Source organism: Monodon monoceros, unplaced genomic scaffold (assembly GCF_005190385.1).
Source record: "Monodon monoceros isolate NGI ecotype Baffin Bay Population unplaced genomic scaffold, NGI_Narwhal_1 Super_Scaffold_12, whole genome shotgun sequence".
In the NCBI taxonomy this organism is placed as follows: domain Eukaryota; kingdom Metazoa; phylum Chordata; class Mammalia; order Artiodactyla; family Monodontidae; genus Monodon; species Monodon monoceros.
The window spans coordinates 115,016,723-115,160,901 of NW_021703768.1; the positions used below are offsets into that span (position 1 = coordinate 115,016,723).

At 43.7% G+C, this 144,179-nt stretch overlaps 2 protein-coding genes across 2 annotated transcripts; both read right to left on the minus strand.

The window, feature by feature from the left end:
• Positions 1-4,581: 4,581 nt before the first annotated feature.
• On the minus strand, positions 4,582-115,232 carry KLHL3 (kelch like family member 3). The gene is made up of 15 exons (XM_029218957.1): positions 114,633-115,232; positions 102,908-103,027; positions 86,902-87,008; positions 74,828-74,949; positions 65,820-65,982; positions 51,859-51,968; positions 39,521-39,637; positions 35,661-35,810; positions 22,877-22,994; positions 22,255-22,452; positions 20,658-20,759; positions 17,349-17,477; positions 13,888-14,028; positions 11,635-11,778; positions 4,582-6,658 (listed from the first exon to the last, which is right to left on the minus strand). The coding sequence occupies exons 1-15, from the start codon at positions 114,644-114,646 to the stop codon at positions 6,630-6,632; spliced, it is 1,764 nt and encodes a 587-aa protein (XP_029074790.1). The 5' UTR covers positions 114,647-115,232; the 3' UTR covers positions 4,582-6,629.
• Positions 115,233-135,497: 20,265 nt separating this feature from the next.
• Positions 135,498-137,204, minus strand: HNRNPA0 (heterogeneous nuclear ribonucleoprotein A0). The gene has a single exon (XM_029218564.1). It carries the CDS (start codon positions 136,924-136,926, stop codon positions 136,015-136,017), a length of 912 nt encoding a protein of 303 aa, XP_029074397.1. The 5' UTR covers positions 136,927-137,204; the 3' UTR covers positions 135,498-136,014.
• Between the last annotated feature and the right edge of the window lie 6,975 nt (positions 137,205-144,179).

Sequence of the window (144,179 nt, forward strand, 5' to 3'; positions counted from 1 at the left end):
AGAAAGACCAGGCCCACTGCAACAGGACCACCTCTCCTCTGTCCACCCCAGAAAGGGTGGTGGCTCTCAAGCTTGCGGTCACTCCCTTTCCTCAGCCCCAGCACAACCTCAGGTTCAGGCAGGCAGACACAGGCCCTGGAGCCTCCGCTGGCCTCCTGGGGTACCCGGCTCTGCCGCAGGTGCCCTGGCCTGTCTGCAGCTCCAAGCCCCAGTCCCCAATTCTGCAAACACAGGCGCTGGAGTGGACGATGTCGAGGGTCCCAGCCAGGTGCCCCACCCCCTGGGCCCTGATAGAGAGCATTACAGGGAAAGCCACCTGGGCAGAAAGGAATGGCCAGTGTGGGACGCAGACTGCTCATAGAAAACCTCATGAGGCAGGCAGAACAACAGATTTCGTATCAAAATAGACTAGCTAGGTAGGGTCGAAAGACCCTATTTGTAAACTGTAGAAGGATAAGTTGGTAGAAAAACCACCAAATAGGATTTCACTCTGGAACTTCTGGGTAAGGTAAGGGGAAACCAGGCCAAAGGGTCAAGGGGAGGGAAAGGTGTGTGTGCTCGGACAAGCACCCCTTTGCTCATCTGTCCCTCCCCAGGGCCCTCTCAGCGGGAGTGACAAGGGCCCAAGTGGGTGGGCCCACGGCAGGGTGGCGGCGGAGCAGGTTGCTGGCCTGGCGCTGGGCTCTGCCTCACTGCCTGCCCTGGAGGACCAGACACTGGCAACCTCTTCACTCTAGAATGTGCCCACGAGGTACAGCCCCTCTGGGATCAGGCGTGCCACAGTTCAACAATCAGCCTCGGCAGAAGGATGGGGACTGCATCGTTTCTCAAGGTTACGTATGACGTTGAGCCAGTTAATTAGGCCCTGCGATCCTGCGAATTGGGCACCATCTGCCTCTATGAGGTGTTGTGGGCATTAAAGCACAGGGCCTGGTGCACGGTAAATGCACAGTAAACGCTAGCCAGTGTGATGATGGAAACAAGTGCATCCTAAGCCCTCTTCTCAGGCTGATTCTCAAACTCAGTCATGAGCCAAAAGAGCTAGTAGTTTCCATCCGGGTCTGCTCCGCTGCTCACTTATAACACACCCTCAGACAAACGGATTCACCTCTCTGGGCCTCCTGTCTCAGTACGGATGCAATGAATAGTGGTTACTGCTACTATCACCACGGTAACAAATGTGATTATTTGCCAATAGTGTAAGATTGGGACATTGTTGGTCCAACTGGCCTGAAAACTTGGGCTTCAGTATTCTTCTTGAGCCAAGTTTGCACTTCCCAGCGACCCTTAGGGCCTCCCTCTCCTTGGTGCTTCTCAGCATGCCCTGCTCCCGTCATCACCGCCTCACTGCTGGAGTGAGGAGGCTAAGGACACAGACTCTGGAGCGCAACCAATACCCTGCAGCACTGCTACCACAGGCAAGTTGCTTAACCCCTGTGCATCTCGTATCTTCATCTGTAAAACAAAGATAATAATAGTAACTCAGAAGACCATGATAAGGATTAAATGTATTGATATAAGTAAAGCACTTAGAAGAGTGCTGGCACATAGTAAACACTCAATAAATGTTAGCTATTATTATTATTTCATATGTGTTGATATTTTAGAAGTCAGCATATTTAATAGCTGTATATATTTAATAAATGTAATATTTGCATTTTTAATGGTTCAAACATAACAACATATCTATAAAAATCTCTAGGTATTGTAACAAACATTTAAAAATCAATGTTTATTTACAGCCAAATCTCTACCTCCTCCTCCCGTGTCGGTACCATCTCACCCACCTCACGGTGATCACCAGGCAGTTGTCCACACAACCGAACACCCACTGGAGAGACTGGCCTCTCTGGGCCTCACTGAAGATCTTTGTGAGTCTGGCACTGTGTCAGATAATAGAGACCAAAGGAACCCAGACTCTGTCCAGCAGATCTTGAAGAGAAAATCTTTTGAATCTGAAGATATGCAGGAGTTAAGTCTGCCCTTTTCATGTCTGAGACCGAGTAAAGAGACTGGACTACAGAAATGAAATACTGAGAAAGGTTCTCACAGTTCAGCTTTTATTAAAGTTAAAGGAACATAAAGTATGGGAACCTAGAACACAATTCCTGTTAAAGGAATACATGTGAGGAACTGTTTCTTCAGCTAGCGCCGTAACTGATGGAGCATGTGACAAGTCTTCTTTTACAAACTCTGTGCTCCCTACCGTCCAAGCAGAGACCACCAGATCAAGGACCCAACCTATGCAGTGTGGTGTACAGGGTGTCAGGGATCAATTCTGCCTGCCTACGGACAACCACATGGACATGGCACCCACACAGACATACAAATTCAGTGTCTAGAATCTTCTTTCAAAGAAAGTATTTTACACATCACATACGAATTAAACAAGAAGTCCAACAAGGGTCCTTATTGCCACTAAAAAGGGGGGAAAATAATTTGAAATCTCATAACCAAAGGCAAGAACACCGCACTAGGGCACTTTGTTGCTCCAAATGCCACTGTCCCATGCATTACTGCCTTGGCAGATGCTGTAGCTACAAGTCACTGAGCCCCATGATGGAGGCTGCACAGGGGCTCTGAGGTTGTGATTATCCACTACAGAAGAGGCCTCAGGCACTCCCAAACGTCAGAAGTGCTGCCGGCTCTCCTGCTTGGTCAGTAGATACACAGCACAGTTGAATATGAGGGGCTTAGGACTCTAAATAGTGCAAACACTTAAAAAAAAAAAAAAAAAAAAAACACATTCCAACCTCCTCGCTTCTCCAGGCAAACAGAGAACCTCCAGCTAACTGGATTATGAATTTGCTCAACTTCCCAATTTGATCTGTCAAGATGCAAATGGGGAGCAAGCGTGGAGGCAATTCAAATGGCACCTGTCCCAATAATAATAAAAATAAAGATTTCTTAAAATGAGACTAATTGGCAGATAAATACACAAAACAGAGCCTGGAGTGTAGACACAGCTCAAGAAACAAGTAAGCTGTAAGTGTAGTATGAACATCTGCAAAGCACATGCTGATCACATTCTTAGTGGGGATCATGAGGAATGAGCCCTCTTTTAAAGTTCATCGACAAGATGCTTCCAGAAGGGACATCATCCAGCAGCAAAAGCCTTAAGCCTGAAGCTCCGAAGAATAAGGAGACAGAAAAGAATGAAGGCTAGTCAGCTCGATCTAGGAAAACTCCCGGGACTATGCGCTGAAGGGCAGGCCTCTCCCTGGGCTTCTCCATGCCACAGCATGCCAGGCTCCGTGCCAGGCCGTGAGAGATGCCAGGAGATGGGCCAACCAGAGTCCCCCCTGCCTCACCCTGCCAAAAACAGACTCCAAGAAAAGCAGATCTGCGACATAGATGTGTAAGTGCTGAGTCAGGCTTAATGTTAGTCCCTAAACAATTCAGTAAACACCAGTGATTGTGTTTTTTCAGCAATCTCCCTTGAATGTGGTGTAAGAAAGAAGCTTCCAAGTCAACCTGGAGCTACTGAAGTTTGGGGAGGGTGAGAAACAAAGGGAAGATAGCTACAGGCATGAACGATGTTTGAGAGTGAATGATGCATAGAACATAACATTTCATTATCATGGACAATAAAAAGCAATTCAAATATCGTGAAAAATTACTTTATAAAAATATCTACATTAAAATTTTAGCCTGAAAGCTGTAGCTTCAGTTTTATAAAAAGGCAATCTTTGAAAGGGTCTGGCTCAGGAATATACAAACATTATACAACAGATATCAAAGTAAGACAGCTCAAAAAGCATCTTAGGGGATATTGCAACTGGTCTGTCATGAAATAGAATTAAGTATTCTTATTGCATAGCAGAAAATGAGGTCACTTTCATTTGCATAATACTGCAACTTATTAGATGGAGAGATGCCATTGGGTACTTATGAGAAAGAACTTTGGAATTCAGAGTCTGACTTCTCTGTTGTCCAAATCAGAATCCAAATGGTGTCTAAGCTGCTTCTAACCTTGGGCTGCAATTCCATTTCATCGCTGTGATCAGACTTCAGATATCCCACAGGCAAAGCTGCATTCACAAGCAGGTGTGGCCACCAGAAGAGGGGATGCAGGGGGGTTCACCTACCACATGACCAGCACAGACGTGAAAATAAGTCTGTTGTGCCCACTGTGGAGAGAGAACTGTACCTGGTGATAAAGGGACAGCAGGTTTTGGATGGCATCTGTGGGCAGCTAGAGCAGATTGGCTATTTGGTGATGACGTACCAGTGTTCTAGTCCCCGTGAGAAAGGACACATGAGGATAAAACGAACATGGCCTCAGCAGCACTACCAGCAGGGGCAGTGCTTCCTGGGAAAGCGGACGTGAGGTGGGGTCAGTAGCAAAAATCCAAAAGCAGGAAACACAGCTGGCTAGCTCTCAGGGAGGGGATCCTTTCTGGGAAGATGACACACAAACAACAGCCTCCCCCCACATAAGCATGATAAGCCTGGAAGTTCAGCTTCCAGGTGTTGGGGGGGAACTTCACCTTTCGTCTGAAATCAGGAGCTGTGTGATGGCACACATCAGACCCCAACCTCATCCCCCACCCCCCACCCCCACACACACCCTGAAACAAAGTCCCAAACCTTCCTCGGAGAGGGAGGAAGAACATTTGGAACAGAAAGCGCATTCCATCAGCTTCGGATCCAGAGGCAGGCAGAGCTTTGAGACCACAGTCACCTCCATGCCAGGTAAGAGCAGAACAAACCAGCTAACAGCATGTCTTGATCCCTTTGGAGCTGTTCTTCCAGGTCCACCAAAGCTGGATATTTCAGCCTCTGCCCAAGGTTACTAAAAATTCTGGGTACCTTGGTATTCTCCAAATGTCTCACTGAAATAACATCTGCTCAACATCAGAAGATGTTTCCCCTTCAGGGGAGTTGAGTGGTTCACGCACAATAAATATACAGTAAATACACAAAGTGTCCAACTCGCTGGGGAAAGTCCTGGGTTTATAACTTCAGGGTGAAGTGGGGAGAATGACAGTCTCCTATAAAACCGGCTTGGAAGTTGCCCAGTTGTATGAGAAGTCCACCATCAGAGTTCATAAAGCCCCTTGGCTCCCTAAAGGTGGACCTTGACATCAGGAAGGGTCAGTTCCAGCCCCCAAGTTGTGAGACTCTTCTCCAGACACAAGACTTCCCCTCCTTATGCTGGAAATTCCAATATAAGCAACTTGCTAGTTCAGGAACAGTACAGCTTTAAGGTTCTTTCTTTTTTTTTTTTTTAAATGCAAACGACTCCCTGAGCCCTCAAATACCCTCCTCCGGATGCCTGAAGGTCTGTCATTAATCATTTTTACCTGTGAATTAGCAAAGCTTTCTTCAAGCTCCTCTCTCAAAATGCAAGTACTCCTGAGAGAGATCACACATTCAGGGCCCACCACCATGTCCTCCCCCACGGGGGAAGCTAGGAGGGGGAAGTTCTGAGGATTGGCGAGAGGGTACAGGCCTGGAATGGGGGAAGAGCACAAGGAAAGGAAGACAAGGATGTGAGACAGACTGGACCGACTGCCGAGGGCCAGGCCCAGGGTGCCAAGTATACACCCCTTTGAATTCATCCATGTCCATGTAAATCACATGTGACCCCATCCAGCGCAGGGACAAACCTATCTTTGGGTTTGGAGGTATGGTGATCTTTTACTTAGCCTCCAAACCAGAACACTTTTGAGAGTAAAACGGGATGCTCTGAAAAATTAAACCTGGATAATAAGTATAAACAGGGACTGTCCTATCCCAGGAAAACCCAGAAGTAGGATCCTCTCTGGGACCACTATGGACAAGGACTGAAGCCTTAACACTTTGTTTTCTTGTGTTTTTGATGTATTTTTTTCCTCCAGTGTGTTACTCAGTGCTTCTCTGAAGAGCTAGTTTTCCCAGCTGAAGAGACACGAAATCTCCCAAACCTGGAATCCTTGACCTCAAAGACCAGTAGCCCAGAGACTGGGCAGTTCTGATAAGAAGTTCCAGGAGAAGAGCCCAAGGAAGAGCACCCAGCTGAGGGGCTAGAGAACCTGTGGTCCTAGTTCTAGCACACAGAGGACACGGGGCAGCTTCGAGAACACCCCACTCTTCTGCAGACAATGCCAGTAGTCTAGGCCGGTACATGGGCCTGGTCATTTCTGGACATTCCTGGTATGTCCAACTGCACTTCCAGTAGACAACAGCTCTAGTAGTCTCAAGGTCCCCATGGGGCAAATCCATAAGAGAGGTTTCTGTGATTTGATTTTTAGCATAGCGGAAGGATCAGTAGTATAGAAATGGAGCAGACCATCACCACCCCCCAATTTAGTGAATCACCACGTTCTGTGCACACACACACACACACACACACACACAGGTCCCAGGTTCTCTGATGTCCCTGTAGAAACACACAAAAGAACGTTCAAAGGTGCAGCCGGAGCTATCAGGAACCCACTGCTCAGGGCAGAGGACGAAACACCTTGCGGGAGCAGGAGGTGGGTCACTGTCGTCCCACCCTGACGACACTGCCAAGTTGGAGGAGGGCGGTCCCCGCTCCTCTGCAGACTCCGGCAGCGAGTGGCACCCAGCCAGCGTGGTCCCACTGTGCCAAGTCACAGGCAGCACCCCTCCCTTCCTCCACCTCCTGGCAGCGGGAGTTGGGGTCACAAGGGCTTGTGAATCACAGCAACACCTAAGATGAAAGGGGGAGAAAGTTACCATCTTAGCTTCTCCGAACTTATTCAGAGTCACAAGGAGTTCATGACCCACAACATCCCAAGCCATAACCAACGGAAATGGGCACGATTTGTACCCAAATACTGAAGGGCCTGTGGACTCAGGCTGCCAGCAGCTGGCTGTTTCCCGCTCTAACAGCCCAGTCTCCACAAGATGTTTAAACACAGAGCACAGTCCCTCAACACCACAGGTGAGTGATCTCACCCCACATCATCACACCGACTCACATAGTATCGTAGTGACTCCCCTTCCCAACCCCAGCACTCACTGTAATGACACTCGGCACCTGCACTGGAAACCTCACAGCTCTAGATCTGTATCACTTTAAGAGAAGTGATGAGTGATACATGTCTCCTTTTAGAAGACACTGAAATGAAGTAGAAAGAACAATAGACTGACTTCATGGTAGCAAGAACAACTGAATTCCCATCCTAGCTCTGCCACCAGTCAAACTGCATTGTGGCTTCAGGCAAGTCCATGTACCTCTTCAGGCTCCATTCCCATATATTCAATGTTTTCTAACTGAAAGACCCCTCCAATGCTAAATTCTATACTTGGATAAACATTCTAGACATGTCTGTATGTGTTACTGTTTTGGCCAGGCTGAACCATACTCAACAGCTAACTTATGAGCCTAAAATCTTGCTTGTAAGGGGTTACAGTTATGCAGCAGATACTATAGGCTGATTCATCCAACATCCCCTCTACTTGCTGTCCTCTGCTATCGAGACCAGCAAGTTATGAGCTCAGCTTCCTAGACTACCTTGCAGCTGGAGGTGCTATGTGACCCAATCCTGGCCCGTGAGACTGTAACTACAAGTGTGCCAGTGCTGCAACTTTGGTTTTCTTCCTCATGCTGCCTGGAAGAAGCTCACGCAGGGTGCAAGGGGCAGCCGCAGCAGCTATTCATAAAGCTGGCAGAACAGAAAACACAAGAGAGACCTGATTCTTCGATGACACTCTTGAGGCACCAGGCCAGCCCTGGACTCCTTTCTGCCTGGGACAAATACATACATACAAAAAAAGATACTTCCTTATCTAAGCAAGTATCTGTCAGTTTTTCTGGTACCTGCAGCTGAACCAAATTCTAACTTATAGTTAAGGTGTAGCTAGGAGCCTTATTTTAACATATTACCACCACTATCAAATCTTCTGGTTGAAGATGAGATTGAGAGAACATTGCTAAAAGAAAGCCCAGGACACCCCAATGGTGACATTCTGCTAAGACATGCATTTCATGTTAATTCCTGGATAAAGCCACAGACGTAAAAGATTAGAAGTGGGGAGAACCCAAGTCCTCAGACCCAGATGTGCTGCCTGACCTGGAGAACATCTTGCCTGCACCTGAGGCTCCTCTTTCTCAAGGGAGCATGTCTTTAAAAAGCAGGCTCCTGTATTGGTTCTTATATAAACTTTCTCTTCTGATTCTAAAACTAAAATATTCTCATTATGGAAATTTTGGAAAACACAGAAGAACACCAAGAAAAAGAACTTTAATCCCTACATACAAAGAGAGTCACCGTTAGCTTTTCTGGAATATTTTCTGGCTTACTAATAATAACCACAATCATTGACTGAGTGGTTTCTACCTGCCAGGCAGGCACCGTGCTAAGTGCCTTCCACGTATTATCACGTTTCATTCTCACAACAGCCCTAAGAGGCTTGATATGATTTTATTCTCATTTTACAAATGAGAAAACAGAGGTTCGGTCAGACTGACTACCTTGCCCAGAGTTCCAGGGCTAGTGGCAGAGCTGGGACTCAAATTCAGATGTGACTCCAGTATCCATTTCTGTAAGCAGGAGCTACTCTAACCCCCATGACCCAGGACTGCTCGACTGAGCTCACGCGGTACATACATTTTGCATCATCCTTTTCTCAACCAGTCTGTCACAAACATCTTCTCATATTAAAAACACGTCCACTGTATAAATATTCCACAACTTATTTAGCTATTTCCCTCATGTCAGACATTAAGTAATTCTCAGTTTTTTGCTCCAGTAAATAACTTTGTCCATAAATCTTTGCATTTTAGGCCATATCCATAGATTCTAAGAAAAGAGATTCACTCAGTCAATGGATTTGAACACAAATCGCACCTCTGCTCATCTCCTTCCCACCTACTTATGGGGTGGGCAAACAGTAAAGAAATGGACATGAAATATTCAGCACTTACACAAAATTCTAACTACTCACACCTGCACCTTCCCCTCTCATTAAGGCTCACGTGGAGGCAAGGTGGGATCGCTCACTGGCCTCACTGCCTCATACAGGAAAATGCCCTGTACTTCCCACTTCAGCTTTGGAGAGAAAATGACAGTGCTGGTTTTTAATAATTAACCATAAGAACAGAATCACTCTAGGACCAAAATGCCTCTAAAATCTTTTCTATTTAATTGAGAAAACTCCTAAACGAGAAAAAAATTTTTAAATAAGTTCATTAATTGAAGCCTTGGGCAGACAGAATGCGATACAAACCCCTTTGAGCCTGCATGGCATAATCTTCCTTTGCACTGAAATCCAAACAAGATGGAAAACGGAATAAGAGTACCATTGGAGTTATGACGGAGATTATACATGATAATGGTCATAAATACCTAGGATGATGCCTGGCCCATTGTCCATGCTCAATAAATAAACGTTAGCTCTAATTCTTCCAGTTTCTGGAGAACCAAATACAAGGAGCTGAGTTCTTGGGTTGGCCAAAGAGTTCCTTTAGTTTCTAAGTATAAATAAAAGACACATTTTTCATTTTTACCAAGAACTTTATTGAACAACGTATTCACCGTTTTGTTCCACTACCTTCTGACATTTTTCCGGCAACTTCATAATTCCACCTTCCCAAAACCTTGTATCTTTTGAGCAAAGAACTGCTCCAGGTGCCTTTTACAGTCTTCCAGGGAGTTGAATTTTTTTCCATTAAAAGAATTTTGTAAAGACCTAAATAAATGGAAATCTGAAGGTGCAATGTCTGGTGAATATAGCGGATGAATCGGAATCTCCCAGCCAAGCTGTAACAGTTTTTGCCTGGTCACCAAAGAAACATGCGGTCTTGCGTTATCCTGATGGAAGATTATGCATTTTCTGTTGACTAATTCCGGACGCTTTTCATCGAGTGCTGCTTTCAGTTGGTCTAATTGGGAGCAGTACTTGTTAGAATTAATTGTTTGGTTTTCCAGAAAGCGCTCATAATAGAGGACTCCCTTCCAATCCCACCATATGCACAACATCACCTTCTTTGGATGAAGACCGGCCTGTGGTGTGGTTGGTGGTATTCATTTCGCTTGCCCCACGAGCTCTTCCGTTCCACATTATTGTAAGTATCCACTTTTCATCACCCATCACTATTTGTTTTAAAAACAGAATGTTTTCGTTATGTTTAAGTAGAGAATCGCACACGGAAATACGGTCAAGAAGGGGGTTTTTTTCCGCTTAATTTATGTGGAACCCAAACATCAAAGCGATTTACATAACCAAGCTGGTGCAAATGATTTTCAGCGCTTGATTTGGGTATTTTGAGTATGTCAGCTATCTCCCACGTGGTATAACATTGCTTGTTCTCAGTTAATGTCTCGATTTGATTGCTATCAGCTTCAACTCGTCTATCCGGCCATGGAGCATTGTCCAGTGAGAAATCTCCAGCACGAAACTTCGCAAACCACTTTTGACACATTCGATGAGTCACAGCACCTTCTCCATACACTGCACACATCTTTTTTTGCATTTCAGTTGTGTTTTTACCTTTCTTTAAATAATAAAGCATAACATGCCAAAAATGTTGCTTTTTTTCTTCCATCAATATTGTAAAATGGCTACACAAAAATTCCCCAGTTTTGATAAGTTTTTTTAAAACTACACACTGATATGACAGCTGTCACAATACAATCTAACAAAATTGTTTCAAATGATATTAAAGACAACTAACTGCTACTAGAGCCATCTTATGGAAAAGACGAACAAACTTTTTGGCCAAACCAATACCTCATAGATATCTATGTTTGCTTGTCTCCCTATAGACCCTCAACCTCAGCCCCACTGACTCTGATCCTGTCCCCCACACCTCATCAAAACCATCACACACCCCACCAGGAATAAGCCTCTATAGCCGCCTCATTCCTCCTTCTTCCCTCCAGCCTCTTGCTTAGAATGCTTTTTCCCCCAACCCTGAGCTAGAGTAGCACAAAAGGCATGGGCTTGGGACTCAGACCTGGGTTTCAATTCTGACCCTGACATTTTTTTAGCCACGTGGTCTTGGGCAGATTACTTAAACATTCCAAACCTCCGTTTCATCATCTATAAAATGGAATGGAGTCTCATTCAACCAGAGGGTTGCTGAAAAGATAAGAGTGTATGTATACACTGTACCTAACAGACTGCTTTGTGGCCCAGGGAGTGGGCAGCTGGCAAAGGGCAGCTACCTCTATGACTGTGACCCACCCTCAAAGTTTAATCAGGCTCCACCTCTTCCAGGAAGTGTTCCCTGACATGTCATGTCCTAAAGCCTGTGCAGTACATTTCATTTAGAACTTACATGTACATCATCTTGTATTTCCTATTTTTGTAGGTAGGTCTTATCTTTCCAATTTAATTTCTGGAAAGCAAGAACTGTATCTTATTCCACCTAGGGGCCCAGCACAAAACAAATGAGGAAGGGCAATGAAATTCTAAAACCTCTTATGACAATTCGGATCAGTCGGAAGTGGCTCCCTGGAACACTGTGTCAAGAAGAATTCTATGGCTACATTCAGCTTCGCTGGGGAAACGAGTGCTAATTATGGGTATCTGCCGTGGGCGCAGAATGAAGGAGTGGTGACATGTGACAATCATCTGCCATGCCTGAAGGAGGCACTCAGCCCCAAGTTAAGCAAGCTAACCTAGCCCCCACCTGCCCCACCCCACCTGGGCCCCAGGATGGGGGTGGAGCACACTGACCTGCGTAGCTCCGCCCTGTGCTCATGTTGCTTGGCAGCAGCGTCCACTTGTCAGCGACAGGATTGTAGTACTCCACCGAAGCCAGGTTACAGGATCCATCATCCCCTCCAACCACATACAGGAGCCCATTCACTGCACAGACCCCTGGGGATCAAACAGAGGCCAGAGAAGGCATGACAGCAGGAGCAGCAAGGGGATGGACCAGAGACAAGTCTGGATGGCCCTGGAGGCTCTCTTCCTCCCCTTCCTGCTAGAATAACAGACAATTGGCTCCTAGGGTTTAAGTTTGCTCAACGGAGGAACACACAACAGCCACTGGGATCTGAGGATCCCCCTTCCTAACAAGGTCATGTCCCTGACGAGGGAGCTTTCACGACGACATAGCCCCACAGATGTTCCCTGCCCTTGACCCTAAGAATAGGCAGAGCACTGTAGGTACAGACCCCATTCTACTGCAGCACTGCCCACTGGTGCATGCAGGCCTCCCACGCCCAGTCTGAGCTACGTGTGGAAGGAGACAACTCAGGGGATTTCACGTACACTACTTCTACTCTGCTTGTTAGCTGTTCCCTGATAAACCATTTTATCCACACTGTGGGGCACTAATGGTTGTGTCTGTGATCCCTTTACACAATTGGGGTCTGAATCCACATACAGTTCCCAGGGAAAAGGCTTCCTACCCACTCTGATCTCAGAGTGAGCTGGTTTGGAGGCACGGTCTCATGTAGCAGGGACTCAAGAGTAGGAAAATGTAAGTACTGCTCATCAAGATTTAAAAGGCCGTAGTCCAATATACTGTGTATTTTTTCAAAATTAGACTCAGGGATTAACGATGCTCAAAAAGTAGTAATTATCAGTGTTGGTGAACATACTCTCAAATACTGGTGAGTATAAAATGCATCACCTTCCTGGGTGGTGTCAAAAGTACACACACTCCCTCTGATTCAAAAGTTTCACTTCTGGCCTTTTATTCTAAAGAAATAATTTTAAATGTGTGCATTAATTAGCTATAAAGACTATTTATAATAACCAAAGCATTACTTAGAGAAAAAATGGAAATGATCTAAAAGTCCAATAGTAGCTTGGTTATTTAAATTATGTTATAGCCATTTAGAATAATATTATGTAAATATGTTTAGTGTTATAATAAGATATTCATAAAAGATTGTAAAGTGGATTAAAAAGGCAGGTTATAAACCAGTATTACAGTATGATTCCATTTTTGTTATAAAAAATAGAAATATCTATATGTGAATGTGTGTATACACATGCATTTACATCTAAACCTACTTCTTGAATTAGCTGCTTGAAGGTTCTGTAATTCCTCACTCGTGTGGCTCAAGGCCAAATGCCAGGTTATACCACAGCAGGCTTAGACAATGAGCAAATTAATAAACTCCCCTCTTTTTCTTGTTTACGTTTTCAACAAGTCAGCTGCAAATGGGTTTAGCAAGCAGGTAATTTGAGTATAAAGGAAATAAGTCTGCCTGAAAGTCACCTGCTTGTATTTCCAGCCTGGGAAATTGGGCTAAGCCAACACTATGATAGAGTAAGAAGGCATAAAGCAAGATATACCAACATAGGACACAACCCATAGGGCAAAGTTCTAAAAGGAAATGGTTTAATAGGGATGTCAGGCTCCAGGCATAAAAAATCTAAACACTCTAAGGAAAACCACTCCTACAGGAAGGAAAAGGGGGAGGGAAGGGAAGGGAAGGAGAGACAGAAAATACAAAGAAGGGAATAAGGAAAGTGGTCCTATTGGAGAATGGATCATGAATCCTTTCATGGATACCCTTGAAAGGAGGGAAATTGGTTTCTGGTGGGAGGTGAGAGGTTCCCATAGCCAGACACTGGCAAAGAAAAGATAGAACCAAGTATGATTGTCTGACACTGTCCACACAGCCCTATGCTTAGCTACCCAACAAAGCCACTGGGCTGGGGGCACAGATGGCAACCAGAGGCTCTTCTGGGTCTGTGTCCATCTATGTGCAGTGAAAGTCATCATCCTCCACTGGGAGGGAAGGAACCCTCTGCATCTAAGAGGGGGCCCTGTGAGGCGCCTCGTGGCTAGCTTTGTGGGTTCCAAGCTCTCCCCTGCCCAGCAAATGGACACTCCCTACTCAGGGTACAAGCTCAGCCCCAGGCCCTGGGAGCCTCTCCCCTCTGGCCCTCTTTTAGAGCTAGTGTTTGCAGGGAGAAAACACCCACAACCTCCCCCGGAAGGAGAGAAGCAGGGAGCAGTCATATTACCTGCATTGCGCCGGCACATGTTCATGTCTGCCACCTGCTTCCAGGTGTTTGTTCCAGGATCGTAAACCTCGACACTCTTCCTCACCAAGGGCCCATCGTGCCCACCTGTGGCATACAGCTGCCCGCTGAGGACCCCAACGCCTGAAAGGCAGAGCACAGAGTTCCAGTCTCAGGCTGGCTGCAGCGACCAGAAACCAGGAGGCCTAGAGTCCAGTCTTGGGCAGCCATCACCGGCAGGGTGACAGGGGGAGTGCTGTTTTGTCTCCCTGGAACTCAGGGTCCTCGTCTATAAAACAAATATAATGACACCTACCTGCCTCATAAAATCAACTTGAAAACCGCCAAATATAAAGCAAATATAACCTCATTTCTATTCAGACACATAAAAATAAATATTATATATATAATATATATAGGTGTGTGTTTGTGTGTGCGTGCAGTAAAAAGAGTTGAAATGGAAACTACACAGCAGGTGCACTGAGATCATTATTGCTGAGGCCTCCCTGCTTGTCTTGAAGCAGAAGCTGTTCTTTCTGCCCCCGTGCTCTCCTCCTTAGATGGCAGAGGGGCACTGAATCACTCACGATGGTGGTAAGCCTGAGCTGAGGGCCAGGACTGCATCATTTACAGGTTTTACCATAACCTTTTAACATCTAGAGGATGTCAAGGAAATAAAATCCAGAAAGCCCGAGGGCCTAAAAAGAGCAGCTGATGTGGTGGCCGGGACACCTGGGTTCTGGACCTGTGTCTCTAACCTGCCCGCCAGGTGGTGCTTCCCTTTCGGGGCCTCAGTATTCCAACTGCATAGTGAGGGAGCTGGACTAGATCGGTAGTTCCATTGGACCACAGACTACTCCACTGCGTGGACAGCTCAATTAGCTGGGGAATTTTTGAAAACACAGATTCCACAACCTCACTCCCAGAGACACTGGTCAGGAATCAGGAAAGGTACCTCAGGTGATTGGAATGTGCAGCCAGGTTTCAGACCCAAGGACTAGATTTCCAGAATATAAACTTCCTATGGACAAGAACCATGTTTGTCTTATCATGACTGTTTCCCTGTGCGTGACGGTACGTAGTAGGTTCTCAACAAATACTGTCTGAATGACAAGATGTGTAAAATCCCACCAGCAATTATGCAGGTGTGCAAATGGCTCCTCGCAGTTGCCCTAAACTAACAGCAGATGGTGGTGGTGTATCGACAGTGGCTATCTTACGGACCTGAGTTAAATAAAATTCAGTGTGTTCCCAAGCTGCCTCGCCTTCCTCACCTCCATGTGCAGGAGGAACTAGCACATGCTGGGACCCAGAAATGGCCTCTTTTCCTCACAGCCATCTGCTAGCACTGCCCACACCCTGCTGAGGAAGCAAGCAGCCTTCCAGGCATTCAGGGGCACCAGTGCCCTTCTGCAGCCTCCTCTGCCAATGTTCACACAGAGCTTTCCTGGACCTAGAGCCACGGGAGTCCCTGCTGCCAGGGTCTCTGGGTCTTTAGCCACCAAAGAACACCTACCAGGACGAGTATGTGGGTTCCCAACTCCATATGTGAGGCTTCTCCAAATCTTAGGGATGTGAAGCACTAAAGAAAGGCTGCCCTGGGAGCCTGAGGCCAGAGCACTGACAGTGACCTGAGGAAAGAACCCACCTCCGGGAGAGATACCACCCCTTAAATCAAGGTCACTGTGCCTCGTGAGAGGCATGAGCAGCCCCAGTGATCTCCACTCAGCAATAACCCCTGGGCAGCCTGACAGAGACAGAGCAGCAAGGCCTCCAAAGGCAGCTCCGTCCACAAGATGAGCCTGAACTTTCTAAGGTGGGTCTGTGCTCGTGGCTCTGTCCGGAGCTGGCCCTCCACACTTTCTGCTTGAGGCACTCCTAGAAACAGCCACAGACCTCAGTGTGCTGCTCCACTCCCGCTGAGCTGTCCCTGCCTCCTTGGGCTTTGAACACTTTCTTGCACACCTCAAGTCACACACAGGATTTCCAGGAAATACAAAGAAGACTCTACCAGTACCGTAAACCAAAACTACTAAAAGAGCCCTATGATGGCAGGAGAACCAGAGGATCTGTGAATTGAACTGGGCCCTAGGTAACACCTATTGCAACCCACTCATTTCACATCTGAGGAATCAGAGGCCAAGACCACAGGGACATTCGAGCAGACCCAGAACCAAGATCCAGCCCTCCTGACTTCCACGCATTTGCTGCACGTTCAGGAAGGGCCAACCTGCTGGGATCAGCAGAGACAAGCTCCCTAAAAATAGCCTTCCAAACACAAATGTTTCTTAAATGGAATCATAGAGCATTTTCTTTTCTAACCAGTGAGCATACAGTGGTTCTTGGAAAATATTAAAGTAGCATAATTTTTAAGGAATACTAAGGAAGTGGTCATGTGTTTGGTTGTATAAAATGAGATCACAACTCAATCTTCAAAAATACAAAAAGAAAGATAAAGTAATAACATGGTGGGGAAAAGCTCCCAGTTGTGGCTTCCCTTCCCAGAAGTCACATGGCCTTCCTGCCAGCCAGGTTGGTCATCAGTCACCACTCCCACAGGAACCGGGGGCAGAGAGCCAATGCCCGGCCTCCAGCGCCTCCATCTGCCCTCCCAGACCCTTTCCTCTGGGCCCCTAGATGATGGGGCAGACAAAGCAGGGAAGAAGGGGCTGTTGCTCCACTTCCTGGAAAATCCCAAACGACCACACAGCTCCTGGCCTTCCCACAGGAGGCGGAAGTGGGCCCCATGTGGGGATTTATTCTCCTCCCATGCGGGGGAGGGGGCTGAAGTGAAGAAAAGTTGGGGGGAGACATAAGTTTATCTCCAGATATTAACACTAATAGCTTGGCTTTCAGCCCCCAAGACAGAGACAGGCAAGTTTAGCTTTTCCAAGGAAGACTGGGACAGCCATGCTTGTCACACTACTTCATGAGAATGAGACTCTGATAATCTGGGGTCCAAAAAATCTAACTTTAAAATGCAACAAACCTGAGTAGGAATCCCAACTTTGCCAGTGACTAATGATACGACCTTGGGCTAATTACTCAGCCCCTGGTTGACTTACTTTCTAAATCTGTTAAGTGGAGTTATGTCGTGTCTACCTTGCAGGGCTGTGAAGAGGATTAAATAAAATGAGGCATAGAAAGTGCTTATTAGGACAGCACCTGGCACATAGCAAGCTTCACTTTTCAAGAGATGCAGACACCTCCAAAGAAATGGAAGAGATGACGATGAAGGGAATATGGTCTCATCTATTCTCTACCAAAGGGACCCCCCCCCCCGAGAAGGGTTAACTCCTAAGTGCTTCTGTCAGCTGCAAAGATGCAAGTGGGATTATATACACTGAATGGAGAGAAGAGGGAGGGAAAATAAGGTAGAATGTTAAGCTCTTGGCCTCCAGACCCACCTGTGAGATCAGACACAGCTTGCCCCCTGACCTCGCCCCCCCACACACACACCATACCTGCGCCGCTGCGACGAGTGCTCATGTCTGCCACGTATGTCCACTCATTGGTCGCTGGGTTGTACTGCTCCACGGTGCTCAGGCACTGGCGGGAAGCCCCATCATAACCCCCAACGGCATATAGCTTCCCTGGAACAGACAAAGTGGCTGAGGGTGGTGCTTCAGACTCGCACAGAACTGGAGCGTGGCGGAAACTCCACTTGTAACCCACCGGGGCACCCTCACCTCCATCAGGGTTCAGGACCCCCTCCCCCAGGAAGACCACGACTCCCTCCCCAACCAGGGTAAGCATGCTTCACGACTCTGTCTCCTACTTCCTCTTAAGCCCTGAGTTCCTCCTCAAAGCAGTACTGACTGAACCTCTTTCTCAAAAAGCACACCCCAAACAGCCAGTGCAAAGCGATGGCCTGCTGTCACTGGGGATCAACATATTCTTCCTAGTGAACTCATTAGATCTTCTCCAGAACAAGGCACCGGAGAGATGGAAAGCTTGAGGGCCCCAGGTGCAGCCAGACAGGCAGACTTTCTGGGTAAAGGCTCACAACAGCAGACAGAACAAATAAGGAAAAATATTCTCCAACAAGAACCCAAACATTGTCTCCTCCATGTTTTGTACTCTGTCCACAACCCAGGCAGGCAGAACGTGTGAATGGAGTGCTCTGTGTGCACTGTGGGATGGGTTGGCTGGAACTTATCTGCAGACCCCCTTGCAATCTCTGAGCCATGCACAAGACCCCTGAAGCACCATCACCTATTTTAAAAATAAAATACCATAAACGGCTATCAAAGAGCAACAGTTTGTTCTGAGGATGGCGGTGAGGTCGGGCAAGGGGGAAGGAAATTGGTATTTGAATGATCTCAGAGAGAGATTCAAACATTTGGGTTTAACATGTAGTCTTAGAATACAGTGGGAAGGTCTCGTGTGTGTGTGGGGTGTATGTGTGTGTTGGGTGTGGGTGTCCTACCTCACCTGGGGTCTCAGTCCTATGGGGGGACCCTGGAATTATAATAAGGATCTTAAACACTAGCTACAGACTAAATAAACACCACCAGATGCAAATCTACTTAACAGGGTTACTCAATCAAAAGATTTTTATGGTCACTATGTGCTTTCTTAATGGAGAGGTACCAAGAGTACAACCAGTATGTGAAAAATCTACAATCATTTTAAGTTAGAAAGAGATTCTCAGGCTCAGAACTATGTTGTACCATCAGGACGTTTGCTGCATCAGATGTAAAATTATTTCTTCTTCTATCATTGAGCCTGGGTTTGTGTTCTGCCCCCACAGCCCTCTCAACCAGCCCTTCTAGAAGAAAGGGACACCTCCTCCTGACTCTGCCCTTGCCTAAGCCGGAGGGCAAAATCCTGACTCAGAGCTCCCCCAGGACCCAGGCTACTCTCATGGTGTGTGCTGGCTCAGAGGTAATCACCTGCCCAGCCAGCTGTCCATCACTAGGGAGGAGACAGGCCTGGGGCGGGGAGGAGAAGAGAAGCTCCTGAGGGCAACCCCAGTCTCTGTAACACATGACCTCCGCTCTGCGGGGAGCTTCTGCCTCATCTCCCAGCCTCACTGTCCCTCTTCCCACGTAGAGATTCTTCAAGGCAGCCAGTAGCAGATGACCCTGATTTTCTTCCTTTTTTCCCCAGTGTTATTTAGGCTATGTAGCCACGGTAAGGAGACGATGAGAGGGAGGCAGGTTCTGTGCAGACAGCGTGCGGAGCTGTATCTTCAGGGCCACGAGGAAGGAGCGTCCACTTAAGATCCTCCCTGGACATTCTCACCAAAGCTGTCCATTAGACTCTGCTGCCCCAGGGTGACTCTCAGCCGAAAGAGCTTCAGATTCAGGTTGGACGAGATCAATAAATCCCCAGTCTGTCCTCCGGGTCAACAGGGCATGCTACCACACAGCACTTCTGCCACACAGAACATGCTCGCAGAAGGCTCTGTCAAGGGGAGTATTTCAAATGAGTACCAGGAAGGTATCTCCTCTAACCCCCATCAACCATTCCAACTCTGCCATCAGCTGAAAAAATACCCACTCAATGTTTCTCCTTTCAGGCATACGCTATTTTTAACCCCAACTCTATTGTTTGATATTCCTGGCTAAGGAAAAAGGGGGGAAATGGGAAGGTGGCTAGACAAAGCACTTGCATTTGGCAGACAAATCAACTTCTGTTCCAATGGGAGGATGAGATTGCAAGAAACAATTTTATCTCAGTAGGAGGACAAAAATCCTTGCACTCACTAAGATGACTCATTCAGTATGTTAGAACAATATACTTTTAAATTAAAATTTAAACCACATAATACTGGTATGGACCAAGAAATGCAGCGAGAGAAAAGAATCCTTATATTAATGTCTAACTCACCGCACATTACACTCTCCCCGAAGCATGTGTATGTGTTGTGTGTGCACGTGACATAGAAAATGCCTGTGTACATGTGTGAATGCACAGATTTCCAGCTAAATTCCCACTTCAGGACAGGCTAATGAATCAGTGTTGTCCTGCAAAGTACAGCATTTTAGTCCAAATAATACTCTATGCTTTAATACGTTGAATTCATACATATTTCTAAAATGTCTCTCTATTAGCATTTGCTAATGGTCTGAGTTGGGGGTTAGAAGACCTGGGTTCAAGGAGTGGCTGTGCTATTTACTAGCACGGGGCACATTGATTACCCCTCTGGGACCAGTTTCCCCTTCTGGAGAACGGAGAAAAGCTAAGTCCTGCCCATCTCCTTCAGGAGAGTTTTAGGAACAAAATGAGAAATTGGAGATGAAAACCATTTAAAAACTACAGTGCACTGTCTAAACAGGCCCCAGACCTCGCCATTCGCTCCTGTCTCACCGCACACACCTTTCCTGACTAGAGCAGGACCCACCAACCTGCCTTGTAGTGACTAATCAGGACTGGGGAAAGGTGCCCACCTCACCCGGGGCTCTGTTAATAATGCTTAACATGTGAACATGAGGACAAAATTAAACAAACAATTGACTCTCACCCCCTCCACATTATACTCCTGGGTTATATCTTGACTCTGGATTCTCCAACTCGTAATAGAGACAAGTGGCCAAAGCAACAGGCAAGCATCTCCCCTCTAGGCTCCTCCCACGCCCCCCAACCCAGCTCACCCACTTTCTAGCCTTGGGCCCGTAGCTTCACCTTTCTGAGTCTCAATTCTTCTCATCCGCTCATCAGGATACTAGTACCAGACTCAGCAGTAACGGGAGGAATAGAGTCAGGACACCAGGAGAAGGCCCAGGGGCCAGGGCAGGAACAGGCCACCACCCACTGCCGCTCCTTACCCTCTACGACACCCACGCCCACACTGCTCCGCCGTGTGTTCATTGGGGCCACGAAGAACCACTCGTTGGTCTTGTAGCTATAGGCTTCCACTGACGCCAGGCCTGGGAGACAAGAGACTCATGAGGTTTCTATGGTGCCAGGCCTCACCCTGCTGTGCGAACAGTGAGGATGGGGGAACAGTGCAGACCCGGGGGCTGGAAACCTGGGTGTATGACTCAGCACTACCTCTGCCTCACTGTGCAGCCCGTGGCACCTCCCTAAACACATCTGCACTGTGTCTGCCTGAGGGGACCACTAAGACCTGACCTAGAGGGTGGGCTGTGAGAGGCCCAGGGGTATAACGTAAACCATAAAACCGACAGAATGGAATAAATACCTGAGGTTGCCTCGCTGAACACCTATTCGATCCCTCTTTTCCCTTGTCTTCCTCTATTTTAGAGGCTGGAAATCTGAAAACTTGCCTTTCCAGAATCCCTTGGAGCTGTGGGTGACCAAGTCAATGCAATCTAAGCAGGATCTCTGAAACAGCCTTTGCTTTTCTGATAAGCCCCCACCCCCCTTCCTGCTTCTTGCTACCTGGAACACAAATGTGTTGGCTGGATATAACAGCCACCTTGTGACCATGAGGATAAGTCCAAAAGACTCTTCAGGAACTTGGCCCCAGTATCCTTGAGCAACTGGACGAAGGTGGCAACTGCCAACCTCTGAATTTCTTGTTTCATGAACAAAGCAAAAGCTCTCATTTGTTTAAGCCACAGTTTAATCAGGTTTTCTACTAGCAGCCAAAAGCAATGCCTAAAAGAAACAATGCCCCACTATCCTTTGTTCTCTTTATTCCCAGTTCCCACTCACTAGAAGCAGCCTCTGGAGGGGCTACAGATCTTGGAATTAATGAAACAGGCAAAGAGAAGGCTGAAAAAGGTTACCAATTGGTGAAGACACAAATGAAATTTCAGGGAGGTAAAATATATTGTTTTTCCTGTCACTGGGGGCCAAAAGATATCACTTTAGTTTAACAGAGTTGCTGTCAACAGAGACATCCACCTGGAGATAATCTCTCCAAGTCCATGTCCACTAGTAGTTTCTGATTCTCACTTTGGAGCTAGATGAAAGCCAGGAGCAAGGGGACGCTTCTGCAGTGGCACAACCTTGCACAGCTTTGGTGGGGCAGTAGAAAGGGCAATGGGCAAAGACTGTGTGACCTGAGCCAGGTCTCTTCCCATAGCTGAACCATAGCTCCCTCATCTGTTCAGAGGAGGGTTCAGACCACAGTTCTAAGACACCCTCCAGCTGAGCTTGCTCTAAGGCTCATCTCCGGAATAAATGGGTTAACAGACACTGGAAAGGAGAAAAGGGCCTCTTCTGAGGGTGGGGTCCTTCCTAGACCCCTAGAAATGACAGCACGTGGGCAGTTACATATTCTGTGTGTAGGAAGGTGTGCCTCTGACACGCAAGCTGGGAGAGGAGGAAGGATGGGTATGTTCTTGGGGCAGTAGCTACAGAGGGACCAGCAGTTGGCCCAAGAAATGGCTGACCAAGCCAGGGTTGCATGGAAGGTGTGTCCTAGGCTGGATGGGGACTGAGTCCGGGACCTACCAGTACTGCCATCAAAGCCCCCGACGGCGTAGAGCAGGTCATTGAGCACAGCTGCTCCCAGCGTGCTCCGGCGCTCCTGCATACTGGCGATGGAGGTCCACTGGTCCTTCACCCCGTCATACACGTCCACTGTCCGCACACGCAGTGAACCATTGAACCCGCCCACGGCGTACACGTGGCCAGCCATGAACACCACACCTGAGGCACAGGAAACCAAGGCATCAAGGTCATCTCAGACGGCTGATGACTCACGTTAATGAGTGACAATGGGGGAACGAGGCAGGCATGTAAATAATTCACCATAGAAGGTGATCTCCAACTTTAGATATTTGGAAGTCACTATGGGACTCACTGGATTTCTTCTCACATTTGCATTTCTAGTTTTGTTTGATTCAAGCAAGTACTTGGATTAGCCTGAAGTTCCTAAGCACATGAGAACTGACCCCAGAAGGTGCAGCTAGGAACTGTGCAGGTGGGGAAGGGAAAGGAAGGGAGTGTGGAATGCACAGATGTTTTTGGAAACAAGGAGCAGGACTGTGGCACCCAGTAGAGACCTGCGGTGGTGGCAGGGGTGGGGCGGAGTGGAAAGGCAGCCTGCACACCGGGAGGCAGTGCGGCTCACCTGCTCTGCATCTCCTGGAGGGGAGCTCAGCAATCTGATCCCACCGGTCCTCCTCAAAATCATAGCACTCCACACTGCGGATGGCCTTGGGTGCCTGGCCGCCAACCACGATCATGACCTCCAGAAAGACAAGTGGACATTAGCTGGGTCTCCCCAACATCCAGATTCATGGGTCATCAATCCCTGTTACGTCCACATGCTCACTGCCCAGGGTCCGTGGATGATCTGAGATGCCAGTTTACAGAGCTACATACGTGAAGGTGCTGCCCCTAATCACCAACAGGTCTGAACATTCAAGAAAAGCCTAAAGAGCATCTTCCCACAGAAACACAACCATAAAGTCTACACTTCCCAAGTGCCCCTGCTCAGGGCTGTGTTGGGGGTATAGCCACTTGGGGCATCTTTTGCAATCTGAGTGTCCTTAAGCATTGGGGGCAAGGGGACTAAATTTTAAATCAAAATAAAATATTACCATTTATATATCAAAATATGCATATATTTTGGAATAGAGTACAGAATTTGGATGCTAAGATAAAATTTATTCAAAAATATTTCTGAATGCATAGATTATAGGGAACACTTATTCACTGCAGTATGGGAAAAAAATTTGTAAAACACCGCTTTGTGGTGGTCACCACAAAAATGCATGTAACTGATGATGTTCTGAAAAAACAGTGCTATAGTATTATTTCCACAGGTAAGGTAGTAGCTACCACTGCCAGTCATCTTGTGAAGTATATTGTCATTTGTTTGTCACCACAACTCTGCAAGGTAGATATTATCGTCCACATTGACAGGTCAGGAAAGTAAAGCTCAGAGAACATAGGTAAATTGCCCAAGGTCACACAGCTAAGAGCAGCAGAAGAGAGACTTGAGAGCCAAGTGCACCTAACACAGGAGTGAGTGCAGCCCCACCTCTCTCCTGCTCCAGAGACAGGGTCTATGCCAGGACAGCTCACTACACCGTGTTTTTCAAACTGCAGGTCACATTTCATTGGTGGGTCACTAGATGAATTTAACGGGTTTCAACCAGCATACTTTTTAATAGAACAGCACAGAAAATATAGTAAGGATGTTATTTCATGAAATATTTGTTCTGGTTATACACACATGTATGTATCTCCTAGAGAGCAATTTAAACATATTTCTTAGCGTAGGATGTAGTATTTTAAAAAACAATGAAAGCCACTGTTCTGCCTGCAGCAACAGAACTTCAGCAGTTTACTGTGGTATCCCCATTGCTGTGACTTTTGTCATGTGTTATTAATAAATAAAAATTAAAGCACCAAAGTTAACAATAGTTTACATATGTCAGTAAGTCTACAGATTCATGGCTGTCCCCACAATGACTTCACTCTCACTCACTCATTCCAAGTTGCCTTAAGTGGAGAGAACGGGATAAAGTCACAGGCAGACAATCAACGTAAGTCACAGGATCTTCTCATTATCTGTGGCTTGTCTTATTTACCACAATGGTTCTCAAACTTCAGCGTGCATCAGAATCTCCTTGAGGGCTTGCTGAGACACAAATTGCTGGGCCCTACCCCACAGAGTTTCTGAGTCAGTAGGTCTGAAGCGGGACTGAAAATATGCATTTCTAACAAGTTCCCAGTTGATGCTGATGCTGCATTTCCAAGAGTCATACTTTGACAACCCCTGTTTTAACCCACAAACATAGAGATTTCCTGATGATGTGCCATCAACCATTTCTGCCGTTATAATTATCATAGTGATCTTTGCTTCCCTGCAAAGCATTTCTGGGGAGAAAAGTGATGATCAAAATCTGTGAGTGCAGCTGAACATTATCCACCATATAGGGAGACAGGTATAGGGCTGACAATCATTGCTCAAGATCAATTATTTATGACCCAAGATTCTAGATTCAGGCTCACCTACTGCCCATGTGGGTGGTCACTAGTCATCAGAGTTAGTCTATAGCACTTCTGTGACCGAATGTAAGTGACCAATGTTCAAAAACTCAGAATTCCGTTCTGACTTCTGGAACATGCCAAAGGAACCCAGGACACATAGTCCAGACTTAGAGCCGTTGGTGCCTCCATAAATAAATGTTCTGCATTTGACTTTCCTCTGCTCAGAAGGTCCACTGCCCTGTGTCAAGAGCAGCCCTTTTCAGAGAGATGCAGAATTCTACATTCCTTCCCATCTGTAATTCTTTGCTTAGATAGGCATCCATGAACAGTTCAAGGGGGATGTTAATGAACACAGCCTCTTGGCAAACTTCAGACAATGCCCAACTTATTCCTCCAGGGCTGAATGACCCGCATTCATAAACATACCTAGAACTTGTACTGTCTTTCTGGTTTTGAGTTGGTAAAGTTGAAATGAAGTCAAACCATTACAAGGATTTTCTTTGAAATCTGATTTTGGGGCTAACTGGGAATAAAACTAGTTTTTAGTTTTCTTTATGCAGTGACATCAAGTACCCAACACCCTCTCCTTGAAACACTCTTCCCCCATCTGATCCCCCCCCCCAACACCTGCTTATCTTTCAGGTCTCAGTTTACACGTCACTTCCTCCAAGAGGACCTCTCTGACCTCCAAAGCTGAGTTACAGGTCCTTTTCTGAGAGCACATATGCCCTGGGTTCTCCCACTAAAAGTGCCCCACACTGTGCTGTAACTGTCCAGTAACCTTGTCTCCCTTCTAGACAGTGAGCCCTGCCAGCGCAGAAAAATGTACCTGCCTCAATCACCAAGATAACCTTAGGGCCCTGGGGTACCAGGTAAAAGTGATGACTCAAATATTTATTTGGAATAAAGAATAAATGAATAGTAAAGACCACATGCAAAGAGTTAAATGAAAAAATACACAGTTACAGGGCTTCCCTGGTGACACAGTGGTTAAAAATCTGCCTGCCAACGCAGGGGACTCGGGTTCAAGCCCTGGTCCAGGAAGATCACACATGCCGTGAAGCAACTAAGCCCGTGCGCCACAACCACTGAGCCTGTGCTCTAGAGCCCATGAGCCACAACTACTGATCCCACGTGCCACAACTACTGAAGCCCGCGTGCCTAGAGCCCGTGCTCCGCAACAAGAGTAGCCACCGCAATGAGAAGCCTGCACACCTCAACGAAGAGTGGCCCCCACTCGCTGCAACTAGAGAAAGCCCGCACGCAGCAACAAAGACCCAACACAGCCAAAAATAAATAAATAATTTTTTTAATTAAAAAAAATACACAGTTAAATAAAAAAAAAACAAACCACAAGCTAGAATGTCTCTTTCTTGGGTTAAAACATGTTAGACACCAGATTACAATTCTGGGGACAGAATTTGAGGAAAACAAACAAAAAGAGAAAGAGAGCTTTTCCCATCTTTTGACTCAACCACCAGAAGGCTGTTTATTCTTTGCATAAGCTATCAAGACCTCTTCTATAAACAAAAAAGGCAAAGCTTCAGGGGACTTAACCATGTCCCAGAAACCATCTTCCACCAGGGTAGGGAAGTACATTCATACTGGAGAAAATCCAGCACTCATCTCTGAGAATTTTCATAATAACACAGAAGCGATATTATAGAAATGCAAAAAATTTAATGTTAAAGTAATACCTGCATAGAAAGACAAAAAAGATACAGAACAAGGTTTTCAAAATAAACTTGCCTTTGAGCTTATAAAACCACTGGTGAGAGACGACTTCTAAAATTCCAAACTTGTACAATAATCTGGGAAGAGCAATTATGAGGTTTCGTGGGGGTAGGACCATTGGTTTCTGAAAATGTGGAGGTAGCTCAAGGCAGAGGGAGGAGTAGGTATACTTTCTCCTTCTCTCGTAGACATGAGAAGTCCAATTTCTATGGCAGGTCTTACAAAAAGCCATCATACAAGGAGCACTACGGTCATCACTGTGTAATTGTACAGCATAAAAAGAATACATTTCCTATCTTGACTACTAACAGATGGTTGTTTCCATAGATACCTGATTTTAGCAACCAATTAGACAAAAACGAATATTCCCCAAAGTCTACATGTATTACACCTCTGAAACTGTAAACCTCCAGCTACTCAAGTCTCTTCTTGTCAGGGCAAGAAGAGACTTGAACCGTTCTTTCTTGCAAGCCCACATTTGACATTTCCAGAAAAACTCAGGCCCAAAGACTTCAATAGGCATATTTCTTTCTTCCCCTGACACCCCTAAGTCCCACTTTACTAAAGATGTGTAATGTCTTTAATAGAAATTACTGAGTCAAATCAGCTTATTAAATGATCACTATGTTTAACATTTATCCTTCAAGGTAACTCTGAGTAAGAACTACCGGTGGTCATATGGGAATCATAAAATACTAAAGAACTAGTTCCAGGCTAACAATTATGCTAGACCAAACATAACCTCATCACACTCAAGGACAGCAATGTACTTGGGAGCCCTGCAGGGCACCCAGGGTCCTGACCCCAAGTCTCAGTCATCACTGTGTTAAAGGCTGCAGACCTCTTGGTGAGTGGAGAGTTCTGGGTGACACAACACTGGTGAGCCAGACTCGACTGTGCGGGACATGGCTACTGGACCACTCCCAAGGAAAACACCCTCATTTTAGAAAGCCAAATGGCCGTTTACTTTAGGGACATTAGTGAGACCATGTAAAGACTACCTGATTCCTTGGGAAGGAAATTTCACTCCCAGCATAACAAGACGGTTTTTTTAAAAAAACATTTAACACTGTTTCTTTCACTTGGATGAGTCTGAACTCCACCAGTGTGACTGTGTCAGTGCAGGCATGTTGGTCCCTCCTCACAACATGACAACTGCTCTGTGTCTGAGAGCCATCAGGTAGCAGAGACTAGCCAGGGGAAGGGCACGAAGTGAACAGCGCAGAGCTTCCCAGCCCATTTGTGCATCAGGACCCTAACCCTAAGTCATTAGACTCTGCACTCAGGGGAGTGGAATGACCCAGGCTCTGTACACCTTGTTCATCAGGCAAGAGTAGAGTGTGTGTCCAAACTCTCTTCCATGACCGGTGAGCTGGGCAGAAGGCAGGCCCAGCCAGTCGGTCCCTCGGGCCAGGGCAGGAAGCAAGAGTCTCTCTTACCCTGGTGCGTGGGGCCGCAGGGCTAACACCAAAAATTCATCCGAAGGAGCACGTCGAGGTCGAGGCAGAAGACTTGTCCCAGCAGGTTCTGAGCAACAGGTGCTCCAGGCAAGGACTGACAGCCAAGGTGCACGGACCACGAGGGGTGAAGAAGCAGCGGCGCGGGAGCAAGACCCAGGGAGGAGAGCGGGAGTGGGAAACGGACTTTGGAGTCAGACACATCTGCGCTCAAATACCAGCCCCGTCACTAACTAGCTGTGTGAACCTGGGCAGGCACTTAACCTTGCCAAGCTCGCTTCCATCACCTAAAATATCAGGATAATAAGATGTTTCTCCCATGGGTGTCAGGAGGCTTAAATGATATAAAGCATTTAGCACAGCGTTCGGTAAACAGCACATACTAAATGTTAACTTCTATTATTAGATCAACACCAGCATCATTGCTACCGTTTAAAGCAGCTGCTAAAACAGATTCCCAACAAACGGTAGAAAAGGACGCTTATGATCTGTGAACGGGAAAGTGAGCGCCAGTAATTCCAGGGATAATGACGGGGGGTTTTCAGGACCCCAGGGTGTTTCCCAGGGTCTTGCCTGGGTCCATTTAAAGGACCGAGATGAGGGAGGAGCAGTGTCCATCCGTGGGCCCGGCCCAGGTGAGAAGTCATCCTACCCACCCTGCCAACAGCCTTGTTTCCAACACTGTCTTCTGAAGGCAGGACAGACCAACTCAGGAGGAAGCCACCCACTTCCAGCCCAAATGGCTTTTTGGTGTCATTGTAAAGAGTTGAATAAAGATGTCAACTGCACTGAAATGACAGTGAAAAGTGCCAGATTCAGTACATCTCCAAAGGGTTTATTTGCATCTTCCTGGAACCTCATTTCTCTGCTGCCATCTGCAGCACAAGGTAACGCAGGAGTATCGTTGAGTGGCTGGGAGTCAGCCCCTGGTTGTCCATGGCAACCCAGCCTCAGGGAAAGTGCTGGGTGGTGAACGTGTGGGAGCCCAGATGATGCTACTAGCTGTTCTGGCTTGAGTATGTCAGTATGATCAATGCATATATGGCACAAGAAAAAAACACCCTTCTTAGCCTCTGCAGCTATCTCAAGGCAGAGTCTTGTTTCTTTCAGGGAGGAGGTTTGGCTGGCAAACAGGTTCTCTGCTGAGAATTGCTGAGAACAATGTGCAAATCTCTCTCCACCCCTTTGTTTCTCAAAGTCAGCTCTGTCAGAAAGCCAACTTGGACTGAATTCATGAAAGCACAAGCCAGCTGGCCCTTGGAATTCCTGTGGCCACTCCTCCAAGTAGCCCCATTGTCTCTCAACTTCTCTTCTTCCTCCTTTTATTTGGCCACTTGTATATTTCTACCTTACTTTCTCAGAGGGACTTCTTAAAAGTCCTCAGAGGGTAGGAATCAGGTTTCTTTCTACCCAGTACTCAAAGAATGTACTCAAAGTACACAAAAGCTAAAATGCTTTTGTGAAATGTGGAGGCAAGGTCTGAAGTCAGTCACCCTGGACTTAAATCTCAGCTTAGCTATTTACTAGCTGTGCTTCCAGATACATCGCAAATTCTTTGATATTCCTCCACTCAAGACATGGAACTTAATCACCACCCCCTCCCTTGAGTGTGGGGTAGACTTGCTGACTCACACCCAGGAAATAAAATACAGCAGATGTGATGGGACATCACTTTGAGAGAAGGTTATTTAAAGACTACAGCTTCTGTCATGGGCGTGCTCCCTCATTCTTTTGCTGTAGAATCACTCACTCTGGGGAAGCCAGCTGCCGTGTCATGAGGACACCCGAGGAGCTTATGGAGAGGCCTGTGGGGTGGGGAACTGATACCCACAAGCAAGCACAAGAGTAAGCTTAGAATCAGATCCTCCCCAAACAAGCCTGGGGGTGACTGCAGTCCCAACCAGCAGCTCGACTACAACCCCACGAGAGGCCCTGGGCCAGGATGACCCAGCTAAGCCTCTCCAGGATCCCTGCCCACAGAAACTAAGATAACAAACGTTTGCTGTGTTAAGCCACCAAGGTTAGGGTAATCTGAAATGCAGAAACTAATACACAGCGAGTAGGTGACATAACCCGAGATCCAACTTCCCCATGTGTAAAAGGGGGATAACGACAATTTTGAAAATCTTATTAGATAATAAATGTAAGTCACTCAGCTCAGCGCTTAGCACGTGCTCAGCAATTAGACCTGCTACTATCATCTTTGTGGGGTTAGTATCATGTCATGGTCAAAAGCAAAGACTTTGAGTTGGCCAGACCTATAAAGAACTCTTACAACTCAATAATTAGAAAATAATTTTTTAAATGGGGAAAGATTTGAACAAAGACTTCACCAGAGAAGACAAATAAATGGCAAATAAGCACATGAAAAGATGCTCAACATCATTAATCATTAGAGAAATGCACATTAAAACCACAATGAGATACGACCACATACCTACTAGAATGGCCAAATTGTTTTTAAATAGATAATACAAGGAGTGGTGAGACAGTTGAGTAACAAGAACTCTCATACGTTGCTGATGGGAAAGCACAAATGGCACAGTCATCTTGAAAGACAGTTTAGCAATTTCTTAAAAAGTTAAACTTACAGTTACCATTCAGCCCAACAATCCTACTCCCAAGAGAATTTAAAGTATTTACCCAAGAGAAATTAAAATACTTGTCCACACAAAAATCTGTAAGTGAATGTTCAAAGCAGCTTTATTTGTAATAGCCAAAAACTGAACACCCAAATGTCCATCAGCCAGTAAATGGATAAACAAATTACAGTCCATCCATACAATGGAATATTCCTTAGCAATATAAAGGAATTAACTCTTAATACGTGCAACAACATGGATGAATCTCAAAAACATGATGCAAAGAGAAATAAGGCAAGATCAAAAGGCTACATATGGCATAATTACGATACATTTATGACATTCTAGAAAAGAGAAGACTGTAAGGACAGAAATCAGATCAGTAGCTGTCAGGAGCTGGGGGTGGGAGAAGGCGCTTGACTACAAAGCAGCACAAGGGAAGTTTTTGGAGTGATTAAAATATTCTATATTTTGATGAGGATGGTGGGTATATGACTGCATGCATTTGTCAAAATTCATCAAACTGCATCCCTTTTTAAAAAGAGCAAATTTTACTGTGAATAAATTATTGTACCTCAATAAATAGGAATTTTTAAAAATATGGGATGTTGATAATGAGGAAAGCTACGCATGTGTGGGGGCAGAAGGTATATGGGGAATCTCTGTACCTTCCCCTCAATTTTTAAAAAAGTATTTATTGGGGCTTCCCTGGTGGCGCAGTGGTTGAGAGTCCACCTGCCGACGCAGGGGACACAGGTTCGTGCCCCGGTCCGGGAAGATCTCACATGCCGCGGAGTGGCTAGGCCCGTGAGCCATGGCCGCTGAGCCTGCGCGTCCGGAGCCTGTGCTCCACAACGGGAGAGGCTACAACAGTGAGAGGCCCGTGTACCAGAAAAAAAAAAAAAATGTATTTGGCTGTGCCACATCTTAGTTGCAGCCCACAGGATCTTTGTTGCTGCATGCAGGATCTTCATTGTGGCACAGGAGATCTTTAGTTGCACCATGCAGGATCTTAGTCCCTGACCAGGGATTGAACCCAGGCCCCCTGCACTGGGAGCATAGAGTCTTAACCACTGGATCACCAGGGAAGTCCCCCCTCAATTTTGCTATGAATCTAAAACTGCTCTAAAAATATAAAGCACTAACTTAAAAAAGAAGAAGTAAATGTATTAGAAATGCATCTCAGTGAGATGAATGAGATATTATAGAGCTTTAATTAAAGAATATTTTGATGTGAAAGAAAAAAAAGAAAGATGAAGAGAAGGAAGGAAGGGAGGGAGGGAGGGAGGAAGGAAGGAAAAATAGGGAGAGGGAAGCGAAAAGAAAGAAAAGAGAAAAGAAAAGGAAGAGAAAGAAAAGAATCTTTTTTTATCTGCCACCAAAACGTGAAAACCTGTCCCTGAAGGCAGTTTGGTACAAGACTTTGGAGTGGAACAGACCTTGTTCAAACCCCAGCTCTGCACTTACTAGCTGTATTATTGGGCAAGTTACTTAACCTCTCTGATTAAACTCTGTAAAGTAGGGATATGACTAGCACTGACCTATTATTATCATGATTTAATGAGATAAGGCACAGTCCATAATCCTCAAAGTGACAGCTCCCCCCAGCACACCCCACTCCTCAAACCCACAGTGGAGATCTTGTTAACTCAAGTGCCCACACAATGGTGACAGGAGTAGAGGTTGAGAAGCAGCATGGACAATATAACCTTAAATCATTTAAGGACTAAAGCTGGGGGAACAATGAGGCAAAGAGCAGCAACGCCTTTTTTAAAATTCCTTCAACAGATTCAAAGGAAGTCATGGTGCCAGTCGCCTGCAGAAGGCCACGTGCTCAGAAACCTAAACATTTTCATTTGGAAAATAAATGGTTCCTAAGGAGTAGAGGTGACAGGGGGACAACTTTGGCCTCCTGAAACAGGGGGTGGACTCTTCTCAATTATAGAATCAATATCTGGGAAGGGACACAAGGTATGTTGCAGAGGTGGGGAGCGGGGGGGGGGGGGGGGGGGGGGTTGTCTCAAGCATGCTTAGTCCAGGCTCAGATACAAACTTGGCTTTGATTTTCAAAACTGTCTTTTCATGGGTGTATGCTGTAAAAGCCAGACATGGAGCCTAGAAAAGGAGAGGCCACTGGGTAGGGTCACCACACAAAGAAAATGGGCCAGCTCTGCACCATTTCCTTAGTTCCCGAATACACTCCCCAGGAAAAGACGTCATTAACCTGATATTAGATAGGATGAGAACCTCAGTTTTCAAAGAGAAAAGTCACAGACAAGCAATAAGGCCAGCTGAAAACCCGGGATATAAAAAAACCGCCTGCACACAAAACAACAGTGCACCTTAGAATCAATATTCTCCAGACACAAAGCTGGTAGAAATTTAGATCATAATGAGGGTGATATTCAAGTCCATGGGAGAGAGAGATTATTTAATAAGATAACTTTGAGGCAACAGCCTCATGATCTGCAATACAAATAAACCTGAATTCCTACCCTCACTCTTTACACCAAAACAAATTCTAAGTGCATCAAAGATTCAAACATAAAACAGAAATCATAAAAGTACTTGAAGAAAACACAGAGTATTTTTTTTTTAAATCTCAGAGCAGGGAAAACATTTCTAAGCAAAACCTAAGCTATAAAGCAGAAGATAGATTAATTTGACTACTTATTATTTTTCGGGATTCAAAATGTTACAAACAAGTTTAGAGACAAACTACAAACTAAGAAAAAAATATGTAAAACACATACAAGGGCCTAAACTCTTTAAAAAGAGCATGTAAAAACCATTAATTTAAAAAATACAGTCTAACAGAAAAATGGGCAGAGGACATGAACAGGGAATTTCCACACCCCCCAAATATACAAATGCCAATAATCCTTTGAAACCAAGATTAATCTTACTCACAATTAAAGAAATGCAAACCAAAACAAGATGCCATCTTCTAAAGGATATTTGACACATATATGTTTAGATATTTTAAAAAATGGAAATTATTGCAAGGCCCATCAATAGATGACAGTTACATAAATAATAGCACATAAATATAATTAAATGCCATGCACCTATTACAATTTAAATACTGTTTTTACCCATAGTGATAACATTGAATGCAGTCTGTAGCATCTGGTTGAGTAGGAGAAAAAGATTTCCATCTGTGTAGCAAGAGTCCATTTATCTAAAAGTGTACAGTTTGACCTATTTGTGAATAAGTGCACAGAGATACGTCTGGAAGAAAATTCATCAAAATGATAGCAGTGACTGTCCCTGGGTGGAAGGATTTCAGGTGATTTTTACTTTATTTTGAAATCCTTTTAATAATCTACAATGAGCATACATTTCTATAATCAAAGAAAGCTAAGTTATTTTCATTTTGAAAAATATGAAGAAGTTTTGATGCAATGTTCCAACAAAACAAAACGCATCAACATGCAATAAGGCAAATGGTCCCAAGGCTGAGACCCATGCCCTGTGGCTGTCCCTCCTAGCTGGCACTGTGCAACAGGAGGCAGACAGGTAGGTAAAAATCAGGTTTACAAAGGTGGAGCAGGTACAGGATGGTAAGGGTTCAAGAACAGGTTTGCAGCGGGAGAAAGACTCAATTCAAAACCTGATTCCAGGGGGTTTCCCTGGTAGCACAGCGGGTAAGAATCCGCCTGCCAATGTAGGGGACAGGGGTTCGAGCCCTGGTCTGGGAAGATCCCACATGCCGCGGAGCAACTAAGCCCATGCGTCACAACTACTGAGCCCACGTGCCACAACTACTGAAGCACGAGCACCTAGAGCCCATGCTCTGCAACCAGAGAAGCCACCACAATGAGAAGCTCATGCACCACAACAAAGAGTAGCCCCCGCTCACCGCAACTAGAGAAAGCCCACGCGCAGCAATGAAGACACAACGCAGCCAAAAATAAATAAATAAATGTATTAAAACAAAACCAAAAAAAACCTGGTTCCACCACATTAGCTGTGTTGACTTTGGGCAAGTCAGTTAATCTCTCTGACCCTCAGTTTCCTCCTTCCTGAACTAGGATAACTGCCTCTACTTTCTATGCGATATCTTCAGCTCACTGCTTGGCACACAGTAAGTACTCAATAAATGTCAGCTGCTTATATTATCTGGGACATTTGTAACCTTTGTTCACATTGCAACCACTATGTTCTCCATGATCTGGGGTCACAGAGCAGAGTGGAGAGAAGCAAACCTCAGAAAATCCAAATATCTGGTCTTGGACAACATGCTTCTCTAGCCCCATGAAACCCTTCCTGGAAGCAGCAGGCGAGGAGTAAGGCAGCCAACCGCAAAGAGGAAGAGAAGGACAAGGCAAGGAATCCCTGGGTGCTGCCTACTTGTAGTGGATGAGCCAACACGACTCATTCCTCTCCTCTACCCTTCCTCCTGGGTTGGCTGGGACCTCCCCCTAGACTTCATGTTAGGATCCTGGAAAGACGACTCGAATGCCAAGGTAGAAAGGCCTTGAGAGACCATCTAGTGCAGCATCCTTCACTCTACATGTGAGGAACCTGAGGACCACGGAGGGGTGGGGACTTGCAGGGAACCAGAGAGCCAGTACCCAGCACAGACCTTCCATCATGGTGTCCCCTCCTACGCTCATCCTTCCCTCCCCCTGCCTGCCCCCTCACATGCTCTCATCTCCCCCATATCTTTCCCCCACTTCCTTACCTGTAGGACTCCTTAAGGGCCCCTTTCTCCTCTGGCAGCCCTAATTGTCCTTTATGGCTCTGTGGTGAGGGGAGAAACCAGACTAGGACTGTTCTGACTCAAAGAATGGCCTAGAAAGAGGACTGCTGTGGCCAACACTACGTCAAGACCCACCCAGCTACTCCTCTGCTTCCAAAAGAAACAGAGCCCATACCACGGTGTAAAACAGGAAGGGAAGAAGAAAGAGACCTGAGTTATTCACAATCCTTCCTGGTGACAGTGAAGGTTACCTTGAAACCCTTAGGAAAGGAAGACCCCGGAAGAGAGAGGTACCAGCAGACTCCATCTCCTAGGTGGTAAATACAACCGAGATGCAGGGCAGCCATGTGTGAGGAGAGACTTGGAGACAGGAGTACAAGGCCATTTTCCCAGATCACAGTTCCAACTCTTGGCAGTGACTGGGCTGGGGCTTACCTTGGGCAGGCTAACTGGAGTCCTGGGCTTCGTCCTTGGGTTTTTAATCAAGAGCCTCTGATCCAGAGGGAGAAGATGATATTTCATGGCCTCGATGAGGAAGTCCTTACAGGTGTTGTTATTCTTTATCAAAGCTTCTTCTTCAACTGTCTAGAGGTAATAACCCATAGGTGATCCTGGTGCAGAACTCGGCCCCATTTCCCAAGCCATCTCCCTGGGCTGAGTCATTCCTGTACTCTCACACTCATTCGTTCCCATACCGCACCATCTCAGACCCTAAGACAAAGGTCCACAGAGTTACAGCTTAGTGCCCACCTCCTGCATCTCAAGAGAACAATGGAGTAGGTGATTAAGCTCTGGCATCAAGCAGACAGGGATACAAATCCCAGCTCTACCATTTAACTCCTCTGATCCTCAGTTTCCTCATCTGTAAGATGTAAGATGGGCATATTAAAGTCCCCCACAACCTCACAGGTTGTGTTTGTTTGTTTGTTTGTTTATAGGCTTAACGAGATTATGCAAAACAAAGACAACTGATTGTCCCTAAAGCTTCTTTCCACATGCCTTCTGGTTGGAATGTATTATAATGTTTAAGGCAAATGGCCAGATATTTGAGAGAAGGAGAGGGAGGGAAAGAGGAAAACAGTGGGATGCATCGGCCAACCTTTGGAGGCACTGGGTATAATAAGGTGATATTCAAGAAGAAGAATTCATATTCATTATCTTACAGTGCAAGCCTCAGGGAGAAGTGTCCAGTGAGGCACTCTCCAACAGAGCAGTGGTATCAGAGCAGAAAGAATGTCCTGCACAAAAGTCCCACCAACTGACCTCCACTTGGACTGCATCTAAGCTGGGGCTGTGGCTTCTTCATGCCTTATTCTGGAGCCAAGGACTTAAGCAGGTGCTCAGCAAGTGTGGGCCTAAATATTTCACAAGCAAAGCTAAGGATGAACCACGCTGGTACTCTGACTCTCAAATCTCCACCCTTGGGCACAGGTCAGATTGCTACGTGGCATATCTGTAAGGGGTAGTGTGGTCTTCAGAGGCTACTCCATGTCTTCTTTGCTGGAGTGTTTGGGAGCTGTTGGCAAGGTCAGTTCCATTCAGCAGCTAACAGTGATTGAATGTCTCCTGGTTGGGCAGCTCAGTGCTGGACCCGGGGGAGAAAATGATGCACAAGACAAGGGTTCTGACCCAGAGGCCCTCAGGTCCAGTCAGAGAATGAGAAGGGCCTCCCCACCTCAATTATCTCAGCCCTCAAGCTGTCATGCACAGGCCTGGCTGAGCCGCTCCTGGGTCCCCCACCTGTAACTAGGAATGGGAATGCGGCCAGGGCCATCACCTGCTGGGTAGTGTTGGAGTTGGCAGGAAAAGAAGGATCAGTGAGGGCGCCTGTGTTATCTCTGGACACCTCCTTCCCCACAGACTATCCCCAGGGACACTCCGTTTTCTTGGAAGGTTTTTTTTCCCTCCTACTGAGGGATTGAGGCAGGTAGGGACAAATCATAAACGTTTGGGGTCGGTTAAAAATGAAAAAGGGTGGGAGAGGATCTCTTTAAAAGCTTGGGAAGAAGGAAAAATGCATGAGTAGCTACTGCTCCCAAAGAACTCATTCGGCTTGAATGAAAAGCTCCCTGAGAGAGTTAGTACTTCATGGGTACAGAGTTTCAATTTGGGATGATGAAAAAGTTTTAGAAATGGGTATGGTGATGGTTGTACAGCACAGTGAATGCAATTAATGCCACTGAACTGTACACTTAAAATGGTTACCATGATGAAGTTTATATTGTACATATTTTATCACAAGGACAAATTTTTAAATAAGATATGGCATGTTACACATTTGGCACAATATTTGTAAATATTTAATAAAAGCCTAATAAAGGTTAGCTATTAAAAGAAAACAGCAACAACAACAACAAAACAACTCCCCCAGAAGTCAGTGTTGGTACAGGTCTGCCCAGAGCTTTCCTTTCTCTCAGCCTCCTCCTCTACCATCAGCCATCCCCAGTGGTTAGACTAGTTTGACATTTCAAGGTCAAATGAGTGTTTTGCGGGGGGCGGGGGGGGGTTGGTTTTTCTTTAACATTTTTATTGGAGAAAATGAGTGTTAATGAAACATCTCCTTCCAGAGGTGTTCTGAAAAAAAAAAAAAAGTCCCACACAACAGTTCTCATGCACATTGTCTCTGAGCTCCTCCTTCTCCAGATCTAAACCTGACCTTGCCCTAATAACCCAGGAACTATTTCCTAAAGTCTTCATTAAATTTCCATTGTGGGTACCTGACGGAGGTTGTGCGTAGGGGTATCTAAAGCCCCTTTAGCTTTCTCCGGAACCCAAGTCCACAAACCGCCCTTCCTCCTTGTGAAAGTGAGACTGTGCTGGAGGCCAGGTGTCCGCCTTCACCGGTGGTTAGGCCCCACTCAGGATAGTGGGAGGTTTGGCTCTGACACGGGGAGCTCAGGTGGGTTCAGTGCCTCTGCTGAGGGGGCCTCTCCTACACGAAGGATGTGCGGCCACCAGGTGGCAGTGGTGCCATCCAAAGTGTAAAACGCAGGGCATGTATGAAGGCCTGAGAATATACGCCCCGGCCCCTGAGAAGAGGGCTAAGGTTCAGAGATTCAGAGACCATTCCACTGACTCCTGAGGCCTCTGATCAACAGCACCACAAGATGAAGACTTTATAAGTGCTGGTAAGGATACTCTCTCCCGCTACTACCAACGGTAGCAGTGGTCGTGAAGACCATAGAGATATCACTGAACACAGGGTTGTAGGCTTTACATGGTTTATCTCATTCTATCCCCAAATGACCCTATAAGGGCAGGGGCTATTTTCACCAGATGAGAAGACAGAGGCTTAGCAAGGCTGAGGATTTGCCCAGTGTCTTACGGTCAAGAAGTGACAGAGCTCAGCTGCTGGGCTGCTGAACCTGCTCTTATCCCGGCTTCACATCTGCCATTCCTCCCAGGGACTTCTTGAGGACGGCTGAGGGCTGGCCTACTGCCTTGGCACTTGTTATTTGTCTATTTAAGTTTTATCCTCTGCCTGCCTGGAAAACATCTAATGCCACTGACACTACAAAGTTAAGTCATGTAAAATATACAAACAGAAGAGAAAGTATTAAAGGTGGCGCCTGCTTAGGGAAGGTGGGTGGTCTAGAGCCAGACAGACTTGGATTTGAATCCTAACCCTGCCACTTACTAGCTGGTGACTCCAGATAAATCCCAACCTCCATAAGCCTCACAGCCCACATTTGTAAAAAGGGGATGTTAACCTCTGCTCACAGGGTTGTTACAAGGATTAAATGAGAAAATATGTGGCGCCATGTTTTAGAGGAAGCAGATGCAGTATGTATTCCAGGCACTTGAGAAGAGCTGGTTTTTACAGTCCTGAATTGGGCCCCAAGTTGCCTAACACGAAGGCAAAAAGGGAACATAGAAACATGATGGAAATGACCCTTCTTGCTTCAGTTCTGTACAACAAAAACAGCTAATAACTTCTGTTGAACATGTGTCATCCCCAGCTCCATGCTAACACCTGAACCGCATCCTTACAGTTCCTTTGGTCCTCACAACAACCCTGCTGGGCTCTAGTATAATTTTCCCTTCTAGAGAAAAAGAAACTGAGGCTTAAAGCTAAGAAGTAGAAGAGGAGGAACTAAACCTTAGTGTCTCATTCCCAAACCTATGCTCTTAAACCTTACACTACCATGCCTCACACTGAACCCAGTGGGCTGGTGCCCTCACTCCACAGAAAGGACCCAGGAAACTCACCACTCCATACAACCGGGGTTGCCCACTGCTACTCCTAGGAGGCTTGGGTGAGCAGGGAAGTGCTTGGCTCTTCACATAGCACTCACCTGGACAAGGTAATCCCTCGGTAAGAGAGGGAGACGGACGTGTTCCATCAGCTTTGCCATGTGCTCTAAACGGGTTTCTTTCTCGTAATTGATCCATGAAATCACAGCTTCAAATACCTGTAAGGAAAATCAACATAGGTAACTTTTGCAAAGAGGCATTAACTTTAAACAGCTTTCAAACAACTTCCTCAACCTGAAAAAAGAAAGAAAAGTTACAAGTCATCCACAAAGGTGTTTAGGCTAATGTAAACACCTTTAAATTTAATACTTAAAATAAAACAAAAACACAAAGTCTCTACTATCTGACGTCAGAGAGTGCTCTCTCTCTCACACACACACACAGGTACGCTAAGAAAAACCTGCTACCCCAAACACAGAATCATCAAGGTTCATCGCAAAACAAAAATAAATTCCAATAGTTACCTCAGGGTAGAAATACAGAGCAGTAACTGAACCAAATTTTACGAAGACTGTCCAAGAGGACCAGAAGCCCTGGGGGCAATATCATCATCCCCATCACACACCCCCGTCTCTTCATCTATCTCCCATGTTCATTTAATGCAGAACAAAAAGAATAAAGATATCCTCTGCAAAAGCTGGCTGTAATGGTGAATGTGACACTGAATGACAGAAAATGGCAAAAATTTCTCCTTGGGTCAACCCTCTCCTTTGAGGAGAGATTTCATTTCTATACAAATCAAAATGGGGCTTCGAAGCAAAAAGGGGAATCTATGGTTTGGATGTTTGCCTTACTCAAGGTTAAGTTCAAATTCAAACTCTGCACTACCATATACACAGAGACACGTAAACTTCAATGTTGGTAAGACAGCGGGGAAACCACCACTGTTAATGGAAACTTAACTAACGCGGCTTAAGAAGGGAAGGAAGAATTTGGCAATATCAATCAAAAATTCAAATGTGCATATCTTTGACCTAGAAATATCACTTCTAGAGCTCTAGTCAACAAAAACATTCACAAAAGTGGTGCAGGAATATGTGTTCCAAGATGTTTGCTGCAGCGTTTTTGTAACAGGATAAAAAAGGAAACAATCCAAAATCCACTAGTGGAGAAATTATTAAACTAGTATCGATACCATGGGATATTTTCAGCTCTTAAAAAACAATAATAACAATAACAAGTAGTAATAAGACAAAACACTTTCTTGCGCCAGAAAGCAAGAAAGTGCTCAAAGATTAAGGGGGACACAACGAACAGACACAGAGCGAGCTAGATGGCGCTTTTTCATTGCCGACGTCTGGGACAATTCAAACATCAAAAAGAATAATGAAGAAATCAGTTCTGCGCTGACTGGGAAGGGGCCAAAGGAAATTTCTTCTGGTAATGGATATGTTCTTTATCTTGATAGGGCAGGAGCTATGTAAGCATAGGCATCTGTCAAAAGGAATCTAATTTTACACTTAATATCTATACATTTCACTGTGTGTAAATCGTACCTCAATTTAAAATACTTTTAGTTAAAAGAAAAGGATAGTAATGAATCGTAACCCAAAGAATAAAAAAAGAGTCCATGAGTCCGTAAGGACACTTTAAAAAGTGTGGGAAGGGCTGCTCTTCCCAGCAAAATGTCTTCTAATAAGGTAAAAGGGATGACAGAATAAGAAAAACATTGTTTTGCAACCACCAATGTAATAACTGATTCAGCAAAGATCGTCCATAGATGCTGAAATCATTGGGTGAAAAGTTGTTGGGAAAAAAGATATTCACGGTTCTCAAAGTGTCACCTGACAGATTACTTATTCACTACATGGGGAGAGTGGGGGTGCTTCAAACGGGTATATCTGACAAATACCACCTTTAACAAGTGGTCAGGGCTTCCCTGGTGGCGCAGTGGTTGAGAGTCCGCTTGCCGATGCAGGCGACACGGGTTCGTGCCCCGGTCCGGGAAGATCCCACATGCCGTGGAGCAACTGGGCCTGTGAGCCATGGCCGCTGAGCCTGCGTGTCCGGAGCCTGTGCTCCACAACGGGAGAGGCCACAACAGTGAGAGGCCTGCGTACCGCACAAAAATAAATAAATAAATAAATAAATAAAAAACAAGTGGTCAAAGTCAGCACCACTAATAAATAGGACAAATTTATATTATTGTGTTAGCCAAAAAGTGCCTTCGGTTTTTAAGTAAAAATAAAAGACACATTTTTCATTTTCACCAATAACTTTATTGAACAACATATTCACCGTTTTGTTCCACTACCTTCCGACATTTTTCAGGCAACTTCATAATTGCATCTTCCCAAAACTTTGTATCTTTTTGAGCAAAGAACTGTCCCAGATGCCTTTCACAGTCTTCCAGGAAATTGAATTTTTTTCCATTAACAGAATTTTGTAAAGACCTAAATAAATGGAAATCCAAAGGCGCACTGTCTGGTGAATACGGCTGATGAATCAGAACTTGCCAGCCAAGCTGTAACAGTTTCTGCCTTGTCATCAAAGAAACATGTGGTCTTGCGTTATCCTGATGGAAGATTATGCATTTTCTGTTGACTGATTCTGGAGGCTTTTCGTTGAATGCTGCTTTCAGTTGGTCTAACTGGGAGCAGTACTTGTGAGAATTGTTTGGTTTTCCGGAAGGAGCTCATAATAGAGGACTCCCTTCCAATCCCACCATATACACAACATCACCTTCTTTGGATGAAGACCGGCCTTTGGTGTGGTTGGTGGTGGTTCATTTCGCTTGCCCCACGATCATTTCCATTCCACATTATTGTACAGTATCCACTTTTCATTGCCCATCACAATTTGCTTTAAAAACAGAACGTTTTCATTACATTGGAGTGGAGAATCACATGCAGAAATGTGGTCAAGAAGGTTTTTTTCACTTAATTTATGTGGAACCCAAACATCAAAGCGATGAACACAACCAAGCTCATGCAAATGATTTTCAACACTTGATTTGGGTATTTGAATAAGTCAGCTCTCTCCCATGTAATACAACGTTGATTGTTCTCAATTAATGTCTCAATTTGATCGCTATCAACTTCAACTGGTCTACCCCACCGTGGAGCATCATCCAGCGAGAAATCTCCAGCACAAAACTTCACAAACCACTTTTGACATGTTCGATCAGTCATAGCACCTTCTCCATACACTGCACAAACCTTTTTTTTGCGTTTCAGTTGGTTTTTACCTTTCTTGAAATAAGAAAGCATAATATGCCGAAAATGTTGCTTTTCTCCTTCCATCTTCAATATTAAAATGGCTACACAAAAATTCACCGATTTTGATGTCTTCTTTTTTTTAATGCATGCAAATATGACAGCTGTCACAATACAATCTAACAAAATTGTTTCAAATGAAGTTAAAGACAACTAAGTGGGACTTCCCTGGTGGTCCAGTGGTAAAGAATCCGCCTTCCAATGCAGGGAATGCGGGTTCGATCCCTGGTCAGGGAACTAAGATTCCACATGCTGCAGGGCAACTAAGCCTGCGTGTCACAACTACCGAGTTTGTGCGCCTCAACTGGAGAGCCTGCGTGCCACAAACTACAGAGCCCACATGTTCTGGAGCCCGAACGCTACAACTACAGAGCCCACGCACCTTGGAGCCCGCGTGCCACAACTAAAGAGGGAGAAAAAACCCCACATGCCACAACTAGAGAGAAGCCCACGCGCCACAGCAAAGAGCCCACATGCTGCAATGAAAGATCCCGCATACCTCAACAAACATGCCATATGCCACAACCAAGACCCGATGCAGCCAAAAATAAATTTTAAAAATAAATAAATAATAAATCTTAAGAAAAACAAAAAACTAAGTGCTACTAGAGCCATCTTATGGAAAAAACCGAACGAACCTTTTGGCCAACCCAATACATTCCTGAATGTGATTTAATGAGAGGGAAACAGCATCCCCTAGGCAGCATTCTTTCTAAAATGTTTAACCTGAATCTTATAGTGAGGAAACAATCAGACAACTCCATGTGTGGGACACTCTACAACACAGGTGTCCTGGATTCTTCGAAACTGTTAGCATTATGAAAACCACTTAAAAAAAAAAAGGCAGGGAGATAGTTCTAGATTAAGGGGATTTAGAGACATGAGAACTAAATGGGAGGCATGATCCTTGTTTGAATCATGGATTAAAAAGAAACAACCGTGAAAGACTTTTTCTGAGACTGTTAGGAAATTTGAATGCTGACTAGATATTTCTTTGGTATGATAATGGTTTATGGCTAGAAAAGGGAATTTCCTTGTTCTTAGGAGGTGCAAGCTAAAATACTTAGGGGTAAAGTATCATGATGTCTGCAATTTACTGTCAAATGGTTCAGCAAAATAAAAGATTAAATAGATAGAAAGAGAAAGCAAGTGAAGCACAACGTTAACAAATGGTGAATCTAGGTAAAGAGTATATGAATGTTCATTCTTTCCAACTTTAGTATAGGTTTGGAATTTTTCAAAATAAAAAGTGGAAGGGAGAAGAAAAGGACACAACCAAACTGGTGTAAATGATTTTCAGTGCTTGATTTGGATATTTTGAGCTATGTCAGCTATCTCCCGCGTGGTATAATGTTGATTGTTCTCAATTAATTTCTCAATTTGATCTCAATCCTACAACAAAATTTACAATTTCAAAATTCAAAGTTGAAAGCTATATCTCCCGGGGTGCGTAAAAAACCTCCAATTTTTCTTACCCTAACTATATTTTTGTGTGTATTGATATGTTAATAATGCTTTGGCCCTATTTCCTAAACATATACTTAAGTCAGGCTAAGCATACTCAGATTGAACAAGGTATCAGGAAGGAATCCGTCAGAAAGGGAAGGGAAGGGAAGAGAGATGAGTGGAATGGAACAGAAGGGAAGGAGCAGTATGTATGTATAGTTTGCTACCATTTCTATATAAAATAACCTATATGTGTACAAACATAGACACACACACACACCATGGAAATTCTCCTTGTCTAGTTCATTTTTTTTTAATTATTAACTGTCACAGAGCTATGTGTCTCACCCTTATCACATTATTTTGTAAACAGTTGTGTGTTTCTTCAAGTAGCCCTTAAGATCCCTGAAACAGGGACCTTGTCTTACTTGCTGGCGCATAACACATACTCAAATATGTTTTAATGAATGAATGGACAAATGAGTTCAGAATAAGCATGTAAGCAGGCTGGAACAGACAGCAGGACTGGGGAAGCAGAGGCTGGTATCTTGGTGGGGAGGGCAGAGCCAGGCCACAGACCAAAGGATGCTGGAGACTCCTTGCTTTTGCTGCGTTAGGAGGTGAGCAGCCATGGTTCTGTTCTGCCCTGCACTGTGGTTACCCACACTTCCTTCCACTTCCCTTTACTGGACTGTAACTCTTGCAGGGTGAGAAGTATACCAGCTCTGTCTCTGCACTTCCTGCCGCTGAGCACAATGCCAGGTGACTGGTTGAGAAAGCTTTCATGAAGAATGAACTGCAAGGCCTTGAGTAGGTAGGATTTACTGATCACGCCCTTCCCTGTCAACCAGCTTAGTCTTTGTTATAAAAGCTGCAAAGCAGGCTGAGTCTAATGACGTTGATATTTAACCTTATCTTTATTTTTGGCTTGACTTGTCTAACTGGTTCCACTCAGTTGCACTGTTTACCTACTCAGCTGTGAAAGCCACGGCACTCGGCAGCAACGGTGACCTTCTCAGCAGCTAGAGAAGGCTGCATATTTTTTTCATTTAGACATCATGCTTGGAAAATAAGCAAATAAACTTCCAAGTAGCCTATGTGCCTAAAATCACTCCCAACGGCCCCTGCCATCAAAGGACTGGCCAAGGCAAAGGGGCAACAGGTAGCAGCAGCAGCAGCTCATGTCCATGCTGTGTCAGGCCCTGAGCCACACTCCCCAGAGACACTGTAACCACGGACTCTCCTGACGGCCACTGAGTAGACACTCCTGCCCCTTATTGACTGACTCATCCAAGTCCAGAGGCAGAAAGCAGCAGGGCTGGGCCCACACAAGCCCATCTCCAGGGCTCAGGCTCTTACCTGTTATTCTCAGCAGCTACCCAGCTGGCAAACCTCAGCCAACAGGCCACATGCACCTGTTTTTGTAAATAAAATTTCCCTGGAACACAGCCACACTCACTCATGACAAATCATCTATGGCTGCTTTCACACTTCAACAGCAGAGCTGAACTGAGGCTCTGTGGCCCACAAAAGCCTAAAATATTTACTGTCTGGCCCTTTAAAGGAAAACTGTGTCAACCCCTGGTCTGTAAAATCTAAGCAGAGACCCTGTGGCCTCAATCATGAGACAGGGTGATGTCTACTTGGATGAAAATACTTTTCATGGGCCCCACGATGAAATAATTGGCTGCCCACACGGCACGCTTAGGGTTTCACTTTTAGACAAAGAAATAGCATCATTTCCTCACTGCTTCATGTTCCAGAACCAATTTCTTGAGTGCTACGAGGTTGCTATGTGGAAAGGAGATGGAGGAAATTGGATTTCATCGTCCTCGGCTCACACCTCCAACATAAGCACAAGCCTTGGCCAGAAAATACCAGATGAACCCGATCCTTCTACCCCACCCCCTAAGTCACTGAGACAGCCAAGCCAGATGTTCCTGCACACTGAGTAAAGGGGGGAGCCCTTCACTGGCAAGGGGAAAGGTCCAACAGCTCACGGGATCCCAACCAGGGATTCAACCCGGGCCATGGCAGTGAAAGGCCAGAGTCCTAACCACTAGGCCACCAGGGAACTCCCAACAAGCTCTTGAATAGTAATGAGTAAGGGTCTCCCCATCGGGGTGGGGGTTCATTAATAAAGACCAGGGGCCTGGGTGGCAGACACAGCCAGCTTCAAATCACAGAGCTGTCTATTGTCAATAAGCCTTAGTCTCCTCCTCTCCAAATGGCCTTGAGAGCCGTTGTAAGCATTAGAAATGATATGCAAAACAGTATGCTGGGTAAAAGAAGTCAGGCACAAAAGCATGCACACACCAGGATTCCATTTATACAGAGTTCAAAAACTGGCAAAACTGATCTACTGAGAAGTCAGAACAGTAGCTTGGCTTCTTGGGATGGGGGGCAGTGACTGGGAGGAAGGCCTGGAGCTCTGTTCCTTGATCTGGATGCTGGCTTTGTGGGTGTTGCACTTTGTAAAAAGTTGAACTGTGCACTTTGCATTTGCTCATGTCTCTGAGCTTACTCCAAGCTCACTTACTCTGAGCTTTTTTTCAGCGATGTGTGAAATAGTCACAGTGAGCAGCCAAGATAGATTTTTGGTCCTAGCATGGTGGTACTCCCGCCATAGGCACTTACTGAACTGCGCTCTCCAAAGGAGAGCAGTAAGAAGGGTAACACTGACTCGGGGGCCCAGGCCACATCATTGTCTGCAGGCTAAGGATTTGGCAACTCGAATGCTGACCTCAGAGTGTGGCAGGGCTGCCAACAGCTCGGCCTAAGCACAGGATGTACTTCTTTGGGCGCTGGATGATACCTCAGCAGCAAGCACTGAAGCCCAGCCTACTGGCTGAGGAGCTCCTGCCCACACCCCAGACCGACCACCGGTGCTGGCGGGAGAGGCTAGGAATTCAGACAGGAGAGCCTGCAACACTAATGATCCCAGGAGACAAGGTCCAAGCCCTTCCAGGAGATAAAATATCAGAATCTGTCCCCTGATGAGAGTTTTAGGAGATAAAAGTACATAAAAATGTGATCATGCAGAGAGAAACTAACCTGTTCTTCTCATTATAACACATACTTGGCACTAATTTAATTTTTTGAAGAAACTCAACCAATTTCTTCCTGACCTGTATCTAACATGTGGCCATTTCCCCGTTAGTTCTTACTCTGAGAAGCCTCAATAGTGTTTCATAAGAAGGCATGGAATTCTTGAGAAGTAGAAAGATATTTACCAGCTAGGAAAGCAAAGATTCCGAAAAGTCCAATAACCAGCAACTCGGTGGCAAAACTGCAGTAGAACGCAGGAGTCATATCTCTTCTCCCTGCAGTGTGTTTGTCCTGGAAGGTTGCTTATCCTGCCCCTGGGTCAATGAGGCTGCCCATGGTGACAGCTGAACTTCGTGTCTCAAAGGGTATGCAAAAAACAGGCTTTCTGCTCACAGGGTTAGCTCTAACCCTGCGACACCTCCCATAGGAAAGAATCAGGTGCCTGAGAGGGGCTTGCTTCCCTGTGTTTTCCCTCTCACTGGGCAGGGGTAAGCAGGGGAGAGGGGAGGAAAGTCCTAACCAAAGAACTAGTGATTTTGTGATTCCTACCACATCCGCTTGTCCTCTCTCAAATAACAGGAATTTTAAAACAAAAACCACACGGAGGAAAAACAGGAGAGAAAATGGCAAAGATCCATGCCTCCCTCCGACCTCTAGTTCCCACATTTCTCCTTATTCTCTGGAAAAATATTAAAATTATCCCCATAATATCTGCTGGCTCAGGGCAGAGCCCAGCCCCAGTCTGCCTCTTCACTCCCTCGGGGAACGTCTGCTGAGCACCTCCTAGTGCCTCCCAGGGCTCTGTGTCAGGACTGTGCGTGACACAGAGATGGCTAAGGTACCCTCACAGCCCTCAAGGAGCTTGAGCGTAGTGAAGGGGATGAGTCGTGGGCAAAAGCAAGTGCTCTTGGAGGAAGAACAGCACCTGAGCCCTCAGAGAGGCCCAGATGGTGCTGGGGGTGCTGGCGACCCAGAGACAGCTACCACCCCTAGCTCCTGCCTGGCACAGAGCCGCAGGTCACGCCAACCACCCAGACCAATATGGGACCCGGGAAGAGCTTCCCCTTGAGAAAGGCCCCAGTCAATGGTTACATGTATCACCTCATTTCATCCTCAGAAGAGCTCTATAAGATAGATACTACACTATCATTACCCGCCTTCACAGATGAGAAAACTGAGACTTAGGTTCTTTTATTCATTCCTTCAACAAATATTTTTTGGTATCTACCATGGACCTGACACCACTCTAGAAGCAACCATAAGATAGTCAAAATTCCTGACTATACATGGTGTATACATTCTGGTAGGCGATGAATAACTGGCCCAAGATCACTCAGCTTGTTAAAGTAGTGGAGCCAGCATTGAATTCAGTTATTCTGGCTGCAGAACCTATACTTTCAAACCTCCAACAAGCAAGCTGCCTGGGCCCAGCCACAGAAACTTGAAGTCATCATTAACAGTAAGATACCACATTTCCTCTATTTTAAGATGCATAGTTTTAAGATGCATCTGAAACCTGGCTGCATTTTATAATATACATTGAAAGAAACCTGTGGGCTGCTGGTAGAGAAGTAAGTCATAATATAACTGATACTGTGGTTCAAGTGTAAATTTCGCTGAACACAGGTCATTTGACTGCCGACGCAATTGAATTTTCTGCAAATGTTAACATTAAATCAGTTGGATTTTAACTTAAATGAAGATCCCTGATACTACTTCAAATACACTCAAAAATTTTCACTATATTGCAAGAAAAAGCTATTATGCATGCAAGCGATTATGCCTATCACACGCAATGTAATTAAAGGGAGTAGAAATCACCAAACCTCTTGGAACAGATCACAGAATTTTCAAAGCCTTAAGGGCTAGCGTTCAAATGACAAACACCTAATTGTCAAAAGCTTCCAGCTATTTAACTTCCAGCAATATGTGAGCAATTAAGGGGAAAAAAAACATATGGGTTTTGCCAAAGAGAAAATGCAGGCCAAACCCTACTATTCATTAATAAGACTCAAAATTACATAGCTAACCTTAAACATACCAAAGGGTTCAAGATCATGAGTAATATACTTTCTGAAAAGCATCACATAACTCTGAAGTTACACATAACTTCTGAGAACCAAATATGATACACAACATCAATAGTGTGAAAAATACCTACACTCCAAACTGATTCTACAGAAAGAGGAACCCATATGTAAGCATATGAATAAATGAAAGTCACTATAGACAAGTTTTAAGAGTGTACATCTATTGTCATGTTTTTTTGTTTCTGGAAAGATGCAATTAACACCATGTTTTGTTTCACCATTACCAATGGCAAATCAATACAATTACCATTATCACTGGTACCTCCAAAGAGAGAACTGTGATCATTACAATGATAGCTGCCGTTTATTGAGCACCTATCAAACACTGTATTCGATTTTTTTTCACCCATTATCTCTAATCCTCGTGACAACTCTATAAGGGAGGCACTCTTAGTATTTCAGTTTTACATGTAAGTAAATTATGGTTCAAAGAAACCAGTGACTTCTCAAGGTCATACGGTCAGTAAGCTGAGTGTGGAACCAGTCCTGCCCAAGTCCAAAACCCAAGTGGTTTCCAGGGCACTATACTGCCCCTCCCTACTAACAACCCACCTCCACCCCTGTCCTGGCATAGCACGCATAGATAAGCCCTCACCTAAAACTTACTACGATCTCAGAGGATGGGCCAGGATGAATTTAAGATCGAAGGGTCTCCCTCTCAATCCAACACCCTAAGTTGATTCAAATCCTGCTACTTATGTGCCTGCTTCCATTTTCTCAAACTACACTTGAGGACATGATCAAGCAGACCCTAAACTGGCCAACAGCCCAACATTCACAGAGCCAAATGACTGGTTCATTCCATCAAATTGTGCCAATTTGGTAGCACAGTCCAGAGAAGAAAGTACACAAGCTTAGCAAGAAGCGAGGAAAGCCTCTCCATTTCTGAGGCTGGGGCAGGAAGGGGCCTGTGGCCTGGCCAGAAGCATTCTTTCCCCTGGAGGTGCTGTTTCACATCAGCTAATGGAAGCAGAGACCTCCCTAAGCCTACGGAAGAGTCCAGCTTGTGCCAGTCACCTTCTGGGGATCCCCCTGAAGTCTCAGGACAGCCCATAGTTCCAACTGACAACTGCTTTTCTTCTTGATCAGACTTTTGCAGGACAACAGGCAGGGGCTTGTGAATTTCACACCCATTCTCTGGACATGTACCTTTGGATGCAGTCTCATCTCCAACATAAAATCCTTCTCAAGGGCTTTTCCTTGAATATTCCCTCAGGAAAGGGCCTCAAGCTTGGATGCTGAGATTGGACTAGGACAATTCAAGAAACATTTACTGAGTATCTCTGAGGCTGCAGAGGTGAGTAAGGTGTGGTCCCCACCATCAGGGAACTCACAAGTGAGTGGAGGAGGTAAGATCAGCTCAGAACTAACTACAATATAAAGCAGAACAAGGTTAAGTGTTATCCCAGAGGAAAAAGGGATTAATTCCAGATGCACAGTCAATAATCAATTCAGCTAACACTGACTAGGCACCCACTAGGCAGCAGGTACTATACTAGGCATTTTATATACCTTATCCCATTCAATCCCCACAACCAACCTGTGGAACATGTTCTATTACTACCCACACTTTACAAAATGAGGAAGTAGATGGAGAAGCAAAATATCTTGCCCAAGGTCACATAACTGATTTGTAAATACTAGAGATGAGATTTGGACCCCAGTGGCCAACATGGAAGCGTATGTTATTTCCAGTACAGTAGACTGAATCTCCTGGAGTAAAGAAATTCTTCCTGGTAGAAGAAAAATCTGAACTGTTTGGGAATTCAACCAGGTGAAGAGGGAAGTAGAGAATATTCCTAGCATAGGGTCAGAGATGAGGAAGGCTGGGAAGTAGGATAGATCAGCAGTCACAGATCAGCTACAGCAGGGGCAGAAGTCAAGCTTCTAGCACAGAGGAAGAGGTGTGTGGTCAGTGAGTCAGGGGACTGGGGTCAGGAGACCTGGGTTCTAGTCCTGGCTTGGCCACCGAAAAACTGCGTGTGACCTTCAGCAGTTTCTATCCCCTCTCTGGGGCTCGGTTTCCTCATCAGTAAAAATTCCAATTCCCTATCGGAGTAGATGTTCCCCAAAGGTATGCTCTGGCTTAAATGCTCAGTGATACTCACAAGAGGCTGTGTGGGACTGTGGTTAAGACCAGGTGACATGCAAACCAGCTGAGTGACCTTGAACAAGCTAATTAAATCCTCTGAGTCTGTTTCCTCATCTGTAATGTGAGGACAACAGCGATGCCTGCTTCACAGGGCTGAGGTGAAGGCTGAGTGAACTGAAGAACATCAAGCACTTAGCACAGGGCTTGGCAAACTATAAACGCTTAAGAAAGGGAGGCAAAAAAAAAAAAAAGGGAGGCAGCTTTGTCGCTATCAACATCATCATCACCATCACTCCTTCTTTAAAGGGTCCATAAAGTGAATGTAGCAGTCGTGGGCCAGAAAGCCTTTTTTTAAAAAAAAAAAAAGGACAAAAAAATAAGATCTTTTTTTTTATTTGAAAAAGAGAAAAGGTCTCATTGAACCACAAGTCCTTCCCATGACCACCTCACGAGAGAGGCTCCTGTTTCAAAGAAGGGCCATGTCATACCTTCTCTTCTGAAGAAACGGTCAGCTTGTCACTGGATATCAAGCTGCACACCTGGTCCAGACTTAGGCTAAGAAATTCTTCCCCCAGCATCACCTCTGGAAAGTGCTGCTCTGTTCCAAAAAAAGCAGAAGTTCAGAAAACAAAGTTATAACACACTCCTGCCCTTCCATGAACCAAGGCCATGACAATCTGTGGGATTCAGAGCAGAGTCCTGGGAGCTCTGGGGGAGGCAGGAGGCAGAGAGAAAGGCAGACATCCTGGCTGGAGGGAAACCAGCCTCTTAATTCAGCAGCAAAGGCATCCCCCTGTGTGACCCTCTGTCCTGAACATCATCACAGAGGAAAATGGGGCAGAGAGATGCGCGGTTATATTTTTTCCATGCTCCATGAGATTAATAATGGTGTTGCAGAGAAGCCTCACAGGGGCCTGCCTACTTAATTGAGCTCATTTCCCCTCAAGGCACAGGCTGGCAGAGTTGCAGACGGTGCCCCCTGCAGCTCAGCCAAACAAAAGTGGGTCAGAACTGCTGTGTGGCTCAAAGTCTCTGGGGGTTCTGGTAGGAAGTCAACATTAGAAGGCTGGCAGAAGGGTTCATCCCATCTTGCCCAAGTCAAGCCTGCTATAGTGAGAATCTGGTTCACAAGAAGGCTCAACTAAGCTTTTGTCCAGGTGTGGCACCAACACAGCTGGCACCACCACCACTGGGAACAGTCCACAGCAGCTGAGCCTATAGAGGCTATAAGATGGAGGGGAGTTCGGGGACAACTCGAACAAGATAAAACTCACAGGCCCGAGGACCACACAAGGGAAATGCCAAGGACAATTCCTACCCTGACATTCGCCCAGGCCGCCATCCTGCTATTACAGAGGCATTTGCCAGTGAAAGAGCATGCACTTCAGAAAGAAGGACCTAGATTCAAGTCCCGGCTTTGCATTTATGAGTTGTGTCTTTGAGCCAATGGCATCACTTCCCTGGGTCTCATTATCCCCATCTGTACAATGGAGGTAAAAACCACGTCTCACTCCCTCCCATGCTCTGATGAGAGAGGAATTGAGAACGTGTTTTGCAAGCTCCTTCAAAGTGAACCAGCCCAAGGGCTGACAATTCCTGGTGTAGCAGACTCTGGAGGTCACAGCGTCCTTTGTCATTTGCCCCATACCTTGCTCCCTCCTCGGTTCTCACAACCCTGCACCATCGCCCCAGGAGCATCTGTGCTCCTTGCCCTCCAGGCCTCTCCCCTTCCTTCTGTGGTGGCCCCGCTCTGCCCTGAGAGCTTCTTGGATAATTCCAGAAGCTCCCCACCCCCCACTTGGCCTGGCTGGCTCCTGGAGTGAGATTCTGAGTCCCTCCATGCCTGGGAGGCTGCTGAAACATCAACTCTACTGCAGCTGCACAATGAAAAGGAAAATCAGAGCATGCTAATCACACTCATCAACTTCTTAAAAACCAAACAAATGAAGAACTTAAGGTTTAAATACTTTTCTTGCAAAAATCATTTTTAACTTTTTATGTTGTAAGAATTTCAGATCCAAAGAATTCCCATATGCCTTTCATCCAGATTCCCTAAATGTTAATACTTTACTCTCAATGACTGAGTTATAAATAATCTTTTCCATCTTTCACTGGACAAAGAGGGCTCCCCACTTTCTCCCCACCAGCCTAAGGATATAACTGAAGCCACTATTAAAGCTCACCCGTCCTGAGGCTCAGGGATGCTTGTACAAGACAAGACAAATTTAAAAGTCAGATCTTTTACAAACGGAAGCAGCTGTCAAAACGTAAGAAGCTAGCCTTACTTCTCTATATGTCAACAGAAAAAAGCCTTTAGTTAAAGCATAGATTTTAAGTATGACATTCAAAACACCTCCCTAACTATGGGAATATTTAAGACTAGATAGTTATTTTTAAAGTGTCCATTCCTAAAGATTTTTAAATAAAAGCAAGTAAACAATTTTTTTTGGACAATGGGAATTCATTCTTGGCCTGGAGGCTTGGAAAGTAACAGGATTCTCCCTATACACTCTTTCTAGCCCAAGAAGTCTTTGGACCAGAGTCTCCCAATGTGTTGGCAACACCCAAGAAACAGCAGAGAGAAAACTGACAAAGTATAGGACAGGGAGGCTCTGTGGACCAGCCTCGGCTGAGCTCAGCAGGTGAGTCAGGAAAACCAGTGCCTACATCCCTGTGGCCCAGAGCCATACCTGGTCTTCCCACCTTTATCTTTGGTTGACTGAAAAACCTAACATTTGGAGGAGTGAAAAGAACAGGAGGAGGTGAGAAAGTAAAATTCTGAGCTGTAAGGAATTCTTCCTCAGAGCTCAGAAAGCCAAAAGCAGATGAGCTTGGGTTTTGAAAAGGAGGAAAATAGAAGTGCGGTGATGTGTACCCTAGGTGACTTGGTGAACAAACCAGAAGTCCTCAAAGATAAACCAAGGCAGGAAGTAGTCAGCCCCCCACACCTCCCCATCTCTCACACTCTGGGGCATTGCAGGATGTGAATCTGGGTCCCTTCTCTCTGAAGTCAGCTGCTTATTTGCCCATCAGGAACCTCCCACTGAAAACCTTCAGAAATCCTCCCAGGAAGGAGCATCTGGTGGGGAGGAGGCAACAAGGGAGGTATTGGGCAGGAGCTTCTCACCCAGGGCTGGCATCCCGAGATCCAGGAGATTTGCGAGGCATGAACAGGGGGACACAAAGAAGGGGCCCAGACAAAAACTCCTTCCCTTCCCCCTTTGGTCTGAGGACACAGGGCCCAGAGTCTGGGGACCAGAGTCCCCTTTCTGTTAGCAACACTCAAGACACAACAGGACAGAAAAAACAGGAACAGGATACTCTGGCTAACTCAGTTTCCTGGGAGACAGGAGCTCCCCAGAAGACTTTGTACTCAAGTCAGCGCTCTTCCCAGCCTCTTCCTGGAAAGAACCCACTATGCTACCAGAAGATACCACCCTGAGAATCAGCTTCTACCTTTAACACTTGTTTGTTTGTTTGGAGATTTTTTTTAATTTGTTTTGCTTTGCTGTGAATGTATTAAGGGAGAATGTAGTGACAAACTGTGGCTAACAATCAGAAGACCTGGGTTCAAGTCCCAGCTCCACCTCTTACAGTCACTTCTTTCCAGGCTTTGGCTTCATGAATCATAAAATGGGATGGTAATGCCTGACCTCAGTCTCCAGGTTGTTTTGAAGTTCAAAAATGATACTATGTATTAGCCCATTTTGAGATCTATAAGAAACTCTTTAGAAATGAAGGAGGGATATTATGCGCCCATGTTCCTGAGTCACGAAGTCCAGTTCTGTGGGCAGGACCGCTCTCCAACAGAGAAGCGTTTCCGCAGCATCAGAGTCATCCTTTGAGACTGCAGGTCCTGCAGGCAAGGCTGTGGACCTCAAAGGTCTTAAGAGACCTACTTTATTCCACTGAGTTCCACAAACTTTCTAGTGATATAAGTTACTCAATTTCTTCAGATGAGAATACTGAAGCCTTCAGTATTCTCATCTATTAAATAGAGAGAATAATAGCACCTATCTCATAGAGGTGTTATGGGCATTAGATAAGCAAATATATGTAACTCACATTTCCTGAGACCATTGTAAGTGCTCAATAACTGTTCATACGTGATGTGCCAAATACAGTGTTTCTTCAAAAAATGAAGAAAGCAGAGCCGATGCCTACAAGGAGGCCACTGGCTTACAAAAGGGTAAAACAAGGCACCAGCAACTTCAACCCAAAGTCCACAGGGCCATGACTGGGAGAGGCATTCCAAGTTAAATAAAAGCAGGCAAATTCAGAGCATGACTAGAGAACAGCAATAGCTCAGTCTAGCTAGAGGGTAGGCTGTGTCTTCATTCATCTAACAAATATGTATAGAGCATCCTGTGCCAGGCTCCCAGAGATGCAGGAGAGACAGGCAAGGCTCAATCTTGGGGGACGGGTGAAATATGCAGGGGCGTAGTATCTTTCAACCATGGGCTAGCCCCTTGAAGGGGGACTCTCCAAAATAAACTCTAACTTTTCTTGTCTTTTTGCTTTTTTTTCCTTTAGGGAGGAGTGTAAACAGGAAAAAAAAAAAGTCAATTAATTAACCATTCTGACTGAGAGTCCCAATTAACCAGGCTTCACTATAAGTAGCAAACACTGTTTAGGATCCAAGTTTTGGAATGGAAATAGTGAGTTGTTTAAGTTATTAGGTATTTAATTTTTCTCTTCATTTGACTAAGTTTTTGCTTATGGAATATAAAGGGAAAACATGATTTAAGAGATTATAATAATAACAAAAAATCATAACATTAAGAGAAAATGCAGAATACAAATGTATAGATACTGTTTGGTCACAAATATGTAAGTCTAGAATTTCAGGATTAAAAGATAGCTCTTTATTTCCCCTCTGTACCCAAATAAAAAGTATTATTATAAATATTTTAAAAATCCAAGTTTTGGAAACACTGCTTTGGGAAAGATCTCCAGGGTTCTCCCTACTTGCTGCAAATAATAATAAAGCCTTCCTTCTCCAAAAAAAAAAAAAAATCCAAGTTTTGATTAATGAAACATTAATGGATCTGTTCCTGTCCATTTGGATGAGAAATTTTGGAGAAGGGGAGGGGCACCAGACAACTGCAAATCCTTTCCCTGGCAAGCAACACACGCATATCTTCCCAATGTTGAAAGGATGAGGAAATTGGGTGGCACATTCCTAGGAAAGGAGGCATATTTGGGTCTTTTCAAGGAAGCAGGCCTGGAGAAAGTTAATGGCTCTTCCTAAAAACAGCTGACACTGTACTAGGTATTTTATATATATTATGTCACTTATATCTTCCAAAAGCCCAGCTGAAGTGAATATCAATATCTCCATTTTACAGATGGAGAAATGGAGGCTTGGAAAGCCTAAGTTATGAGCTTAGTATCATACGGCAGTAAAGTGGTAGAGCCAGGTTTTGAAATTAAGGCTATCTGAATATAATAACAAACATTCTGATAAGTATTATAGTCCTCAAGATAATAAAAACTTGTCCTGAGCAGGCCATTTTGGTAAAATTCAATATAGACATCAGAGCACCCTAAGAATCCCTCTTAGGGATACTGCAGAGAGAGAAAGAAACAGGAACCTAAAGATATTTCTTTAAAAAAAAATCTTAAGAGTAGTAGTGTTCTAAACATTTTGGCATCAGACCTGGATTCAAATCTCAGACCCAGCCCTTGGATTGAAATCTTTCTCTAATCCACCTGTCTTCCAGGCTAGATGCCGTGATATTCTTCTGTGTTCCCAAAGCCACCCAAATAGGAAATTAAAATGTTCATACTGCTAGTCAACCTGTCTTACCACCTGAGGTCTTCCTCTCATACTGGGACTATGAGTCCCATGAGGGCAGGGTCTGTCTCATTTGAATCTGTCTGTGTGAAGGTGAATCCTCAGTGTCTAGGACAATGTCTGCAGATACTGAGCTCTGCAATTACTGTGCTCCCTTGTCCATTCTTCAGGACTGCCTAGGGCTCAGGCAACCTCTCAATCAAGTCCCAAGTCCATTTCTCCCTCTTGATGGGATGAAATAAACCTAAGCCTTTGATCAGGTTCAACTAAACTACAAGCCCAGACAATAACCCATCTATAACTTCTTTGACCTGCAGGGACGAAATGAACCCAGTTATTCCAGGGCCAGTGGCCCCAGCATAAAAGGTATGAGTCCCTTCGAATGGAACCACTGATCATGCTCCCAGGAATGAATGGCTGACACAGGTGGACACACAAACAGAATCAAAACATTTTAGCAGGGTAAAAAAAGAAAACAGCTGATTTAAATTTCTCTCTCCATTATCCTATTTTGGGAGGGCAGAGGTAAGCTTTCTTGAATCAATATTTGGCTTTCAAGGCCCACAGTTTCCTTGCTCCAGGGAGAAGGCTCAGCTCCCACAGAGAAGTAACACAGATCTACCTTGACCTCTTCCCACAAGGGGTCACGACCACCAGCCCTCAGACTCTAAATTTCACTGACTCCACTCTCCCAGGGATGGTGGGATACAAGCTCTCTTTCCACGTCGACCTAATTCCAGAAGTATATATGTTGTACCTCCCCTTTCTCTCTATCACACACACACAGAGCAAAGGGCTATATCAAAACTACCCAGTTATCAGTGCTACTGATTCAACAACAACAAAGTTCCCTGTTCTCCAGAGTATGGAAGGAACAGGGAAGTTTCCTAAAATCCCAACAAGGAGAACAACTAACAACAAAAAATACCTGCATCTGCACTAATACTTCACTTGCCACCTTCAAGGTAGAAGCAGAGGTAGGAGTGAGGCAACCGCCATGGACAGAGAGGCTGAACTGGCCTGGGAAGATGTGAAAATAAACAGTGGGCTCAGAGCACAGGCCCTGGAGACAGCCTCATCATGAATCTTGGCATTGCCACTCACAAACTATGTGATCTGGAGCAAGTTACTAAACTTCTCTGGGGCTTCCATTTCTTCATCTATAAGTTGGGAAAGTAATAACTACTTCTGATAGTTATGTGGCCTCTTATAGTTATGAGTGTGTAGCACCATGCCTGGCACCTTGCAAGTGTTCAGAAATGGTAGAAACTCCCACCATGATCATCACCACCATTATTACTTTATGATGCCAAGTTGGAGGCAGCAATTTCACAAGATGACCCTCAGTGAGTCAGAGGTTCGTGTGTTTTAAAATGCTTTGTCAAAGTTTTTTGCTGCCCTTAGTTTAATTACTTCATTCCATGGTCTCAAATGACTCCATCAATCGAAAAAACAGGCCATTTCTCTCCACAAACACGTGAAATTCGATGGCTTTTCCATCCCATGGCTGGAGGGTTTCAGCTCAGCTTTGGCAGACTGATGTGAACAAAATGTCCAAAGAATTTTAATTGCCATTTTATTAACAGGGTCCCATTAATATCCCTCCCAACCAGCTCTGCTGATGGTCCAGTGCATGGCCATCCAATTACCAAATAACAAAGTCCCCATAAACCTGGGCCCAAGCCTCTGAAGTTAAATATTAAGCAGTCCCTGGAAACAATAACAGTGAGATATAAGAAGTCGCAGGATACAATATTAATACACAGAAATCTCCTGCATTCTTATACACTAACAACAAAAGATCAGAAAGACAAATTAAGGAAACAACCCCATTTACCATTGCAACAAAAAGACTAAAATATCTAGGAATAAACCTACCTAGGGAGACAAAAAGTTTTCTTATGCAGAAAACTATAAGATACTGATGAAAGAAATCAAAGATGACACAAACAGATGGCGAGATATGCCATGTTCTTGGATTGGAAGAATCAATACTGTGAAAATGACTACACCACCCAAAGCAATTTACAGATTCAAATGCAATCCCTATCAAATTACCAATGGCATTTTTCATAGAACTAGAACAAAAAATTTTACAATTTGTATGGAAACACAGAAGACTCCGAATAGCCAAAGCAATCTTGAGAAAGGAAAACAGAGCTGGAAGAATCAGGCTCCCTGATTTCAGACTATACTACAAAACTACAGTAATCAAGACAATATGGTACTGGCACAAAAATAAAAATACAGATCAATGGAACAGGATAGAAAGTCCAGAGATAAACCCACACACATATGGTCGCCTAATTTATGACAAAGGAGGCCAGAATATACAATGGAGCAAAGACAGCCTCTTCAATAAGTGGTGCTGGGAAAACTGAACAGCTACATGTAAAAGAATGAAATTAGAACACTCCCTAACACCACACACAAAAATAAACTCAAAATGGATTAAAGACCTAAATGGAAGGCCAGACACTATAAAACTCTTAGAGGAAAACACAGGCAGAACACTCTATGACATAAATTGCAGCAAGATCTTTTTTGACCCACCTCCTAGACTAATGAGAATAAAAACAAACAAATGGGAGCTAATTAAACTTAAAAGCTTTTGCACAGCAAAGGAAATCATAAACAAGATGAAAAGACAACCTTCAGAATGGGAGAAAACATTTGCAAATGAAGCAAGTGACAAAGGATTAACCTCCAAAAATATACAAACAGCTTATGCAGTTCAATATCAAAAAAACAAGCAACCCAATCAAAAAATGGGCATAAGATCGAGACAGACATTTCTCCAAAGAAGACATACAGATGGCCAAGAGGCACATGAAAAGATGCTCAACATCACTAATTATTAGAGAAATGCAAATCAAAACTATAATGAGGGGCTTCCCTGAGGGCGCAGTGGTTGAGAGTCCCCCTGCCGATGCAGGGGACATGGGTTTGTGCCCCGGTCTGGGAGGATCCCACATGCCGGAGAGCGGCTGGGCCCATGAGCCATGGCTGCTGAGCCTGCGCGTCTGGAGCCTGTGCTCCACAACGGGAGAGGCCACAACAGTGAGAGACCCACGTACCGCAAAAAAAAAAAAAAAAAAAAAGCTACAATGAGATATCACCTCACACTGGTCAGAATGGCCATCATCACAAAATCTACAAACAATAAATGCTGGAGAGGGTGTGGAGAAAAAGGAACCTTCTTTCACTGTTGGTGGGAATGTAAATTGATACAACCATTGTGGCAAACAGTATGGAGCTTCCTTAAAAAGCTAAAAATAGAATTACCATACGACCCAGCAATCCCACAACTGGGCATATACCCAGAGAAAACCATAATTCAAAAAGACACATGCACCCCAGTGTACATTGCAGTACTATTTATAATAGCCAGGACATGGAAACAACCTAAATGTCCATCGATAGACGTGGTACATATATATACAATGGAATATCACACAGCCATAAAAAGGAACGAAATTGGGTCATTTGTAGAGACGTGGAGGGACCTAGAGACTGTCATACAGAGTGAAGTCAGTCAGAAAGAGAAAAACAAATATCGTATATTAATGCATACTTGGAATCTGAAAAAATTGGTATAGATAATCTTATTTACAAAGCAGAAATAGAGACACAGATGTAGAGAACAAACATATGGATACCAAGGGGGAGGGGGTGGGAGGAATTGGGAGATTGGAATTGACATATATACACTATTGATACTATGTATAAAATAGATAACTAATGAGAACCTGCTGTATAGCACAGGGACCTCTACTCAATGCTCTGTGGTGACCTAAGTGGGAAGGAAGTCCAAAAAAGAGGGGATATGTGTATACATATAGCTGATTCACTTTGCTGTACAGTAGAAACTAACACAACATTGTAAAGCAACTATACTCCCATAAAAAATTTTTTAAAAAGAAAAAGAAACAGGCTGTGCAAAACACTAGGGTCCTTTTCCCAGTTACCTAGGAGAACTATGATACCATCAGCTGGGGGCAAGGGTCTGAGCAGTCAGCTTCTAACTATGGGACTCACCCTCCCCCAGCCCAGAATAACATATATCACAGCAAAAATCTGGGGGCATAACCCTGAAGGGGAAACTGGACCCAGAGGAAGCAGAAGGGACTGCCACAGCAGGAAGAAAAAGGCCCATTCCAAACAGGAAATCAAATAGGGTGGAAAGAGGTCGTGCTCCAGCCCGGCAGAGGCATGCTGTGTCCACCTTCGCCAGGGGTATGAAGACTTATCAGAAGGCCATCGTCGACCTTAAAAGTAGTTCCTCTTTTAGACAGCAATTTGGCAGTATCTTTTTTTAATGCTCACTCTCTTTCAGCTACTTTATGCTGCTAAGATGGTACCCTACAGGTACAAGCTCACTATTACTTACAAAGCAGCAAGTTTACTCCAAAATATTACATAAAGTAATTCTTGCTAAAGCATTTTATGTAAAAGAAAAAAACTGGTAACATTAATGTTCATCAAGAGAGGACTACTTAAATAAATTGTAGTTCATTACAGTTCATCCCTATGATGCAGTAGACAAAAAGAGTAAGATGTAGCCGTACACAAGGGTCTGCCAAGAACTCCAAGATATTGTACTAAGTAAAAAAAAAATTTTTTTTTAAGTATAATGAGTACAGAAGGCTTCTATTTGTGTAAGTTAAAAAGTGTAATATATACATATTTTGTAGGGATACCCAAGAGAGTGCCCTGCTCCCTTAAGAGGGCCTGGGAGAAGATCAGCTGAGCATTTTATACCTTGTGTCCTGTTTGAAACTTTTATCACGGGTACAAGTTGCTTTTATTGAATACATTCTCTAAAGTTTTAAAATAATGGTATAGAAATATGTCTGCTGACACGGAAAGTTGTTCAGAATATACTGCTAAGATTTTTTTAGGCTGGAAAACATACACGTGGAATGAAAAAGACTGGGAAAGCTATATACCAGGGCGCTGCCCGTGACTCCCACTGGGTAGGATTGTGGTGCTTTTCCTGCTCTTTCTGCCTGTCAGCTGCTTCTGTAATAATCACAGGTGGTTTTGTATTAAGATAGCAATAACAATAGCAATAATAACAAAAAGAAAGCTCATCTTAGAGAAGGAAGAGGAACAGAATTGAGGCACAGCTTGGGGCTATGGACAGGCTAAGGCAGAGGCCAGCTGGCCAGAGACTAGGGAAGAGGGGGAGGCAGGACATACCCAGCTGTGTATCTGCATACAGAGAAACCACAATCAGAAGCTCTGGAAATGGTCCTCCTCCCCCAAAGTGCAAGCAGTCTGCAGCAGGGGCAGTGGTGGTGACCCGAGGAGTCCCATCTCTCCACCAGGTCCCAGCTCTGAGGCTCTCTTACTACAGATGGCGTGAGTGGCAGGGAGGCTCCAGAGCACGGCCCTGGGTGGCACCTACTTCTGCAGGGGGCTCACCTCCCGGTCCCCCTGACCCCGAAACCATCCTGGAAACAAGGCAGGATGAACTACCCCCATCAGAGAGAGAAGAAAACAGGCCTAGGGCCACTCAGCTCCAAAGTGTTGGCTGGTGTGACCCCTGGTTCTGATCTGGAAGGTCTCCTCGTAGTCTGTGGGCTAAAATACCTCCTAACTCGAGGCATTGGGCCAGGGAAGCCTGTGACCGCAGGGGCTGATGCTGCCCCTTGTGTGTGACTCTGGCCGGTACCCACACCCCCACAGTTAAAATGGGACGAGGTGGCTGCTCTGTCTCAGCAGGCAGCAATGGCAGAGCCGCCAGGTTCCATCTCAAGTCAATCGGTGCAAGATCAAAGACACAAAGCAGGCCCACAGCAGTGGGTGGGTGCAAGGGAGTGAGCACAGATAATCATTTTTTATTTCCTTCTCTAAGCACTGCACCGTGTGAAGTCTTACCTTCACACTGCTTCTTCTGTCTTCTCATCACGGTCTCATCAACCTCTGCATTACCACACTACCTTAAAAATACGATTTTTATTTTCCCTGCTGTGCACAGCTGACGGCTGCAAAGGAAACTATCCAGGAGCTGGTCCCAGGCTCCACAGAAGGCCTGAACGACAGGCAGAAGGCTCTCAGCCCTAAGTCACGCTGACCGAGACAGGGAAAGGAGGAGGACTCATGCGTGCAGTGAGGGGGCTGCCTCCACGTGCTCCTGGGAGGCAGCCTCCCAAGGGGGAGGAGAAGATATCCACGTCTCACTTCTCCACCCCAAGATGACTAAACACCCCACATCTAGCAGAGACAGCTGGCCGTCTGTCAACACTACTTGGTTGTTGGGATTTGGTAATTGCATGGCACAGACTTCAAGGCTCACACTTCCGATGGAAGATGCCAGCTCTAGCCACCAACACTCCACAGTTACTGATTCACGGAGCCACCCTACGTCCAAACTGGGCCTGGAAGCCACAGAATGTAGCAGTTAAAAACATGGCTCTGGAGTAAACACTGTCTGGGTTTGAATCCTGTCTGTCTCTTCCAAATGACCTCAACAAATTACTTCACCCCTCTGTGCCTTAGTTTCCTCAGCTGTTGTATGCATTAAGTGCACATAAAATGCTTAGCCCAGGATGTGACCCAAAGTAGAGCTCAGTAAATGCTAGCTAAAAGTAATTCACCAGGACACTGCCTACACACACCCACAATGCTGCAGAACCCAATCACCACGCCCAGATCAGGACCTAGGAGCACCAAGACCACGATATGTTCCCAACTGCATCCTCCCCACTCTCCCACAGGTGAGTCTCACCATCAGACAGTGAAAAGGGCAAAGGGAGAAAACACAGATTTTGAAAGTAGGGGAGAGCCAAGCCAGAAGAACCTGGGAGCCTTTGTTAAAGGTGGGGTTCAGTACACGGCCCAAACCTCAGACGACCTTGTAAGCCAACTACAAAAGGATGTGATACCTGCTGTGTGCATGCAAGCACGTGCACTCTATAGAAGGAGAGGGCTGGGGAGGGGAGACCAGGAAGAGAGACAGAGACCTTCTGGTGTCTAAGCACTGTCCCTTTGCCGCTGCACCAGCAGATGTCCACAAGCTGACCTGGGCCTTGGCCAAGCTCTCAGCTCCTGCTGAAGCAAAGTCTGAACACATCCCTCAAGAAAGTGGCTGGACTAGAGAGGGCTGGACTAGCCACGGCTCCCTGAGAACAGAAAGGAAGTGGGGTACAATGCTGGGAAAGGCAGACACAGGAGGGACAGCAGAGAAGCAGGAGAGTCAAGGATTAGGGCCAGGAAGAGTCAGAGGAATTCAGAATTGGGGTGACTGGGGAACGTCCTTCACAAAAATCATCATCACTGACATCATCCTAACAACTGGTCCCATTTGTGTCCTCAGAAACAGACCTCAGGAAGAAATGAGAGTCTGTGTAGGCTCCTGGGCTCTGGGGCTTGATGAGAGCAAAAAAGGATGCTGAAAAACAGAAGAAATGCTTGTTGACTTGTGGATCAAGGGGCTAACACAGCACAGGGAGCTGGCAGGTGGGCAGCCAGCAGGTCCTCAGTTAACTTCCAGACATTAGCTGGACATGAGACACAGAACAGACAGCAGCTATGCTGGCGTTTGTTTGGGCAGGGGGAAGAATGAGAGGCTTTACTGCAAGAGAAGGACGTGGCCATGACTGAATCTATTGATTCATATGACCAGATCTGTTTCCTAGGTCACTCATGACCTTCGTCCTCAAGTTGAAATAAATACCAATGAAGACTTCTTTCCAGCTAAACATGGTGGGCTGAACATTCATGTTCATCACTACTCCCTCTGAAAACCCCATTAAAATAGCAAGATGACAAGCTCTAGCCGGGAGAATGTCTCCAAGAAAAATAAAATGGACTCAACAGATTATCTGATATACTGAGAAGACTGTTCAGTGTATCTGTCTTACAAGAGTTAGCAGTTGTAGCAGTCACTGTGTAAAAGAAAAAGCATTTTATTAACTGCCTTACTGAACAAAAAGTTTTCTGATAAAAAACTAATTATAACTTATCTCAGCTGTAGAAATGATGTTAGAAGAATAAAGAGAGGGGAACAGTGTATGTATATGAGGGGGACGTCTATGAAAGCACAATTATTCTCCTGTGAGAAGTCAACAGATAACATCTAAAGCTAGTAAGTCCAAAAATAGTGGTACAAGCGTTTTATTTAGGTAAATAGAGGTAAATATCAGACAAAGCAGCTTTTAGCTAAATCAGCACATGTATTTTAATTCTTTTAGAATTGCAAGTGAGTGGTTCTAGAGAGCAAGACTTCATGTGGAAAAGCAGAGCAGGAGACTCTTATCATTATAAGCCTTGCAATAGTACTTGACTTTTCCAAATCACGGTCATAGAACACATTGGTCAAAATAGAAATTTTCCTAAATGACAAAGATTTATTTCAAGACCTAGGCCAAATTACTCTTCCCCCACGAAGTCTTCTCAGATCTCCTTCCTCTTCTCTCGTGAAAATCACTATCTGCACCATTCACCCGACAATTAATCACATTCCACTTGGCAATGAGCTGAACGCTTCTATTGTTAATTCTCTTTCCACCTGTGTCTTGTCTCCCTGACTAAATTATAACTTGCTCATAGCAGAGCGCACTTCTCATCATCTTTTAGGAGTACACCACAGACCAGGTTATTAAATCCACAAGTTCAGAGAGGTACAGCCACCCCGCTCCCCATTACCTGCGTAAGCGTTGGCCTGCTGCAGGAGGTCGGTACAGGTGTGCACGTCTGCAAACGCGCGGATACCCAGGCAATTGGTGGGATGCAACTGAGATTGCAGGAAGTCACAGCAGTTCTGGCGAACATCCATGAGCTGCAGCAAGCTGGCTGCTGGGAGCAGCACCTGGAAGAGAAGGTGACATTCTGACTTACAGGATCCCACCGCCAGGGTCTCATCTCCCCAAAGCAGTGTTCTAATCAAACCACACCCAAGCTCAAGGTCTTTGCACGGCTCTCCACTGCCTGCCCAAGTAAGTCCAAACTTCTCGGCCTGGACTTTGAGGCAAGCCCAGCCTTAGTCCCCACTACTCTCCACTTCATGGACCCTAAGCACCAACAGATTCTCTGTCTCCCTACAGACCAGCAGTGCCTCCCAGTGGCTAATGTGTATATGAATTCCCCTTGGGATCTTATTAACATGCAGATTCTGACTCAGTAGGTTTAGGGTGGGGCCCAAGAGCCTCCATTTTGAGTGAGTACCCAGGCTATGCTTGCAGCTGCTGGTCCATGAACCACACTTTGAGTAACAAGACCCTTATAGGCTGAGTGTTTGTGTCCCCCGCAAAAGTTTATACATTGAAGCCCTAACCCCAAATTTGGGCGGTATTTGGAGATAGGTTAAAGGAGGTCAGAAGGGTGGGGCCCTAATCCATCAGGGCTGGTGCCCTTATAAGAAGAGAAATAGATACCAGAGTTTTCTCTCTCTCTCTCTCTCTCTCTCTACCACGCAAGGACACAAGGAGAAGGTGGCCTTCTGCAAGCTAGTAAGAAAGCCCTCACCAGAAACTCAATCAGCTGGAACCTTGATCTTGTACTTCTAACTTCTAACACTGTGAGAAAATTAGTTTCTGTTGTATAAGCCATCCACTCTGTGGTATTTTGTTACAGCAGCCCAAGCTAAGACAAACTGGTCCTCCTACCTGGAGATTCACCTGGAGAATTTTTAAAATACTGATGCCTGGGTCTCACCCCCAAAGATTCAACGTAATAGGAATGGGGTGTAGCCTGGACAGTGAGAGATTGCTAAAGTTCCCCAGGTGCTTTTAATATATAGCCAAGTTTAGAACCACTGCCCTACAGCCTTTAGCTACTGTCTTCACTCAAAGATCTTTATTGACTTGTTCACAAGCTCATTCACCATTTAATTACTGAGCACCTGTGGGCCCGCCTTTGTGATTCAGTGGTTGGTAAGCAAGAGAAATCGAACCCCTGATCTTACAGAGTTTATCATTTACTGGAACAAGAGCATCATCCCCAAATCCACTGGGACTCAAACAGACACACTCTACTCTCCCATCCAACAGATAAATAATAAAGAACATTTCTGAGTACATTCTCAGCAAAAGGAGAGCTAAGTTTCCTTTTAAAAGGTCATGAGACACATGAGTATTTATACTGTATCCTGGAAGACAGAAATAGTTCCTGCTCAGGTGTGTGTGCATGTGTTTTTCCTAAAAGCCAGGGAAGACTAGCTTGAACAGGCCAGATGGGTGCTCAGACTGTCAACCCTGGTCAAGCTCCCTAGGACTTTGCCACAGCTGCCAAAGCCTGCCCTCGGATCAAAAACCATGATCGTTGTCAGAGTCCTTCTTGACACCAGCTCTGCTACCCCTCCCTCCCGACCCTGTGGGAGGGGTAGATGTTCTGAGAGTGACTTAACAAAAAGAAATTCAGAAAAAAAAAAATCAGAGCAGAACAGTTTGGCTTGAGACTGCATCGCTCAGGGACCCCCAGCATCCATTTCACCCCAAAACAACCCCCGTGTCCTGGGCCTTTGCTCTCAGCTGCCCCCCTGACTCTCAGGGAGAGTGTCTGGGCCAGCCAGACTCCAGGTATTCCCATCCACACGGGCTTGCCCGGGAAGACAAGGGCTGCAGATGCATTTGATTTCTTGACTCAGAGCACTACAAAAGTTTTTTTTGTTTTGTTTTGTTTTTTTTGAGTGATTTAAATTCTGGAAGCTGACGGTCTCCCAAAACAGCTCTGAGCCTCATCTCTAGCCCTCCTCACCTCCATGGGCTAAGGCCAAAATCTCTGCCCCACTGCCCATTCTTGGGCCTTATCCCACCACTAGGGTAACCAGCCATCCAGGTTCGCCCCAGACTGAAGAGTTTCCCAGGACACAGGACTTTCAGTGCAAAAACTGGGGCAGTTAGCCACCCTTCCTCATTCCTGCCCACACACAGATGCCACCAAGAGCCTCCACTAACAGTGGTCCTGCTCCCAAGCTTAAAATCCTGCTCTCAAAGGGAAGCTCTTCCTACCTGCAGGCTTAAACCTCTCCCTCACGATAGCCAAATTCTAGAAAACATCTCCTCTCTCCTTCCTCTGCCCTCTCTCTTCCACTACCCTATATCCCCAGCAATGCAACAGTAAATTACCATCCTGTCCTTGGTATTTTCTGAACCACTGATTCATTCCAGAGAAGGAAAAAGATAAGATCACCCGTTCTGGAGACTTTGAGACCGTAAGTGAACATAGCCAGGCTCCAAATCTGACCACCTGAGCTCCATCCCCACTAGACAGCCACGTCCCCACGGAGCAGCCATAAACTGGGAAACTCAATTAACCTGTGAGCTTGCTCAGCCTAGCCAAACAGATTCCAGGACCAGATTAGTCTCTCCCTGAGAGTTAAGTGGAGAACCATTAACCATTCTTGCTGAATACATACCAGGAATGGAAAGTCGTGTTCCAAACCCCCAAATGACCTCCATGACACCCGCCCTGACCAGCACCAGCTATAAACCCTAGAGTTAGGGCCATAGGTTAACCAGCCATCCTGGTTTGCTCAAACTTTGCCAGTTTTAGCACTCAAAGTCCTGTGTCCCAGGAGAGCCCTCAATCCTGGGCAAACTGGGCTGGTTGTTCACCCCAGAGACCAGAAACTTGCATCCAGTTACACTAAGAAACCCTGGTGGAGAGGAGTAATCCAATGCTGTCCAGCATACACCCTACTTCGGGCGTGGCAAGATCCCAAGGGTCAGGTGTGATTAGAGGCCGAAATGGACAGCAGCCCTTTAGGTCCGCAGAGGAGGAATTTCTGAGACTCCAATCCGCCCCCAGATTGCATACCCGCCAAGCCAAGATGCGATCACGCCAGGGACACACGCCTCCTCCGCCTCCCTGTCCTCTTCTCCCCCACAACGACAGCCACAGTTTGGGGCTTAATTTTTCAAGCTCATGACAACCATCCAAAGAAATGAAATAATAAATACTTTCTGAACACATTCCTTAGATTATACTTTCAGTTTTTAGAACCTCCCTGGATAGAGCTACCCACACAGCTTTCAACTTTCCTACTGTTCACAAAACCCACTTCACAGACAAAAATGATCAGGCTTTCCACCTCTCCACACACCCTCCTCCCATCCTCTTTGGGTCCACTTCTGCCCGAAAGCATTCCCAAGGTGACTTCCCAAAATGAGCGGGGCTGGTGGTTTCTCTAATTGCCCCTTCCCTCCTTTCTCTTTGATCTTATGCTGCGATCCACTTGCTTCATACAGGAAGGCATGAAGAAAAGCAAAGGGATTCAGAATGCTGAGGAGGGTTTAGAGGCTGGAGGATGTATCACTGCTCAAATGCTGAGTCTCAGGGATAAACAGGGGCCTGGTCCAGTAGGGCTCTGGGGGCTGCACACAAGGTGGGTCAACACAAATCCCCAGAGGCTGCAAAAGAAAAGAGAGAGAAAAACGTCCAGGAGGTGGTCTTTGCTTCCCTCTCCCACAACAAGGGCTAAAAGAGGATTTCCTCTTCTCTTATCTTGCCTGCAACTCGACTCCCTCAAGCGGCAGCAGTAACAAGATTAGGAACAAGAGGCCAAACTCAGGTCCTCAGCTTGGAAGCAAGACTGTCCTGGTGGAATCACTAGGGCCGTGCTGCTTGCCCCCTGGAAGGAGGTTGAGACCTGAGAAGGAGCAGTTGGCTGGAATCGCCGCAGGAAGAGAAGACGACCCTGGGTTAAAAGCTTTCAGCTTGCCTCTCGCCGTCTCAGCATTTTGGTTCTGGGAAAAAAGGCCCTGGAATGACCCTCAGCAGAGAGTTTACAGGTTCCCCTCCAGCTTGCAAATGGCTTCCCTCCATTTTTCACATGCAGGCGCTGTTTTGTTTCTTTTCCTCTCCCTCGGATAACATGAAAACACAGCAGAGGATATCCCGTCACAGAGTTTAGTTTCCTTTAACAAAAACAAAAGGAAATGCCCTGCCTCAGAATGCACCTACTCCTGGAATTTCAGAGAGGCAGGGCCATGCACAAAGGGAGGGTACCAGCCAGAGGGCCAGGTGGCAAGGCTGCCCAGGGCCTCTGCCCACACCACACAGCAGGGGGTCTGCCTCTGCCAGCACCAGGCATGAGGCCTGGCACAGAAATAGTGCTAAATAAAAATCTACTGAGAGAAAGAAGACAGGGAGAGAGAGGTGTACAGATAGATGAACAGGAGAGCTAGCAAAACAGTACTGTGATTAAATGTGTCACTTAGAATATTTTTTAAATTTTTTTATTGAAGTATAGTGTCACTTAGAATATTGACTTCTCCACTTACCAGCCATGTGACTAAAGGCAAATTACTTAACCTCTCTGTACCTCTGACTCCTCAACAGTAAAATGAAAATAATAGTACTGCCTTAAAGGCTTGTTGTTGGGCTCAAATGAGATAATACATTTAAAGCAGCTAACCCAGTGTTTGGTGCATAGGAATTCGTCAGTTAAACTGGTTTTTATTATTATTAATTATTACGAGCTGAAGTCAAGATTCTGATCATTCATTTAACAAGAAACTCGAGTTGACCACATCAACAGGGCACAGTGAGCTGGAGAGAGCTGGATTCAAACCCCAACTCCACCCCTTACTACCTGTGTGACCGTGGGTACTACCCACTTAACCCCTTGGAGCATCAGTTCCTTCAACTGTAAGAGAAGAATCATAGTACAACCTTCTAGTGATGGTTACGATAATTAAATGAAATAATGCATGTGAAATAATCAACACATGTTTGTCTTACAATGAGTATCAATAAGTAACAGTTACGACTTGTTACCTCCACCATAGAAGGGCAGCTCAGACTCTCCAAGGTATGTGTAGCTGGGAAGAGATTTAGGGCATCATCTCCCGGTCACTTAACCAAGCCCCAAGTCTCTGACCCTTGTTTCCCCAGGTGCCTCCATGCTCACCGCCTCAGTGCACCAAATCCTCAACACACGCTGTCCTCACAGCTTGTGAGCAACTCTCAGCAGGTACATCACAGCATAAGAAGCAACCACATTTTGATCTAAACTTTCTCTTCTCAACTTTTTTTGTTTTGTTCTCCCCCAAGGTCACCCCTGACCAAACCATAGTTTAAAGTGAGGGATAAAAAGGAAAATAGTTGATATATCTGACTGATTCCAAACAATGCAGTTTGCTGAAGGTTCCACATTGTGCTTCTCAGGGGAGCCCCTGAACATGCAGCCCCCTCCCTACTCCCACATACAAATGAATGCAACAGGCCCCTCCAGGGGCTCACACGCCAGCAGGGACACAGACAGGTGGAAGAGGAGGCAGGCCTGACCTCCCAGACCTTCCTTCAAGACCCAGCACACACAACACTTCCTCAGTGAGGCCTGCCCTGACCATCCTCATCAAGGGGGTGATGACCATTGCCTGCTTCCTGGGGACCTCCACCCTGGCCCCTACCACACTGGAGGGCATGCATTTGCCTGGCCACCTGTCTCCACCTTCAGACTATGTGCTCCTTGATGAAAAAGCTTCTGTGTTCACAGTGCTCTCTGTGCCCATACTGTCTGTTGGCACAGGGTGGCACTCCTCTAAGTGCTTTACCTATAGTAATTCATTTAACCTTCATGCCAACCCTATGAGGTTAAGTACGATTATTATGCCCATAATACAGACAAGAATACTGAGGCACAGAGAGGTTAAGGACCTTCTTGGGGTCACACAGCTAGAAAATGGTGGAGTCAAGGTTTGAAGGCAGACAGTCTAACTCATGACCACCCAACAGAATGGGTACTATTATGATTCCTGTTTTACAGATGAGAAAACTGATCCTTGAGGCAGCATATCAGGGAGGGTATCAGAGAAGCTCTAGTAGAAAGGAAGCAGAACAAACCAGAGGCTGGCAGAGTAAGAGTCTTCTCTGATCAGAGGTCACTGAGTCCCATGCCCTCACTTTACAGTCAGAAGACTGACCCCCTGCAGTGGGAAAAGGCAAGAATAAGAGTACTGTGTGAATGAACTTCAAAGCTGAGGCCTGGACCCAGGTCTCCATTCAGACTTGATTCCTGCCTCATCTTTAGTTCTGCATGCCCTCTGAAGCTGCACGTCTTCACGCTGGCTCCCTCCCCACGACCCCTACAAAGTAGTTTTTAAAAGTAATGGCGATGCCATTTTCTCCAGAATCCTCCGATTACCCTATCTGTTGCTACCTGCCTTAAGGTAACTGGTGTTGTAGAGACCACCGCTGGGTTAGACCAAAGTTGCAAAGATAAATACCCAGCCAGGCAAAAAGGATCCAGAATGGAACATCTTCTAACTACCTAAGCTTTTTAAACACTTTGTACTTCACAGGGAAAAAAAGTTTATTAAATAAACACATGTAGAAAGGGGAGAAAAAAGCTGATTCCAATTATACAATTCTACAATCTCCCCTAAACAGTGTTTTAAGTTTGTTTGTTTTTGTTTTGTTTTAGTGACCTAAAACAACAAACAAATTTATTTTCTTACATCTGGAAGTCAGAAGTCCCAAATGGGTTTCACCAGGCTAAAATCAAGGTGTCAGCAGAGGTGAGCTCCTTCTGGAGGTTCTGAGGGAGAATACGTTTCCTTGCCCTTCAGGCTTCTAGAGGCACCCACATTCCTTGGCTCATGGCCTCCCTATCTTCAAGGCCAGAAACATCAAACTGAATCCTTGCCAGGTCACATCGCTCTAGTTCTCTCATTCCACCTCCCTCTTCGATTTAAATACCCCTAGCTATTACACTGAGCCCACCTGGATAATCCAAGCTAATCTCCCATCACATGTTCAGCTGATTAGCAACATTAATTCCATCTGCAATATTAATTCCTCTGACATTCACCCTAACACATTCACAAAATTCCAGGGGTTAGGACACGAACATCTCTGGGGGCTACTATTCTGCCTACCACACTGTATGATTAATGAGTTACTGATATACCCTAATGCAAGATTTTTAAAAATTATTTATACCCCTGCATATTTTTAGGTTGACATCTAGCATTATTCATTAGAGTTGAAAGGATGTAATTTCTGGCATTTTGTGAATCTCAATATTTATATCAGTCTCAAAAGTACCTAAATGAATTTAAATGTCATGGTGATTTGAAATCACTATCACCCATTAAAAAAAATTTTTGCCATACATGCCCTATACATATTTTATACTAAATTACTTTGCACTTACTGTTACTGCCCAAAAGTCATTCAGCTGTTTAAATTCCGCTGCTAGACCTAGTATGTAACCATGACCTCGCCCACTCTACTCTGGATGGGAAAGACCAGAAATAATGGAATGGCTATGCATTTTATTGTGTATAAAATAAACCTCAATTTTAAAAGGGCAGGGGAGGATTATACCAGATCACTGTAGAAACTATGCCACCCAAAAGTCTGTCTAGGGTCCAGAGACAAAAGCAGTCTGTACCTTGGGGCAGGCTCTGCAGGCCCAAATGCAGGGTGCCTCAGACCATCAGTCTGCCTGTGCCCTGACACCCCCAGCAGAGTACCGTTCACCACACCAAGCTAACTTCCACTCATCCTGCAGTCCTCAGCTCAAATCTTATCTCCTGAAAGAGCCCTTCCTAGATTCCCTCCTTCATCCAAATTGTTCCTTTCCTTCAAAGGACTTACCACAATTTGTGCATAAACATTACTTGTGTGCTTATTTGATGTCCATCTTCACCCCTAGACCACAAATTCCATGAAAGCAGACAATGGAATGACCTCTGCTCACTGGTACAAACACAGTGCCCAATAAAGTGTCTGGCATGTAAGAGGCACTCACATCTGGGCCAAATGGAATCAATACACGATTATCAATTCGGCCTCCCAAATACCTCAATCCTAGAAAAGGGGATGGTGTTCTGGATAAGGGAAATAGGTATTTTGGTCACCAGAGAGGTATCGGCCTATTCACCTAAATAAGGTGAAATTTTGCTTTAAAAAAAAAAAGAAGGAAGAAAAAACCTCCATATCCCACACAATTTCCATTACTTTAATTAAACAGTAAAATCCTTAATGACAAGAAATAGTGTATCCTGCGTCTGTGTTTGGCCTGGTGACTCATAGGGTTCCAGCGTGGGCCACACCCTCAACCATCTTCCCTTCTGAAGCATGACGCTGATGTCTCACGTCCCCACAGTAAAGATCCACACCTTTGGGTGAAGGAGTGTCTTCACTGGCTCCTATTTCAAGGCTCCAGATGGCTTGGGATGAGGGCAGGGCGGCGAAAGGAGGAAAAGGCACAGACAACATGTCTCAGAGCAACATGCCCCTACTGACACTCAAGCCTGGTGCTTGGCACCTCCACAGGCTCAGAGGCATTTCGCTGACGAACAGTGAGACAAGAAAAACTTTTAACAGCCTAACAAGCCAATACTCAAAATCCCTGAGATGAGATAATGACTGAGGAGAAGAGGGGTCACCCAGGCTTCTAATTCTTCCTTTACCAACACTTTAAACCAGCATGAGTTAAAGACTTTCTGCTCTGGAGCCCAAGCTCATTCAGAGGGATTTTGGCCTAGTGGTTAAGAACGTGGGTCCCATGGTCAGGCAGGCAGGAGTTTGACGGTCGTTCACCCTGGCCATGTGACCCAGGGCAAGTCACCTACTCTCTCTGGAGCTTCAGTTTCCTCTCCAGTTACCAACTGAGTTGTTGTGAGGGTTAAATGAAATGATGATGTAAAACAGTGGGCCCTGAATATACAATACACTGAGCTATTAGTTGGAGCTGAGTTTACCTGGACGTTCTCTTCAGTCACCTCAATCTCGGCCGTATAGATGTAGTCAATCAGCTTACTCAGGGTCTGCCCATCCACATCCTTGATTTCTATCTTCTTGGCTTTACTCTCAGACATGTCACCTACAGTTCAAAACAAAAACAAAATGGACATGAACTTGGTGCCTAGGGTGTGCTTAACTTTCACATGGCCTCCTGCCCTGTCTTGGCAACATAAAAGCACTGTCTGTGCTCCCGGAGGCAGCAGAAGGGCTCAGGCACAGAGGAAGATAGACCAGCTGACATCAAGGTCACAACAACTCTGGGTCTGTGATCATCCACAAACTCAATTTCAAGCATTCCCCACTCTACCTGTTGCCCATTTCCACTCTGAAGGCAAATCTATACGTGATAAAGCATTCAACCAAGTTACTACAAACTTGTACACGGGGACCAGGGAAAGTGAATGAGATATGCACCTGTCCTCAAGAAGGAGCACCTGTTCTAGTAGGGCATATATATAAAAATATATGAGATGATAAGAGCTTAATAGAGGTATATGCAAAGTACCAGTAGAACAACAATTTCTTAAAAAAACAATTATTGAGTGCTAACTCTGGCCAAGCACTGTGCTAAGCACTTTAAACTGTTGCCTATTTTAATCAACAACCTATGAGTGTTATTAATATCATCCCCATATTACAGATGAAGAAACTGAGGCACAGGAGTGTAGGTAATTCATTTTGCCTACAGTCATACATCTAGGAAGGGGCCAGGCTGGGATTGAAAGCAGGGAGTCTGACTCTAGAGCCCCACACTTGTAATCACTATGGTGTATTGAATCCCAAGAATGCAGACGATAGAGCAACAAACCCTGTCTGGGGAATCCAGGAAGGCATCCTAATAGGAGGTCACATTTGAGCTGGGTATTCCACATGCAGCAGAGGTGAGGAAGGACGAGCTGGATGCAGGAATCATCAGTGCAAAGACAGAAAAGTGCCAAAAGTATAAATGTGGGGAACAGTGAGAGGGCAGCACGGCTGGTACATGGGGTGACAGTGAGAGGAAGGAGGCTGGAGAGGCAGATAGGGGCCAGGACTTGCAGAGCCCAGCAAACCATGCAAATGAGTTTGCACTTTATCCTAAGAGTAGCACCACTGAAAGGTTTTAAACGATGGAATGACATCAACAGATGGGTGTCTTTGAATGAAATTTTGGATGTACTGGTGGAAGCTGGATCAGAGGCAGGGAGAACAGATGGGAGGCCCTGACAATAATCCAAAAAAGAGAAGACAGAGGCCTGTGAACTAGGGCAGCAGTGGCACCACATGTGCAGTCCCGAGGCCCCTGACTTCAGCCTGCCCTCTCTATACAGTGCACAGTTCTGTCTAGAGCCAGGCTCCTTCAACAAGGGCTGCTGATTTCAGAAGGAAAAGACAGGCAAGACATGTGTCTTTGTAGACTGAAATGAAGGGCAACATGACTACTAGAAACAGGGATTCAGAAGTCCTTCTGTGAGTGTGAAAACTGAGCCTGGGCGGTTGTTTTCTCTCTGTGGAATCTGTGCACTGGAGCCAAGAAAATAAAGTACAATACAGCATGTGGGCTGCAGACGCCCACCTCCAAGCTGCATGGACTGCACATGATTCCTCCACCAATCCCCAGTTCCCACCCTGACACAGTTCTAGATATGAATGACTCTGAACAGGGAGGAAAGGTGGGGGCGGGGGACCTATTCCAGACGTTGCTGGCTCCCACTGCTGCCAGATCAGGTAGCCCAGAGACCTCCAGTTGGTCCTCTCTTCTCTCTGACTGTAGTAGAAGCCAGTGAAAAGTCTTCAGCACAAAGAGACCTGAGACAGGACGAAGAGGCAAAGAGGAAACAGGAAAAGACGGTGGGTTTCTCCTCTACCTATAAAACAGGCTCTCACAATCTCTTTCTTGAATTTACTCTAAGACAAACAAGAACATACACGCGGGTTTCCCTGGTGGCGCAGTGGTTGAGAGTCCGCCTGCCGATGCAGGGGACACGGGTTTGTACCCCGGTCCGGGAAGATCCCACATGCCGTGGAGCGGCTAGGCCCGTGAGCCATGGCCACTGAGCCTGCGCGTCCGGAGCCTGTGCTCCGCAACGGGAGAGGCCACAACAGTGAGAGGCCCGCGTAACACAAAAAAGAAGAAAAAAAAAAAAAAAAAAAGAACATACACGCAAGGAAATCAGAAGTTAAATTCATCTCTCCAAACAGCTACTAAGACATTCACAAATAAAGGTCCAGTTGGTAATTATATTGCAAAAGATCATCAAAGATAGCCAATTATTAGTTTAAGAACTTGGACCTTAAAGGGACTTCCCTGGCGACGCAGTGGTTAAGAATCCGCCTGCCAACGCAGAGGACGCGGGCTCAAGCCCTGATCCGGGAAGATGTCCCAAGCCGCGGGGCAACTAAGCCCGTGCACCTCAGCTACTGAGCCTGCGCTCTAGAGCCCGTGCTCCTCTACAAGAGAAGTCACTGCAATGAAAAGCCCGCACATGGCAACCAAGAGTAGCCCCCGCCCACCGCAACTAGAGAAAGCCCACGCGCAGCAACGTAGACCCAACACCCAAAAAATAAATAAATATATAAATAAATAATAAAAAAAAAACTTGGACCTTAGAAAAACGAGCAACCAGCAACCTGACTGCAAGAACCAAGAGACTCAGAAGGCCCTTAGTGAGTGTGAAATCAGAGCCTGGCCTGATTGCTTTCTCTCTATGGAATTAGAGCTTGGGAGTCTGCTTAGGGTTTTGTAACTTGGGGGTAAACAAATGGAAACTCCTGAAATTGCATGAAAACATTTGTATATGTGGGCAAAAGTTTGATTTTCTGAGGGGATGAACAAATCATTTTCATCAGTCTCAAATGTCCAAAAAACATTAAGACACAGTTTTCTAGATGGTGGGACTTTAGGAGATTTTTTTTCTTGCTTCTTTATGTGAATCAAAAGTTTCTAATTTCTACATTAAGTACTTAAAACTCCAACAAGGAAGGAAAAAATGAAAAAAAAAAAAAAGAAAACCTAGGGCCTCAAAGACATGTATTTTCTGAGAAATTTACCTTATAGGAAATAGGACACCTATATAAATCATAAGCACTCATAAAATGCAATTTAATATCTCTATGAAGCAGTAGAAATCACTGCACCAAACTAAGACATCAGTTTAAACAAATCCTGAAAGTGGCAGTAATAATAGTTGCTACTACATGCAGGCCCTCAGGGTTTACACACATTATTTCATTTAGTCCTTGCAATGACCCCAGGAGGTACTAGATATTACTTCCATTTTACAAATTATAGAACTGGCATATCAAGAGGCACTTGCACACAGCTAGTAAGAGGCAGGGCTGGGATCTGAACCGTGGCCTAACTCTAGACCTCATGTCATTTCTAATAAATCCCTCCATAATTTAAACCTGGCCCTAACTAATGGCTTTGATAAAAGTATTCCCAAACAAAGCCTATGTCCAAATTCTGAGCCAGCTTATACTTATTACCCAGTAAGCAAGAAAGAAGAGAGATGGGATCTTGTCCTCAACACCTAACAAAGTGCATGACATATAACAAGCACTGAAAAAATATTTGTTGGTACAGGGAAAGAAAGAAAGAAGAGAGGCTTTCTTTTGACATCTCATAAATCCACAGACTCTGATAATTCTAAAGAGGGAGAAATCATCAAAGGCTTGGTCATTCTTACTACTTCACTCACCTCCACTACTTTGACAAATATTTCTAGAGAACAGAACATAAGCCCAATAAGTCCTTCTCTATTCAAGGTCAACCCAAGAGACCTGTTCTGCTGGTTTTTCTCAAGAGGCCCAGCCCAGCCACTTCAGACTCTGAACTTTCAGAAAAGAGGAAATGCAGATGGCCAACAGACACATGAAAAGATGTTCAACATCACTATTCATCAGTGAAATGCAAATCAAAACCACAATGAGGTATCATCTCACATCTGTCAGGATGGCTATCATCAAAAAGAACACAAATAACAAATGCTGGTGAGGATGTGGAGAAAAGGGAAGCCTCCTACCACTGTTGGTGGGAATGTAAATTGGTGCAGCCACTGTGGAAAACAGTATGGAGGTTTCTCAAAAAACTAAAAATAGAACTACCATATGACCCAGGAATTCCATTCCTTGGTATACATCAAAAAAAAAAAAACAAAAAACCCAAAACACTAATTTGAAAAGATACGTGCATCTCAATGTTCACAGCAACATTATTTACAATTGCCAAGATATGGAAGCAACCAAAGCGTCAATCAACAGATGAGTAGATAAAGAAGATGTGGTTTATATACACAATGGAATACTACTCAGCCATTAAAAAGAATGAAATTTTGCCATTTGCAGCAACATGGATGGACTTGGAGGGTATTATAATAAGCAAAATAAGTCAGACAAAGACAAATTCTGTTTGACATCACTTATATGTGAAATCTAAAACATACAACAAATTAGTGAATACAACAAAAAAGAAGCAGACTCACAGATATAGAGAACAAACTAGTGGTTACTACTGCGGAGAAGGAAGTGGGGAGGGGCAATATAGGGTAGGAGATGAAGAGGTACAAACTATTAGGTATAAAATAAGCTACAAGGATATATTGTACAACACAGGGAATACAGTCAATATTTTATTTATTTATTTATTTATTTTGGCTGCATTGGGTCTTTGTTGCTGCGCGTGGGCTTTCTCTAGTTGCAACAAGCAGGGGCTACTTTCGGTGTGGTGTGCGGGCTTCTCACTGCAGTGGCTTCTCTTGTTGCAGAGCACGGGCTCTGGGCACGTGGGCTTCAGTAGTTGTAGCATGCGGGCCCTAGAGCACAGGCTCAGTGGTTGTGGCGCACGGGCTTAGTTGCTCTGTAGCATGTGGGATCTTCCCGGACCAGGGCTCGAACCCATGTCCCCTGCACTGGCAGGTGTATGCTTAACCACTGCGCCACCAGGGAAGCCCAGTCAATATTTTATAATAACTATAAATGGAGTATAAACTTTAAAAATTGTGAATCACTATATTGTACACCTGTAACTTATATAATATTGTACAGCAACTATACTTGAATTAAAGAAAGAAAAAAAAGAAAATGTCTGTTTGTTGCACATCTTTTGTCCTCTGTTAACAACATATCCTGTTCTTCCAGATAGATCATGATCTACTCAAGGGCAGATATTTGTTCATTCATTCACTCAACAAACATGTATCAAACAGTCCCCATGGGCAAGGCCCAGAGGACACAGTGGTGAACAAGTCATGTTCCCTGCCCTCATGGAGCTCAGTCTAGTAGAAAGAGGGATAAGTAAACCAACAATTACAAAGTATGTTAAATGCTAGAAAAGGAGGTTCAGCTTAAAGGGTTCTTAAGCAGGGAAGCCTATACCCTGAATTGTATGCAAAATGATGAGCACACAGGAGCACACATTTACTATTTTTTGTGGAAAGAATCCATTGTTTTCATCAGACTGATTCATAATGGTTAAGAACCACTGATCTAACATGAGATCTGGAGGAGTCATGGTTGTTCAGAAGAGCAGTGAGTATGAGGGAAGAATATTCCAGGCAGATAGAATAGTGTATGTAAAGGTTCGGAGGTAAGAAAGAACATGACCTATTCTGGGACCATAAGAAATTGAGTCTGGCAGAAGCACAGCATGAAAAGGGAGGAAGGGGGAGAGGAGCTGGAGATATAAGCAGGGTCTGGACCACTTGAGGGTCTTGTGGGCCATGCTGAGAAGTTTAGACTTCATTCTAAGGGCAATGGGGAGCCCTTGACAGACTTTAAGCAAGTAAGGGATACATCATATTTTTTATTTTGGAAAGATCACTAAAGCTACAGCATAGAAAATGGGTTGGGGGTGAGGGAACAAAATAGGAGGCAGGTTGACCAATTAGAAGGCTGCTGCAGTAAATTAGATGATGGCAGCCTGGACTAAGGGTCTGTGTCTTGAACTTCTTTAAATCCTCAGGCTCTACTTTAAGACCTTGCACCTAGAAGTCTCCAAGAACCATAAAGAGCCCAGGAAAGCAAGTCATGGTTCTCGACATAGCAAGCACACCACATGCGCAACAGAGCTCTTTTTAGGTGGAAGACTGACCAAGGGGGAACAGGAGGGAGGAGGTGCATCTTGAGGAGCCAGGAGGGAAAACCTTTCACCATCACAGAAGACTTAGGAAGGCTATGAAATCACTGGCTCATCCTCTAGATCACTGATATAAACCCAACCCTATTATTCAGCCAAAGAAGTCTCAAGAGTGAGAAAGGAATGGTAGAGTGGCTGCGAAGTCTTTCTGAAGGACCAGACATAGACCACCAACCACCCCTACAAAGCTGTATGGCAAAGGGAAGAAAAAGTGCATTCAGGAAGCCTTGTGTTATGGAACTCTTCCTCACTCCTCAGCTGAATCCTTACTGTTTTAATTTAATTTCATGATCTGGGTAAAAAGAAAACAGAAGGTCCTTATCCTTTGCACAGTGATCCTGCATGGGTGTTAAGATGGTTATTAAACTCTCTTACCACTAACCTTCATCTGTCTAAGTCCTAATATCTGGGTTGCCAACTCATTTGCCTAAAGCTGAGACCTATGTCACATGTTAACATCACATGAGAAAAAGAAATACCCTGTCATGTCCCTGAATCCCAGCTAAACTTCCTGCAGGTGAGCAGCCTATGCCATTTAACTGCAAAAGGCTGACCTCTGTCTCCTGTAAAGTAAGGACATTCCCGGCCCTGCCTTTAAGCCAAGGCTATGTGAGAGTCAAAGGAGATAATGAGAGTCTGAGAACTGTGGCAGCAGGATTCAACAGAGCGGCAATGATGGATATCACCCCAGCACTCAACCTCCCTGGAATCTCATCCTTCCTCCACTTGGAAAGGTCTTTCTGCTCAGCCAGAGGCACATGGAGCACCAAGTCAGGAAGGAAATGCCTTCCTGATATGAAACAGAGATGTTTCATATCAACCCTAACCACCATCAGGGCGGCTGGTATCAGAGCCACCCCACACATCCACATGAGCTCTGTAAACTATGATGTGCTCTACACATAATGAGAGTAAACTTTATTAAGTACGTATTCTGTATTGGGTGCCTTATTTCCCTTACCTGTATCTGTTCCCTGGTTATTGTTATTATTGTTTTATTGTTGTTATTCCAGTCTCATAAATAAGCAAACAGGATCATAGAGGTTACGTGAATTCCCTACAAACCGATCAGGTGCTGGAGTCAGGTCACGATGGCTCCAAAGCCCTTTCCAAGACACCACACCATCTCCCAATGCAAGGTGGCATTACCACCCCTGTGTTTAATCCTTAGCAAAGAGGCCTCTGCATCAATAACTCCAAACCTCCTCTATGAACATTCATAAAACATTTCTTACCAGTGATCCTCTCCAATGATGATCTAAGTTTCAAGGCTGAGCTACTCCAAGTCCAGACAAGTCTACCGCAGATCATCTTGGTCAAATCAGTTGCACCTTAATGGGTGCTGGTGGGTGTCTGAATAGTGGTCTCTTTTCCTAGACACTACAGAGGCCTATGTTGAACTACATCCAAATCAATTCCTGAAAAACTCACCATTTCCTTAGAGGCAAAACCCTCAGAAACCAGACCCTATCTACTCCGACTAATCTCTCAAGGCCCTCTTTATACAAAGAAAGGATTCTACTCCCTAGTGCTCCCTCCCTCCCTGCCCCACTGCCTTGGATTAAGTCTTGCTAAACTGCATGTTATGCAAAGATCTTCAAAAACATCAATACATCATACAAACACTCAGAACACAGACATAGGCCAGGGCCTGGCACAGTCAGGCATAAAGAAAGGGTGAAACAATGGTTCTATGGGATGAGTGCATGCCTGGAGGTAAGAGGGCCAGGCCCTAATTTTTCTGCTTGAGGCTAGTTGGTGCTTACATTCCAAGCCCCTTGCCTCTTACCTCCAGCACATTCCTGACTCTCCCCCCTATTTCTGTTCACCATATGTTCAAGACACCAGTTGAATATCAGCCTACATCTAATAAAAACTGGACAGCAACTTTTCTTTAAAAAAACAAAGCCGGGGCTTGCCTGGTAGTCCAGTGGGTAAGACTCTGCACTCCCAATGCAAGGGGCCCGGGGTTCAATCCCTAGTCGGGGAACTAGATGTGGCATGCATGCCACAACTAAGAGTTCACATGCTGCAGCTAAGAGTCCGCATGCTGCAACTAAGAAGTTCCCATGTCACAACTAAAAGTCTGCATGCCACAACTAAAAGATCCATATGCCACAATGAAGATCCCACGTGCCACAACGAAGACCCAGTGGAGCCTAAATAAATAGAAAAATAAAAACAAATAAAAAAAACAAAGCCAATTTAATCAGCCACTGCGTGTAGCACAACAGAGCCAGAAGATGGGACAGCTCACTTCCAGGGCTTCTTTTGGGATGGAGTTCAAATGTCTTTTAGCCATGGTGATGAGCCTAAGGCACTTAGTCCACATATTCTTTAGAACTTGGTTCTTTTAACACCATAAAATGGGATTGTTTTCAAAGTTTTGGATGACATGAAGGGATCCATATGGAGTACAAACACTATAGTACACAGAACACATAGAAAAGGGCATGACAGAAAGAGGGAAAAAAAACTGACTGGGCTATTTTGGGGAACTTATCTTCCCCTGGGATGGAGGTGCTTGATGGGGGGATCGGACCAAGGGGAATTTTAAGTATTCCATACTCACAGAGAGAAGGAGGACAAGACCAGCCCTTCTGGCCTCTCCAGTCACACTACACTGAAGGAGTGGAGAGCAACTCAGGTGACTGCCCATCCCAGACCTTCTCACAGGTTGGCTGCCTTTGGACACTCTTCTGTGGGCACTCAGACCTCAGTTCCACGCTTATTACAAGTTATTCTGGGAAGGATATGGTCAAGGAGTGGAGCTGGTATTTGGAACCATCACAGGACATTTGGGCAATATGAACTCAGAGGACAAAAAAATAAAAACACTTTAAGCCTCAGTAAAAGATCTTAATCCTACACTCAAGTCAGAAGAAAGTCACATGCATTTCCTTTTCTTTGGGGCCTTAGACATGCTGATAGAAATGGACTCAACAAGAGTCAGCTGGGCCTTTTCATCACTAATTTTACTCATTTTGAAGCTGAACCTGATAATTAGAACAAAATTTTGCCATGTTACTTTTTTTTTTGTACCTGTTTACCAAGGTTTAAGCAAAACCAACGGGCCTCAGAAAATACATGAATCTGATGTACTGCCGATGGAAGCATAAGCTGGTACAACTGTTCTAAGTGTTGTGGAACTGAGGCACGTGTCTCACAAGAATTCAAAATGTGCACACACTTTAACCAAGTATTTTTTATTCTAGGGATCTAAGGAAATAATCAGGAATGTAAGTAAAGACTAAGTTGCAAGGATGCCCATTTTAGCACTATTTACAATAGCAAAATATTAGAAAGAACTATAATTTCCAACCAATAAGGAAATGGATTTTCAATTCGGATACATATGATGGAATCTTATGAGGCCATTAAAATAATGATGTAGATGTGATTTCATTGCCATGAAAATATATTGACAATATAGCGCTAAGTTCAATTAAGCAAATTTTCATTGAGCACCTACTGTACGTAAGACGACGCTAGGCAGCAGGGACATAGCAGTGAATTTAAAAGGTACAGTTTTTACCCTCATAAAGTTTATGACTGACCAGGCAAATCAGACAGTGAGGAAGTAATGAGATAAGTAGTAATAGTAAAGAGAACCATAAGCTATCACAAGAGTAAATGTATTACATGTATTTTTTTTGCTTGCTCACATTTTCTAATTTTTATTCTGCAATGAACATATGTGAATAGTGTTTGGATGAGTAGATGGATAGGTAGGTGGGTGGGTGGATGGATGCACAGACAGACAGATGATGGATGAATGGAGGGATGGATGGATGGAAGGAAGGATGGAAGAATGGATGGTAACCAGATTCAGTGGAAAGCTTGGGCTAGGCAACATATTAGACTGCTTTCTTCTCTTGATTCCCTCTTCCCTTCAATTACTAGAATCCAAGACCTGATCCAGAAGCACCTTTTCTCTCCCTTTTTAAAATCACCTTGTTTTGCTAGGCACTTCCACTACCCCCAGAGGCAAGTTCATGAGCAAAAAGTGGAGCCAACAGTACAATTTATTGTAATTCCAAATAGACTCCTCTCTCAACACTGGACTTTCCAAACCACACAAACAGAGAAGAATGACTGGCAGAACTATTTACTGAAGTTGTAGCTAAATAACTATTGTAGACAAGATAAATTATTTTAAAAGAAAGAGACGGATGAAGGACAAGGACAAAAAAAGAAATAAAAACCTTACTACTAGAGTTTGAGGCTACTCCAAAGAGAATGTGGCTCAAAATTTCCAGGTAGTGAAATTAGCTGGTTTTCCAGGCTGCACTGTGGAATTCCTGGCCCAAGGCTCAAAGTGAGGTAAGTGTGGCTTGGTCCACTTAGCAAAAGCACTGCTCCAAGTTGAGGCCAGGTCCTTCACATGATGAGCCAAGGGGGACATACATGTGAGGAATTCTCCAAACGCCAAGTGCTAAGTACTCCCTGCCCCACCAAGAACCACTCCTGCCCAGCACAGGCTTTGTACTATATTAGGAAAAGGGCAAGAGCCTATTCAGCAAAGATGTGCCTGCACTCACCCATCCTTAGCAACACCACATTCATTCATTTAACCTTCACTTATTCAGTCTCCTAAACATCAGGCCCTGGGGTGGGCGCTAAGGATTCAACAGTGACAAGACATAAGACATAATCCGCAAGCACCCAAAGCTCACAATCAAGGGTAGGAGACATTTTGTTCATTAAAACAATATTTTAGTCCTATTATGTACCAGGTACTCAGGGTACAGAAACAAACAAATCTAACAAGATCCCTGTCTTCATGGAACTGATACTCCAGTAAGGAGACACAGGTAAAAAATATATAAACAACCAACCAATATGATTTTCAGACAGTGATAAATGTTATGAAAAAAATAGAGTCAAGTTATGGAATAGAAAGAGACCTAGTGGGGAACTACGGCTCAGGTGGTCAGAGAGGAGGCAACATTTGATACAGAGTGAGAAGCAGCAGGTACATGAGACCCCAGAGCATGACCACCTCAAACCCCAGGAAACAGATGAGCATTTAGAGTGATAGTGACCACACTCAGAGGAAGCACAGGGTGCAGATAAGTGTGTGGAAGAGACACCTGACCTCATCCAGCTGGCTTTCAGTCAGCAGTGATGGATACAGCACTGCCTGCACCTGGCTCAGGGGAGGTGCTGTGAGGTACTGCAGACAAGAAGCTCAGCCCGTGCGTTTCAGGGAATTCAGTCTTAGAAATAATACACCTGCAATAGTTGGACAAGGCTATTTGGCATGTTCAGGAAACAGGGACTCCCTGGAAAGTTGGCAAAGGTACTGAAACTGAATGCAGATGGTGAATATACCTCTGTCTTACTCTCCCCACCCCAAGCCCCACCATCACTTCTGCCAACTCTACCGCATTCCTGTAAAGGTTAGAGGAGACTCAAGGTCCCTGCCTGGAAAGAACAGCTAAGGAATAATAAGACGTGGGCCAGCTAGGCCAGCCAGCCCTGGGCCAGGCATCCAGAAGCCAAGTTCCACTCATTCACCATGTGACCTCAGGCAAGTCCCTTCCCTTCTCTCAGCCTCAAGGTCCCCCATCTGCAAAATGACAGCTCAGAAGCCTGGGGATGAAGCCAAGAGTCTACATGCCTAACCAGCTCCCTGACATGATTATGATGCATGACAAAGTCTGAGAATTCAGAGACTATATGATGCTACAGAGTTAACTGCAATAGGGGCTGCATGCTTGACTCGCCTGGCTGAGGGCCTGTCATGGTGCTTTGCATCTCCACGGTGCAAAGCAAAGAATCTGGCACACAGGAGCTCCGCAGGGTGGGCATCACAGCCTTCTTTCCTCCCCCCTCTCACGCCACCACCCTCAATATTCTCCCAGTGGGGCTGCAGCCCCACAACCATGGGTTATTGTTTGCCCCTCACCATACCTGTGAACATCGCACAGAAGTAGGGGCTGCAGGCTGCCAGGACCACACGGTGGGCTTCTATCTCAACATCTTCTGCCACAATTACCACGTCACACAATAGCTGTTTGCTGCAAGACATCAGTGGGAGAAAGGATGGGTCACAGCACCAACTCCCACCCCCAGCCACACAAGGGTATTTTTTCTCCCCCACCCTCCACATTCCATACTATCACCACGGTTGTCATACAGACCTACCATATCTTAAGTTAGGCAGGGAGATGGACTCATCAACTTTTCCAAGTCCCTAATAAGCCCCACATTCAGGCTTTCCTAAGGCACTCAACTCTGTAGAGATCTAACTACTGTGTAGCTGCAAATTCAGGGCTCCTTCATTTGTCTTCACATCTCTGCTCCGCAACTCTACAGGCTATGACTGAGAAAGGGGGACAGCAGTTCAAGGAGCAGTGGGAAAAGCTTTGGGCTGTTAGCTGAGTAACTGAATGAATGCCAAGGAGCATGAGCATGCCACTGAGGTGTGCCACCAGCTAGAACAGGTATTAACTCTTCCGCAAGGAGTCCACTGCCTGTGAAACACTGGTAAGAGGCCAGCCAGATCTGGAGGACTCAGGTATGTTTCTTCCCACCCAGGTTTAACACTAACATCAAAAAGACTCCACCGGTACACACAGTGCTCCCTAAAGACCCTGGGCAAACTCCAATTACTGCAATTATTAAGAAAACTGTAACTACATTTTTACTTGTTTGTCACCCCCATACACTATGAACTTTAAAAAGGACTTGTTCACTGTTATATCCTAGACACCCAGTTGCATGCATAGCACACAGTAGGCCCTAAACTTTTACTAAATAAATTAATAAAGGAATGAAATTTTAAATAGGATCAATCCACACTCAGAAACAGAATGAATATTTGACTACTTTGAAGACTGAAAGGGTACCACAAGCCCTATCAATCCAAGAATTTTTCCTCTACCAGCCTTTCAAGTTCTTATCCTGGCTATTATCAATACAATAGTCAACATTTCTTGAGTTACATGTGCCAGGCACTGTTCTAAGCACTTTTTTTAATACATATTATTTCATTTAACCCTCTCTACAACTCTATGAAGTATGACTACTGTTATGCCCCATATTACTAAAAAAGGAAACTGAGGCCCAGAGAAGTTAAGTAACTTTCCCAAGGTCATACAGAAAGGGAGCAGTGGATTCAGGATTTGAATATAAGCAGCTGAACCCAAGAACCCATGCTCTTAACTTCTATAGTATCCTGGTCACCACTAGTCCTTGCTTTAGATTAAAGCACTAGAAGTGGGAGGGAAGACAGGGAGGATAAACACATTTCAACTGTGATCCACTGGTAGTGGTTACTTAGCGCACTATACTGGATTGAGAAGTCTGAGGTCATGACTGGGTTCCACGTGACAGGGATGAGATAAATATAATGAGTATGTCATGGTTAATAGATGGAAGAGAAGCTACATATTTGCTCTCCCTGGTATAGCATATTAAACCCTTGCCAACTATTCAGACATTAGTCCAGGTTCACTTTTCAGAGAAATAGAGTCATACAGCCTGGGAAGGCTAGAACCACAAATGCCCTTAGAGATCACCCTATGTATGAAGCTCAGAGAGGTGGCCCAAAGCCACAGAAGCCTTAGTCTTGAACCTAGTTCTGACTCCAGGTACAGTACCATAATGCCTCACGATTGGTTGACACTTAGAATGGGAAAAAACAGTAGCTAGGTTATCTCCAGTGGGGAACGGTGACCAGGAAAGGTTCAGCATATAGAATAAGGTACCAGTGAGGGGGCTTCTGGGAAGGGTGAGACCCCTGAGCACCAAGAGGCAAAACCTGGGGGTGGGACCTCATCCTGCAGTGAACAGCACACCTTACACACGAACTTTATCAGAATAAACCAGCTCAACTGGGAACAGAACTGGCTCTGCCCCAACAGGCTACAAGAACATGGACAAATTGACCCCATCAGTTTTCTCATCTTTCTTAGCTGCCTTGGGACATATACTGTGGGGACCAAATGAGATTGCAGATGCTACTTGAGAATAGGCTTGTTTAAATATGATTAAAATATATTGTAAAAATGTATTCCTAACAGTATAGACTCCGCTTGGACATTTTCATTTCTATTAAAGATTCTGGGGAGAAAACAGAGTTATCACTGCTATTTAAAAGTACAAGTAATTTTTTTTGGTAACCAGTATTTTAATAAGGAAAGTGTTGACACAGATGGGTCAGAAATGCTGAGCAAATTTTCAGTGCCAGATGATGGGCAAGCAAATGTCAAAGTAGGATATCTTACACAAACCCAGAAGAGCTGATAATTCTTGAACAAATGGGAAAGAGACCAGAAGGAATGAGGAGTAAAGATGGAGAATCCAGTCAAGCAAATAAATGAGAGCAGCTCTGACAGGTGGGAAGTGTATCTCAAGGCCAGAGAAACTCTAACCTGGGAGAGTGACCAAGAAAAACTTGCCACAAAGTCAGGGTAGGCTTTCCCAGGTGGTGGGAAAGCCTGTCTACACACTGGAGACATCTCAGTCTCCACTATGCAGGGAAAAGGGAAGAGGCAGCTCTACAAGCACTGCATGGCTCACAAGCACTTCTAATTCCAATTACCAGAGATCCTGTGAGATCCTTTTTTCTGAAGTATCAGACACTACTCCAAAGGACAGTCTTGAGGAGAGAAAAGTAGGGCTATACACACTGTGATTTGTAGGAAATAGAGTAGAGCTGTGAGGAAGGAGCTCAGGCCCTGGAATCAAACTGACCAGGGTTCATGTCCCCTGAGTATCATAGAACTGATATGTGTTGTAAACAAGATAATGAATAGCGCTAATAGTAAACATTCAGTAAATATGTATTTCTTTTCTTCCTTTTTTCCACAAAATACTTCAGTCAAGACTAGAGTAAGTTTTGGACATGGTAAATTTGAGCTGCCTTTTGGACATCTAAGTGGGGCTGTCAAGTAGGCAAGTGGATACTAGGGTCTGGAGTTCAGAGGTGGGAAATGGTTAAGAAGTTGGGGGAAAGGGGAAGAACCAACAAAAGAGATGAGAAACCAGCCAGTGGGATAGGAGGAAAACCAAAAGAGTGTGATGTCCAAGAAGCCAAGTAAAGACAGGGATACAAAAAGGAAGGAATGATCAATTGTACCAAATACTGCTGATAAGTAAGATAACATTAGGGTGGCTAGCCAGGGCAATTAGGCAAGGAAATGAAATAAAGGGCATCCAAATTGGAAAGAAAGAAATAAAACTATCTCTATTCACAAATGACATGATCTTGTACATATAAAATCCCAAGGAATCCACTAAAAAACTACTAAAATAAATAAATGAGTATAAGGAGGTTGCAGAATACAAGATCAATATACAAAAATCAACTGTGTTTCTGTACACTTGCGGTGAACAATCCAAAAATGATATTTTTAAAATCCCATTTACAATAGCATCAAAAAGAATAAAATACTTTAGGAATAAATTTAACAAAAAAATTCAAAACCTATACCCTAAAACTATAAAACACAGTTGAAGTAAATTAAAGACTTAAATAAGTGGAAAGATCTCCAGTGTTCATGAATTGGAAGATTAATACTGTTAAGATGGCAATTCTCCCCCAAAATGTTCTACAGATGCAATACAATTTCTATCAAACTCCCAGTTGGCTTCTTTGCAGAAAGTGACAAGCTGAGCCTAAAATTCAAATGTAAATGCAAGGGACCTAGAATGGCCAAAACAATCTTGAAAAAGAACAGAGTTGAAGAACTCAGGTTTCCCAATTTCAAAACTCTACAAAGCTAAAGACAGTGTAGTAATAGCACAAGGATAGATACATAGGTCAACAGAATAGAATTGAGAGTTTAAAATAAACCCTCACATTCACAGTTAACTGATTTCTGAAAAGGATGCTAAGACCATTCAACCGGGAGAGAATAATCTTTTCAACAAATGCTGCTAGGATAACTGGATATCCACATGCAGAAGAATGAAGTTGGACCCTTACCTCACACCATACACAAAAATTAACTCAAAATGGATCAAAGACCTAAATGTAAGAGTTAAAACTATAAAACTCTTAGAAGAGACATTGGGGTAAATCTTCATGACTTTGGATTAGGCAGTGGTTTGTTAGATAGGACACCAAAAGCACAAACAAAAAAAAAGATACATTAGACATCAAAGTTTACAACTTTTGTGCTTTAGGACATCAGGAAAATGAGAAGAAAACCTACATAATGAAAGAAAACCTTTGTAAATCATATGTCTGATAAGAAGCTTGTATCTAGAATACATAAAAACTTTACAACTCAATAATAAGTAGACATATAACCCAATTTAAAATAGGCAAAGTATCTTAATAGACATTCTCCAAATAAGATACAGAAATGGCCAATGATCACATGAAAAGGTGCTCAACATCATTAGTCATCAGAGAAACGTAAATCAAAACCACAGTGAGATAACTTCTCACACATACTAGGATGGTTATAATCAAAAACACAGAAAATAACAAGTGTTGATGAGAATATGGAGAAATTGGGAGCTTCATACACTGCTGATAGAAATGTAAAGTGGTACAGCTGCTGTGGAAAACAGTCTGATGGTTCCTCAAAAGGTTAAACACAGAGTTGTTATTTGACCCAGGAATCCCACTCCCAAGAGAAATAAAACATACATCCACACAAAAACTTGTACCTGAATGTTCACAGCAGCATTATTCATAATAGCCAAATGGCCTCAAATCTGTATATCCATACAATGAAATATTATTCAGCAATAAAAAGGAATGAAATACTGAGACATGCTACAGCATGAATGAACCTTGAAAACATTATGCTAAGTAAAAACTGTTAGTCACAAAAGACACATTATATGATTCCAAAATAGGTAAATCATAAAGACGGAAAGTAGACTAGTGGCTGTCTAGTACTGGGAGGTGAGTGAATAGGGATAACAGGGGGATTACTGCTAAAGTATACAGGGTGATGAAAATATTCTAAAATTGATTGATGGTTGCCCAGTTCTGTGAATATAATAAAAGCCATTAAATTGTACACTTTAAATGGGTGAATTGTATGGTATATGAATTATATCTTGATGAAGCTGTTACCAAAAAAAGAAAAACAGCATATACATCTGCAAAAAATGAAAATTCTAAATCGAAAAGATATATGCACCCCAATGTTCATAGCAGCAGTATTCACACTAGCCAAGACGTGGAAGCAACCCAAGTGTCCAGATGACTGGCTTAAGAAGATGTGATACACACACACACACACACACACACACACACACAAGATGGAATACTGCCCAGCAATAAAAAAGAATGAAAAATCTCCATTTGCAGCAACATGGATGGACCTAGAGAATACTATGCTTAGTGAAATAAGTCAGACAGAGAAAGACAAATACTATATCACTTACATATGAAATCTAAAAAATAATACAAATGGATGTATATACAAAACAGAAACAGACTCACAGACATAGAAAACAAATTTATGGTTACCAAAGGGGAGGGGGGAGGGGGAAATTAGGAGTATGGTATTAAAAGATATAAACTACTATACATAAAAGAGATAAGCAACAAACATTTACTGTACAGCACAGGAAATTATACTCAATATCCTGTAATAACCTATAATGGAATATAATCTGAAAAAAAAAATGAATCAGTATGCTGTACACTTGAAGCTAACACAATATTGTAAATCAACTATGCTTCAATTTTAAAAAGTTATACTAAAAGCAAGAAGGAATAAAAATTTTAAAGGCTAAAAAAATAATACACTTCAAAAGAAAAGAAAAACAAAAAGCAGTGTGCTAAAATGGCTCGTTACTAGTAATAAAGCCATACTGGAAAACAATCTAAAAAAAAAGATGAAGCAGAGAACTTTTTGCAATGGAGAAATGAGAGATTCAAATTGTAAAGATAAGATAGAAGATTGTTGCTCCTTTTCAGGCCTGATGAGGGGTTGCTATTCCAACAAGGACCACGTGCCCACTTGCTGGTTGGCTGGTAAGTCAGGAGACAAAGAGCCATTAGGGCTCTGCTGCCCAGAAGCAGCTGTTGGTCTGACCAGAGCAGAGCGAGGAAGTGCAAAAGGAGGAGGAAAGCTGGCTGGTTACCATGTCAGCAGCCCATTTTCTACAATGCAAGTATAAAGAACAGGAAACACGTGAATTGTGTGATTCATAAATTGCAAAGAATATATGTGCTTGAACTAAAATAGCTTAAAATTGAGGGAGGGGAATGTGAAAATAATGCAAGAAATAACCCTAGGTCCCTGGAATATCAGGTAACATTTCATTAGCCTGACCCCTGAATGGCAAGGTGCTTCACCCTGGTCTTCATCAAAACAAAGTATGCCTCTCGCCGGTTCCCATTAAACTCACCCAAATCAATAAAGTGTCTATTCAGGCCCCCTTTCTCCCCCTGCCTCCCCCATTCCATGCTAGTTTTTTAAGTTAGCCATTTAAATACCTTAGAATTTGATATAGTCTTTGAACACCACTAGAATACAAGCAAGATTGAGGGCAAGACTTTGTCTCACCTACTGCCATATGCCTGAAGCAAAAAATTGCCATCAGGGGACTTCCCTGGTGGTCCAGTGGTAAAGAATCTGCCTTGCTATGCAGGGGACACAGGGTCGATCCCTGGTCGGGGAACTAGGATCCCACATGCCGCAGGGCAACTAGGCCTGCGTGTCAGAACTACTGAGCTCGCGCGCCTCAACTAGAGCCAACGTTCCACAAACTACAGAGCCCAGGCATCCTGGAGCCTGCGTGCCAAAACTAGAGAAGAGAAAACCTGCACACCACAACTAGAGAGAAGCCCACGCACCACAACCGCAACAAAAGATCCCGCGTGCCGCAACTAAGATCCAACGCAGCCAAAAATAAATTAAATAAATAAATAAAGACATCTTTTTAAAAAAATCGCCATCATAATAACAGCTAACACAGAATGTTCACTATGTTGCAAGGACTCATAAAATATCTAAGGAATAAGCTATTGCTATTTTTATTATGCAACATGCTGTTTAAATTAGCAATTCTACTTCTAGGAATTAATTCTATAGAAATAATTGTAAATATGCACAAGTACTTAACAACAGTAATATATGTGCTGTCACTGTTCTAAGCACTTAACTTATTAATCCTCTTAACAAGCCAGCAAGACTGGAACTATTATTAGCCCCATTTTATGGTTGACAAAAGTGAGGTTGGGGATATTAAGGAACTTGCCCAGGTTCACAGCTAGTCAGCACTGGAGCCAAGATTTGAAACCAGGCTGCCTGGCTCCAGAGTCTATGCTTGTGACCACTGTGCTATCCTGCTCCACACATAACCACTGCAGGTATTATTTATTTGAGGGATTGGAAAACCTAGACACCCAACAACAGGGAAGTGTTTTTAAAAAAAACAAAAATAGAATATCATTCATCCACTTAAAATGAAGTTGTAGAACAGTAACACAAAAAATTTGTTCAACATAATGTTAAGAATAAAAATCTGGTTGAACACATACACTACTGTATATAAGACAGATAAACAAGGACCTACTGTATAGCACAGGGCACTCTACCTAATATTCTGTGATAACCTATATGAGAAAAGAATCTAAAAAGAATGAATATATGTATATGTATAACTGAATCACTTCGCTGTACACATGAAACTAACACAACATTGTAAATCAACTGTACTCCAATAAAATTAAAATATTTTTTAAATAAATAAAATAAAAGTCACCCATAGGAAAAAAAATCTGGTTGAGACGTATATATTAAAGAAAAAAAAGATCTCCTAAGGGTTAACAATGGTTAGCACTGTGACTTTTTGCTCACCTGTATTTTCTAAATGTTCTATAATATATTCTTTTTACAAAAAATTTACAAAATTTACAAATTTTTAAAGAAAAATTTAAAGGTTTTAATTTAAAAATGAAAGGGAAATCCATGCCTAAACCTGAACTAAAATTTTCCCAACCAAAACATAAACAGATTGTGGTCCATTTGAAAAAATCAAAATCAATTTGAAAAAATCAAAAGGAAGAACAAGACTGTGATGGTTAATATTATATGTCAACTTAACCAGGCTAAGTGATGCCCAGATAGCTGATAAAATATTATTTGTGGGTGCGTCTGCAAAGGTTTCCCTAGAAGAGATTAGCCTTTGAACTGGTAGACTGAGAAAAGAAGATCTCTTTCACCAATTTAGGTGGGCATCATCCAATCCACAGAGGGCTTGAATAGAACAAAAAGGTGGAGGAAGGGTGAATTCTCTCTTTCTCTTCTTGAGCTATACTGGCCATCTTCTCCTGCCCTCAGACATCGAGGCTCTTGGTTCTTGGGCCTTTGGACCGCAAGACATACTCCACTGGCTCTTGTTTCTCAGGCCTTCAGATTTGGACTGAATTATACCACTGGCTCTCCTGGTTCTCCAGCTTGTAGACAGCGGATTGTGGCAATTCTCGTCCTCCACAATCATGCGAGTTAAACTCCTATAATAAATCTCCTCTTACATATCTGTGTCTATATATCTAGTTTTCCAGAGAAACAGAAGCAATACATATATATAAATCATATATAAATAATAGATATATAAATAGATATATTATTGGTTCTGTTTCTCTGAAAAACCCTGACTCATACAAAGATGATTCACTTAAATTTCAGCAAAGGACCAGTGTTTTCCAAAATAAGTTTCACAGAACACTCGGTCTATCCATAACAACAACAACTAAAGAGGATTCAAAACCATGTGGGAAACCCTGTTAGACAAGTTTATTGTATGACTTCTCAGAGATTTTAATATGCCTATATATATTATGAATCTCAGGGGGTGGGTATAGCAGTTTTATATAACATTTTTCAAACTCATTTTGTTACAGATCTCTTTTTTCCCCACAGAGCATCTTGAGGAAATGTTCCTCAGAACAGCCTTGGCAAACGCTGACTTATACAAAAGAGAAGCAGCAGGACTGTTGGAGGAGGTTAAATCCAAGTTGATGCTTTTGAGGAAAGATGCAAAATGTGGTAACTTGCAAAAGAAGGAACAGACATAACAGGATTTTTTTAGGTATTTAAGAAAAAGAAAAAATGCTAATAATATAAAGTGAGGGTTCGGGGAATTCTGTGTGCATGTCTATTTCCTGAGCTCTACCTTTAAGCAGTTACTACAGTTGGCTAAAGCAGGCAGTCTTTTTCACCCAGTTTTATTGAGCTATAATTGACATATAACATTGTGTAAGTTTAAAGCGTATAATGTGATGATTTGATATATATTGTGAAATAATTACCACAATAAGGTAATACATCTATCATCTCACATAGTTACCATTTATTTTTTGTGGTGAGAACATTTAAGATGTACTCTCTTAGCAACTTTCAAGTATGCAATACAGTACTGCTAACTATAGTCACCACATCGTACATTAGATCCCCAGAACTTATTCCTCTTAAAACTGGAGGTTTGTACCCTCTGACCAACATCTCCCATTTCCCACAACCCCCAGTCCCTGACAACCACTAACGTACTCTCTTTCTGTGAGTTCGGCTTTTTTAGATTTCACATATAAATGAGATCATACAGTCTTTGTCTTTCTCTGTCTGACTTACTTCACTGAATACAATGCCCTCGAGGTTCATCCATGTTGTTGCAAATGACAGGATTTCCTCTTTTTTGTGGCTGAATAATATTCCAGTGTGTATATATACCACATCTTCTTTATCCATTCATCCACTGACCAACAGTTAGGTTGTGTTCATGTCTTGGCTACTGTGAATAATGCTGCAATGAACATGGGAGTGCAAATATCTCTTCGAGATGGTGATTTCATTTCCTTCAGATATATGCCCAGACGTGTGACTGCTACATTGTATAGCAGATCAATTTTTTAAATTCGTTTATTTAATTTTTGGCTGCATTGTATCTTCACTGCTGCATGCAGGTTTTCTCTAGTTGCTGAGAGCGGGGGCTACTCTTTGTTGTGGTGTGCAGGCTTCTCACTATGGTGGCTTCTCTTGTTGCAGAGCATGGGCTCTAGGCGCACGGGCTTCAGTAGTTTTGGCACACGGGCTTCAGTAGTTGTGGCTCACAGGCTCTAGAGCGCAGGCTCAGTAGTTGTGGTACACGGGCTCAGTTGCTCCGCGGCATGTGGGATCTTCCCAGACCAGGGCTCGAACCCATGTCCCCTGCAGTAGCAGGCAGATTCTTAACCACTGCGCCACCAGGGAAGCCCACAGATCAATTTTTAATTTTTTGAGGAATCTCCATATTGTTTTCCATAGTGGCTGTACCAATTTACATTCCTACCAATAGCGCACAAGTGTTCCCTTTTCTCCACAGCCTCACAAGCGCTTGTTATCTCTTGTGTGTTTTTTTGTTTTGTTTTGTTTTATTTTGTTTTGTTTTGCAGTACGTGGGCCTCTCACTGTTGTGGCCTCTCCTGTTGCAGAGCACAGGCTCCGGACGCGCAGGCTCAGCGGCCATGGCTCACAGGCCTAGCCGCTCTGCGGCATGTGGGATCTTCCTGGACCGGGGCACGAACCCACGTCCCCTGCATCGGCAGGCAGACTCTCAACCACTGCGCCACCAGGGAAGCCCTCTTGTGTGTTTTTTATTTGTCTGTTTTTGTTTGTTTGTTTGATAATAGCCATTCTAACAGGTGTGAGGTGATACCTCATTGTGATTTTGATTTGAATTTCCCTGATGATTAGTGATGTTGATCCCCTTTCCATGCACCTGTTGGCCATTTGGGTATCTTCTTTGCAAAAATGTTTATTGAGGTTCTTTGCCCATTTTTAATCATTTTTTTCTACTGAGTTCTAAGCATTCCTTATATGTTTTGGATATTAACCCTTCATAAGATTTATGGTTTGCCAGTATTTTCTCCCTTTCATAGGTTGCCTTTTCATTTTGTTGATGATTTCCTTTACTGTGAAGGAGCTTTTCAGTTTGATGAAGTCCCACTTATTTTTTTCCCCTGTTTTCTTCCAGGAGTTTTATGGTTTCAGGTCTTAACATTTAGGTCTTTAATCCATTTTGAGTTAATTTTTGTGAGTGGTGTAAGACAGGAGTCCAAAGTCATTCTTTCACATGTGGATGTCCAGTTATCCTAACACCATTTGATGAAAGACTGTCCTTTCCCCATTAAGTATTCTTGGCTCCTCTGTCAAAGAGTAGTTGACCATATACATGTGGGTTTATTTCTGGGCTCTCAATTCTGTTCCACTGGTCTACATGTCTATACCATACTGTTCTGATTACCATAGTTTTGTCATATACAGTTGAGCCTTGAACAACATGGGGGTTAGGGGAGCAAACTCCTCCTTCCCCATGCAGTCGAAAATCCACATATAACTTTTCCATATCCACACTTCCACATCCAGGATTCAACCAACCACAGATAGTGTAGTACAATAGCAGTTAATGAAAAAAATCCAAGTAAGTGGACCCTTGCAGTTCAAACCCATGCTGTTCAAGGGCCAACTGTAGTTTGAAATCAGAGAGTGTGATGTCTCCAAACTTTGCTCTTCTTTTACAAGATTGCTTTGGCTGTTTAGGTTCTTTTGTGGTTCCATACAGATTTTAGGATTGTTTCTTCTATTTCTGTGAAAAATGCCATTGGAATTTTTATAGGGATTGCACTGAATCTACAGATGGCTTTGGGGAGTATGGACATTTTAACAATATTAATTCTCTCAATCCATGAGTATGGGATATCTTTCCATTTATCTGTGTCTCTTTTTCAATGTCTTTCATCAATGTCTTATGGTTTTCAGTGTACAGATCTTTCACCTTTTTGGTTAAATTTATTCCTAATATTTTATTGCTTTGACACTATTGTAAATGAGATTGCTTTATTTCTTTTTCAGATAGTTTGTTATTGTATAGAAATGAAACTGACTTTTGTATGTTGATTTTGTATCCTGCAACTTTACCAAATTTGTTTTTAAGTTCTAACAGCTTTTTGGTGGAGTCTTTTAGGGTTTTTTTATATATAGGATCATGTTATCTGCAAACAGAGATGATTTTACTTCTTCTTTTCTAATTTGGATGCCTTTTATTTCTTTTTCTTGCCTAACTGCTCTGGCGAGAACTTCCAGTACTATGTTCAAAAAGAATGGTGAAAGTGGGCACCCTTGTCTTTTTCCTGACCTCAGAGAAAAAGCTTTCAAACTTTCACCATTATGATGTTAGCTGTGGGTTTGTCATACAGGGCTTTTAACATGTTGAGGTATGATCCTTCTATACCCAATTTGTTGGGAGTCTTTTATTATGAAAGGATGTTGAATTTTGTCAAACAGCTTTTCTGCATCTATTGAAAGGATCTTATGATTTTTATCCTTCATTCTATGAATGTGGTGTATCACATTTATTGATTTCATTATCTTGAACCACCCTTGCATCCCAGAGATAAATCTCACTTGATCATGGTATATGATCCTTTTATCAGATCGTATTTTACCAAATCATACATATACCGTTTGCTAGTATTTTGTTGAGAATTTTTGCATCAATATTTATCAGGGATATTGGCCTACAGTTCTCTTTTCTTGTAGTGTCCTTAGCTGGCTTTGGTATCAGGGTAATGCTGGTAATGAGTTTGGGATTATTCCCTCCTCCTCAAGTTTTGGTAAGAGTATGAGAAGGACTAGTGTTAATTATTCTTTGAAAGTTTGGTAGAATTCACCAGTGAAACCATCTGGTCATGCTTTTCTTTGTGAGAGATTTTTGATTACCAATCCAATCTCCTTAATCATTACTGGTTTGTTCAGATTTTCTACTTCTTGATCCAGTCTTCATAGTTTATATGTTTCAAGGAATTTATCCATTTCTTCTAGGTTATCCAATTTGTTGGTATATAATTCTTCACAGTGGCCTCTTGTAATGATTAGTCTTTCTGTGATAACAGTTGTAACGTCTCCTTTTTCATTTATAATTGTGAGTCCTCTCTCTTTTTATCTTGGTTAGTTTAGCTAAAGATTTGTCAATTTTGTTTATCTTTTCAAAGAAACAGCTCTTAGTTTCATTGATTTTTTTCCTATTGTCTGTCTAGTCTCTATTTCATTTTATCTAATCTTTATTACTTCTTTCCTTCTGCTAAATTTGAGCTTAGATTGAACTTCTTTTTCTAATTCCTCGAGGTGTAAAGTTAGGTTGTTTATTTGGAGACCTGAAGTCTTAAATCAGACAAAGGACACAAGCCATACTCAAGGGAACTAAATGAGGAACTTCAACAGTGTCTAGGGAACACAACACAAATTCTTTAGTGACAAAAGAGAATTAGGATTGAATGTTAGCACTGCCCACTGCCTAAAACAACTATGGATGGAGCTTCTAGGAAATCTGGCAGGAAGCCTAATAAAAATTGATCAGTAAGGCTTCCCTGGTTGCACAATGGTTAAGAATCTGCCTGCCAATGCAGAGGACACGGGTTCGAGCCCTGGTCTGGGAAGATCCCACATGCCGCACAGGAACTAAGCTTGTGCGCCACAACTACTGAGCCTGTGCTCTAGAGCCTGTCCTCCGCAACAAGAGAAGCCACCACAAGGAGAAGCCCATGCACCACAACGAAGAGCAGCCCCCACTTGCCACAACTAGAGAAAGCCTGTGCACAGCAACGAAGACCCAATGCAGCCAAAAATAAAATAAATTAATTAAAAAATTTTTGATCAGTAGGGCATAAGACAAATTTAATTTAACTTGGTTTTTAATGCCAAAGACTAGGCCTTGCAGAAAGGAGAAATGAGTAAATGAATATAGAATTTTTGTTTACAAGTAGTTTAAGCCTCTACCCAAAACACACATCTTCAGCTATATGTGCTTTTGCTCATGCCATTTTCTCTGGCTGGAAGACTTCCCCCTAACCTTACCACTTTTCATTTCTCTAACTCTTACTTGTTCTTCAGAATTTAGCTCAAGCACCGTCCCTTTTAGGAAGTGTCCTCCAAAGTTGCGGTTTGACATGCTTGCTTTCACGACACCCTTTAAGAAACTAACAATTATTGCATACCTACCACCTGGCAGGCACCTGATGCAGTTTTCCTTCATAACACCTAGTTGCACTGTAGAAAGACCATTTTCATTGACTTATTATCATTTTTTACCTTGTACCCCCACCCACGCATCCCAGAGCCTAGCCAGTATGTCTGTGCATCTTTGGTGGATAAGTCAAATCTCCTATGAAGTACAAGGTGCTAGAGATTAAAATGATTCAGAAGTTGCCCCTGCCCTCAGGGAGCGCATGAACTACAAAGAGGGTATAAACAGTTACAACTCACAATAGGATGAAATATGTGGTAAATAATGGCATGGGCACAACAGAAACATGAAAAGATGCTCAACATCACTAATTATTAGAGAAATGCAAATCAAAACTACAATGAGGCATCACCTCACACCAGTCAAAATGGCCATCATCAAATAATCTACAAATAATAAATGCTGGAGAGGGTGTGGAGAAAAGGGAACCCTCCTACACTGTTGGTGGGAATGTAAACTGGTGCAGCCACTATGGAGAACAGTATGAAATTTCCTTAAAAAAATAAAAATAGAGCTACCATATGATCCAGCAATCCCACTCCTGGGCATATATCTGGAAAAGATGAAAACTCTAATTCAAAAAGATACATGCACCCCAATGTTCATTGCAGCACTATTTACAATAGCCAAGATATGGAAGCAACCTAAATGTCCATTGACAGATGAAGGGATAAAGAAGATATGGTATATATATACCATACATATATGATATAGATATAGATACATATATACACCATCGTTTTTTACATATATATATATATATATATATATATATATAAAACGGAATACTACTCAACCATAAAAAAGAATGAAATAATGCCATTTGCGACAACATGGATGGACCTAGAGATTATCATACTAAGTGAAGTAAGTCAGACAGAGAAAGATAAATATCACATGATATCACTTATATGTGGACTCTAAACTAATGATCCACATGAACTTACTTACAAAAGAGAAATAGACTCACAGACATAGAAAACAAACTTATGTTTACCAAAGGGCAAAGGGTGGGGGAGAGACAAATTAGGAGTTTGGGATTAACAGATACATACTACTATATATAAAATAGATAAACAAGATTTACTGTACAGCACACGGAACTATATTCAATATCTTGTAATAATCTATAATGGAAAAGAATCTGAAAAAGAATATATATATATAACTGAATCACTTTGCTGTACACCTGAAACTATCACAACATTGTAAATCAATAATTTATTGTATTTCAATAAAAAAGATAACAAATAATGCCATGGGCAAAGGAAGCTTCTGAGCTCTCTGATAAAGAAGAGATTGTATGCACAGCCTTCGTACAGAAAAACATGTTCAGTGCCCTGAACCTGTCTTGCAAAAAAGCTCAGCAAACATGCACATTGGTCTTACAAATAGCCTGCACACCCCTCACTGTTTAGCTCAGTGAGGATGAGTGCTTCTGCATTTCATTTCTTTCTTTATAGAGTTAAACTGCATTTTAGAAGCTAGGTATTCTTCCATTCACGTGGTTGTCTTGACAAAGACAAAAGTTCAGGCCAAAGCATGAGAGAGGGAGGCCCAAAGAAAGCCTGGCATCCACAATCTTTAATCTGCAATTGTGTGTAGGTGTTGCAATCATTCTATTACTGGCCTTCATGCAGCTGGTTCAGTTGGAAATCAAGTTTATGAACAGAACTGCTGTAACCATAATGGATTTTTTTCCCCAGTGATTAAGCACTGAAACAATAGGTGTTAAATAAATACAAAGGAAAGAGAGAAATTTGAGGAAGCCATTCTGTCTCTATCAGAGTTTGAAAGGGAAAGCCAAGTGACAAGTGTGGGTGAGGAAGAGTCAGACTTCACTAGTTGGTGGTGCTCTGACCTCTGTTCTCAGTCCCTGATGACGCTCACCCAGCAAGTTCCTTCCAAAAGGGCACGAGCAAAATAGGAAAAGTACCTCCGCAGTTCATTCATAACCTTGAACGCCTTCCCCATGTGGGCAGGGTTGACAGTAATCGTCCTCTGGTTCTTTTCGTCATCCCCAGCCTGTATTGGGGGCTGGGAGCTCAGCTTGATGCTGTGAACAGGAAGGGAGTGGGAAGGGAAAGAGAGGATCACATGTTGGTAAACTCGTTCATCCAACTGCCACAAACCCATGCATTTGCCCACCCACCAGGGGCATCTCTGTCAGCCTGTTCTCTTCACCACAGACCCAGCAGGGAAGGAAATCACTGGGTCAGGAATTTCTTCAGGATCTTCCAGTGCAAAATGCACCCCTCAGAAAATGTACCCCTCAGATCCGAGCTCAGCTTCTTCCATCAAGCACAGGTGTAACTTTGTGGGAGGTCCTTATCCTCCATCTCTCCATCCCTAAAAGGGTAGGGGGTGAGGAGAGATTAAGCACTATACCACTCACTTCACAGGGATGTTGGTTCATTCAACGAACATTTAAAGGAGTTTACTATGTGCCAAGCACTGTATTTAAATTCAAGAGAAACACAACAATAAGGAAATCACAGACCTTGCTTTCACAAAGCTTAGAGTTCAGTGACAGAGAAAGCCAGGAAAACATTTCTCAGAAGCACAAAGGATAGGCAACTATCCCAGTGCTGGCAGGTTAAGGAAAAACTTACTAGAAGCTGAGGAAAAACAGAAGTCTTAAGGAAGAGCAGAAATTAGCCAGGTAAAAAGGACGATGGGAAACAGCAGAGGAAACAATATGAACAAAGACCCAGAGAAAAGGAGTCAAGTATGTTCAAAGCACTGGAAGTTCAGTAAAACTAAAGAAGAGTATCAAGAGAAAAGCCTAGAAGACTGAGCAGTCTTTTAAGTGTCATAAACAAAGCTAAGGAGTTTGGATTTCATTCTAAAACAATGAGAAGCCATCAGAGTTTTAAGCAAAGAAGTGGAGCAGGAAGTGGGTAAACACATTTGTGCTTTAGAAAGATCACATTGGCTACAGCGTGGAGAACAGTGGCACAAGAGTGAAAGCTTTGGTGAAACCATAATCCCATAGAAAGACAAAGGATTGTAATTGTTATATAAAGACTAGCTATGTGGCCTAAATGAGCAGGTGGTGACTAGCAAGAGCCACCCATAATCTCAAAGCCCTCTATACCAAAGACAAAACACTCAAATTCCTATGGGATGCCAGCTAGATGCCCAATCACTCCTGAGCAACAAGTCTCAACTTGATGGTGGGTGGGAAAGAAGAATCCAAAAAATGAGCAAGGAAAGGACCTTCTCCCCAAACTGGTAAAACTATTCAGCTCCAAGTCAAGTCCAGGACATTGGAGTTAGGTCTCTTTGGACCAGGTTAAGCTCTGCTTTGCTAGTAGAAAAACAGAACCTTCTCCACTTGTGTAGATTTGGGGACCCACAGTTCACTCCAACTCTAAGACACTGAGAGTAGCTTCCTTTGCCTTCCCCTAGTGGGCCTCCGTTGATGCTACCACCTAGTCTTGCAAACTGGCTCAAGATAGGCGTTGCTATGGTTAAGAAAAAGTTCCGGAGACCTGAGAGTCTCTCTCAATTTCACACTGGGATTGGTAACCACTAGAACATTCCAATATAACCAGCATGCCAGACCCACAGCTTGTCTGACCAGGACAGATGCCTCTTCTGGCTTCCTTCCCACTTTCACTTCAGCATGAAAATGTAAGCTACAGACCTCTGAACTTGGGGACTGCCTGCATTCAGGGTGCTGAGCACAGTATGACAAATATCAAGACAGATGATTAGAATCATGTGTTTAAAAGGTGAAGAAAATCTCAAAACAGAGAATGTTATCAAGGAAGGGGAGAACCCAGTAAAGATAAAAAAACTTCATATTAAAAATCCCACAAGTTGGGCTTCCCTGGTGGCGCAGTGGTTGAGAGTCCACCTGCCAATGCGGGGGACACGGGTTCGTGCCCCGGTCCGGGAAGATCCCGCATGCCGTGGAGCGGCTGGGGCCGTGAGCCATGGCTGCTGGGCCTGCGCGTCCGGAGCCTGTGCTCCGCAACGGGAGAGGCCACAACAGTGAGAGGCCCGCGTACCGCAAAAAAAAAAAAAAATCCCACAAGTATAATTTCTTTTGTAGTTAGTGTCCTTCCCTACTCCATGCCAGACAGATATAAATTTCTATTTTATACCAAAGGTTTAACATTTTTGCTTTTGATATTTAAGCCCTTACTTTATCTGATGTTGATTTTTATGTCACTATATTAAATGGATCTAATTTTTTCCTTTAAGTTCCATTTATTGAATACTTCTTTTTCCCACTCACCTGTTATGCCACCTTTAGTCATATATCACAGAATGTTGAACATAAAGTGTGCTAATGAATATTCCTGTCGTCTTCCTGCTTTTAAAAAAGATGTTTGTGGTGTTTCCTCACTGTGTGTTAATTTTAGGATTTCTGCAGATGGCCTTTATCAAATTAAGAAAACTCCCTTGTGTTTTATTTTTTAATCATAAAGTTAAACTGAATTTTATCAAATGTTTTTGTGAATCTAATGAGATGATCATACGTATTTTTCCCTTTAATCTTTCAATGTCGTATATGACATATATTTTCTAATACTACACTATACTTGCATTCCTGGAGTAAACTTAGAAACTGTAAAACACTGCACAAATATTCATTACAAATGTTGTCTTCAAACTGTAGAGAGACTTAAAAGACAGGAAGAGAAAATATAATCTAGTACTGATCAGGAACAACTGAAGGTTTCTGACAGAGAACTAATAAGATTAGAGCTCATAAAAGCCCAGGGGACAGAAATTATTAGTTCTATTTTACATATATGGAAGAGATGTAGACCAAACAGAGCCATTTTGGAAGCACTGACAACAACCTCCACTGTGACTAGTAACTGGGAAGCTTGCTCTCCCTTGTTGTGTTGGACTTTGCACTTTCCAGACTTCCAGAATGGTCCAGTGAGTTAAGTTTTGCCTCCTCTATGAAGCCCTTTGAACACTTCAGTCCTAAGTGATCTCTGCCTTCCCTAAACCACTGTAGTATTTCTGGCCTGTAACTCAGTTGGCACATAGGACACTGACCTGTGTTTGAGTACCTTTTCATAGCACATATTTAGCCATCCAGCCCCCTCATGCTAGATTCGACATTCCTCGTGAGCAAGGACTGTGTGTCCAAGGACTCTCATACGGCCTAGCCTTCCCAGCATAGGGCCATGCCCACAGCAGGTCTTCATTACATCGTTCTCATCAATGAACTCTGATCTGAAGACCTCTCACTGTCCCCACAGTGGTAGAGAGCACAGCAGAAAGGGATGGTCTGCCCCAACCACTGCCCCCAACCCAACAATTTAAAAAAATGAAAGTAGAGCTGGTCTTCAGAGTTAAACTACAAATCAATACACACAAACTATTAATTATAGAAGTTATACATAAAAATACATAAACTCTAAACATCAGGCCCTCTTCATGGCACGCCACCTCCCACAGCCTTTTCTCCCACCCTCCCCTCTCCTCTAAAGTCCAGAGCCATATATCCAGTGTCTGAATCGACTCCCCTACTTAGATATTCACAGTAACTCATACTCAACTTATGCTCCCCACCCTCCCTCAAGCCTACTCTTCTATCTATATTCTCAATCTCAGAGGTATAACCAACTACCCACTCACCTATCCAAGAAACTGGGATATCATCCTTGATATCTTCTTCCCTCCCTCTCTCTCTCTCACTTCACATATAACCACAAGTCCCATCGGTCCTAGGTCCTTTACTATCTCTCCACCCCATTCCCTTCTCACGGTCACTGCTACCACGACTTCAGTCCAGGCCATCAAGATCTCTCACCTGGGCTACTACAGTAACTTCCTCACAGACTCCAGAATGATCTTTACAGAATGTCATTGTGCGCATGGCACATTCTATGTGAAACCTCTCACTGGTTCCTCACTGCATCCAGAATAAGCCTCAGAGACCCATCCTGGCCCTGCATAATCTCATCGTTGTCCTGAAGACTTCTTGTTACTGAGGTACTAAAATACTCACAATTGCCTTAATAAACCAGGCTCTTTTGCCCTATCCCCACCCACTGTCCCCTATGTCTAGCTCATTCCCACCAGCACTTCAGACTTCTTGCTGAAGGCCTTCTCTATCATCCTCCACTACCCTGGACTAACTTCCCCTCTTCTGTGTTCCCGCAGTACTCTGTACTTCCCTCTGTATTATACTGTAGTGACCTCTTACTTCTCTGTCTCCTCTTACTTCTTCTCTCCCCCACAGAGTGTGTGCTGGTAAATGTGTAACAGCTGGTTACAAAGAAGGGAGCCCTGATTTGTAACATTTGCCAATTTCCTTGGTGTAAGTACCTCCACCATGGCAGATTTCAAGCCACCAATGGGACCTCACTGAACACATGGAGTTGGGAAGAGATGTGCATTATACCACCATATAGTACTTCCACTACACAAGTATAATAGACATAATCTAAAGGGCATAGATATTAGCAAAATAATTAGAAAGTGATGAGTCTGTACTACACTTGTTTTTAATATAATTTATTAGTAAGTTACATAATTTAATTTTTAATAAGGGCTGTATTTAATAACTGACTCACAAAATTCTTAAAAATTTAACAAGCAGCTCCGGCAAGTGGGTGAGTGCTGGCTCTTGCACACCACTGCCCACCCTAGATTTTGAGCTCCATGAGAACCAGGATGGTGCCTTATTTCCCTCTATAGTCTTAGCCTCTGGCACATGACAAGTGCTCAATAAATGATTACTGAGTAACTGAATGGATGGATAAGTAAATGAGGTATAACAGTCAATTATTCCATCTTTCCTCACGTCCCCTCATTAAAATAATTATAGCTTTATCGCTCTCAACTTCCCCCACCCTCCTCCCCATAGGAGGTACTGGGGGGAGGGGAGGGGCATTCTTAGCCAGTCTAGTCCCCTGCATTGGTGATACAGTATCAGGAGGATGTGGAGGCGGGTGGAGAAGAGAAAGCCAGACTCAACTAGAGTAGAAGGAAGAAAGCAAGAAGGGTTGCCGCTTACTGTGTCAGTTCTCAGGCTCTTTCCATCACTAAGGAAAATCCAGGCAATAAATGGAAAGGAAAGGACAGTAGAAGCCATGTCAGCAAAGCAGGAGACATAAAAACCTCTGAGCATCCAATTGTGCAGAAGTGTTTGGGGGATGTGCCAAACGAGGAGCTCCAGAGCATCCAGGGTGTGAGAGAATGGGGAGGAGAGGAAATGGGAGTCTAAGAAACGCTGCTGAGGGTTAAAGACAGCATCCCCACTACAAGTCTTCAAGAGGTGCAAATAAAGTTCAGGCAGCGTGGGCCACACACACAGAGCCCAAGCACCTTATGGTCAGGCTATAGATGAGACAGAATAAAGAGAGTCAAAGTCACCTAAAGAGGGCAGCACAACTCTAAGTCAGAGTTAAGACTGCCGAATGCATTAAAATCCCTCAACAAAAATGTCCTTTAGAAAGGGAAATTGAAAAAAAAGAATCAGACTGAGAAAGCCCTTGATCCAGCTCATCCAACACTATCTATGAAAGACATGATTTAATCATCAGACAATCATTTGGTTCAGCCTCAGGTCAGATCCCTGTTGTGGAACTTGAAACCTATAAACACTCAAATGCCCTAACTCAGTCCCCAGCTCGCAATGGAGCCTCTTGATGAAGTTGGCCTCCCCCATGGTTCTCCTTCAGGAAGCAAGAAAGTGGTAGCAGGCTCTCAGGAACATTGTGCCAGTAATACTGTTCATCACAAATTAATAAAGTGACACTCTGACTGCTGTACCTCAGTCATGATGAGTTCATCAGCATGACTCCACTTCTCCAAGTCTGGGCAGCAAAGGAAACTGACAAGAGAGGATTTCAGAACCTACCAGGCTCTGGGCAAACTGCAGATCTAGCTTATTTCTCAATCCTAAAGTTCAAGGCCAAAATGACCAAATTTAGATTTCTGCATCTGGATGAATGAAGGACCTGGCACTTGAAGATACCCAGGCTGCAGGATTCAGGGTGTGATGGTGCAGTCCTGTCATCAAGAAACACCCCCTACACACAGGCTGCTACAGAGCTCCATATTCTCCTGCACTTTCACAGTGCCACCTCAGTTCACAGCATCAGCTGATTCCCTGCAACGGGACACATGGACACAGAGAAGATACGTATCAGTAAGCTGCAGCTCCTGGGTAACAGTAACAGTTAACATTTACTGAAGGCTTACTTTACCTCTACCATCTCATTTTCTCTTCAGAACAACCCTATGAGGTATTATCTCCCGAGGCACTGAGATAAAACTTGTCCAAAAGTCCCACAGAACTACTAAGTAGAGAACTGACACTCAAACCCAGGTCTGACTCCAGGGCCTATGCTCTTAATAGCAATGTCCACTGACTTGGGATAATGTCCACAGCCCATCGGCCAATGGGAGCTCAATCCTTATGATCCACTCTCTGAGGTTCTTCATGGTATGGCCAAACCAGGCTAAATGAAAAAGACTGAATCTCCTAGGACCTGTGACATAGCACTGTTTCACTCCACTGATTGTGGGGAACTGCATTACGTACGGGAGTTGATATTATTAATTATACGGAACTTAGAATTTCCACACAAGCCCGTCATGATGCATCAAAGCTGGCCAGCAGCTGCTGCCATTCTTATAATGTGCTCCTTCATAAACAAGCTCAAGAACAGGTATGTTACTAATCACATTCCTAAGAGTCCAATTCACAGATAGCTTCCTTCAAAACCAAGGGGGAAATCTCTTAAGCGGGCTGCATAAAAAATGTAAAACGTAAGAGAAACGCTTGAGTTCGGACAGATAGAATGAGACAAGGAGAGAGAAAGGCTAAAAGAAAACACAGCCTCATTATGTGGCATTTTTGGAAGCTAAGCTTCTATTTGGTTTGACTAGGAGAGCAGAGCTCTTCCATGTGTGTGGTTTTGATAGAGGCTACAACAGACTTTCACAAGTTAAAAAGAAAAGTCCAGGAAAGTTGGGCCGAGAGTCTGAAAATCCTTTTAAATTATAAAAAGTTACAGATTTCTAACTTGACAACCATTGAACTTATTTGATAGGGAAAAAAATATCTAAGAACAAAACATGTTCAAGTTATTTTTTACATAGTGCATTAATGCTTTTTTAAGTCTAACCTAGTTTTAGGGTTTATCCAGAATTTGAAAAAAATTAGGTCATTCTACAATGGCAAATTTCATCAAATAAAACACTTGCTTTAGAAAACTTACCCCAAAATATTCTTGTCTGGATGTGTCTTAACAATCTAAAACGTAGCAAGAAGCAGAAGCCTAAAAACCCAAATCTGGGTGTGGAGAAATCAAGAGGTTTCTTTCAACTGACTTTGTTTTCTTGCAGTTGAAAACCTTGCTTCACCAAAAGGTATTTCCAAAATGGAAAATTTGGTTTCATTTATCATGGTTGAAATGCACATATGCTTCAGGAAGCAGTGATGCCGAAAAATTTCTACAGAAGTTTCCACCCATGCCTTCTAGGGGTGGGAGAGGGCTGAGAGGAAAAGAGAAAGGCTAGGACACTGAACATTTGCTCTTCCCTAGGTCTTGCCAGTGTTACACCTGGCACTGCAAAACTCAGCATTTGGAGAGCATTGGCTGTGTATGTCATGTTCTTTCAAAAAATATGCTCTATCTGTTCCTGATCAAGAATGGAAAGATAAGTTCTTGGAGTTCCAGGAGCAGGCTCTCCTCCATAAGGATGAGCCATTCTCCCTCTGAGGACTGCTCACACAAGTTCACAGCACACTGCTGGGCGCACAATGCCCCTCACAATCTCGGGCATCCCGATGCTTCTGATGAAGAAAACCACCACAATTTTAAGAAAAATGGACAACCAACTTCCCCTTTTTGTGATGTTTCTTCCAAAAGTTGTGGTTCTCTGCAATTCTTGTGGATATGCCAGAGACTTTGCCTGTAAATTTTTGTAACTGTGGTAAAATATATGTAACTTGAAATTTACCATTTTAACCATCTTTAAGAGTGTAATTCAGAGGCTTTATGTACATTTATGTTCTTGTGCAACCATGCATTTCCAGAACTTTTTCATTTCCCCAAGTTGAAACTCCATGCCTATTAAGCAATAACTCCCCATTTTTCTCTCTCCCCAGCCCCTGGCAACCACCATTCTACTTTCTGCCTCTATGAATTTGACCATTCTAGGTACCTCATATAAGTTGGGAATTTATTGTAATCCATCCAAAAGGCTGATTTCCAGAACTTACGTCCCAGTAGCCAGAGCTACTGTCATTTTCAATGTCTATCTGCTCTATACACACACACACACAATTTATCACTGTAGTGGCTGAGAGCTGGAGACCCTTTTCCTATGCAAAACAGAAGACAAAGTCATCTTCCTCTGACTGATCAAGGCACAATGATTCTTCACAGAGGGAGATGGGAAACTTGGCATCAGAAGGTCCTGTAGAGAGCTAGAGTGCTTAGGGGATACTGCAAAGGTGAGTGTAAATTCAGTTTCTTCTTAAGATTTTGGCCTGAACAAAGGAGTATCCAGTTCATGGTTCCAAACCACTAAAGCATCCAGATGCCTCAGGGTGTCTATAAAAAGGAGGACAAAGGTAGGTGCTGGTGAATCCTACAAGAGGAAGTGCCACGCCCTTGTGTGGTATCTTACTGTGAGGAGACAAGTTTAGGTGGATGGGAGATGATGACCTGATAAGATCTCTCTAATTTTCTCATGGGAATGGTCCCACAAAATCTTCTTTGGATTATGAATATAGGAAGGCCCTAAAATAAGCCCTGGGTACTATCCAAGCACAAACCATGGAGTACAACAGGGCAATAGATGAACACCAACAATAACAGCAACTACCATTTACTGAGTACTCACGCTGTGCCTGAAAAACTTACTAAATTGCCTCCTTTGATCTTCACAACAACTCTATGAGATATGGAAACTGTCCCTCTACACTGAAAAGAAAAATTAATGCTGAAAAAATGTGACACACTCAAGGTCATACAGTTTATGAAATAGATTTACTGCAAGCTCTGTGTTACCCCAAAGCCCATGATTTTCGTACCCTTATGACAAAGAAAGAAAATTGTTCATTAGAAATCTCTAGGCTGAACATTTTTAATGCTTAAAAACAGCCCCAATTAAGCTTCAGCGGGTTCAGTGTGGAAGAACCAGACTCAGGATCCCTCCAGTCCCCAGAGGTCTGACATGTGATCCTGAGGCCAGTCACTCAGCTTCTCTGGCCCTGAGTTTCCCAGGGAACTTGTGAAACAAGGCTACTTCCCCCTCTTCTGCCCCCACCTCAAAGCATTCCATGGGGTCAATTACCCGTGCTGAGATAATAAGGCTGATATCCAAGGATGAACCTATTGGCCAAAGGTTTCAATCACCTCTCTCATGAGCTTCCTTTTTAGTTATCAGAGCTTCCCACAAAAGTTATCAGCTAATCAGCAAATAATTATCTAACGCCTACTATGTGTGCAGCCACACAGTACTTAATGTGGAGTATTCAGAGATATAGGCAGCATCCTTGCCCTTGAGGACCTATCTCCCAGTTTGGGGACTTATAGGAAACAAAAGCACAGAAACATCTTGTGGGTGGGCCTATTATTCAGTACCCAACTATGGAATTGGAATTAGGAAGAACATCTGCCAGAACCAGAAAAGCTTAGGTTTCCAAGACAAAGTGGAATTTTAAAACAGCCTTGATAGATGAATAACTTTTGGAAAAGTAGAAGCAAAAGGCATTCCAGGCAAAAACAAACTCTGGAAGCTAAAGATCTGAGACTGGATGGAGTACTGTACAGGATGGGTGATCACAAAAGAGACCCACAGATCTCTTGGTAGCGGTATATGGGTGAGCACTGGGAATGGAGACTGGAGCCAGATTTCACAAGACTTGAATGCCTGGCAGAGTAAGCTGGTCTTGGAGTGGGAACAAAAGGTAGTGAGCTTGGTGACCTGGTGAACACTGGAAGCTGCAAGGTTTAGATTTCTCTGCCTTTGATAGGAAAAACTAAAAGAACATGTGTGAAAACTAGGTGTTGTAATGCCAAAGACATCAGCCATCCCAGTTGAGAGGCACCAGAGTGTTGAAGAACAAGAGAGCTCCTGGGGGCAAGGACTCATTACATTTCTGAACACAATACTGAGAACACAATAAGTACCCCAAAATGCTTGGGAAGCAGTACTTTGATCTGCTGCTGCTAGTTTGAAATGGACCTTTCAGCCCCAATATGTAAGCAAATCAAGAATCTCTAAACCTCCATTCACATCACTGCTGCCCTCTGTTGGCTACCAGACCAATAAGAGAAGGTGGGGACACTGCGCACCTCTGTCCCAAGGAAGCAGGCTTTCAGATGCTCTGTCGGCCAGTGGCCACACAGAGTCCAACACTAAGGTCCTGTTGCAAAGGGCACTCAAGGAGAGGCTGTACCAGCACCACACTCAGTCTAAAATGTCCCAATCTCTTCCTGGGAGTCACATCAAGAAACACAATCCCTGGGGGCCTCTTCAGACAAGAGGACACCAAACAATCATGCCAGTTCTAATGGGGTCTAGAGATGTTTAATGACATCATTCTGCCCCATGAGATGGGGCAAGATTTGGGACAATCCATGCAAAAGAAAGTGTACTGAGGTGCTCTCCAGTGTTGACTTAGTGGAACCTGTTATCATTTAACCAGCTGGTTACCATCTGAATCAAACTGGCAACTCAGAGCAGCAGCCCTCCCTCCTCGGCTGTCCACTGCCATGGCCTGACCACTCTTGCAGTCTTCTCACCTCAAGGAAAATGGCAAGCCTTGCTCTCTACCAGCCGCAGACCCACAGAATGAAGAGGGGACGTTTTAGCACACAGAGGAATGACCCGCCCCTGCACCACACTGAGCACCTTCACGATGAAAGAATCAGATCCTCAGATAACAGCTTAAAATTTATTAAAATGCATGTGCCTGCCAGGAAACAATCCCTCGCTAGTTAGATCCAGCTCAACACAAATACTTAAATTCCCATCTGTTAACTTCTATTTCATAAAGAAACCCCTGACAGAAGGAGCAAGAGTTTCTCTAAAGAATATAACTTCCAGTATAATTTGTAAACTTTTCAATGCAAATGGAAGTCAGTTCAGAGCAAGTGTCACCTGAATGGATTTCTCTCCTTCTCACTTGAACTTGTGTGTGTATACAGGTACACACACACACACACACACTGTAAGGAAAGACATCAGCTTGGCATGCGTGTTGACAACTTGAGCACTTCAGAGTGAATATGCAAGCACTCTATGTCAGGCCAGACCTGCTATGATACCAAAAACCCCCCACCCAAGAAAAACCACCCCGGGAAAGCAGCCAGGAAAGGGAAACGCCTCCTTGAAACAGCCTGATTCAGCCCATGCTGAAACTATTCCCGAACACCAGCCAGGAAGTCCCTTCTTTCAGGGTGCTCCGCTGCCCAGCAAACCCAGACCCGCCTCTGTGGAAGCCAGATCTCTGGGGAAAGGGGCTTTCCTGCTCTGACTCTGCTGCCCGCTGGGATCCATCAGTGACCAGGTCTTCCAACCCTGTCTAACCAATGCCAACGCAAAGCTGGTGGCTGCACCGCGAGCGCACACACACACACACACACACACATACACACGTACACACTCAGGCGCGCGCACGCCCGCGCGTGCGTGCACGCACACACTTATACATAACATACCTTTCACCGTCCATTGTGTGAGGCCCAGCCAGGGTGGCAGCCCTGAGCTGGAGGATCCTAGCCCTGTTCTCGTTTCTCCCAGCCAACCAGCGGGAGATCTGATCAGCAACAGTGATTCAGCATGGCTGCAAATGAAGCCTCCTCCCCTCTTGATCCTCCTTCCTCTGACTTACTCGCGGCAGCTTCTACCGCAGAAGCAGCAGCAGCAGAAAATGTCTTACCCAGAGCTCCCTGCAGCCCTTTCAGCTGCTAAAAGCAGCAACCCACTTGCTCCCCCTCCCCCACAGGCTTGCTGCTCCTCCGTCTCCTAGGAACAGCGCAGCGCCAGCAACCCAAGTACAGTGCCACCTTTCCAGCCGCTTCCACATCTGCCCAGGCATCCCCAGCCCAGGCGACTAGCCCACCCCAGTGCCTCCTGCCTCCTCTGCCTAGACTGGAAAGACTCAGGCAGTTCCTCACTAGCCCAAGAAATACGGACCCCACCCCCATAGACTACGACTTCATCAGCCTGGTCAGATTGCTGGAATGAGGAGGCCCCTCTGTGGCTTACAGTGGACTTTATCCACCTGGGGAGATTGACTTGTAGGTCACATCTCATTTTCCAATTCCTCCTCCCAAAATCTACAGCAGCTCTGAGAGTCTGATGGATGGAGAGAAGTTAGGGCAAAAGAGCCTGATAGAACTGAGAAGAACGCAGAGAGAAATTAGAAAAAGGGAACTGAAACAAATACTATTTTACTACAAGAGGCTAAACTGCAGTAAAACCACCACAATGGTACCACGTACATTTATTTCCCCAGGCCATACCAAAAGACCACAAGTTCTATAGCACAGCCCTAAAATACCTTCTTAAAGTCTGTCGTGTTGAAATTTAACTTAAGCTGTGGCTCCAACCAGTAAGTCTCCCACTGAATCCCTATCTGCAGCCAAAGATCTCTCGCACCCTGTAATCTCTAGTTGCTGAGCCTCAATTTTGGCCCACCTAATGCAAACACATAATCCTGGGGCACGCTGGAGGCCAGTCTGTACCTCATAGCCACAGTCAAGGGACACAGAGGAAATGGGGGCAATCAGCCACTGGTGTTTGGTTAGCCACAAAAATGGGTTAAGAAGCTTCCTTGATGCCTCAGAAAAATCATACATGAGCATCTATATTCTGGGAATTCTCTGGGTCACATCTGTGCTTTTCAGGACCCGTACTGCCACTAGCTGGTTGAGCGACTTTCAGTAAGTCTTTTCTCCACTCTGGACCTCAGCCCCTCATCCATAACATAGGGTCAGACTCTAGAGTCCCTTTTGGCTCTAAAATCACATGATGCTAAAAATGTCTTAAATGTTCCATTTTTCTCCTCATTAGAGTAATCTGTAAGATTGTTTAAGAAGAAAGTTTTACTGGACTCCAATGTTTTGAGAGGGCTTCAGGGAGGATAACGTGATGTATGTGAAAGTATGTGGGATGCTTAGTAAACCTATTATAGTTATAATTTTGACCTGATAAGTGTCTTCACTGCCAGAAAGCCCTGAAACCAGGGAGGGAGGCTGGACACTGAGGTAACAGAAACTAAGAGTAACTTAAACTTTATACAGCCTCCGGAACTCAAAGTGGCTAATGTGTTACTCTTAAAAATAACCCCCCGCCCTTGACACCGCAATGTCCTCTTAGATGAGGCCATTAGGCCACTACCCAAACTCATTCTTTCTCAAGTGAGAAGAGGCTCGGGTGATTTTATTTACAACCTACAGCCCTGTATCACAACTTCTTCCTTTCGCAACAATACCCCTCCTATCTTTCTCCCTCTGCCCCTTCCTCTTCTAATCAGCTTTGTGGCGCTGCTCCAGATATTTCCTCTTGAGGTGAATCACAGGGACCAGAAGCTGAACATCACAAATAAGGAAACTGAATCCCAGAATCCGTGCCAGAGTGCAGACATCCACCAGGAAGACGAGTGGGTGATTCATAAAAGGGACATGAGAATGAGTCTCTCACAACTTCATACCCTCTTTCACAACTTCACCATATAGGAAAGGACGGGGGGAGACTCCCCTGGTGTCCAGTGGTAAAGAATCCGCCTTCCAATGCAGGGGATGCAGGTTCAATCCCTAGTCAGGGAACTAAGATCCCACATGCTGCAGGGCAACTAAGCCCACATGCCACAACTACTGAGCTTGCGCGCCTCAACGAGAGAGCCCACGTGCCCTGGAGCCTGCGCGCCACAGCTGGAGAGAGAAAACCCTCACACCACAACTAGAGAGAAGCCTGTGCACCACAACTAGAGAGACAACCAAGCAGACCACGGGCTATAAGGAAAAAAGATCCCACATGCCTCAATAAAGACCCCATGTGCGGCAACTAAGACCCGACGCAGCCAATAAATAAATAAATAAATAAAACAAATAAATATTTTTTAAATAAATAAATAATCCTGTTTATTAAAAAAAAAAAAAAAAGGGAGAACTGTCACATCTAACAAACCAGAGAGAAAATTTTTTAAGATCAGAAAATACTGAAAGGCTGAGCCTATTCAGGTTTTAACATACAACTATTGAGAGCCAGTATAAAATTTTTACACAATTTCCTTTGCAACCTACTTTTGCCAAGCTAACCAACATCACTACAACGTATGTGTTGAAACCATAGTGCTACCACCTGCTCACTTTATTCCCCATTCTATCCATGAGAAGTAAGCTGAACAGAGACTACCTAGAGAAGGACATTGAGAAAAGAAAGGCAAAACCAGGGTCAGAGCTGAACCAAGAATCAAAGCCTCCAGACTCCTGGCACAAAGTTGCCACCTAAATCTTCTCTACTATCAGAGCTACACTTTACACTTTCTACATTATTATCCAAGTGTTCTCTGGGCCACAGCCTGAACCTGCTTGCTCTAGGCTAACTTTCCTAACTGGACTTCAGATTAAGGAGAGTCACTATTGGATTCTTGCAGTAGAGGAAAGTCAGAGGAACCAAAGTAATCTCTACCTGGAGGAAGAGGTCCCATCCTTGAATTCCCAGATGTAATGTCTCACCTCCTTGCTAGCCCTCCTCCCCATACCCAAAGCTTCTCCCACAGCTTACCAATAGTACCCACCTCTCCATCCCAGAGCAATTTACCCAGCCATGTACACCAACTTTGTTCAGCATCCTCCAGCTCTATGTGGCTGAGGAAGAAGCCATGTGAGGAGAAAAAACTTTTAAGTGGGTTTGGTCTAGAGAGTTCTCTTCTCCACACCCCATCTCTCTACAAGGAGCCTGTACAGCACAGCTTATCTGGAGGTAGCAAGGCCCATCATTCTTCCAAGTGTCTTTTTCTTCTTTTCTTGCTTTTATCCTGCTTCTCCAGAGCCTCAGTTCCTCACATGTGCAGGCACCATAACACATACAGTAGCCCCACACCTGCATCAGAACCATCTGCCCAGCGGGTTAAAATTGTAGGCATCAAAGGATCAAAAGATGCAAGGAAACTTTTCAGGGTTATGGAAGTGTTCCGTATCTTGACTGTGATGATACTTACACAATTGTATACAACTACTACATTTTATCAAACTAGACACTTAAGTGGGTGAATTTTATTTTACGCAAATTATACCTCAATAAATCTGGGAGAAAGAAAATACTACAGTACCAGGCTCTACCACACACCTACAGAATTGGGGCCCAAGGAGCAGGAGTTTTAGTGAACTTCATAGGTGACTCTAATACACAGCTAAATGGAAAGACCACAAAGAAAAGAGCTCAGACCAATAGAATCAGACAGACCAGGGTCTGAATATACTTACCAGAAACATGACCCTTAGCAATGTACTTTACAAGTCTCAATTTCCTCATCTGTAAAAAGAAGATAATAATAGTACCTACCTCACAGTGTTGTTAGGTTTCAAGACTATAAAGCACTTAGCAGAGAGCCTGGCCTGTAATAGGCACTGAGTAACCATTAGCAGCTATTATTTGCATTGCCTATGCCAATGCTACCAAACTATAGCTCTGTGAGTCCTTAGTTTTGAGGTCAAGAAGAAAGTCAACCAGGGTAACTTGTGCCAGGAAGCCCAGCCCTGGGCCTCTCCTAGAGCCATTCAGTGGTCACTATTACCAACAGCTCACCAAGAGCCAGGCAAGACCAAAGCTAAATCAAGACCCACCCACACCTGTATCACCAAAACTTTCCCTCAGATTCTGGACCACTTGATGAGAGTAGACTCCCCCTGTAGCTGCTTAGCACGCCCCCAGCACAGGAAGCCAGGCAGAAAATGAAAAGGAATTTGAGGTCCAAAAAAGTCAAAAGGTAAAGAGAACAGCATATTATCCAGAGAGATGCTTGGCTTCCCTCAGGACTCCTCCTGTGAAGTAGAAGAACCCATGCCCTGAACATATTCAAGACAATAATTACCCGTGGCATCTATGTTGAACTTTAAAGCTCACAAAGTTCTTCATGTCCCTCATCTCCTTGGACTTAAGATAACATCCCCCGAATAGTAATAACAGCTCCCATCCCTTAACATTTTACTCTGGGCCGGACTCTGTACTCAAGACTTTACATATACCCCTCTCATTTAATCCTCACAACAACCCTGTGAGAAGGGACTATTATCCCTATTTTAAATGTGAGGTGTACAGAAATGAAACAGATTTTTGTATATTGACTTTTTATCCTAAAACTTCACCGAATTTTATTAGTTGTGACAATTTTTTGATAGAGTCTTTAGGGTTTTCTATATAAAATATCATGTCATCTGCAAATAATGATAGTTTTAATTCTTCCTTTCCAATTTGGATGCTTTTTACTTTTTTCTTGTCTAATTGCTTTGGCTAAGACTTCCAATACTATGTTGAATAAAAGTGGTGAGAGTGGGCATCCTTGTCTCGTTCCTGATCTTAGAGGAAAAACTTCCAGCTTTTCACCTTTGAATATGAAAATATATGGCCTTTATTATATTGAGGTACGTTCTCTCTATACCCACTCTGTTAAAACTTATTATCATAAATGGATACTGAATTTTGTCAAATGCTTTTTCTGCTTCTATTGAAATGATCATATGATTTTTATCCTTCGTGTTGTTAATGTGGTGTTCCACAATGATTGATTTGAAGATGTTGAACCATCCTTGCAATCCTGGAATAAATCCCACTTGATTATGGTGCATGATCCTTTAAATATATTGCTGCATTCAATGTGTTATTATTTTGTTGAGAATTTTTACATCTATGCTCATCAGGAATATTGGCCTATAATATTTTTCTTGTGGTGTCCTTGTCTGGTTTTGGTAAGAGGTTAATGCTGGCCTCCTAAAATGAGTTTAGTAGAGTTCCCTCCTCTGTTAGAATTAATAAATTCAGTAAAGTTGCAGGATACAAAATCGGTACACAAAACTCTATTGCATTTCTATACACTAATAACAAAGTATCAGAAAGAGAAATATGGAAAAATACCACATTTACAGTTGCATCCAAAAAAACCCAAAATACCTAGGAATGAATTTAACCAAGGAGGTGAAAGACCTGTATATTGAAAACTACAAGACATTAATGAAAAAAATTGGAGAAGACACAAATGAATGGAAAGATATTCCATGCTCGTAGATTGGAAGAATCAATATTGTTAAAATGTTCATACTACCCAAAGTAATCCACAGATTTTATGCACTCTCTATCAAAATTTCAATGGCATTTTTTACAGAAATAGAACAAATTATCCTAATATTTGAAATAGAACAAATTATCCTAAAATTTGTATGGAACTGCAAAAAATCCCCAAATATCCAAAGCTATCTTGAGAAGGAAGAACAAAGCCAAGCCATCACACTCCTTGATTTCAAACTATATTACAAAGCTATACTAATTAAAACAGTATGGGGCTTCCCTGGTGGCGCAGTGGTTGAGAGTCCACCTGCCGACACAGGGGACACGGGTTCGTGCCCCGGTCTGGGAAGATCCCACATGCCACGGAGTGGCTGGGCCCGTGAGCCATGGCCGCTGAGCCTGCGCATCCAGAGCCTGTGCTCCGCAATGGGAGAGGCCACAACAGTGAGAGGCCCGCGTACCGAAAAAAAAAAAGATAGGCAGAACATATGAATAGATGTTATTCCAAAGAAAACATACAGATGACCAACAGGCACATGAAAAGATGCTCAACATCATGGAAATCATGCATCATCGTGAAAATGCAAATCAAAGCCACAATGAGATACCACCTCACACCGATCAGAAAGGCTATATCAAAAAGATAAGAATGGTACTGATGAACCTAGTTGCAGGGCAGGAATAAAGAGGTAGACATAGAAAATGGACTTGAGGACATGGGGTGGGAGGGCGAAGGGTGAAGTGAGAGTAGCATTGACATATATACACTACCGAGTGTAAAACAGTTGGCTGGTGGGAAGCAGCAGCATAGCACAGGAAGATCGGCTCAGTGCTTTGCGATGACCTAGAGGGGTGGGATAGGGAGGGTGGGAGGGAGGCTCAACAGGGAGGGGATATGGGGACATGTGTATGCATATGGCTGATTTGCTTTGTTGTGCAACATCAACTAATACAGTATTGTGAAGCAATTATATAATAAAGATCTATTAAAAATTTTTTTAAAAAAGATAAGAAGCAAGTGTTGGTGAGGAGATGGAAAAAAGGGAACACTTGTACACTGATGGTGGGAATTTAAACTGGTGCAGCCAATATGGAAAACAGTATGGAGGTTTATCAAAAAATTAAAAATGGAACTACCACATGATCCAGTAATTCCATTTCTGGGTATATATCTGAAGAAAACGAGGGATTTCCCTGGTGGCGCAGTGGTTAAGAATCCGCCTGCCAATGCAGGGGACACGGGTTCGAACCCTGGTCTGGGAAGATCCCACATGCCGCAGAGCAACTAAGTCCGTGCGCCACAACTACTGAGACTGCGCTCTAGACCCCACGAGCCACAACTACTGAGCCCACGTGTCACAACCACTGAAGCCCGCGCGCCTAGAGACCGTGCTCCACAACAAGAGAAGCCACCGCATGAGAAGCGCACACACCTCAATGAAGAGTAGCCCCTGCTCGCCGCAACCAGAGAAAGCAACGAAGACCCAGCGCAACCAAAAATAAATAAAATTGATTCTTTAAAAAAAAAAAAAAACGAAAACACTAACTCAAAAAGATGTATGTACCCCCATGATCATTGCAGCATTATTTACAATAGCCCAGATATGGAAACAACTTAAGTGTCCATCTATGGATGAATGGATAAAGATGATACACACACACACACACACACACACATATACACACCCAGAGCGATATTATATAACCATAAAGAACATTAAAATGCTGCCATTTGTGACAACATGGATGGACATCAAGGGCATTATGCTAAGTGTAATAAGTTAGAGAAAGACAAATACTGTATGATCTCTCATATGTGGAATCTAGAAAATTTTTATAATTAAAAAAAAATCTCACAGATACAGAAAAGAGATTGGGGGCTTCCCTGGTAGTGCAGTGGTTGAGAGTCCGCCTGCCGATGCAGGGGACACGGGTTCGTGCCCCGGTCCGGGAAGATCCCACATGCCACGGAGTGGCTGGGCCCGTGAGCCATGGCCACTGAGCCTGAGCGTCCGGAGCCTGTGCTCCGCAACGGGAGAGGTCACAACAGTGAGAGGCCCGCGTACCGCAAAAAAAAAAAAAAAAAGAGATAGAGGCAGGGGGTTGGGGGAGAGAGAAATGGGTGAAGGGGGTCAAAAGGTAAAAAGAAAAATGTTTTTCTTTTCAAAAGTAATGCAGTAAATATAAGCTCGACTGGAACATAAATAAACAAATAAATGTGAGGAAACTGAGGTTCTGAGACTTAAAAGGACTTGACCACAGCCCTATAGGTTTGAGCCCAGGTCTCCCTGACCTCAGAGACCATTACTAACTACTGTGCTTGGCAGGCACTACCCCTATCTTACTACCTTCATTTTAGAGAAAAGCCAGCTGAGGCTGAGAGAGAGAAAGCAACTGGCTCAAGATCACTCAGTGAGTTGGTGGCCAAGTGGGGCGTGGGACGAAATCCTCAGATGCCTGGCCTGATGCCCTCTCCACCTCATCTGAAGATGGGGAACAACAGCATTTGAACCCCTAAAGATATTAACACAAGCTGGCATCCAAGGCTCCCAACACCTACTATTACTAAGTCCTTAACCCTGGATTCCTCTGGTCCCTTAGCTTACCAAGCAGGCCTAGCCAAAGATTGCTCTTGAGGAAAGCTGGAGGCACATCACTGGACCCCGGGTGAGTCAAAGAAAAGCCAGACCAACTATAGCAGCAAGCAGGGTGCTTCACACAGGCCAGCACATTGCAAACACTTGTCTTTCCGGGTCTCCCTAAGAATTCCATCCTCTCGCTAATCTTCAACCTGCAACTGGTGCCCTCTGCTGGTAAATATGTGCATATCTTTATGAGAAAAGCAAAACCTAATGACTACATCAATGGCTTAGGCAAGGTTCAAAAATCTGCTTCCTTCAAGAATGAGTATTAATTCCTACTTACAACTTTTTCATAGGTACTTGCAACTTTAAATTGACTGCATCGGTCCTCTATCTGCTGCCCCTGTCTCATCTCTCTAGTCCTTTCCATTCTGGTTACAAAGAAAGCTGAGCTGTTTTTTACAGAAGAGGTAAAATACAGATGAGACATAGCCCCAAAGTCAAGAATACAGGGATGCGTGTGTGGGTGAGGTCAGGTCTGCCCATCTAGCAGGTACAGAGAACTGAGGCAGGCACATGGTTAAAGTAATGTAAAACCCATGAGAAAGTATGCTCAGACATTCTGGTCACTCTCTGCCTTCATATGACTGCACGCTTATAATTCAGTCTCCCTGAATATCTTACTCTGTCTATGTGATGGGTTGTACCAGGAAGCTGCCACATAAATTCTACAAGAATAGAACGCCAGAGAGCTTACAAACTGATTGGGGAAACTGCACATGGACACATATAAATAATGGTAGAAAACAAGAGACTCAAGAGAAATGAAGAAAAGGTACTATGGGAACTCAGTGGAGTAAGAGACAGCTTCCAGTTTGAGGAAGGAGGGAGTAGGACACAAGGAGTAGATATAAAGTTGTGAATTTAGTAAATAATTCCATGGGGCTTTAAAAAGAGTATTCGTAAGTGTAAATAGTTTCAACTGGATAAGTTCAATTTCTCATGATTTCACTTAAAATTTTTACAAATAATTTTAAAGGGTTAATTGTTTAATCTCACTACTTTAATACACTGACATACTATATTACACTAAATACATATTATTATTGCATATTTTATTATAATTTTTATTGTGGTAGAATATACATAAAATTTACCATGTCAACCTTTTTTTTTTTTGGCCAACAAGATTATTCATTTTTTGCAGGTATTTTTTTAATTAATTTTTATTGGAGTATAGTTGCTTACACCAACATTTTTAAGGGCACAATTCAGTGGCATTAAGTACAATCGCAATGTTATGCAACCATTACCACTATCCATCTCCAGAACTTCATCATCCCCAAAGAAACTCTGTACCCAGTGAACAGTTAACTTTCCATTCCCTCCTTCCCCAAGCCCCAGGTAACCTCTATTTTACTGTCTCTATGAATTTGCCTGTTCTAGATCCCTCAGATAAGTGCAGTCATACTTGTCCTTTTGTGTCTGGCTTATTTCACTTAGCATAATGTTTTCAAGGTTCATCCATGTTGTAGCATGTATCAGAATTTCATTCCTTTTTATGGCCGAATAATATTTCACTGTATGTAGATACCACATTTTGTTTATCCATTCACCTGTTGATGGCCAATGGATTTTTAATATCCCACATTTTCACAGAGCACAATTTAGTAAACATTTCCCTAATGTTTGACATTTACATCAGTTTCCAATCTCTTGCTATAGATGTTATAATGACCATTTTTGTGCAATGACTTTTTCTTTCACTGAATTGTTTTCTTAGGTTAAATTCCTAGTATTGGAGGGCTAGAGAAAAGATATGGATACTTTAGTGGTTCCTACCAAATAAATCCATATTTACCCTCCTCACTCATCATCTTTTCCAGCCTGATGGAGAAGTTACTGTCTGCAATTTCAGTTATAAAAGTACAAAACTGTGATTAAACTCAACTGAAGACAAGCAAACAAACAGTTCCACCAAATGACAATAAAAGCTTTCAAGCTCATGAATATATGGATCCAGAGATTTGAAGGGAACTGGTTGTGACTCTGAAGTCAGCAATAAATAGAAATTCAGAAGAGCTATGTCAAATGGGCATTTTTGCCACAATCTCCCTTCTGTGACCCACGTTTCATATTCTCCATACCAAAATCTTACTTCATGATGAGAACAGAATAACTTCCTTCCAAGGGGAGTAATACAAAGCAGTTAAATCAGACCATCTTGTTACACATTTCATTGCAGTGTATACAGGCAAAGTGTGATCCTTCTAACATACTGACATACCTACACCTGTTGTCAGATGCTGTTGCTTCTAGTAGCTGTACTTCCTACCTCCCTAAGGAATTATTTATGGTGCCTATGTCAACAACTGCCTTCACTAAGATTACTTTAAAGATCTTTACAAGGCAGTCCTTTTTATAAACTTGCTTACAAAGGATTTACATGGTGGCAGTGAGTCTCCACATGCTCAAAACTGCTAGAAGCTGCAATAATGAAAAGACCTAGAGCTTTTGGAAAAACGAAAGGAATTAACAAAGCAGAAAGTGCTCAAAAGAGCTCTCCACTAGACACAGAGCTGACTGACCTATGTGATAGGTTTTCCAAAACTGCAACTTCTACCCGCAACCTGATGTTTTCCACTTAACTTGGTTACACACACACACACACACACCAAAAAAAAAAAAAAAAGTTAGCTGTTTCAGGGGTTCCCAAGTACAACACCAGGTTCAGAGATGAACTAAAAAGAACTCACAGAACTCAGTACTGCTAAGTCTTACACTCACAGATAAAGTTTACTACAGACACACAGTGAAGATACACAGTAGGGTCATTTGGAGAAAAGACACAGTCTGGAGGAACCCAAGTGCAGGCCTCTTTATGGTCTCTCTGACCATGAGGGGTCACACAGAATACACTTGTGTGTCATGTTTCTGCCCAAGGACTAAGTCCTCCCAAGTTTTATAGGTACCCGCTGCCTAGCACCTATCAAAACTCGAGAGTCCCAGAAGGAAGGCGGTATTTAGCATAAATCATACTGCTTGCACAGTCTAGACACTGTGAACCACCTTCATCAGTTAGGGAACAGTGGGAACACTCCCTAAATCCAAGTGCCCAGGCAAGGGCCAATCTTGCAAGTAGTTCCTTCTAAAGACAGCACATCACAATTAAAGCTTCATTTCAGCCAAAAAGAATAATCTCTCAAAAAAGCAGATGCCTATAATAGAATTAAAGAGACTGTGGGTCTTTTTACACCTTAATCCAAATTGTTCTGATTGCTTTTCTCATAAACCCTCATCGAAACCAACCATAACTAAAGGAATAGAAATTTTGTTCTAAGAAAATCAGAGAATCTTTTAAAATTCAAGGCAGATCATGATACTCCTCTGCTCAAAACCGTGAAATGGTTCACCAATCATGTGGTAAAAGCCAAAATCCTTACAACAGTTTACAAAGCCCTTTCTTTTGTGATCAGCTACTCCTTTGCTTCTCTTCCCTCAACTCCAGCCACCCTGACCAACTTGCTCTTCCTCACAAAGTCCAGGCACAATCCTGCCTCAGGGCTTTTGCTCTTCCTAAGCCTCTCCCTGGAATGCTGTTCCCCTAAATATCTACACTGCTCACTCCCACATTTCCTTCAAGTCTCTGTTCAAATGCCACTTTCTCAGAGAGAACTACCCATACCACCCCATTTTAAATTGCACTACCTTCACAAACATCCTGCCCTGCAGCACTCCCAGCTCCTTAGCCTAATTTTTCTAGACCACACATCATTTTCTAAATGCCATATAATTTATTATGCTTCATTATCTGTCTCCCCCACCACCACCACTAAAATATAAGCTCTACTGAGAGCAAGGATTTTTGTCTCTTGTTCACTGCTGCATTTCCAGCTGAATCACGAAGGAGAGAAGTCATACATTTAACCTGACATAGTAGGAGACAGGGAAACACTGAATTTCAAACAATGTGGGAAAACTCATGACCGGTGGGGAGAGTAACTTAGTGCAAATAGCTAGATCTTCAAGTTTGGTGGTGCCTGGGAGATCAAGTCACTAGAAAACGTGGAAGGGATTAAATTTTTTTTCACTGAAAGGATGATAACAGATGGCACATTCAAACAGGGTTATTAAAGAGTTTTAATAAAAGGAACTATTTACAAGGATGTGGGCACAGTTAAGGAAAACCAACAAGGTTTGGTGAACCATCTTGGGGCTAGACAAAGGGAGCCTGAAGTAGCAATAGGAGTGGTTACCAGAAGCCAGAAAAGACCCAGAGCTGTAAGGGAGGGCCACTGGAGCAGACCTGTAGCCCCCGATAACCTGTTTGCTGAGTATGTGTACTTGGGAGACAGGGGGAACAAATATCTTGACCTCACCTTTCTGTCACTCTCCAGACCTGTTGGTTTCTCCCACTGTCCAAACTCAACATGAAGCCAAAGAAGAGAGTATACAGTTCCTTAAGAATCAACCTTCCAAGAACACAAAGCGAGAAATAGAAAGGTATGGAGTGAATCAGGAAGGGCAAAAAGAGAATATCCAGCAGAGATAACCATTTTGTAAAGCTATCTGCAAAACACACAATGCTTCAATGTGTTTACCAGCATCCTCAACTTGCTACGTTCAAACCTTCCTTCTAAATCTCCTCTTCCCATTTTCGGTGACATCACCATCCTCCTACTCACACAGTAATTCTGATTCAACTACTCCCTCTTCCTTATCCCCCCCCCCCATATCTGATCATTTGCCAATTATACTTTCACAACTTCCCTCAAATTCCCTTTCACTCTATTGCCAGTACTACTTCTTTGTTCATGCTCTCATTTTCTTACCTGGTTAACATCAGCTGTCTTAAAGGCCTTAACACCTGAAACATCACTCAAATGCCATCTATTATACCCAGTGTTATTGATTAATCTTTCTAAATTACAGTTCTACTACCACTATTGTTTCTCAAAAACCTTTAGGGACTTCCACCGACCGCCAGATAGACTACTCAAAGACCTCAGTGATACGGTCCCAACTTTTTCCAATTTATTTCCCACAACTCTCCTTTACCCTTAATACAAATTAGCCACTTGTATTTGGAAGCTTCAATTGTAAAGGAAGTTTTGTGCAGACTATGGCCATTGGAATCAGACTTGGATTCAACTCCCAGCTCAATCATTTCACCAGCTGGGTGGCCTTGGGAAAGTTTCTTAACCTTTCTGAGATGAGCTTCAGCTACCTTACCTGTGAAGCAGGTTACTGAATGGATCCAGTGAGAACATTTGCAAATGTACTCAGTACAATGTTTAGCACAGAGTAGGCATGCCCATATCTCTATTTGTCCCTCTACCTGAAATTACCTCTTTCTCCCCTCACCTTCTCTATGTGGCCAGTTTTTAAGTGAAATACCGCATCTTCCTCAATGCTTTTCTTGATCTTTCTTCCTACCTGGAAGTCACTCTCAACACATTATTTATATCTTTCTTATAATAACAAATAAACACACATAGCTAACACGGTTCATATCTCTCCTACTAGAGTTGAAGCAGCAGAGGTATAGAGGGTTCCCACATCCAAGCTCACCCAGCAAATCAAGAGAAAGGCCTAGGTTAAAAACCAAACCTCAGATACTGAGTGCTCTACAGACTACATACACATGTCACTACTTTTTTTAAGAGAGTTATTCATTCACCTCGTTAACTGTGCAAATACCTTGTGGTTGAGGTGGGGGTGAAAAAAGGTACACCTTCTGCCTGTCACATCCCTTATCAGAAGTATAATATTAAAATTACTATATACCAGAGATGACAGTATGCCCTTTACATGTATTCTTTCACTGAATTCCTTCAACAACTCTGTGAGACAGGTATTAATAGTAGTCTCTCCTTTTTAAAGACAAGGAAACTGAGGTTCAGGCCAATTAGCTCAAGATCATGGAACAAGGTGACCGGGTCAAGAAAAGAACCTGTTCTACCTGATACCAAAATGTATGTCCTTAAGGACTATGAAATACTAAATCAGATGCCTACTGAGGCAAATTACATTTGCAACATAAGCATCAAAGAAAAAAATATACCTTTCATATGGTATCCAAATAACAAGTAACCAATAAAGGAGTGAGACAATTTTCATCAGAGGATATATACTAAATGACAATGGGACTAACTCCAATTTGTTTGTATGGTGTGAACAATCTGAGATGATGCCACGATGCTGAAAAAGATGCAAGATTTCAAAAGAAATAGAATTCCCAACAGAATGCAAGTTACATGAAGACAGGAACCCTGTTAGTCTTACAGCTGTCTATCTCCAGATCCTAGATGTGTTTTGCACAAAGAAGGTAATCAATACCTAATGAAATTGACAGTAAACACTGGGAAATAAGCATACTGTCCAAATGGTACAAGTTCACATCAGATAATTTTAGAGCAGGAGACCATGACACAAACCCATTACAGGTAGAATTTTTATTTTTTAAGCAAACCTTACAAAGTGGTAAAAGAATCAAAGGGGCCAAAGAAAATCTGCCTGAGTAAAGAACGGAGCACAGAACTGAAAAAAAAAAAAAAAAGGAATCTTCTTGAATCCTTTTTTCCTCTCTGAAGATTCAAACCATTCAGCTCCAGGTGCAAGTTTAAAAAGTATATGGAATAGGTCAGTACATGAGACTCAACTGCCCTTTTTAGCCTTGCTATTATGGGATTCCTTTCTCAAAACCAGCTTTCTAATATCTTTTTTATGATAAATGTTTTATCTGGTAGCATTTAACTTCTCATTTAGGAAGAATCTGAAGCTCACCCACAAGTAGGCCCCAAATGTCAAAGACTAATTTTCCCAAACCAGTTGCGTGCCTCTCTTGAAAATGAGCAATAAGTCATATTTCCCAACGAGATACTTCCACAAATTATATTTAGTAAGAGACTATATTTAAGCACCAAGAACATCCAGGATGTGCTAAGCTCAAATTCAATTTGAAGCTAATAATTCATGCCCACTTATTATTCTTCAAACTAACCTTGCCTCCCCACAAATTATAAAACTGTTAATTTTTAAAACAAAATTTACAGTACATATTAAGCTTTCAATTATAGCAAATTAAGTTTTATCAGAAACTGTTTACTGCAAAAGTTACTATCAAAACTATATTTTAAAATCAGTAAGTCAAAATATAGGGAAGACATATTAAAGGAAGAAAATGGAGGAAGAATAGTGAGAATACTGCTAACTATGGCTTAATAAAGGGGGTCTCCAAACTATGAATTACACTCCTTATGGAAATATTCATTAATATATAGTGATCATCACTTGCCATTTAAGATCTCAACTGATTTGTGTTTCTATCACTGAATATGTCCCATCTCCCTTAAGCTGATTCTATTAATGCTTAGCAAAAATCGTGAGTCATAAAATAATGCAAAATAAAAATGGACGACGTGCTTCTAAAGTCTTCGTGGTCCAGCAATCTAAGAAAAAACTGTTAAGGAGCCCAATACATCGTGCTCTGTGTTTTGGCATAAGTTGTGGAACACTCTTTGCCAACTCATCTACCTAGTCCTAATGTCAAGACTAGTCCAAAGGTTAACAATTTTCTTGACCCACAAAAAGTCATCACTACTGCTCATACCTATCTCTGACTAAAATGTTCACACTCTATCATGATTATTTAAATTCCCCCTACTCAAACAAAACCTATGGGTACCTTGTGAGCATGGGCTGATCCTCCTTGGTACATTGCAAATTGCAACACAAGTCCTGCAAAAGTAGTTTTAAATTATAATCAGAGGAAATATGGAAACATGTTAATCAATAAATTATAGTGCATCTCTACTATAGAATACCAGTTATATGAGACAGAGCTATATGTACAGATATGGGTGTCTTTGAAGTTAATATATATATATGTATGTATATATAAAATGACTCAATTCTTGTTCCTAAAAAAAGATAAATGTACCTCCCTGCAAATAAAAAGAACTAGAAGTAGACAAACTGTTAACATAGGTTATCTACAGGTACTGGGAGAAAACAGGAAAGAATACAATGGTCTTCATAGGCAATTAACTGTTTTATCATGTATAATATAGCTTTGAAGTTTTTCAGTAAAATCTTTTAGTTGAATATACCCTAAGTCTTTAACAATGCTGCCAATGAGCATGTATCCTCCCTGAATATACACGAGAACTAAAAAATACATGACACCAGAGAACTGCTGCATTCTCATTATCTAGCGCATTTAACTCTAAGGTAGCCATCTCATCAACTAAGTGTATATGTGATGAGCAAGAACATGATGTGCAACAAGAACAATCACTGCATTATTTGTAACAGCAAGAGAAGGAAGAAGCCTCATGTCCATCAACAGCTATGGTACAGCCATGCTATGGAACATTATACAGGCATTAAAAAGGATGAGGAAGGTCTATCTGCCCTGATATGTCAATGATATACATACAAACTGCAAAACTATATAATCCTACTTTTAAAAACTAATGTATTTGCTTCTGTTTTGCGATACGAGGGCCTCTCACTGTTGTGGCCTCTCCCGTTGCGGAGCACAGGCTCCGGACGCGCAGGCTCAGCAGCCATGGCTCACAGGCCCAGCCGCTCCAAGGAATGTGGAATCTTCCCGGACCCGGGCACTAACCCGTGTCCCCTGCATCGGCAGGCGGACTCTCAACCACTGCACCACCAGGGAATGGCCATCATCAAAAAATCTGGAAACAATAAATGCTGGAGAGGGTGTGGAGAAAACGGAACACTCTTGCACTGCTGGTGGGAATGTGAATTGGTATAGCCACTATGGAGAACAGTATGGAGGTTCCTTAAAAAACTACAAATAGAAGTACCATATGACCCAGCAATCCCACTACTGAGCACATACCCTGAAAAAAACCATAATTCAAAGAGTCATGTACCAAAACGTTCATTGCAGCTCTATTTACAATAGCCCGGAAATGGAAACAACCTAAGTGTCCATTATCGTATGAATGGATAAAGAAGATGTGGCACATAAATACAATGGAATATTACTCAGCCATAAAAGGAAACGAAATTGAGCTATTTGTTTGTAATGAGGTGGATAGACCTAGAGTCTGTCATACAGAGTGAAGTTAAGTCAGAAAGAGAAAGACAAATACCGTATGCTAACACATATATATGCAATTTTAGAAAAAAAAGTCATGAAGAACCTAGGGGTAAGATAGGAATAAATACACAGACCTACTAGAGAATGGACTTGAGGATATGGGGAGGGGGAAGGGTAAGCTGTGACAAAGCAAGAGAGAGGCATGGACATATATACACTACCAAACGTAAGGTAGATAGTGGGAAGCAGCCGCATGGCACAGGGAGATCAGCTCAGTGCTTTGTGGCTGCCTGGAGGGGTGAGAAAGGGAGGGTGGGAGGGAGATGCAAGATGGAAGAAATATGGGGACATATGTATAACTGATTCACTTTGTTATAAAGCAGAAACTAACACACCATTGTAAAGCAATTATACTCCAATAAAGATGTATTAAAAAAAAACTAATGTAGGTACATACAAAAAAGATCTAGCTGAACATATGCCTATTAACAAGGATTATCCTTCAGAAGAGAGTTTGCTCATATTGGCAGGGTTTTTACTCATTCTTTTAGTTTGGTTTACAAGCAGTTAAGTATTTAATTCTAATTTTTGAAAATACACCAGCCTCAAGAAGATTCAGTAACATCTGTTTCTTCTATTTCCTAGTAATACTGGTATTTTCTGTGACTTGAAGTACAATCCAAATATGCAGTATTATACTTTTTAAAATAACACAGAAGGGACTTTTTATTGGAAAAAAATTTACAATTTATGTTCACTTTTAATAAAGCATTAGACAAAGGCACAGCAATGTAATCTGCAATAAGACACTAAGGAAAAGGCATTGTCTTACACTGGTTTAGAGGCAATCTTTGTTGCCCTGCTTCAGAAAAAAAATAAAGCCTTCTAAAACAGGGAAAAGAAATAATTTTTCCCAGTGACCAAAATCTTAACACTGACTCAGTAAGTTGGTTAAAATGGAAGAAAGAGACTTACCTTTTCTAAGTGCAAATACTGTCTTTTGGGGAATAATCCTTACATTACCCAGATACAATTTTGCTTAAATCAATTCAACATCCAAATGCCCACTTTCAATCAGCAAAGAGATAAGTTTAAAATGCAAATTCTCGAATTTGAGAAAATTAAGCACACTTAAAAGATATATAAGCCTACAAATCAAATAACTGACACTGCCATTTCTGGTCTTGAGGTAAATAATCATAAATAGCAAATTCTTAAGTATCCTCAATCCTTTAACCTTGCTTAAAAACAAAAATTCATTGTGAAGGTTTAAATATGAAATCTGTGTTCTAAATCACTGTTATAGGAGGAAACAATCAGTATATCATCCTGTTTTGTTATCACTATGAACGTTAACCATTTGCAAGCTTTTTAATATCTGAAATTACTATCAATCTTTTAAACCACTTCCAACTAATGACTACCATTGACTTTATACTAAAAACACTGTAAATGCAAAGTTCTTCACGATAGGGAGAGAAAAAAAAAGGTTCATTTTTATTTTTCTAATCTTTCAAATTAAATTCAAGCATAGCACAAAAATTATATTCAATACTGATTAGGTTCTGTGCCACCTCCTCCCATGAAGTCTTAATTAAATTTGAAGTAGTAATGGTCAGATAGTTCTTACAGGTGAAAGAAATCAAAACATAAGACTAAATAAGTCCCACATGCCAAAAATGCTTGCATAAAATTGACAAGAGGAATTCTGGGAAGACTAAATACCACTACTTTTACCTTCACTAAATACCAATCCAGAGTATAAATTTGTAAAGGTATACACATGACAATGAAATGGTAATATACCATGAACAGAACGCTGTCATTTTTCTAATTAAGAGAAAATCCTTTAACATAATTTTTTTTACAAGTCACTACGTTGGAAATACAAAATGACAGTAACCTTATTACACTATGAAAACCCTCCAAGAGGTGGACTATTCCAATTGAACCAGAAGAAACAGATCTTCCCCTTAAAACTGAGTAAAATACAAGCAGAGTAATAATTATGATAAAAAATTTACACATATCATTTTCTATATCTTAGAGGACCCCCCAAAAAAGCTGAACCAAATCACCACATAAAAAAAGGCAGTATGATGCATTTTACTGAGTAAAAAACAGAAATTTAAGCAAATTGTAAAACCATGTGAGTGCAAAATTTGACTACGTTGCTTATTTATTCAATAGGCAAAAATATCTACCCCGTTTGTTGTAGAGGTACTTAAGTATTTGTACCAAGTATCAGCTACCCTTTGTCAAAGTGACCACTAAGCAGCCTAGCAATCTTGACCGTACTTCCTGTCTCCTGAAAGCAGAACCCTAGCAATTAGAAAAAAAAACTTTTGGCAAGAATTAAATCTTAATATACAGCAACAAGAATTAAGAGGAAAAGGGTCAATATATTTTTTTACTTTAAAGCCCAGTAATCTCCCTTCAGAAAGCTTAATACAGCTAGCTTTGGGCTTTCAACCACAAAACTCCAGTCAAATATTCTACCATAACATTAAATCAAAATGTAGGTACTGGATTAATAGGTACTCTGAACCCACCCACCAGGTTATACATACTCTCACTCAATCATGTAAAGGATTGAATTCTTTATTTGTGATATCCATAAACGTTGCTATTCTGTATGTCTATCCAGGAAGGCAATTTTCTCTGGTATCACTGTTCTGTTTTGCTTTTTATAAACAACAACTTGAATTCTATTGCATGAAAGGGCTACAAATACACATTTGTTAACCAAGCAGAAAACACAGATATTTTGCTTTACAACTTGCACCTAAGATACCAGTACACGAAGCTGGTTCATTAGTCGCCATAGCAATATGGGGCCACTGCCCAAGCTATGCATAGCAGTTTACATTTTCAAATCTCATGTAGAAAGGGCAATTGTGATATTGACTGTTAACTACATTCCTGTAAATCCCATCTTAGTTACAAGTAAATGTATAACCAAAGTCTGCACAGATTTTTGATGGCAAAACTTCTAAATCTGATGCAACTGTCCTAAACAAGTTTTTAAACGAATTGTTTTGCAGATATACTGCCATTCTGCCAGTAGATGGTGCCACAAAGGCTGGGGGAAGGATTTCCATAAGGACAACAGTTCAGCTAGAGGGGAAAAAGAAAAACGTCTAAACCTGCTCTGAAAATACAAAAACGCTTTTAGTTTGAGGATAAAATATAACCCTTATTTGTAACCATTCATTACAGACAAACCAGTAAGAGGGATGAAACTAGTCCATCTGAAATTTTTTTAAACAGTTCATATGAATGAAAACACATGCTTAATACAAACTATTTCTTTAGAACTACACGGTACATACTTTGAGGTAAATTCTCATAGAAAGAAGTGACCATGTCAAGATGATAAGCAAATTACTTAGTACAAGAGATGGATGCAAAGAAACTAAAGATTTTAAAAAGCCACATCCACCACTTCAAAAGTTTTACCTGTAAGGGATAAAATTCAACACGTCACTACCAGGGCAACAGCAAGAAGAAGAAAAAAAAAACCCACAGGACCTTTTAAAAGTTTCTCGAAGTACACATCAAGAATTAACAAGAAAATTTTTCAACTAACATCCCTTAAAACGGTACGGAATGGATCCTAAAAAAAAATGTTAGACATGTACGGTCAAACACAATGATTTATTAAAAATAAAACGTAAAAATGATTTTTGTACATATGCTTCCAAATTTCGGGCATGGGATCCAAGGAGATTTCATAGAAAACGCTGTAGCCAGATATCAAGTCCTTACAACAAAGTAAACTAACCCGCCCAACCCCCGCCCAGGTTTTGCTACAGAATCAGCAAGTTCACTCCCTCCCCCCAAAAAAAACACAAATTAAAACAAGACATCTTGCTAGTATAAAAACGACCAAGGTCCAAGTAATAATAAAAAAATAGAGTCCATCAATGACTGTAACACAAAAATGTGTATGTGGGGCCAAGTCCATCTTCAGAGGGAGACAAGGGAGGTGGCAGGCAAACAGGGCAACACCCCCAAGGGTGAACAGCCTAAGAAGTGGCTTCCCCAAGGGCAAAACGGGGAAGGCGGTGGGAGGGGAAAGGACTTAGGAGTCGACCCTAGTTGGGCGGTTGAAAACAGCTACCCCTATAGCCACTCCCAGGCATTAAAAAAATTTTAGAAGGAGCTGCCTCCATACCCACCCCCACCGCCATAGCCACCTCTGTAAGGTCCACTGTTACTGCGACCTCCCCAGCTGCTGCCTCCTCCTCCACCGCCGCCGCCACCGCTCTTCATGGGCCCATAGGACGACTGGTGCTGGCTGTAGCTACCGAAGCCGCCGAAGCCGTTACCGTAGTCGCTTCCACCGTAGGACGAACCGCCTCCGCCGCCTCCGTAGGCGTTGTAGCCACCGCCGCCGCCGTAACCACCGTAGCTGTTGTAGCCGCCGCCGCCCTTAGACAGGCCGTTCTGGTCACGACCACCGCCCCGACCCCGACCGCCCCGGCCACCCCGGGAGGAGCGGGAGCCGCCTCCGCCCCCACCGGAGTGGATATCCTCCTTGGGGACAGCCTTCTTCACCTCCACGCGATGGCCCTGGATCGGATGGAACTTGACCACCGCGGCCTTGTCTGCCGCGTCGTGATTCTGAAAATACACGAAGCCGAAACCACGCTTCTTGCCAGACTGCTTGTCGGCAATAATCTCGGCCTTTTCCACGGTGCCAAACTGCGAAAAGTGCTCTATCAGGTCGCCCTCGGCCACGTCTCCCTTAAGGCCCCCGACAAAGAGCTTCTTCACCTTGGCGTGGGCACCGGGCCGCGCCGAATCCTCCCGGGACACCGCCCGCTTCAGCTCCACCGTGTTGCCGTCCACGGCATGGGGCGAGGCGGCCATGGCGGCATCGGCCTCCTCCACATTGGAGTAGGTCACGAAGCCAAAGCAACGGGAGCGCTTGGTCTGGGGGTTCACCACCACCACGCAGTCCGTCAGGGTCCCAAAGGCCTCAAAGTGGCCGCGCAGGCCCGACTCACTCGTCTGCACGTTGAGGCCGCCGATGAACAGCTTACACAGCTGGGAATTCTCCATCTCCACGGCCCGGGCCTTCCCCCCGCCCTGCGAGCTCCGAGGTTTCGCCGTCGCCGTTATCGTTAGCTAAGGCTTCTTCACAGCTTGGGCCCAGCCGTCGCTGGAGCCGCCCCCGCCGGTCACCGACGGGGAAGGGAAGAAGGGAAGGGAAGGGAAAGAGGAAGAGAGGAAGGGGAAGGGAAGGGGAAAGGTGCCGGCTAGAGGGCGAGCCGAGGAGAGTTGAAGGCAAGCGAGGACGCCGCTACCGCCACCTCCGCTCCCTTATCTGGGCACCACACAAAGAGGCCGCTGAACGCGCGCGCACCCTCGCCGAGGCGTGCGTCACCGCGGACGTACGACAGCCCAGGGCTGCCCGCCAATCCCCGCCTCGCTCTCATTAGTCCCGCCTACCGCGCTGCCGCGCCGCTCTAGGTCACGGACTCCCCGCCCTCCGCGGTCTATTCAAGCCCTCGGCCTACGCTGCGCCCACCACCGCCTCTACCGCCCCGTTTTCAACCCCAGGATCCTCAGTTCGCCCTGACTAGGGACTCTCCCTGCAGTTAGCGAACCTTTGCGATTCATTTGCCCCCAGCCCCGCGGCTGTTCCCGGTGATTTTCCCCCTCCCCTAGCCGTGTCCCCTCGCCAAACTCCGCAGTGGCGTTCGCGCCAGCCCCTTGAGAGACGTGTCAGCTCAGCCAATCACGGCGATCCGCTCGCACCCACTTCCGTTTGCGGCAGCTGCTGGACGGGCGCGCTCCCCGGTGCGCGCTGGCCCCGGCGCCCCTAGCGTGCAGAGCTCGCTTGCCACCCCCACGCCTCCTCCCGCGCTGGGCTGGCCGCGGGGTGGGAAATGGGGGAGGGGTCGAACAGGGGACGCGCTGGGGGACGTTCCCAACGGATGCGGCCTGGGGCGCCACGCGCGGGCTTTTTGAAAACTTGACTGTTGGGGTTGGGGGTCCGGATTTATTTGCCGTGTTTCGGCCGGGCCGCTACACCTGGCGTCCTCGCCCCTCCCGTCCGCACAAAGATGGAGGGAAGAGGCCTAGTCGGGGAAGGCAGTTATTAACCGTTTATAGTGGGCCAGAGCGGCGATTAGACTAAAACGCCGGCACGTGGCCCTGCGCAAAAGAGAGCCCGAGGCCATGTGAAGGACAGCAGCGCGCCTCCAGACTTTCCGACCAAGGCGTGGCGCGAAACCCCCGCCACCCCTAGGCCGTCCGTGAAGCCCTCCCGCGACACTCCTCTCGGTCTCCCTTCGCGCATTCAGACAGAGGACATTTTCATATTACCCCAGTGTACACATATTTTTTTCTTTTTTTTTTTTCTCGCGGTACGCGGGCCTTTCACTGTTGCGGCCCCTCCCGCTGCGGAGCACAGGCTCCGGACGCGCAGGCTCAGCGGCCATGGCTCACGGGCCCAGCCGCTCCACGGCATGTGGGATCTTCCCGGACCGGGGCACGAACCCGTGTCCCCCGCATCGGCAGGCGGACTCTCAACCACTGCACCACCAAAGAAGCCCGGTACACATATTTTTATATGTTTACGTTATCTGTGCGAGCTTCCTTCCCAACTAAAACGTTAGGTTTTGGGGTGTTTTTTTTTACGGTACGCGGGTCTCTCACTGTTGTGGCCTCTCCCGTTGCGGAGCACAGGCTCCAGACGCGCAGGCTCCGGCCATGGCTCACGGGCCCAGCCGCTCCGCGGCATGTGGGATCTTCCCGGACCGGGGCACGAACCCGTGTCCCCCGCATCGACAGGCGGACTCTCAACCACTGCGCCACCAGGGAAGCCCAAACGTTAGGTTTTTAAAGGAGTTTCCAATTGGACTGGGAGCCGAGGGAGTTAAACACATGAACACTGTATGTTAAGTATTACGCACCCCTGAGAACTGCCTTACGGACCCAGATGGGAATGCAAGAAAGTTACAGTGGCTTCCATTTATTGAACCTTTTGTGTGCCAAGCAAGATACAAGGAGTGCGACACGGTGTAAGACATGTGACCGAAAGCCCAAAAACCATGTGGTAAATTAGAAGAGGAATTCCTCACTGTATCCTGGAATGGAATGTATTCAGAAATGATTAAAGAGGTAGAAGTTGCACTGAATCGCAGAGTCAAAGGCTAGATAAGATTTCTATAGGGAGTTTATCTGAACAAAATCTGGAGGAAATTTATAAGCTCCCAGGGACAATGAGTAGACCAGTTTGACTGGATCAGGAGGTTTTTGACATTAAAAAGTAAAATAAGGGTCTTGGTATTATGGAATGTTTTGAAATTTAGATTAAGGAGTATGAATATTATTTCAGAGGCATACAGATAGGCTTCCAAGTTTGGGGACAATCTATAGTCTGGCTCTAACACCTACTAACCATGTGACCATCAAGTTGTGTGACTTCAGACAGGTCACCTAACCTTTTTAAAATTAAATTATTATAAGTTTTATTATCTGAAAATCAAAACATAAAACATCTACCCACTGTGATAAAAATTAAATGAGATTCTGCATGTAAACGCAGAGCACAGTGCCTGACACATAGTAAGTGCTCAATTTATCCAATAAATACTATACCGAGTGCTGGGAACAGGGCAGTAAACAATAGACAAAAATCTCTGCCCTCATGGAACTTATATTCTTGTGGGGAGAAGCAGACAATAAATAAGAATGGTATACAGCATGTTTGATAGTGATAAGTGCCATTGAAAAAATTAAAAGAGAAGGACAATAGGAAACTACTACCTTGTCATTACAAAACACAATTCAGGTAAGTCAGGATTTGCTAACCAATTGATAAAGAATGAGGAAAATAAAAGCATTCCAGTGTTTGAAATCTGGAAGCCAAAAACTGCAGCATAATAGTGTAAGGCCAACTGGCCCGAGGCAGGGGAACACAATCAGATTCACAGGTTGCATCAGACCGAAACTCTCCGGACCACCCAGTTCCAAAAACTGACCTGGAGACTTTCCGGACCACCCAGTTCCAGGAACTGACCTGGGGACTTTGCACCCGGCCCAGCCTTCCCGCCTTTCGAGGGGCGGGACTAACAGTCCCCCAGGATACCCGAAAAGACCACCAAATAAGGAATACCCTGCGCCCTCCCAGATTCACCACACCCCTTTCCCTTCTTCCCCTATAAAATCTTGCCCAACCCTCGCCCGGGTGCGACTTCTCTGGCCCGTTTCTCTCGGACCAGTGAACCTCACCCGGGAGCGCTCCCTAATAAAGCTCTCTTGAAGCTTTCCTCTGTTTCGCGGTGCCGTTTGTTAAGATCCGACCTTACAAATAGAACTAGAAAAATCTAACAAAAGAAACTATTTTGGAGGAAGTGGGGGAGATGATGAACATAGTTGTTAATGTTTAAGGTGATACTGGGATATTCATGTGGCACTGTTTTCTGGGATGCCCAAGACTATAGGTCAGATGAGAGATTAGACCTGAAGGAATTCAGAGTCATCCAAATAAATGTAAAATAGTAAAAGGTGAATTTCTGAAAGAGAATAAGACCATAACTTATTTTTCCATCTAAACTGTAAATTCTAAAGTAACAGTTTTTTCCTACATTGTTTTGAAATAATCCTCCATACCACCTTATTGAGGACCCATTTTTGGTTTAATTTCTATTGACTAGGAAAGCTTCAAAGAAATGTATGTCTAGTATAAGCCTTACATATAGAAGGAGGATAGGGATGGTGGGAGACAACACAAGCATGTTTGAGAGACATTTAGAAAACCAGGATAAATGCAAGATAATTGGGATGTTAGATTCTTTTCAGAGATTAGATTGGTAAAGGTAGGGACAGTGAATAAGCAGTGTTATATAAACACTTAAATGATGCTGTCGCTTTCCTACCCCTCAGATCATTCAGGAGAAAAACATTTTTTTTTCTACTTTACCTTTTAGATCATTGCCTGAGTATGGTTCTTGGCTTTACCTTGCTTACAGGTATGTCAGCCTTCCAAAACAAAAAAGTTTAAAAATATAACTGAAATTTAGACAACCTTTGTTTTCCATCCCTCCTACAAATGTGATTACAAAAACCTAACTGAATATGGTGTTTAAACAACTCATAGAAATGCACAATAAAAAGGGCATATTTGGGCTTCCCTGGTAGCACAGTGGTTGAGAGTCCGCCTGCCGATGCAGGGGACACGGGTTCGTGCCCTGGTCCGGGAAGATCCCACATGCCGCGGAGCGGCTGGGCCCGTGAGCCATGGCCGCTGAGCCTGCGCGTCCGGAGCCTGTTGCTCCACAACGGGAGAGGCCACAACAGTGAGAGGCCCGCGTACCGCAAAAAAAAAAAAAAAGGCATATTTTACTGTACCTAAATATACCCAGAAAAAGAAAAAGAGAACTAGAGAAAAGGAAAAAGAATGAGCTGAAGAAGAGGGGGGAAACTATGGCCAGCTATATTTTCAGAAAGCAGCAACTCTGCTTTTTTTTTTTTTTAAGTCAACTTTTTATTATATCCAAGAGTTTCTTTTTGCAGTTAAGAGTTCTGTTGTGGCCTGAACTGTGTCCCCACCCTCCCCTCTATATTCATATTTTGAAGCCCTAGCCCCCAGTACTTCTGAGTGTAACTATAATTGAAGATAAGGTATTTAAAGAGGTGATTAATTTAAAATGAGGCTCTTAGGATGGAGCCCTAATCCATATGGTTAGTGTCCTTATTAGAAAAGGAAGAGACACCAGGGGCATATGTGCACAGAGCAATGACCATGTGAAGAGGCAGCGAGAGGGTGGTCATCTGCAAGCCAGGGAGAAAGATCTCAGAAGAACTCAACCCTGCTGGCACCTTGATCTTGGACCTCCAGCCTCCAAAAGTTGGAGAAAAAATTTCTGTTGTTTAAACCACATATTCTTTGGTATTTTGTTATGGCAGCCCTAGCAAACCAATACATGTTCCATTTTTATTTACTCAAGGTACTTTCCAAAAGGGCAGTCTGCCATTTGTGATGAGGTACAGTCTTTCTAATGGACTCTTTAGCAACTCACATCAACAGCCTTAAAATCTGACCCATTCTTCTGAACCAGTAATGATGCTTCTGGAAATTTATCCTAAGGAAATAATTGAGGATCTGTGTAAGAGTTCAGCTACAACATCTCAATACTGTTTAAACTAGAAAAAAAAAAGGAAACTATCTAAATGCCTCCAAATAGCTAACTAATTAAACAAATAAGGAAATAATTAAGTAAATAGTTCAGGTAAGAATATTATGAAGCAGTTAAATTGATACTATATAGGAAAAAAAGTGACTGGTACTTGGGTATGAATCTTACACCATTATGATGATGTGTGAAAGGTCACATTACTTATTTTACCAAATCAAATTAAGTCTAACTTTAAACCACATACTTGACAGAATGGCAATAATGTCAACATGTCATTATTGGGGCTCCTCTCATTTTTTTCCACTCAAAGGCACTTGCCTCTCTCCCCGTCCCCTCTTGGGCAATCTAAGAGCAATACCCTTGATAAAATGCTTTTTGTTTAAAAAAAAGAAAGGTGGGAGGGACAATGAGGACTGAACTTAAAAGACTCTCCTAAGGCAAAAACATACACAGACATATTCAATCTGTGTATATATTAACTGTATCTTGTTCCAGTGCCTATATATTTTCTTGCCTCAGGTGCAAAATCTAGGCTTTTAGAAGGAATTTGTATTTGTTTCCTCCACATGGGAGGGGATGTCAAAGGAGGAGGGCTTGGAAAAAGACAGTTTCCCAAGTCTAGGACAAATGACCACACAAAAGGTACAAACTTCCAGTTATAAGTCCTGGGGATATCATGTACAGCACGGTGACTATAGTTAACAGCACTATATTGTATATTTGAAAGTTGCTAAGAGAGTAGATCTGAAAAGTTCTTATCTCAAGAAAAAAACTAACTATATGTAGTGAAGGATGTTAACTAAACTTATTGTGGTGATCATTTTTGCACTATATACATATTGCAAATCATTAAGATGTACAGCTAAAACTAATACAATATTTTCTATCAATTATACCTCAGTTTTTAACATTAATTTTGAAACAAAAGACATGACCAGAAGCTTCTGGGTTTTTGTCCATGGGAGGAAACAGTGGCCCAGCCAGTGTACAGCCCATCATTCTACTTTACCCTCCCCCGCTACACACACACACACACACACACACACACAGAGAGAGAGAGAGAGAGAGAGAGAGAGAGAGAGAGAGATAACAGTGCAGGCTGAACACTATCTTGAAAGCCAGGGATATCACCTTAGTCTTGGGACCAGATCCACATCTGTAGCCCCAAATCAACCTGGAATTCTTACATGTAAAACTCCAAAAATAATGGATATTTAATTGCCAACCACTTGGGTGGGAGATTGGGGAAGATTACCAGAATTAAAGGATGTTATGGACTGAGTGTGTCCCCCCAAATTCATATGTTGAGGCCTAATCCCCAATGTGCTGGTATTTGGAGGTAGGGACTTTGGGAGGTATGTCATGAGAGTGGAGCCCTCATGAATGGGATTAGTGCCCTTATAAAGAGAACCAAAGAGCTTTCTAGCTCTCCTTCCATCATGTGGGGACACAGCAAGAAGACAGCCACTTATGAACTGGGAAGCAGGCCCTCACCAGATACTCAATCTGCCAGCACCTTGATCTTAGATTTCCCAGCCTCCAGAAATATGAGAAATAAATTTTGGTTGTTTATAAGTCACCAAGTCTATGGTATTTTTGTTATCTCAGCCCAAACAGACTAAAACAGAGGACTTAACAAATTGACATTTCTCAGGCTACCTCTTCCCTAAAAAACACACACCTAAGTACAAACATATCCATAGACTCACGCACAGAATATGAGCCTTCTAAATTAAAAGTATTTAGAACATTCTATTTTCATTTATTCATCATTCATAGGCTAAATGCTGTGAATAAAAGTCCCTGGCCTCCAGGAGCTCAACAGTCTTGGAAAAGAGGGAAAATCAACAACAGTAATACGTTGAGAAGACAGACAGATGTTGTAAATATAGTGTGTTGAGATAGAAATGGGCAGAAACCCAAAGTTCAGTAAATTCTTCTAATAGAAGGTAACTTCAGAAGTAGGTTTAAGAGTTAGTTAGGCCTACAAGAAGGTAATGGCGTTTCAAGTACAGGAAACAGTGTGTGTACACGCTGTGTTTGGAGTCACACAGTAGATGATCAAGGGTATGACGCTGTATGGTATATTGGCTTGTTGCTGCTGTAACAAATTACCACAAACTCAGTGCCTTAAAAAACACAAATTTATTATCCTGTAGTAAGGAA

Excerpts from the sequence above, each read along its gene's own strand:
- HNRNPA0 (XM_029218564.1), bottom strand. The coding sequence starts at position 136,926 with ATGGAGAATTCCCAGCTGTGTAAGCTGTTCATCGGCGGCCTCAACGTG.
- KLHL3 (XM_029218957.1), bottom strand. Across the intron at positions 11,779-13,887 it reads CATGTGCCGGCGCAATGCAG|GGGTCTGTGCAGTGAATGGG; the intron begins GTAATATGACTG and ends TTTGATCCCCAG. Across the intron at positions 6,659-11,634 it reads CACAGGGCGGAGCTACGCAG|GTGTTGCTGTGATTCACAAG; the intron begins GTCAGTGTGCTC and ends CTTTCATCTTAG.